Source organism: Simochromis diagramma, unplaced genomic scaffold (assembly GCF_900408965.1).
Source record: "Simochromis diagramma unplaced genomic scaffold, fSimDia1.1 OVJJ01000685.1, whole genome shotgun sequence".
NCBI classification, from domain to species: domain Eukaryota; kingdom Metazoa; phylum Chordata; class Actinopteri; order Cichliformes; family Cichlidae; genus Simochromis; species Simochromis diagramma.
This window is the reverse complement of record NW_024387477.1, coordinates 8347758-8469653: the sequence shown is the minus strand read 5'-3', so window position 1 is coordinate 8469653 and position 121896 is coordinate 8347758. Positions and strand designations below refer to the sequence as shown.

At 41.4% G+C, this 121896-nt stretch overlaps 4 protein-coding genes across 13 annotated transcripts; 3 read left to right on the top strand and 1 right to left on the bottom strand.

The window, feature by feature from the left end:
- Positions 1-2034: 2034 nt before the first annotated feature.
- Positions 2035-20487, top strand: sh3rf2 (SH3 domain containing ring finger 2). Of its 4 annotated transcripts, none has more exons than XM_040016535.1 (11): positions 2035-2347; positions 2695-3121; positions 5172-5453; positions 7425-7520; positions 8552-8935; positions 18068-18189; positions 18339-18509; positions 18742-19016; positions 19107-19366; positions 19510-19807; positions 19892-20028. In XM_040016535.1, the coding sequence occupies exons 1-11, from the start codon at positions 2313-2315 to the stop codon at positions 19915-19917; spliced, it is 2376 nt and encodes a 791-aa protein (XP_039872469.1). In that variant the 5' UTR covers positions 2035-2312; the 3' UTR covers positions 19918-20028. The 4 variants fall into 4 exon arrangements, with proteins under 4 accessions (XP_039872469.1, XP_039872467.1, XP_039872470.1 ...); XM_040016533.1 differs by having other exon boundaries at positions 2036-2347; positions 19510-19811; positions 19892-20487; XM_040016534.1 differs by lacking the exon at positions 2035-2347 and adding an exon at positions 2372-2554 and having other exon boundaries at positions 19510-19811; positions 19892-20487.
- A 6349-nt stretch (positions 20488-26836) lies between these two features.
- Positions 26837-43298, top strand: kif3a (kinesin family member 3A). 4 transcript variants are annotated; one of them, XM_040016537.1, is made up of 19 exons: positions 26837-27022; positions 27500-27773; positions 27929-28073; positions 29862-29946; positions 30237-30342; positions 30640-30779; positions 30904-31101; positions 31381-31555; positions 31654-31752; positions 32322-32390; positions 33933-33941; positions 34452-34608; positions 34705-34885; positions 35681-35791; positions 36011-36136; positions 40786-40839; positions 40946-41014; positions 41127-41257; positions 42281-43298. In XM_040016537.1, the coding sequence occupies exons 1-19, from the start codon at positions 27017-27019 to the stop codon at positions 42327-42329; spliced, it is 2184 nt and encodes a 727-aa protein (XP_039872471.1). In that variant the 5' UTR covers positions 26837-27016; the 3' UTR covers positions 42330-43298. The 4 variants fall into 4 exon arrangements, with proteins under 4 accessions (XP_039872471.1, XP_039872473.1, XP_039872472.1 ...); XM_040016539.1 differs by lacking the exon at positions 32322-32390 and having other exon boundaries at positions 33936-33941; XM_040016538.1 differs by lacking the exon at positions 32322-32390.
- Positions 43299-47678: 4380 nt separating this feature from the next.
- On the top strand, positions 47679-83180 carry atrx (ATRX chromatin remodeler). 4 transcript variants are annotated; one of them, XM_040016529.1, is made up of 34 exons: positions 47679-47953; positions 50522-50583; positions 50675-50724; positions 50850-50965; positions 51052-51132; positions 51694-51803; positions 51917-51984; positions 52096-54029; positions 55184-55256; positions 55693-55835; positions 55938-56102; positions 56219-56333; positions 56425-56524; positions 56788-56964; positions 58661-58802; positions 58926-59035; positions 59270-59416; positions 59501-59678; positions 60039-60176; positions 60273-60448; positions 60542-60659; positions 64543-64673; positions 64937-65031; positions 65150-65289; positions 67029-67179; positions 67264-67364; positions 68129-68237; positions 68383-68560; positions 70144-70335; positions 77771-77920; positions 79543-79659; positions 80806-80901; positions 80975-81103; positions 81610-83180. In XM_040016529.1, the coding sequence occupies exons 1-34, from the start codon at positions 47938-47940 to the stop codon at positions 81832-81834; spliced, it is 6033 nt and encodes a 2010-aa protein (XP_039872463.1). In that variant the 5' UTR covers positions 47679-47937; the 3' UTR covers positions 81835-83180. The 4 variants fall into 4 exon arrangements, with proteins under 4 accessions (XP_039872463.1, XP_039872464.1, XP_039872466.1 ...); XM_040016530.1 differs by having other exon boundaries at positions 47679-47957; positions 81610-81834; XM_040016532.1 differs by lacking the exon at positions 47679-47953 and adding an exon at positions 48006-48538 and having other exon boundaries at positions 81610-81834.
- A 2100-nt stretch (positions 83181-85280) lies between these two features.
- fgf16 (fibroblast growth factor 16) lies at positions 85281-91003 on the bottom strand. Its single transcript, XM_040016541.1, has 3 exons — positions 90016-91003; positions 88510-88613; positions 85281-86712 (listed from the first exon to the last, which is right to left on the bottom strand). The coding sequence occupies exons 1-3, from the start codon at positions 90287-90289 to the stop codon at positions 86467-86469; spliced, it is 624 nt and encodes a 207-aa protein (XP_039872475.1). The 5' UTR covers positions 90290-91003; the 3' UTR covers positions 85281-86466.
- Positions 91004-121896: the final 30893 nt, after the last annotated feature.

Genomic DNA, 121896 nt, shown 5'->3' with positions numbered 1-121896 from the left:
CAACCTAAATTACATTTCTGGGCTTTCAAGCAGTCACGGCTGAGTCAGTCCCAGACCGAGAGTGACAATGCACTGCGGGCCAAAAACATCTCACTCTTTTGTCAGCTGGACTTTCTCTCTCAGACAACTGAAGGGAGCACCTGAATAAAAGAAGGAGGATGTGTCTGTGTGCCATACACAGAAATGCAGACTCGGAAAAAACTACAGATATTCTGGTTGAGCCAGTCTGACTGGAGTACTGTGTTTTTCCTCCAAACACAGCCGGCGGCCTCATCTCACATCTCACATGTTACTCCGTGGGAAAAAGAGCCGGTTCCCGCCCTGTCCGTGGATCTTTCATTAAAGAGTGGAAAAACAGCAAAAAATAAGTCATCAAATCAGCACCTGAGAACTGCCGCAGCTAAGAGAGCCACTAGGTTTGGAGTGGAGGATTAGTTCCCCTCTGAAAGGAAGAAGTTGATTATGTGGCTGTGACGCACCTAAAGTGCTGTTCGATTTGTGGCTAATCCTCACCGAACTGCTGCGCGAGGATTACGCAGTTTTACCGGTGCCTTGTTTCGAGTGAAACTGCTGAAACACATCCTCGTGCATTTGGAAGTACATCTGCACATGTACCACACCGAAATGATCAAACACAGCGGCAGACAGAGGAGGAGAAAGAGGCCTGAAAGAGAGAAACAAAAAAAGAAGTCGAGGGGGTGAAGGCAATGCTGAGGCAGATCACACTCAATGAGTTAGCAGCGCTCTCTGAACAAGACAGCTTTTTAAATAAAACATGAAAGCTGGAGAAGAAGTCACTACTTTATATACAGCAACTCGTGGCAAGCCATGATATTCTGAGAGACAAGGCAGCCAGCTCAGAGCTGTCCCCGGGGGAGATCCTTCAACTCTCCATCAGATAGACTATATATCAGAACCATCAGACATGATCCCCACTCCTGCAACATGCAAGGCTCCACAGTGGAGGCCAGACTGATCGTCGGCTGTAAGGAGCTGATAAGCACTTATGTACTGACTCCCTCTGAACAACTAAACAAACACACTCCCTCCTCCATCTTTCAAAGGATTACAGGAGATCAATCACTCACACGCCAGAGTGTTACAGTCATCAGGAGGTTACGTTTCAGTCCAGTAAGGAAAAAAAGACCTAAAAATAAACTAAAATCAAGTGCAGTTCGACCCCCCTCATGTCTACACTTATGAGGTTCTTAGGAGGAAGGCCCTGTATCAACACTGAGGTGAGCATGTAAATAAGTCATGGCTAATCTCTCCCCCTCACTTTCTCCTCTTCTCTCTCTCTCTGTAAAAGCCATATGTACATTTTTAGAATTCCCCGAGTTCTGCTGACGTGAGGAAAGAGATGAAAGATTCATGTTTGTTTAAAAAATTCAAACTGATGTCCTGAACTTTCAGTACACAGCCCACACTGGTGAATTATTTAACACTTTGATGCAAGAAAGGGAATTTGGGGTTTGGGCTGTGCTGCTGTAATCCGAGCAACAATTAAAAGTCGTGCGACATGTTAACTGTGAACTGCTTTAAATGCCTTTTGGCAAAATTGTGGTGGAGGAAAGGAGTGCCGGTGAATGTCAGGTATGCTTGATATTCCCTTTACTCAATTCAAACTGATGTGCACTGCTGTGGGGCTTTAGAAACTGCTGCGGAGTGCGGTGAGTGTATGCACCAGCAGAGGGAGCCAAAGTCACACGACTGCGCTGTAAATGATGCCCAAAATTCCCCGTTTCATACATGTTTTAATCAATAAAGATGGGCATGCTCAGACGGTTCATTTGAAGGGAAAAATAATTAAAAGCTTCAATGTCTGCCATGTTTAATTTTAGTGTTTTTAAGGATTTGTTTGAGACTATGCAAAACATATACAGTTAAAAAATAAATATATAAATATATAAATAAATAAATGTTTTTTTAAATGTAGGAATTGCAAAAAGCATTTGTCTTACAGGAGATTTGATTTTAAACGTCCATTTTAATCCTTTGCATGACATCACCTTGAAATATTCCGTGTCATTACCCTGAACGGTGTAGCCGAGCTGATCAGCTGTAAAGGGTTAAACTTAGTCAAGACACTGAAACCCGAGACAGTTCCTGATGGATGCGCCCGAAGGCGGCTGGGACATTTTAAGGAGTTTGTTTTGAGTAGAATTCTTCCAGGTGCGTTTTTTTTTAATGTCGTCGTGATATTTGGCACGGGTTTAAGGTGAAGCTGATGCGCCCTTTGTGCCCCGTGCTCGGCGCACCGCGTCTCGACGACGGCGGGGAAGAAGTTGCGCATTTCCAAATAGTCGAAGTTTATGGATTGTCCCTCTGATTGGCAGGAAGCAAACGTGTAAGTACCACGTGTGGGGTTTTTTTTTTTGTTCTTTGAGGGTTTTTCTTGTAAACAAATATGGAAGAACTGTGTTATTTCCTGGTTCTGTCCTACCTGTGGAGTCAGGTGAGCCGACATGACACCTGTGTAAAGCACTGCGGGCGAGCAGCTGCGCGTGGGGCGCTCTATTAGGTTGTAGTTCGACCTTATCAAAGCTGTCTGGAGGTATGTGGTGGGACATGGAGTTCTACTGGCTGTCATGTGCGAGGACATTGGTCACTCGTGTTGTAACTGCTTCACTGTGTTGTGGAAGTAACTTATTTCACTACACCATCTTTTCATTCCTTTCTGTGTTTCTGTCTCAGAATGGTGGATTACAGTGTTTCCGATGTACCAGAAGCCCTATTCTCAAACAACAGTTTTAAAATGGAGGAGCTGGCTCTAATGGCCTTGCTGGAGTGCCCTCTGTGTCTGGAGAAGCTGGATGCGTCAGCCAAGGTCCTTCCCTGCCAGCACACTTTCTGCCTGCCCTGCCTGCAGAGGCACGAGGCTGACCAGTACCAGCTATTTTGCCCTGAGTGCCGCGCTCCTGTCCCGGCCAGGACCGCAGAGGAGCTGCCGACAAACCTCCTGCTGGTGCGGCTCCTGGAGGGGCTCAACGGTCCCTCGGGCCCCAGCAAGAACACACAGAAATCCCGCTATGCAGTGCCCGTGTCCCGTGAGAGCTTAACAGCCAGGGACGATAAGCAGTACCAGGAAAGTCCAAACAGAGAGAAGCAGGGGAACAATGAGGTGAGTAAGGCCTCAGCCCAGTCATCTACAGCTATATGAGAAACAAAGTGGAACTGTAAAAACTAATATGTGAAACCCAAACTCAAGTGTTGCACATCACTACTGACAAGTATAGTTATTTGTTATTAACACTACACTACACTACACTATACAGGCTGAAGGGTTTTACACAGTAGTAAAAATGCAAGTGTTTGCCCTTTCACTTGTACTACCTAACCTTTGAACTTTGGGGATTTTTAATATGATGGAATATCAATCTTGGATGTAGATAAGATCCTTTAAGCAAACTATAGAAAATACTATAATTATCAAGTGATGGGGGAAAAACAGATAGCACTTTATGCCATTAATCTATAGAAGTGCTGCTGAGTGATACACCCACACGCATGCAGGGCAACAGGAGGGAAAAACCAACCAGATGATAATGTGTGTCAACTAGATGGAGAGCTGTGGTTTACTGCTCGGTTATATTTCCAACAGTAGCTAAGCGATATTTTTCGACTAATCTCCATACATCTGAAAGTTTGTGGCTCATGCAAAACAGAGTACTTCATATTCCTAGCATTCTGGTGTTTATATATTAAAAATAAAGAAATGAAGCGTTTAAAGAAGAAAACATATTTCTACTTAAAGCAATGCCCCTGAGGGGACAAATGATGGGCATTCTTAGGAAGGTGGGCCAAGCCGTAGAACAAGTTGGGGAAAAAATGTTCTATATGCCAGAAAGTGAAGTAAAGTGCACATGAATACAGCTAGATCCATAAGCCTTTTTGGACAATTATACACTTTTTGCCCCTGCACATCACCACAGTGGATCTGAAATCAAACAATCATCATGTGACTAAAGTTCAGACTTTTAGCTGAAAAGTCAGTGAAATTAATCAGTTAATGCAATGCTTTTGTAAAACCCTTTTAATTAATGCTGAAAGTCTGCTGTTTTCTGTGGTGGTGGTGGTAAATTTAGAAAATCTGTGTTTTCCCACTTTATGAACCCAATTGGACCTCCAACTTTGGCTCTCTGGCAGTGATGCAGGCTTTTGGGTGCCACCAGAAAAAATCGGACGACAGTTTTATTTGTGTGCAAAATGAAAAACGAAAAACAAATTCAGCATGCAGATTTAGAGATTGCCATAGGCAGAAGAAGATGATGAAGAGGGAATTATACAAAGCCCAGTGAACTGACTATTTCTTATGCATTTTTTTTTAATTAGTAGTATTATATGCACCTCTGCAAAAACTTTACAGTCCACAAATCTGCGTTCTCATATGTGCGAGCTAAACTAGAAGAGTTCAGTATTCTACTTGAAACCTGATTTGAGTTCAGTCACAGTTCAGAAAGCTGAGCCTGTTTCGTTAAACCGAGTTAGTGATCATTTTGGCTTCTTCCGAATGCTGTCATGGATACAGTATGTGTCAGATGATTAACTGTAACCCGATGCTACGATGATTGGCCGTAAAGTGGATGTAAACACTTTATCTACAGACTTGATACGAAATCCCCAAACCATCAATTCAAATTACACATATGACATTTTCCACTGGTAATAATCAGTGAAGCTCAGGGTGTAGCCTGCATTTAGTTACAGAAATCACAAGGAGACTTGTGAAATTATTACTTTAAGTATGACTTGAAGTCCATATTAATCGGATTTTGTGCCCTCTCAGGCAGCGTAACTGCTTTTGTGCCGTTTTCGAAAAAGTCCAAACTGAAGTGTAAACTTGATACAATCTTGAAAGGGGGAAAAAAAGAAAGGATGTGTCATATAAAAGTCATCTTCATATCTCAGTGGTGCATCAGTGCTGGTTCAGCGCAAAATTGTTTTGTCATCCCACAATCTAACTCCTATTACAAGATGAAGCACAAATTAAATGCAGAGTGTTTGTGAAGCAGACACACCAACTGTCACTTATTTTCTTAAAATGTGTCAGAGCCGGGGATTTTTACAGATGAAATTGCAGAGTGTGGGATCTTTAAAACCTTGCATTATGTAAGAAATCTTAATTATTCAAACATAAAGAAGCTGATATTTGACTTTCTTCCACACTTTAGGCTGCTCACAGAGCATCAGTGTATAGCCACAGAGGTGATCTGTCAGGAGAGCTGTTCCTCTCGGCTGGTAACGCTATCACACCAAAACACAAAGGGGATGACAACTGGCACGCCGGCGACAGTAGCAGTGCGTCTGTCAGTGCTCAGCAGGTCGTCAGCCAGACACCTCAGCTGCAGCCCCTCCAGCAGCTCCAAGCACCAGCTCTGTGCAGAGCACTGTGTGACTTTAAACCAGAAGAAATGAATCTGGAAGACAGCAGATATTTTCTCAGCTTCCTCAAGGTGAGCCACTCAGACTGTTAGTGCAGCAGGGCAATATAGTGTTCATGGGGTCATTGTGTGTGCACAGTTTTAAACCTTTTAAATAGCATCGGTTTTACTTCAGTGAACCTCTAGAGTGGAAAAAGTATAAAGGTTCCTCTGCAAAAAATATGCTATAAGCCTCGTTTTTAGAAATTCAGTTATCGCACATGCACTGAAGTTTACAGACCACCATGGTGGTACAAATGGACCAAACTTCACATATTTATTGTGGCTAAAAAGCACCTGTATTTTATTTCTTTATGAAGTAAAGAGTAGTAAGCTCCCCAGTAATGTGGAAAAAGACAGTTTTCAAAGGGGTCCGTGCAGTCGGTAATGCTTCCATAGGAATTAAGGGCCAGATTTACTAAACAGGGCAAAGTAGCGTTTGAGCTCAATCCCCAGACAGCGCTGATAGGTGTTTGCTATTTTCTAAACACAGGCACAGTTGATTCATTTCAATATCAACTGGTAAAAATGGAACATGCTTTAAATATCTGCAGAATTAGCAGTAAATTGTGTGTCGCAAATATCAGTAAATGTTTTTGTGCTTGATTTAAATATTCTCCTTCTTACGTTTTGCACCTTATGAGGTCACCTTGCGACACACATGTTTAACAGCGTCAGTCGCAAATCTGTTACTGCGTTCTCCCTGTAAACACCTTTTTTACACCAAAACCCAGTTTATGGAGCAACATATTAGTAAATCTGGTCCAGAGAGTGTAAGCAGCAGCCATTTGCTGATAGTCAAATGCTCTTTATTCATTGATAGTCTGATATATTCAGGTGTGTGTTTAACAGAAAGTCCTTTCCAGGACTTTACACCCAAGGGAAACAACTAAAAAAAAAATCCCAAGAGCTAAATCTCAGACTCCACAATGCAATTAGGAAAAGACTGAACAAGTTAGGCTTGTTTGGTAGGGTTGCCAGAAGAACCCTACCAAACAGTTGAGGTTTGCAAAGTTGCTTCTGAACAAAGCATAAGACTTTATGCTTTGTTCAGAAGACCAGTGTGTGGATGTTTGGTCATAATGCACAGGACCATGTTTGGAAACCAAACACAACATATCAACACAAACACCTCATACCAGCTGTCAAGATGATGGTGGAGAGGTAATGTGAGGCCATGTGGCTGACAGCTAAAGCTTGGCTGAAAATGGGACAGTACAGCAGCAAGCACAGCAGCAAATCTACAACAGAGTAACTGAAGCTGTGCATAAACAAAAAGTGGACCAAAACTCCTCCACAATGATCTGAGACACCGATAAAGTCATACGGTCATAGTTTTAGCTGCTGGTTTGACTACTTGCTTCAGTTTGGATTTCATAGATGCATAAAGGACAGATCTGTCAGTTAGCCGTCGGCTAGGATGTTAGAAGCCTTTCAACTGGTGTATTGACTTATCTTCTGTCATGGCAGGGAAACAGCAGTTTTGAATTGATGCTTAACCCCTTGAACTTAATCCTGCTTTCTTTTATATTAAACCTGAGTTTGTAGCAATCTGTGAATACAAAGAGCGCAGGAAGTCCCCAGCAAAGACTGCTACATAAGGATCACCGCTTTTATTCTTTTCACTGTTTTCAGAGACTGAAAACTGAGACTTGTGGAAACGGAGGCTCAGACCTCCATTGCAGCAGTTCTTACTTACCCTGGATTTCTGAGGCAGTTATATAAGGGCCTGGGTACTTTTGTGCCCTCCATTAAAACGCCCTCAACCGAGCCTCTTTTGTTTCTCAATCTAGGTGGTCAAATGGTTTTTTTTAAGAGGCTGGCCACAGAAAAGGACAAGGCCTGCAGACACAAAGGGAGCTTATGTCACATGTTCGTGGAGAAACACAGAGTTTCCGAGCTGAGTGCTCAGTCTCTGGGGCAAGCGCACTCTGTTAAATCCATCTTGTGTCCCGTCTTGTGTGTGGTTTTCAGTCTCTGTTATTTATTTTGTACTTCATACAGGGAGACATTCTTACTTTCATCAGGCGGGCGGATGAAAACTGGATCGAGGCCAAGCTGGGGGAGAAAGTGGGATTCTGCCCTGAGCAGTTTACAGAGGTGAGTTTCTTTTCTTCCTTGGATGTGAGTTGTGACCTTTTCAGCGCGATCGAGGTCGACACCTGCCGTTAGCCACTTTTCTCCGGTAGTGTAATCAATTGAACTGCAGATGTCGTCGCCGGATGCCATTAATTCCAGGTCACTGCCGGGACGCTAACTTGCTTTTCATTCAAATCTCTGATTTGTCAGTAAATGTCACTCCTGCTCTGTAAAGTGCTGAGGCAGAAAGCTAATCTGCGAAGCCCTGCTGTGTCTGCAGCTGCTCATTAGTTTGTGACTATGTGGCTTACTCAGGGTTACGGGGCTTGCTTAGCTGGCTGACTGTCATTTGTTTTCCTCTGCACTTTCTGCCTCCAGGAATTAACTTCACCCATGCTGGAGGGGGGGCTGTGTTTGTTCAATCAGTCGCTGGGGTCAATGCCTCATTCACTTCCTGTTTACTTTCCTAACTTGTCATCTGCTTTGTTGTGATTTCCTCACTAATATACCCCCTCTTCTTATTAGTCCTCTCTTTAATGCATGCATACTTTTATCTCCCAGTCACCCATGTCTTCTCCTCGAGCCCTGCTTCAGTGATGCTCTTTATCTTTCTCCTTTCCACTTTCCTCCTCTCCTTTCTGAGCCAGCCTCTTCCTGTGTCGTGCAGCCAGGCGTAAAGACACAGTAATGCTTTCTCTGCTTGGGTGGCATAACAGCACATCACTGTGGAGAGTGAAAGCATTAACCCTGCCAATGCCTGTCTGCCTGCCTGTCTGTCTGCGCAGCTCATTTCTCAGCAGTATCCAACCCTGCCCGGCTTATTGGCTGGTACTTATCACGCTCTCTGCTGCCTGCCTGTCCAACAAGTTGTAGGGGTGAGTCTAGCGGTGATAAGTGGGTGTATTTAGACAGATTTTTAGCTGGTCAGCAGGAGCAGAGGTTGGCAGGCGCAGGTTAGAGCAAGTTTGAGAGGAATTGTTTTTCTTGACTGGGGATTTTCCTGTGTTACGTTTCTTACTGTGGTTCGTTTTTATGCATTCATCCTATTCCAGCCAAACTCCGTGGCTGCCAAACTGCTGAAGGGAAAGAGTCGGAGGGGGGGGGATCTAGCAGAATTTCACCATCAGACTTCGAGCGGGGGCAAAGACAAGGCCACTGACGCATCCAGTAGGACTGCCCATTACGGAGTCCCTCAAGCCCCGGCTAAGACGCCCGTCATCAGCACGTTGCCCCTCTCCAACCAACGGAAACAGCCCGTAGCCGGAGGAAGCAACTTTTATCAGACAGAAGACAACAACAACACCTTCAACAGCTACAACCGTCAGGGTCAGACGCAGCGCCTCTCTGTGCCCACTACCACCCGGGGCCACTCTCATTCTTCCAGAGTGAACTCTCAGCGAAGACGCCACTCTGATTCGCACAGACACCTGTTACAAGTGAGTCACATAACTCTCTTATTATTTATTTATTCTTTTCTCCACCTCTGCTCTAATCTTTTAATTAAAGCTGGGTTTGGCTTTGCTCGCAGTGATTTGCTATAACAGAAAACATGCTGTTGGCAAAAAGGTGAAATGGTTTTATGTGCGATAATAAGAGGTGTTTATTTGAGTCACTGATCAAGTTGGCCTCTGGTTAAGGGAGGGAACCGTGACACTGTAAGCTGCAGGAATGAGTGAGAATGAGAGATCGCCCTTGTGATTAAGTGGTTCTCATTAAGACGAGACACATGTGGGAAAGGGAAACAAAAGAAGTGAGGAGTGGAGGTGAGTGGACCGTAACTTTTGAGAGGTCTTTAATCATGAGTCCTGGGACAAAAGCCAGGATTTCCCGTCTGAGATGAATTATAGTTCCACAGGGTGGGTTTTCTTTTTTCTCTCTCTTCATCTCAGGGACATGTGGTTTGTGATGTTGTGCGAGTTTGAATCCTCACAGGGAGAACTGTCAAGCAGGAGAGAAAAGAGGAAATCTCTTCTGATTTGATGGGATTGTTAAAATGACTCATTAAGTTATTTTTTTTTTAACTCTGAGGGAGCACAGAAGAAAGCAGGTCAATTTTGCTGTCTAAATTAATTATGACCTCTAGAAGACTAGAAGTCATTAACAGTCTTGAAACTGAAGATTTTTGCTGTTTCATTGTTTAGTGAGGCTGGAGTTTGGGAACGTTAGTGTTTCAGGCTATTGGGTTCATAGCTTTTCCGGCACTAACATGATATCTGCTGCATACTTTATGAAGAATGTGTAACAATATCAGGGCGAGGCATGATTGGTAAGCATGTCCCTGCACATAGCTTTAACCAAGACAAGAAGAGTTCATTTCTGAGAAAGCTTGTGTTAAAACTTACTCGGGAAATGACCCAAAAGCTCCTATAAATCATTAGCACGTTGGAGTAAATAACCGGACATAGTGCTGTTATTTCACATTAGAAAACAGCGGTGATGTGGCACCAAGTCACGGGGCCTAAGAGTACAGTGCTGGCATGAAAGCCTCTGGAAGGCTTAATAATGTAACGCGCTGCCAAATTCCCTGCCCTTCAGAATAGCGATTTCCTTTGATTCCTTTCAAACGTCTCGGCTCTGCCCTGCAATTACACATGTCAGAGCGCAGAAATGCTCAACCTCATGCAGGTTGGAGAGAAACAGGAGAGGAAGGGAGGCAGAGGGGAACGATAAGAAATGAGGAAACGGGGCAGTAAGGCAGGAAGAGGAAAAGCTGAGCGTCCGAGAAAATGGTATGGAGCGAGGGAGAGAAACGCGACACATTTTCAGGCTGCGAAAACAAAAAACACATGAAGTGGGAAGAAGGAGGAGGAAAAAATGAGAAATAGATGTGGAGAGTGGGAGGCTCAGAGAGTCCCTCAGTGTGTCTGCTTATCGCTCTCATGCTGATGATGATGATGAGTCACTAGTGAAGTTGCTTACATAACAGACCCCTCTCCCTCTCTGCCCTTCCTTCAAACTCCTTCCTCTTCACTAAGCAGGTAACGCTCCCTTTCACATCAGCGAGCCTGTAATGGCAGACGAGCCACACACTCCCCCCTTTTTAAGGGAGCGGAGGGGCCGTGTCCCTGAAGCTGAGGCTGAGCTCTCCAGTGACCAAGACGGCATGTTTGTGCTATTCTTGGTGCCGCTTCCCATCGGCTCTTACCTCTGACTCTCGCCTGTTTCTTTTTTTTTTTATTTTGCAGCTTCCCTCCCACTGTGGATGAAATAATGCATATTAGTGTGAATATCTGCACAGTTATGTAAGAGCAAACTTTAGGATTAATTTGAAAAAAAAGTTCACTCCCCTATCATACTTCACCAGAATATCTGACATCATTGTAATTTTTATCAGCGGTTATGCAGTCAGCCTGCAAAGTGACTGCATAAAAGAGCAGAAATAATTAGGCTGAGTTATTTATACGGCAGTTTTCAAGTGCAGAGTCACAAAGTGCTTCCGAAAACAGAAAACATAGATTTAAAAGTAAAAGCAAGATAAGTGGCAGACGGTTCTCTTCAAATCTCAAGCTTAATCGGAGATGAAAGACCGAAAATAGACAGATAAAAGTTTAGGTAAACGCAGATCAGAAGAGCTTTGAGGCTTTGTGTTTGAGTACGACTGCAGTCGATCTGTAATCTAGTTCACTGTTTGACTGTGCAGAGGTACAAAACGGGAAACTCGAATTAAATTCAGATTTTGATTAGTCACACATGATGGATTGTAGGTGACCTGGTCAAAAGCTTAGTGGCATTTTAGGCAAAATAGATTGTTAAGCTAATGCAGCAAGGAGGGTATTACCTTAGTTTAGATGAAGTTACATGAAAGTATGAATTAATTATTTTAAATCTTCATTTTGACATAAATGTGTTTTAGCTTCTTACATTTACAGCTTTGCTTCTACTGTTATTATTCATTCAAGGAAATGAAGGGGATCTGAATATACTGGGTGGGCCATTTATATGGATACACCGTAATAAAATGGGAATGGTTGGTGATATTAAAGTCCTGTTTGTGGCACATTAGTATATGTGAGGGGGCAAACTCCTCAAGATGGGTGGTGACCATGTTGGCCATTTAGAAGTCGGCCATCTTGGATACAACTTTTGTTTTTTCAATAGGAAGAGGGCCATGTGACACATCAAAGCTACTGGTAATGTCACAAGAAAAACAATGGTGTGCTTGGTTTCAACGTAACTCTATTCTTTCATGAGTTATTTACAAGTTATTACGGTGTATCCATATAAATGGCCCCCCCTGTACATTTAAAAATAACCTTCAGTTTATTTTTGAGTACAACACTTATTTTCATTGACACATGGGTTATGTGTAAGAATGTCGACAAGATACTGATAGACATACATTATTATTAGCAACTTGTGCCTACTTAAGTAAGGCTTTCCTAAAAGTCAGTTTTTAGATTGCGCCAACTGTGCAAAACCACAGAGGACTTTATTGAAAGAGCAATAGAGATAAAATCTAAATTCTTGCAAGGGATAGAGAACTGACCTGTAACTACTTATTCTTCTGTGAGGGAGGTCAGGTTTTTTTTTGTTTTGTTTTTTTTTTTTTTTTTTAAGCACTGCCAAATTTTGAAATCAGATCCCATTTTAAATCTCCCACCTTTGTTTGTATATAAATAAGAACGAAATTTAAAGGACAACGTGGTTCCATTAAAACACGAGATAGTCAGCCGTTGTTCTGAGAAACCGTTCTACTTTCACAAATCGTCCTACCCGTATTATAATTTGATGGTGACTTCTGACTAATCCAAACCATAACCCTAACCATAACCATAAGAAATATTGGCAATGGGTTAAAAAAAAAAAAAGGAAGTAAATTTGGGTTTTGTGTTGTACACATGCGCAGAAACAATGGGTAGGATGGCTTGTGATGTAGGATGGATTCCCAGAACACCGTGTCAGACCCCTTTGAATGCCCTTGCAAATGGAAATTACTGGTGTGGACACTGCGTCCAGTGTCACAACACTAGTAAAACTACATACTTTTTTCAGTCGCATACCAGAAAAAAATTTCCGATAAGAAGTGTGACTACATGTGCATTTATTCAAATTATATATAAATGATACATTGCCCTTGTGGTTTTGCACATATCAGCAAAACCACACGGAGAATAAGTTAACAATAAAAGTGCGATTCACCGATGTGACAAAATTATTCAGTAGAAGCACATTTTTTAATGATATGACACATGATCTCTGCATCTTTATGATTTTGTGACACTGAGCATGTTCCAGTACCTCCAAGGGGTGGAAACCATGACTTGTTAATGAAGAGAAGAGAGGCATTCACCTCGCAGATATTGTCACCTAAAGGACTGAATGATGAACTTGCACTCAATGTTATGTAGTGGCTTCTCCATTATATTATTTTTTTGGGGTGTATGTGGTGTTTGTGGTTTGAATTGTGATGTTTGCATTTCCTAAAAACACTGTGCATCACTCAGTTGACTAAAGAATACATGGAGGAGTCCCTAATTGGCTGAATCTCTCTGAATGTGTATATATGTGCAAATGTTTGCATGAACACTTTTTCTCTGTACCTGGCGAAGGTTGCACAGACTGACACGTTGCAGTTGAATAAAAAATAATGGTAAGTGGGACAGTGCGTGGAAGTTATACTATTTTTCTCCACAAAGTTTTTTTTCCCCTCTTTTCACTCGTCATTGATTTCCTAAATTTGTTACTCTATTATTCAGAAATCTTTGACTAAAACAAATTGTACATTTGTAAGAGGCATTTTTCCCCTTTTTCTTTTTTTCTTTTTTTTTTTTTTTCTAGCTTAAAAAAACCAAAGCATTAATTGGTTACTAAAAAGGGAGATTAGTCAATAATATAAATCAGCCTCACCCTCTAACTGGCGGTTTGAAATTCAGCTTACTCATCCCTCTGCACAGCTAATTTACGTTGTCTGATTGGAGTTTTCATTAAACACATCCAGGGTGGAGACATAAGCTTAAAAACTGAACTCGAATAAAATCCCGAACCTGTAAAGTGATTGAAAGCTAGTGAGTACACTAGGGTGGGGGACAAAAGCTGCGTTCAAGGTTATTCTTCTTTTCACCCAATTGAAAAACTTTTCCATAACCATAAACATGTAAGAGAACATATCCATGATAATGAGTTGACAGGGTTTATACTTCCCAACATGTCATACATATAAACTTCATAAACAAACACTCGAAATAAAATCCAAAGACCAATAAATCAATCAAATCTATCAATCAAATGAGGTTTGAAATCAGTCTGCACAGATCTTATGTCTTCACATGTTTAAACAACAGTTCTATGTCTCTTTAAATTAATTATAAATTGCAGTTGTTTTGAATCTCATTTTGGCCTCATTAATAATTTTTAGCAGGAAAAAAATAGACTTGAATAGTGCAATTTTAACAAATAAAATGTTAATATTGAAAATGACGCAGAAGACGTAACAACGTCACACATCTGAGCTGGTTGGATGAGGGAAAAGCCTTGTGCCTTCTATCGTGCCCTTGACATGGGGTTGCAGTGAGTGGAGAGCAACCTCAGAAAAGTGCAGCTGCAAGTGATCCCGCGAGGTAATTCCTGATGATGTCGGCGTGATGCCACGGTGACTCGAGATCAAGCTGGATAGAAGTCAAACGTGTCATGTGCTGTTTGGTGGTTTTTTGATTCTGTGCAGGCCTAGCACCTTTTGATCACAGTTAAGCATCATGTAATATCCGCTAACCAGCTTCAGCTTGACTAGAAGTCTTAATTATCCATAATAACTGAAAACACCTGCTTTTGTGAATGTTTTCACCTCATATCATAATTTTTAGACACACATTATGACGTGGTGTTGGTAGTGTTTGCTTTTGTGACGGTAAAATGATCATTTCAGAAGATACAGGTTGCAGATATAACAAAAAGCCTTTTTTAATATAATAAAATATATTGTTTTTAAGGGCTCCAGAAGTAATTTCCTCATTATTCTTACAAAGTGACCTGGAGTTCAGGTATTTCCATAGTAACAACACTATTTGAAGGCAGAGTAGTTCTTTTCCACAACATGGCAATAAAATGTAATAAAATGTGCTTTTTGTTAAGACAAGGCTGATGACTTTACTGACGTTATTTCACAAAGTCACACAGTAGCTCATACTTACTTTGGATGGTCATGAGATTAAAGCTCGTTATCAATATCCCCGTCAAAAATATGAACGTGATTTCTACGTCTGCAACCTCACTGCTGAACTATTTACATTTATTCATTATAATATTTCACAAGAGCTCATTAATTTATTTAGTTTTACACTTTTTGGGCATCCATACAAACTGTCTCACTTCATGTGAGGTCAAAGGATGTTGGCAAAAAGCTGCAGATTAATATCCTGTTAAATTAATGCGCGTGTTTGTGCTAGCAGGATTCAGACTGTAGGAGCAGGCCAGCCTTTCACTCTAAATAAGACTTTATTTTCTGCCTGACTAATATCAGAGTTAGTTTCTCTGTGTAAGTATCCTTCAATATCCTTTAGCCGCTGCAGCTGCTGGGTCAGTGCACCTGGCCATAGCGTGACTGCAGTATAAATAAAGCCGGCTCTTTGTGGCTAAAATAAAAACCTAAGAATAGAAATAGGACACAAAGTCATGAAAGAGATGAATAATTTAAGACATTAAGTTATTCTTTGTTGTCAGTGCTTTGCATCTTTTTTTTCTTTCTTTTTTTTTTTTTTGTCCAAATATAATGTATACTGCTTCTTCATTCATTTAAAAACATGGTTGTTTTCTTTATGACAGAGATGCTCATTCGTGGCCTCTCACATATGATGGAAGTCTATCGTGTCCTCAGGAATCGGTGCACGTAACCTTACTTTCACACTTTTTACTTCTGCCTCACAGCGCTGCCTTTAAAAAAGCGAGACTGCGGTTACAGTGCTGGATGCGTCTGTCAGATGCATCTGTCTTTGTGCTGTTGAGTTACAGAGTGTGAGAGCGCTGCAACATCCAGCCGCATACTGTAATAGCAGGAACTCTGAGCCCAAAGGCTATCGTTAAAGCTTCGAGCAGCAGTTTAGTGGTGATGCTGTAAATACAAGCAGAAATCAGCAGAGAAGATGGGCGCAGCAATGTTATTTCTGCATCTTTGTTTTAAGTAAGAAAGATTAATGTGTTTGATTAAAGGGGAAAAAAGCAGCACACAGGCCAGGCTTTATAAAGGTTAACCTAACACACCTTATTTGAGTCTTGTTTGACTCACATCCTGCTGATTTCATCACTGTAAACTATTCTTTGCTCTAAGCTTTAAGTAGACAAGCTTTGATCTGTAAAGATACACTGCAAAAGAAGTCTATGTTTACATTTTTCAAAGTATGACTAAGAATTTCAGAGGAAAATCCAATGAATCATTTCTTATGTGCAAACGTGTGACAGATTAAAAGAGAAACTTAAAGAAATGAGGAGAAATGTAGAGACTGAATGCGCTGCATTCTTGGAATGAACAGATTGTGAAATTCTGGCAACATACCAAAGTCATGAATGTTAATCACACTGTCTTTGAACACTTGGCACAAACTGATTTGACGTAAGAGATAAACATCCACCACTGATACGCCAAATGTCAACTTATTTGCCAATGTCTGGGCAAATGAGTTGAAATTTAGTTAACATAGCCGGCGTATTGGTGTATTAGATACAAACCAGCAATTTACTATACACAACAACAGGTAAATTAGTGTTAGGAGTGTCAGCTTGCAGAAAGAGAGTAGCAGCTTGGCTGCCAGTCGGACAAAGCTCAACACATCCTCGGCTCCTGTTGTGCACTCAACTTTTGTGATGCAGATCTACTTTTTTTCCCCCACTTAGTGAAAGGTGCCTGAGTAAAAGGTTCTCAGCTGATAGCCACCTGCTTCCATGCACGCTCTTATATCTTCAGCTTTTTACATCGGTCCCCTGCTGCAGAGCCTTGTGTGTGGTGAGCTATGGCAGCAGGTCTTTGTTAATGCACCTTCACACCCTCTCATCCATATTACGTAGTGCCCAAATATGAGGCGTTGGAGGTGTAAAAGTTACATAATACTGCTTTATATTATCAGAAGGCTCACGTGCCATTATGCCTGTCTTAAAGGCATAACAAGCAAAGTGCGTAGGCCGCTGTTTAACAACACAACAACATTTAAACCTCTCCTCCCTGGCTCAACAGGGGAGCGAGCGAAAGAGGGAGCGGTGTTGAGCAGAACAAAGCAGAGATTTAGAAAAATCAAACATTATTTCCTGATTGCATCGTAGCTGTAACGTTCTAAAGCATGAGAAATAAATGGGCCCACACCTCTGCACAGCCCTGCAGAAAGGCACTACCTTGGAAAATTTTGTGTGAATGCAGCCAACGTGTGTGTGGCCAGTCAAACAAACATGCTGATGTGCACCTCTTGAGTCCATTATTTTATACATCCATGACGCAGATTAGCAGAGCAGAGAGCTGGAGACAGAAATGTAACCTGGCTGCTATATCCTTATAAACTCTGGCTGTTATTAGTCAGGATTACACGCTGACCACAACAAAATCAGAAGAAATTAAGACAATAGATTCAGAGATCAGGGTCTGTGCAGATAAAAACTCTTTATTCTTTTAAAAGTGTTCGTCTTTGCTTTGATCATGTTACATGTTTGCCATTGTTCATTAAAAAAATCAGCATCCTGAAGTTTTTGTACTGTTAATAAACATTCTAAAATAGAAAATCGAGTAAATTATCCTTCTTCTGATCATTTTACCACATTGTTGACATTAAACTGTTCAGTGAATTAAAATTGCATTCGGTATAGACAGCCATCCCAGCAAGCGGCCCTCTTTGGGGCCTATGTGAGGGGGGTGCTGTGGGCAAACCCACACATCCACAGTATCAGTGTGAAATTTGGCAAAGAGAGGCCCACAGTGGGGCCCATTGTGGGCCTGATCGTACCCACGGTATGCCCACACAGTGTGGGCTGTCCTACTGGGGCCCAGATGTGCTCTGTGGTACATTATTACCAGAATGTTGCTACTTTTAGTGACTTCTTTATCAATAGGGGTCATTGCATAGACGATTAGAAAATGGAATAGGTCCTGATTTCTTTCACTAATTGACTTCTTTTGCAGTATTTTAATAGGATCAGTTTAACTTCCAATTTGAATCGGTGGTTTTTCCCAGGCTCATATTTCTGACCGCATAATAGAATATGGTCTGTCGTTTAAGTATCTCCATAACGGTCACATTTCCCTGTATGATATTTCCTTATTAATGTGCCAACAAACATGCCTATGCGGGCTCACATTGGGTAGGTGTGGGTGAACTGTGGGGCTGTGTTGGCAGGGCAAGCCCACACTTATCCCAAGCAGGCCCCAGTTGGGAGTGCCTAAACGGTGCCGACAGCACTTCTAGCCCTATGGGGTCATTATATAGGATTTCTAGGTTGCCCATAGAAATCCAGCCCCACTGTTCACCCACACTTGCCCACTGTTGGCCCACACTGTTAAGTTTGCTGGGATTGTGATTACGGGATGAATAATAAACGATGTACCATGAGGTGTCCTTTGCTTCCTATATGATAATTTTGAATTTATCCCATTTTAGAGCGAGAAGAAAATGACCAGCGAGACTCCGCCCACCATCTCTATGGCTCTGATGAACCCCCAGATGCCCTCTGCCTCTGCAGATGGCAAAAACTCCTCCACACAGCAGCTCTCCATCAGTGTGTGAGTCACTGTTTTGAAAAGTCATGGTGTGTTAATGGTATTATAATGTATAATGTCACATCTATGAGGTGTGAATAGAATAAGAAACAGTTATATGTGGCCAAAAAAGGGCTGAATAATCTGGATGTATATTGTTTTTGACTTCTCAGGTGTGCCGTCCTCTACTCCTACAAACCACGCCGGCCGGAGGAGCTGGAGCTGAGGAAAGGGGAGATGGTCGGCGTGTACGGAACATTCAAAGAAGGCTGGCTGCGTGGGTTATCGCTGAGAACAGGCAAAGTGGGCATTCTTCCCGGCAACTACGTCACTCCTGTGCTCAGGTGAGAGGTTGCGATCGCTGACCGCAGGAAATGGGAGCTAAATGCTATTTGGGTTCAGATAGTAACATAGTGTGGGCATGAAGATGAGCTATTTTGTACACTTATTTATGAATCAGAAATATAAAGCTGCATGTCACGGCCTGCTGCTGTTTTCTTTGTCATATATAGCAACAATGTGAAAGTAGACATTCATCACTATCACTATACTAATATTTTTGTTCCCAAAATACAGAACCTCAGCCAGACTGCTGGAGACCAAAGCGCCTAATGTGCCCTCGCAGTACAGCACTTTATCTGCAAAGAAACACACAGCTGCCAAGAACCCTACTGTGTTCCTTGCTCTTGATAAGGTGAATGGTGATGGAGCGATATACTCACCAGGACAGATCCCATCTGTGCCAAACGGAGCACACCATGCAATGTCGCCCACTGGGATTGGAAAACCTTCCTTCTACGGGGATTCACAGGGTTGGGAGACTGTAAGGCGCATTTTTCACCCACACAGAGGCGAGTGTCAAACAACCACACTCTCTTGGCTTGATTGAATTATGCACTTTGTCAGGTATGTGACGATCTTTTTTTTTTTTTTTTTTTCAGGCTCAAATCGCACGTCCCACATGGGCAGTTCCCACGTTCCCTCCAACTCGCAGCACTTTGCACAACATCAGGCATCTGGCTACTCGCCTGCTCTGCAGAGGAAGAAGGGCAGCAGCTTTGTATCCAATGCTAACGTACCGCTGGGTTGGATGACTGATCCAGCAGCGCCCTCTTCTGCTGTGTTCATGAAGGACAGGGACAGCACTACCCCTCAGTCAATTCTAGTAAAGCCTGACATGCACAAGACCAGTACAGAGAAGGTAATGCCATTCTTATGAAATCAGTGTCATTAAAGTTGATCTTGCTTTTGCATATATATATATATATATATATATATACATATATACACACACTTAAATCACGCTACTATTTGTGTGATTTACAGTTTGTTTTATTTCCATAGCCGGCAAAGTCTGTGCGGTTTGTCACAAATGAAGGCTCCCCTCCCCCAAGACATCGGACCGCCTCATGGTCGTCAGGAAATCAGGTTCTCTCCAACAGCCGACCCGGGCCCCTTCCTTTAGAAGTGTGGGCCCCATCGCTCACATTGGGAAGGGACGGACCTGGGATTATCCTCAAAGATGGAAAAGGTCCTATTCTCCGGAAGGGGCTTGAAACGGCCATGACAGATTTTTATACTAACCAGAAGCCGACAACCTCACAGCCGACGTTGTCAGCTGTGTCAGCACAGTTCAGCCCAAGTAGGTATGTTGGATTTATGGGTTTGGAGCAGTGATTGATCATACAGACTTGAAAGTCATTACTGATTTTTTTTCCCCCCACAGACACAGAGTTGCCGCGACACATTTAGCCCAAACAGACTCAGAGCTCAGTCTGCTTCAAGGAGAGCTTGTCCTCGTCCACAGACCGCGACTTGATGGGCGGGTTCTCGTTACTCAGGAGAGCAGCGGGCAGACAGGATTTTTCCAGAGCAGTATTCTTCAATCCCTCGAACGCCTCAGCTGACCGTGCATTCCTTCTGTAGTGATGTATATTTCTAAATACCATGTTTTAAAACTGCCAAGTGACTTGATAGACCTGGTGACGCGCCTAGAGCTGCAAAGGTTAATGCTGCCAAACGACAATTGGAAGGTGGAAGGTGTTTATTTTTGTTCTGAGTTAGAGTATGGGTAAATTCTCTGGAAATATTTGTTGCGTCCTTTAATGTCCATGCATGTTTGTTTACACATGTACTATTACAAGATTTTGCACACAAAAAAAAAACACTTAACGACTGTTCCTCGTTTTATACCCATGTTACACGCATTGTGAGTGCCTTTGTCAAAACCCATGAAGAAAGTATTAACTATATCTGTACATAATTAGAGAAATTATGAGGTGAAATGCCTTTCCGGTAATAAAGTATACTTCCTCGACATCAGTAGTTTCATGTCATCTTTCAGACATAGAACTGACATCAACAATACAAAACAACAGTAGCGCATTGTAGCATGTTACTTTGGTAGTGACCTGTTCTATATGTAAACCTTGCTTTGCAGCCTGGATTTTGACTGCAACTTTCTTGTGGCACAATAGTTCAGTTCAACTATATTCATGTACTACTAATTCATAACAGTCATCTGTTCATAAGGTAAAAACCTTTCAATATTAAAGAGAGAAACCCACTGGTGCTCTGTAAGCAAGAACTTTCCAAGACTGAGGAGATTTTAAAAACACCCTTTAAGCCCAGAGGAATCTCTGCAGGTGTAGAACAGGGATTCATGTTACATTGTGGGCCACATACAGCCCACTTTAATTTTAAGTGAGCCAGACCAGGTAAATTCTCCTTTCTGTCATTATGCAGAGGTTTAACTGTACATTTAATCCTGGAGCTAAAAAGGTACCTTTTTAAAAAAACAAAAAAACAAAACTGTGAACCCATTGTCAAAAAAAACAACACAAACTGAAATTTGTATACAGTTTAACTGTTTAACTTTTTGTGTATGAATGGAAGAGGTCTCTAATAATGGTAAAAGCTGTAAAACCTGTGAAAAAAATGTATGCCTTTCTTGGCATTTTCCAAAGCAGTCCAGTGGACTGTGCTTATTCTGTCCCCCGGGCCTTACATTTGACACCCGTGCTGTAGCAGGTCGTGTTAGGCAGAAGGGGAAAAAGCAGAGACAAGCCCCTCTCTCAATTTTTCAGATTCTTCTCCTTGCTTCTGAGATTTTAAGGCAACAAGCATTTAACAAAGTGAGTCATCCTCTCCCCATTCAAAGTTCTGCACAGCAACACTATAAACTGTTTTAGAGACCGATGAAATAAAATAAAAATTCTGGTCTCGGATGTGACACTGGTAAACTCAAAACTAAAGTCGCCAGCCTGTTGCAGGGCTAACACAGAAAACAACCGGAAGGTTCTTATCTATATTAGATATTAGGACCTTGTGTTCCCTTGCAACCACTTATTTATGGGGTAAAATGACCTATTTGTAGGAGCTGTGCACCTAAGCCCTTATAAAAGAATCATATCATGCTAAACTTTCATCATGCCTGATTGAAGCTGACACCCATCCTCTGACATCATCACACTCCCTAGCAACTGTAGCAGCCCAACATATGAGTAAAATCTTTGACTAACCAATAGAGCAGCATGCATATGTACTCATATAGTAAGTGCACACAATTTTCCATTTTATAGTTGAAGGAAATGCCCATTTTTATTCATGATATAATGGAAATCTACCAGTTAACCTAACCCCACGAGATGTATGTCTGTAGATTGTGGGAGGAAGTTGGACTAACCAGAGAAGACTCATGCAGACACAAGGAGAACATGCAAACTCCAGATAGGGCCCAGCCAGATGGTGGATTCAAACCTCTTGCTGTGAGGCAAGCTTTAAAAGGCATTTTAAAAAAGCTATTTGCAGCTGTTTCATAAATTTTCTATGTATTTACTGTTTTAAAAATACGGCAACAGCACAGGCTAACTTTTGCACAAACCATCTGCTCCTGCAGCAGGTCCTCATGATCGTTGTTGCTGTGCAGGTTTCTTTTATGACTGAATTTTACGGGCAAGGGAGGTGGATCTTTGTTCTTGGTTTAAGTCAAGTAAAATGCATGCTCTTCATATTCACTTCCTGGATAACCGTTAGAAAGCAGCAGAAAGATTCTTGTTCTCTACTTTTTTTCTATCGCCGAGCTACAGCACAGAAGATGTCTTGCATAAGATATACCCATGTACCGAGCGCAAGTTATCACTGAATTTTCATTTTTGATCAATAGACAGTGAAAGACAAATAAAGAGGTCAGGCGGAAAAGATGAGGTGGTGCTTAACAGATTGTTTTATTTATTTATTTTTCAAAATGTGTCTGACTCTGAAAAATAAAAAGCAAATACTGAGTCGATGAGCGAATATTTCAACTGTCTACTATTTTAATACAGCTAAAAATATGATATCTGGACAAAAACCATACATGTACAGTTCAGGAGCAGTGTTTTGGACAGTGTTTTCTAGTATCAATGTCCAGGAAATTGCCATGTATAGCCCTGATAAGCTTTTAACAGTTGGTTAAAAATAAACACGTACCTCGCAGAAACACTGATTCTAGAAGACATGCACAGACAACTAGTAGTCTGTGGCGACAAACAGTAATAACGAAACTGCATTTCTCTAAACAGAAATGTGCTAAAGGTCAGACAAAATAGATTATATATGGATTATACACATCACACTGACTTCAAAGCAGAAGGCTGGTGGTGAGCTGCAGCATCAAAAGTGCACTTTTTGTGTTCCTTCTGAGTTAAATTTTCTTCAAAGTTTAAAGTCTGATCATTTTTGAGCAAAAAAAAGGGAAAAAAAACCCACTGCAGGATTTAAACCATGGTGGAGGCAACATGCATGTCAGTTCTTGCAACAACAGCTAGAGCAACCACAAAAGAGATGAAAATAGAGATAGAAAAACAAGAACTTCTGAACTTTATTCAAAGAAAATAATGTGAGGGACTTCACATAATGACACAAGGCTAATGAAGTAACCATATGACTGTCAAATGATGTCAGCAAACAGAAAAAGTGTATTTACTTTTTAGTCATAGTAGTTTTTATAGACTGCTGATTGATTTTGACTCAGATAACACAGTTGTGTAAAATGCTCCAACAGTATCTACTTTTTATTTATTTACTTATCTACTTATTTACTTACCATCCATCCATCTTCTTCCGCTTTATCCTGTTCAAATTGTATAGAATCACAATGTATTTCTTCGTGTTGGTGTAGCAGTTGTTTAGTCATTTTTACCACACAAAGCATTGCACTAGTGTCAATATGACACAAATGCTGAGGATATGATGTAATCAGAAATTTCTGCTTTGGGATTTACATCAGTCTCAGTGAATTTCATATAGGGTAGACTAAAATAAACTGAATGTAAGAATTCTCCACTGATGACACAGGATAGAGTGTGCATGATAGCAATTTTGTTTTAGGGCTAAAGGAAATTTCCACTGTTGACATAGGATAGACTGTCAATTAAGGTAATTTTCCATTTTAGGACTGAGCAAAGTGTCAGTTTATGATAGTTAGATCATAGTTTAGATGATACCACACAAAATCTATATTTGTTTGTCTGTAAAAAATACCTACACAATCAGTAATCCATCCATTTTTTCTTCTTATCTAGTTCAGGCTCTTGGGGAAACTGAAGTGTATCCCAGCTGTCAAAAGGTAAGAGGTGGGGTATACCCTAGAAAGTTCACCAGTGTGTTGCAGAGCTCACATAGAAAGACAACCTCCACAATCTGATTTTGAGCAACAAAGATGGGAACACAGATATTAAGACCGGAAGTTTTTTTGTTTTTTGTTTAATCTATATCAGAGAATTGGTTCTCATGTTCCCTAGCTGTGCACCTAACACCTTATACAAGCATCGTATCATGTTAGCAGTTTTCACCCAAAAACTTTCATTACGCCTGATTGAAGCTGACATCTATGATAATGCTGCTCATCCTCTGACATCATCACATTTCCTAGCAAATGTAGTAACCCCAATATATGAGTAAAATCTCTGACTAAACAATAACATGGACATGTATGCATTCACTAAATAAATGGAATTTTATATTTTATAATTGAAGGAAATGTCAAATTTGACCCAGGATGTAGTGGAAATCTACAGCACAAATTATATAAATATACATATGTATATATAATTTCTTTATTTATCATTTATAATTTATCCACATTACAAAAATACAGAACAAGAGTTCATAGGATAATGCAAGAGTCTAATCAGAATTGCATATTTTGAAGAAGAAACAAATATATTCTACATATGGACATGAAAAGGCTACTCTCCAAAGTGTTAAGAGTCCTCAAGGCCAAAATATAACAACACCATTTCTCCCAACTATTTTTTCTCATTTTTGGAGCCAAATAAATATGTTGCCTGTTCCAGCATATGTATATAGTTGACACTATTAATAAACAATTTGGCACTAGGGCAATTTAGGTTAAATAAAAATTAAATTTAAAAAAAGTCCAACCAAGGACTGGGTTTGCAAATTAGCCCTTGGCAAGAAAAATTTTGTACGTAACATTGCTTAACTAACTGAATACCAACATATCATATAGTATGTTTTTTAAAGACTAGCCATAGATTTTGTAAGGCCATAAACCCATGGACAAACACCAGTGTATTTACTTCTGAAAATTCAAAGGTGAAGTAAAAGGCCCAACTAATGAGCTAACCATTCCAGACTAGTTTCAGCCCTAGTCTTCAGGCAGATACACTGATTCCACTGGCATAAAGGGCAACCATAAAATGGTATCTTTCTGGTAAATAGGGAAATACTTCCAAAACATTATCTTTGGCTATGTTCTTTGCCACATTAAATTGAAAAACAGCTTGGTTTGCCTACCTAAGTCTACCAAAGGGACATTTGTGCGGCTCTACTTATCCTAAAAGAATTTAATATGTTTGCAAATCAAACAAAAAATAGCGCTACTATTACTATCCTAACAATGTAATAACCAAGCCAAAATTAGACACTATCTTGTGTCCCAAAAAACTTGGGTTAGGGTTAGGGAAATTTAAAGCCTTGATTTTACTGCTGACACAGACATGGACATTTTCTAATAAAAAAAATACTAACATATACAACAAATGTAAAATTAAAAATGTAACAAATACAAACACCACACAGGGTTAATGCCAAGTGGCATGTAAGATAGATCCATGAGCAGTTTATCTGGACCTGCTTTTATAGCCTGTAAGGCCTATCTCAGTTCCCACTCCTGACAACTTATTACCCTCCAAAACAGTGAGGACATTACTGCACAAAGGGAAATTTATGCACTATTTGCCCAAATATATGTATACAATGTAGCCAGTTTCTTCCATATTATAGATGAAGTGTAAGCTGATACTGGGCACAATGTTCCCTCTAAACTGCGCGCGTGCGCAATTGCGCACTGCTGGCACGGTCTCTGCGCACAGAAAATCTGCGTTGCGCACAAAAAATTTTTTAACCTGAATTGAAATTAAAATTAAAACTTTAACAATTCTGTTTTGCAGTTTTAGTCAGTAGGTGAATGGCTGCTCCCGTATGGGATTAGAACGATGCCACCTTATCCCATAGTCCAGCCAATGACGCGATTCACATTCGTATATATGCAGCTAATCGTTGACAGGCTATGACAGCGTCCTTATGTGCCGACACCGGTGTTTTAGCTAGCAGAGCGGCTGATGTGGAGTGAATCCACGTTAATGACAACGTGTACAACCATTGGAGATGTGAGCAGGACAGACGGATTAATTGACGGGAAAAGTGTGGACTTTATACCAGTTTTTAAATTGTGTTGATAGGCCACGTAAAACCAGAGTTATGATACAAATATATGCAATGTTTGGTTTTCTTCCTGAATATTATCATTGTTTATATTTACTGTGGAAGAAACGGTAAAACGGCGTATAAGGAAAACGCTCCAATCAAAAAAATGATATGGCAACAAGGCATTTAGTTGTTTAGGAAGAGGGAAGTTTTAGGAGTGACGGTGGTGTTTTGAAATGTGAGAGATTTGCGACGTTTAGCACAAACCTTGTGTAGTTAGTGTGTAGTGTAGTCAGTAGTTTTGTTGTGTGTGTCAGAACAATGAGGCGACTGCTGAATGTTACAGGTGTTACAGGAGTGATACATCTCCTGTTGTCAGGACTGCAGGTATCAGGCTGTTGTTCTCCTTTATCTCATAGTGGACAGAAATTATTTTTGGAGTGGCACAAATAATTTGTGTGGCATCAAATTTGATGCAGAACAGATGATTGTTCTGTAAATAGTTTGAAATGTTTATTTAAAAAACCGCCTTGGATGCTTTTTAGGTAAACAGCTGCAAAAAACTTTTTACTTTTTTGAAGAAGTAACTATATAAATAATTGCCCAACATTGGTCATTATATACTGTATTTTGCAGACAGAGAGTTAATAAACCATGTAACTTGGATGGATTCGATGCTGGCGTGACCACAGTGCACACGTCTGCTGTTGCTCACAGTGATCCAAGTGTCCGCTCAGGGAGTTTGTGTGTTCGCTTAGACACATGAAAAATTAGAGGGAACATTGCTGGGCAAGCAGATGGTATTATTCAAAGATATAAAGACGTGTGTGTGTGTGTGTGTGTGTAGTGAATCACTCTACAACAAAATATTTCCCAATACTTTCCACCTGTGCTTGTCTCCGTAACATTAAATTCCCGATGTCATTTAATATTAAACTGCAGCTGACTGAGCCAGTGACGACCGGTTAGCGCATGCGCAAGCAGACCTGACAACAAGCGATCGGTTGTGAGAGTCTGGTAATATGGGCATAGCTTTGGTATTTTAATGCTTCGGATAACGTAGAGTCAAATGAACAAAGGCTTGAAATATTTTACTGTTACTATACGTGCACTGTAATTGCATTTCGGCCTTATCACTATGCCGGTAAGTCCCCACGCATGTTTGCATTTTTGTTTTGTTTGCAAACTGGGTTCCTCCCTTCCTCTGCTGATGTGATGCTAACCGGTTAGCACAGCTAGCCTAGCCGTTGTTGTTGCTGTAGGATACAAAACACCCCACAGACTCATTCTTCCGACGTTGAGTTTTGCGTGTCACCTCAGATTTGGTGTTCTTGAGTGGTGCTTGCTAGCTAGCATTGTCATTTATGTTACTAGTCCAAACGTATTCCTGCATAGCAAAAAAAGCTAGCGGCAAATGCAAAGCAGGTAACTCAAGCATAACCTCACCGTTAGCTAGCTTCTACAAATGTTACCCTCAGATTTAGTCCAAACTAATAAGCTAGCTCCACTGAATCGACCTGACAGCTCTGCCCTTATATCCATGTTCGTAAAATAAAAGTTATTGCTACGTACTAGAAATAACTGTCTTTATTATGGTATTGTGGTCCTTTTTTTTTTTCAGAGCCATAAGGTTGAGAAGCAGGAGGTCAGCGATAACGTTAAGGTCGTGGTGAGATGTCGTCCCCTCAACCAGAAAGAGACGACGATGGGCCACAAACAGGCCGTCATAGTGGATGAGATGCGTGGGACCATCACAGTCAACAAGCTGGAGACCCCCCACGAACCTCCCAAGACCTTTACTTTTGACACTGTTTTTGGTCCTGACAGTAAACAGCTGGATGTCTACAATCTCACAGCCCGCCCCATCATTGACTCAGTGTTAGAGGGTTACAATGGTATATTTAATGCGACTACACACATTGCTTTTTCAAATTAAGAAACCATTGCTGTTCTCTTTATTGGATTGTAAACTTTGCATTTTTTTCTTCTTTCTTATTTTCCACATGCATTATTTGAAGTAATGATTTTTATTTTCTTCTGTCCATTTCAGGCACAATCTTTGCATATGGGCAGACTGGCACAGGAAAAACTTTCACAATGGAGGGTGTGAGAGCGGTGCCAGGGCTCAGAGGGATAATCCCAAATTCCTTTGCTCATATTTTTGGGCACATTGCCAAGGCAGAGGGTGACACAAGGTAAGACCACAATCTGTTACACACAATTGATCCAGTCAATTGCAGACAACTTGGCAAAGAACAAGTTACATCTTTAGGACTTTTGTTAGTAGCAGCACTGTCACTAAAATGCATAGTTTGTTTCCATTTCTTTAGTCTACGCAAAAGACAAAGATAACACTGTTTGACAGGCATAAAATAGTATTTTTGCACCAGCAAGGTGATTCCCAAACAGCTGTTAGCCAAAAACCTGGCAACTAGTATAGACCTGACACACAACCTAAGAGATTCATCTGCCCTTTCATTTGATCCATTTATGGTTAGCTGAAGCCTTGTTATAAATTGTGGCTGTAGTGTATGTCAAAGGTGTAATGAGGATGTCTGTAACTGGCTTCACATAAACTCAGTCTTTGGTGAAGTGCGATGTTTATCCTCAAGTGTTGATGCATGAGTAATGAATGTGTTTAAAAAAAAAAGGGGGGGGGGGGGGGGGGAAGCCTGTTAAATGACCCAACAAGAAGGTCATTTCAAAAGTACATGTAAATCTGTTAAATTAAAATGCCATCATCTCATAGTTCTTAAAATTGTTTTATTCAAAAGGACAAAAAAAATAAGATGACCACTGGCATGTAGAGGCACCAAGGCTGTCATTTTGACCCCATAGAAATAAATATAAAGGGGGTGTTCCAGAGTGAGGACTATTAATCTGAGTGAAAATTGGGGTTTAGCGATCGATATGGATGTATGAATGAGAGATGCAGATCTCTGTGCAGTTGTGGATGGTGTGATGAACTTTTACTGTTATACAGTTTGTTTGTTTTTCATTGTTGTAGCCAACTATGAGGTCAGTTTTATGTCTTTCTCATAGGCTCGAAGGCTCCCTTTATTTATTTATTTTTAAAACCCTCTTTATTTTAGCATTATAGATACCACATGTTATCCAAAATTCATTGTCAGCTTTTCCTTAATAATGTTCTCCTACAATAATGAAATATTCAGACATGCTAGCTATTGTCTTGTTTGTTGTCATCTTTGTTTGTTAGTGAATTCTCATATTGATATTATATTTGTTATCTGTAATTATTTTTAAAACTTAAATCCCCAAAACGTAGATACGTAAAAACTTAATTACTTAAAATTAGAAAAGCTTTGACCTTACTGTTGTCATTACAAGATGGGGTCAAAATCACCACGCTACCGGTTTTGGTTTAACAAGTTTTCTTTTTATTTAGCATCAGATGAGCATAAAGATTTTGAGACCACACGTTAATCTGAAGACAGTAAAACACCAGACCTAAACACACACCTAAATTTCTGATGTCATTGCTGTTGAAGGGATTTTTCAAAACGATTACATATTTTAGCGTGCAAAAGTGATGTGTACTGTAATGTAGAATGTCTGTGCATTAAAGTGACGTCTTGCATTGAGACATGCACCATGTTAAAAGTAATACAAATATCCAACTAGGTTTGAAAATATTTGGAAATCATTGGGAATGCTATCTATGGGAATGAAATCATTCCCATAGATAGCATTTTTGCACCAGTAAGGTGATTCCCAAAGAGCTGTTTGCTGAAAACCTGGAAACTGGTTTTCCCATAGATGGAATCTTTTACTCTGAATGTATTGCTCATGTAATGTTTTTTTTGTTTTGTTTTTTTAAAATTCAAATTATTTAAAGGCTCCAAACCTTTAAGGGCTCTAAACAGAGCTCTTAAAGGTTTTGACCTAAACTGTTACAGGTAAAATATTTACAATTTACAGTTTGAAGTCTTAGTGAGTGTCTGATTTGCACTTACCTTCCACAGGTTTTTAGTTCGTGTTTCATACCTGGAGATTTACAACGAAGAGGTGCGGGATTTGTTGGGAAAGGACCAGCTGCAGAGGCTAGAGGTAACACTGCATTTACAATGAGTAACTTTTAACAAAGCTGTTCGGATAAAGTTGGCATTAAGGACACTATAGTCTTATTCATATATGACTATAGTATATTATTACACGGTCTATACCTCGCAATATAAAGTGCCTTGAGGCGACTGTTGTGATTTTTAAATAGAATTGAATTGAACTGAAACCTTCCAGAAGATGGCTAAATTCATTTGATTATGTTCAGTGTTTTGCTAGTGTATTTCTGACAGCAGCTTTTCAACATTATGGTGTTGATTTTTTTTCTTTTATGACAGGTGAAAGAAAGACCAGATGTTGGCGTGTACATAAAAGACCTGTCTGGTTACGTTGTGAACAATGCTGATGACATGGACAGGATCATGACACTGGGCCACAAAAACCGTAAGCAGAACACAGGCAGTACTGAAAGTGAAATAGATGCCACAAAGCTAAATGCTGATCTTCATTCCTCCTAACTGAGATATTTATCTCTTGTGATTAAAAAAAAAAAAACCACACGTCAGAGTAAAAGGCTCTCACCCTACTTGTAGTAAATGGAAAATGGTGACTGCTAAAGAGTAAATGGGAAATATGCAAAAATAACATTTTCAAAGTTTTAATTTCAGGTTCTGTTTTAATGTTACTGAATCTATCACCGTAATTATATTGTCTGGTCAAACCCTATTGTGGTATTTTTAGGGTCTGTTGGAGCCACAAACATGAATGAACATAGCTCGCGCTCTCATGCTATCTTTACCATCACCATCGAGTGCAGCGAGAAGGGCGTAGACGGCAACCAGCATGTGCGCATGGGAAAACTTCATCTGGTTGACCTTGCGGTATGTACTCTTGTACTACTAAGCTAAAGGAGATGATATTGATATTGGGTGTATGTACTATATTCTTACAGTCCATGATATACCTCACTGCCATTAATTAAATATAGACTTTCACTACTTACAGGGCTCAGAAAGACAGGGCAAGACTGGAGCCACAGGTCAGCGTTTAAAGGAAGCAACAAAGATAAATCTGTCTCTCTCCACACTGGGTAATGTCATCTCAGCCCTGGTGGATGGCAAGAGCACTCACGTTCCCTACAGGAACTCAAAACTGACCCGACTACTCCAGGATTCACTCGGTGGAAACTCCAAAACGATGATGGTACTGCTAAATTTGGGAAGTAGCGTGCTGTTGTCTTTGCAAGGATGGAAGGATTTATTATAATTAAAGAAACCTTGAATTCTTGCTTAAACCATAGATGTGTTTTTGAAAAATACTTTGGGTGATCTGTTTTGCTGTAACACCACAAAATAACTAACTCCTGACCTAACTAAAAAGCCAACTAACCCTTAAATTGAGGGGGATTTTTACAGTATTTTAAATGTTGAATTGAAAGTTTTTGCCTCACTTCTTTAAATGCAACACTTTAATTCCCTCCAGTGTGCAAATATAGGACCTGCAGACTACAACTATGATGAGACCATCAGTACCCTTCGCTATGCCAATAGGGCTAAAAACATCAAAAACAAAGCCAGGATCAACGAGGATCCTAAAGATGCCCTGCTGCGTCAGTTTCAGAAAGAGATCGAGGAGCTCAAGAAAAAGCTGGAAGAAGGTAAAAAGCCAGAGCTTGAAGAAATCATTGCACTTTTTGATTTGCATATAATTTTTAACGCCACGTCTTTGTGAAATGCCACTTTGTGACGCATCTAGGTGAAGAGATCTCTGGCTCTGATGGCAGTGCATCAGAGGAGATGGATGAAGGTGACGATGAAGGAGGGGTGGCAGGAGATGGTCGAAGGAGAAGAAGAGGTAAAAACAGTTGTGAATGAGCACATAGATCGTTCAACCTTAAATCTGCTTACAGTGATGCTCTGCATAAGAGATGTTTTAGGCCTTATCACTGTCATCATTCTATTATGAGTCAGCACTGAGGTTGCTTTGATGCTGCTTGAATGTTCACAGTCTTCCTTAAACATAAGACCTCTTAGTTTCCCTGGTATTCTCACCTTCTCTTTTTAAAAAGTAGGTGTTAAATACTCATGAATTCGGTATGTGTTGCAGTGCTGGATGTTTTCTTGATGCTTTGTTCTTCCTTTTTTTTTTTTTTTTCTCTCAAATTGATGTGTGTGCATATTTTTCAGTTGGGACTTTTCTACTTGATATAGTATGAAGCTATTCTAAATTAATAGCAGCCAAACTGTCCGTATGCTGTGAGTAAGCTCGTCTGCTATGTTTGTTTATATGCATATGTGCACATTACAGAGCTGCAGTTGATATACCCGCAAACTGCAAAACAAACGCTGCTAGACCTTATCTCTCACTCTTTATTTCTCATTGTGGGCTTTGTTGGGTATAGTACTTCCTCTTTTCCTTTACAGACAACATCAGTTCAAATTGTGACTGCGCCTCCGCAGTGCCACTGTCCACTGAGGACAAACCTCAGAATAGTGAGTTAGAGCAGCACTCTGCTCACCAACCCACCTGCCTACAAATTTAAGCCCTTTTCACACATGAGACAGATACATTTGCTGTGCCGTGCACTTTTGCGCTTTATTGGCTGTTTGCTTTCATGAATACTAGACGCAGTTCTTTGACAAGTCTTGTTCCCATTTTAGTTTCCCCAAACAATGTAACCTTTTTAGACAGATGCTCCTAAGCAGTTTCACAGTAAAGTAAATATGATCCGTAATTATATAGTCTATATTTCTAGTTTTTTTAAGTTTTTTGCCCTCCGTATTTCCTTATTAGCTTGTTGCAACTCTTCGAATGGGGATTAAAATAAAGATTAAACGATGGCTTGTATGCTGTTTATAGTTTTTCTTGTTATGCTCTGTAAAAGAGCATGAATGAAAGCTGAATACCAACCTCATGTCTAATAAAGACAGAATTTTTTTTTCTTCATGTCGTGGATGTAGGTGGTTTTCTTTAGGGGATTTCCTAAGGCCTCGATGTCCCGTCAATGACTCAAGTAATTTGCTGCATTTCCTCTTTAGTGGTCAGCTTACCTAGTTACCTGTTACTATTTTTCACTTTGGTTATTGCAGTTGTCTGGGTTCTGAAGATTTTCTCAATTTTCACTATTTTTAGTGAAAATTCATATATATTTTTTAATGTCCTCTTTGTGTGTTAAAAGCCTTGATCAGTTGATGTAATGGAGAAAGCCTTAAACCCCTTTATTTTTTCTTTTGTTATTATATTTACAATTAGCATCAGGATTGCATTGCTGGATTACAAGGAAGCATGCAATCTTTTGGGGTGTTGATCCTAGTTTGGTAATTCTACATTGTGTTTGTGAATTACAGGACATGTGTGAAAAGGGGCTTTGTACTATCCTTGACACACTGCCACTCCTGTAGGCTCACAGCGTAATCCCGCTTCCCGACTGCTCCACACACCTTCATTGTCATCTCCCAGGCCTTGTTAGGGTTTCCATAAAACTGATTGCAAGTTTGTCCGTTGAATGAAGGTGCTCATGCTGCAGATTCCTGAATCCACTCAGTCCATTAATTTGGGGTATCTGCCCAGCTGGACAACTCTTTGTGAAAGGTTGATGTTATCTGAAGAATATTTTCTATTATTCTTCTTTACAGATGACCCGACTGATCAGTTTTTGTGCATGACAGTTCAATATCCTCACTTTATACCTGCTCAAATTGTGATTTCTTTAAGACCTAATTCACCCACATTATGTTTCATTATGGGTTTTTTTTTCTTTCCTGTGTGTCTTATGACCGGCATCACTAAAAGATGCCTCTCATCTCATCAGCATTCTTATATATATATATATATATATATATATATATATATTATATATATATCTATATATATATATATATATATATATATATATATATATAAAATTTATTTTTTGTTTCAATTTATAGAGATGTAAGACTTTCCGAATCACTCTGTAATGTGTTGCTCTTTCTTTCTCCTCCTTTTGGTGCAAATGATGCCTGTCTGACTTGCTATACACCTCTTAATTGAAGAAGAAAGAGGTTGGTGTAAGAGTCTACATGGTCAAACTGTCCTTTACAAACAATGTTTGTTGCTTACTTAAAATGATCAAGATTGCCAACACGTGCTTTAGTAGCTTTTCACTAACCGATTGGATAACTGCTCATTGTATAAGCACTGCTAGCATTTTTCTGTTTGTCCATTGTCTGACTGCCACCCTTAATACTTACTCTTTTCATAAGCACCATATCATCCTCGCATTTCTTATAGTTTCCCTTATTCATAGGTTTTGCATATACTAACTTTGATTATTTAATACTGTGCACTAGCAAGCTAGAAACATATGCACATGGATCCTACTAGCATTCCCTTTATAAGGACTCATTCAGAAGACCCACAGGTTTGCTCAGAAACTGCACAGATTAAATAATACTAATGCTGATTGTTAAAGAGGAATGAATCTGCCTTTAAATGATTCAATACCTATACAGTGACAAGTGCTTGTTAAACAACCACTAAGGCTCTTTGCTGTCCTATGTGTGTCTGTTCAGGAAGGAAGAAGGTTTCCCCAGACAAGATGGTGGAGATGCAGGCAAAGATTGAAGAGGAAAGAAAGGCTTTGGAGGCCAAGCTAGACATGGAGGAGGAGGAGAGGAACAAGGCAAGAGCAGAGCTTGAGAAGAGGGAGAAGGACCTTCTTAAAGCCCAGTGAGTCAATAAAGAGAAAATAAATTCTATTTTTGATTAAAAATCATTTGTGGTATTTGCTAATTTTGGTAATTGGTGGGCCTTTTAAAATGTCAGGCAGGAGCATCACCTCCTGCTAGAGAAATTGTCGGCTTTAGAAAAGAAGGTGATTGTGGGTGGGGTGGACCTCTTGGCCAAAGCTGAGGAGCAGGAGAAGCTTTTGGAGGAGTCCAACAATGAACTCGAAGAGCGTCGCAAGAGAGCAGAGCAGCTGCGGAAGGAACTGGAGGAAAAAGAGGTACGGATAAATAACGTCACTGAATCCACGCATTATCTCATCCTTTCCTAAGTTTGGCAGCTGATAGTCACGCTGTTGACGGTAATGTCACAATAATGAATCAGCATTACCACTTGGGAAATTCTTCTTTACCTGTTGTACCACATTGTAACCACAATAAAGCAACACATACATTCGGAAATTAAACCTGTAACCCATATCTGTCAGTTACCCTGGAGAGAATATCTCATGTATGTATGTTTGTTTGTTTGCTTGCTGACCAGTGGTTTAAAAAAAACCAGCTAAATTAATAGTTTTACAATTTGTTTTAGTTTTTTTGTTTATTTTTGGGCAACATTTTGCTTCAAAAAATTGCGACTCTTTTGCCACTCATAGCTAACCATTATCCTGTCGTGCTTCACTGAGATGACAGGATATGCTGACAGTTACATTGCTTGTTTTTTAGAGAAATTATTGCATCACTGTGGTTGGAAATATGGTTAGAAGTTAATACTACACACTTTCATGTGCAAATTGATTATGATCGATGTTCAGATAAAAGTTGAAACTCATGTCCTTTTAGTTTAATGTCTGAATTAAAGATATTTGAAAGCTTTATTTTTTTTTTTTTTATTATTATTATTATTAAAAGTGATATTTTGATTTTTTTGCTGTTTATTTGTGGCTGTTCCTGCTTGCAGCTCGATGGTATAATGTCCTTTACCATACACACAATATATTTTTGTAAACCCAAACAAAAGCTTGCAAAAGTACCTTGATTGTGCATAATCACAAACCTTGTCCCTCTTAAAACAGCAAGAACGTTTGGATATAGAAGAGAAGTATACTAGCCTGCAGGAAGAGGCTCAAGGAAAGACCAAGAAGCTGAAGAAAGTATGGACCATGCTGATGGCTGCCAAATCTGAAGTAAGTTTAACAAAGGGTTGCACCATAAATGATCATTATTCTTTGACTTGTTCCCTGTCAGGACAGAAGGGTGACCATTATGAGACACTAAAGTATTGCTATTATTAATTGTGTATGCGGCATGTATATTCAGATTTAATCAAATAGCTCTTTGTGGCTAGATGTATTATCAGTTTAGCAGAAACTGATCTGCTAGCATTGTTGTTTTTCATCGGTTAGATGGCAGATCTGCAGCAAGAGCATCACAGAGAAATCGAAGGCCTCCTCGAGAATATCCGCCAGCTGAGCCGAGAACTCCGGCTCCAGATGCTCATCATAGACAACTTTATTCCCCAGGAATACCAGGTGTGTGTGCGTGCGTGCGCATGTGTGGGCTTTTAAGAGAAGTCCAGATAACGCAATGACAGTAGAAGTACTGTAATATTAGACATCTTTAGTTACAAGGCTAATCTGATACTTGTATTTACCTGTTATTTAAACATACACACATTAAGCATACATCATCTAAATCTGACATGAATTGAGTGGGGTTGTTTTTATATTGTTGTTGGCTTTATTTATTGTTGTTTACTTCTGCTTCCTCTACATCAGGGGTCGGCAACCCTAGGCACCCGTGCCAGGGTTAACTGATGGCACGACCATAGCTGGACTGGCCATCGGGCATACCGGGCATTTGTTCGGTGGGCCGATGATTTTTTTTTTTTTTTTTTTTTTTTTTTTTTTTGTGTAACGGTATAAACAATGAAAGGTAGTAGATTGGCCAGATGCTGGCCGGTGTGTAAAAATAACTCAGTTGTTTGGTGGTGGCTATGGCGTAGCTTCCACAGATTCAGTAATATTAGCAAGTGGTGGCCAGCAGGTGGATGAGAGAAAGGGGAGGCAACAGGAGAGACCAGAGGCGGGGCCGGTCCGAGTGTCAGGTGAACTGAACTTTAGGTAAGAAGTTATGACCTGCAGTCTATCTGGGTCAGATATAAACCAAGTTTAGGTGGAGTTTATTTTCGTTGTGCTGACTTTTTACAGTCAGTTACAATAACTCGTACTGCGTACTAGCTAGCATGACGGAGTTTCTATACAGCTGGGTGGGTGCTTTGATGTTACTGATAGTGAACTTTATTTTATTCATACGGTTAGTTAGTAGAGTTGCCAACCATCCCGTAAAAAGACGGAATCGTCCTGTGTTCAGAGAAAATATTACGCGTTTCATATTGAGCTGAAAAGGAACACAGTTTGTCCCGTACTTCAGCTACAGTGAAAAAGACACAAAGCTGGAGTTTTTCTATCTTTATGCTGTCAGCTGCATCTTCTCCTCTCATTCTCTCCCCTCCCTCTCCTGTTGCTACTTTAATCATGAAACTGATCAATGATCAGCTGATCGGCTTTTCTCTCTTGTTTGTTTATCGCCCACTTTGCGCCAGAAAGAGGAAACCGCCGGATGTCGCGCTAAACAACAGCAGCATGTTCAAGCTTGATCAGCTGTTGTTAGAATTTATTTAATATTAATTTCTAGTATCAGCTGATGTTGGCTGGAGCCACAGCTGTAAAAGCTGCTGGTCATGATGTCGGTTTGGATATCTGGTGAGAGGGAAACATGAAGATGAAACCAGGAGATGTCCTTACTGAATCATCAGAGCTGAACAGATGATGGAGAAACAGGTTTACCTTTTAGGTGACATGAATGAGTTGAAGGGAAGTTATGAACGGTTTCTGAGAGACAAATAACACCAGGATCCTTTTCTATGTAACTGACAGTTGGTAACTGTGCAGGAGCGGGTCTAGCAAAGTTTTGCTAGGGGGCCAGGCAGGGCATTTACAGGGAAAGAGGGGCACAAAGAAAACCTTTCTTATTCTCATTTAAAATGTCTGGCTGTTATTAAATAATTATCTGAAGCTTACAACCAAAGTTTTTATCTGACATAAAATGTATAGAAATCATATATATACCAACAAGATTGTACATCACTGTCACAACAGCATTTGTTTTCATTCAAAGGCTTTATAGCTTTAATACCTGGTGGGGCGGTCTCTAGTCAAAATGCCCGGGCTGTTTTTTTTTTTTTTTTGTTTTTTTGTTTTTTTGTCCCAGTCCAGCCCTGGGCACGACACGCAGTGAATTAATCTGAGAAGGTGCATTAAAAAATAAATGGCCACGCCAGCGGTGCACATCGGAAATTAGCTGCATAGACATATTAGTTGTGCCACTTCTTAATGACGGTATCTTAGCTAACAACCCCAACTACCAGATTCAACTTGTAATTGGCTAAAAATAACTTAGCCTACTGGTGAGAGGGATGTTGTTAGCTTTCCACATTCCGACACTTCTAAAGCTTCAGGAGCTTTCCGCTCAGCACAGCATCAGCACCACGGAAATACACGGATACAGACTTGTTTTGGGACTTTCAGGTGTATGGACCAATGTTTTATTTTCTGATCACACCAGAAAGCTTTAATGAGCAGCTGGATTTGTCTCGCATTAACTGGCTGAGTTAATGCAACATCGAAGCAGCTGGAATCCACAGCTGTGCGTGTTCATGGAGCTTGCATTTTCACCTGCTGGACATCACTACCTGACAAGTTTAACTGTCTTCAGAACATTGCAGAGGCCTTATTGACAGTATTTGGCTCTACATGTCTGTGTGAGCAGATTTTCTCTCACATGAAGAGTGTCCTCAGGTAGCCGTCTGAATGCTGGACACTTGGAGACCTGTGTCTCTGAGTGGGAGACCAGAGATCACATTAACATGTGTATCCCTGTATTAACAAACATGCCATATTGGCTCAGTTTATTTTTCTTATCATTGTTGTGAGGAAATAGCATCTGCATTTTCTGTTGTACAGTTGATTTGCTGTTATGGAGTTCTTGTTATGGATAAAAAGTGTCTTTTTTTTGTTTCAAAATAGCTGATAACTATTCGCTGATAGCTGCAAACATCTGCGAACAAATATAATTCTATAAAGTGGTTCTATATAGTGTGTAACTGTTAATATAGAGCGTTATTAAATTTATTGCTAATGCAATCATATGGCACACTGACTTCTGAGGAAATTTTAGACTGCACTCGTCATCAGAAAGGTTGCCTACCCCTGCTCTACATCTTTTGTCATAGAGACACAGTTCAGACACCTTGTGCATGTGTTTTACTCTTTCTGAATTATTTAATAATTTTTAATTAATAATTTGTTTTGAAAATCTGCCCTTACTCAAAGTAATGGTAGGTCTGAATTGGACTAATTAACTGTCAGATGTTAGAATCAAAACAATTGTCTCTAACCTGCCCACAGTTTTCAATCTTTAGGCATGAATTTTTGTCTTGTAGGCTGAATGACCCCTCCTTTTACTTACAGGAATTAACCAGCATGCTTGAAAATGTCAGTTTTAATAATTATAGCTGCCAATTATTTATTTGAAGTTATCAAGATGATCCGATTGTGTGAGATTTTCAAAATAAAAGCCATATTAAAAACTGAAGGATATACTTAGAAATATCAAATCTTCTAAATAAAACCCTATTGTTATTGTTGTTCTTTCCATATTTTTTTTCCAATGTTTTTAACAATGATTAAAAAAAACCCCAAAAGTCTCACAGTAGCAACAAACCCCTCCGTTTTTTGTTTTTTCCCAGAAATTCCACATATTTGATCCACATAATGAAAGTTTTGATTATTAGTGAACTTCTGTAAATCTTTAATCCTGATATGGTATTAACGATTATTAATGGGGAAATGGTATTTGTAGGAAGATGTCAGTTGTAATAACATGTCACTGACAGTAATGAATAGCATTTTCCTAAAGATCTGTACCTTTGTTAATAAGAGAGAGGATTTGTTACTGCTGGACCTTTGTGAATTTTGCCAACCAGCAACAGAGTGACTGTTGTGACCAAATAATTATTTTTCACATCTACAAACATACATTTTAATTTTGTTTCATATATTCCAGGAAATTAAAAGAAGAGCATCCAAGCAAGATGTTGTAGAGTAGACCGCAAACAGAGTAACACAGGGTCAGATTTAATCAGCTTTACTTTGGCCAACACGCATCCATAGGAGAAGAAGCTATTAAGGTTTATCTACTATTTTATAACAGGATGTTTGCGTAGTACGATGTTGTTAGAAAGCTATGCTGTTGTAGTGCTGAATGAGATGTTGTGACAGATATACAAGCCAAATTTGTTTTTACCAAAGTACCTACAAAGACATAGACTGTGCGATAGTGCTCTTCACAGTATGTGTGCGCACATCAGCAGGAAGACAAAAAGCTGAGTTTTGTAATTTGTTTGACAAACACATAATTTCTGTAGCTTTGCCTCTGTACACCACAACAGTGAATTTTCAATCAGTCAATATGTGATTGAAGCGCAGACTTTGAGCTTGAATTGGAGGGGTTTATGAAAATGTGGCAGACCAATTAACGTCACAGACCAGGATCGTCAAGTGCTGAAAGGGCACGACACCCTCTGATGACCCAGTAACTGTAGAGCTCCTAGCCTCCTCTGCCAGTAATAACATCACAGAAACTAATGTGCCTCTAGCTAGGCATGGGTTTCCATGGGCGAGCAGCTCTAGTAGGTGTTGTGTGTAGGTTACCAAGTATTTTGTCCAAGTCGTGTATATGTGCATAGTAGATGTGAAAAGACATAACAGATTTCAAAAGTGGTGCAATTCAAAATCTAGTAGACATACATGTATTTAAACTCAGATGTACAAACTGGAAAAGCTGCTTCTTTCTTTACTCAAACATTAGTAATGCGCTTCCTGTACGATGACATTTTTACATGGGAAGCAACATCTACTAGCATTAAACATTTTCATTGAGAAGCAGGCAAACAGGAAGGTTGCATGGCCTTCCAAGTAGCCTACAAAACTGTCAGCTGACCAGTGTTTCTTTGAGAAGCAGAAAGAAATGTTACTTTTGCTGTTTTCTCACCATGCAACATATCTCATCTTCAACTTCCAGATAGTGCTTCTGATAATCTCTCATGTTTTGCTTGTAGGAGATGATAGAGAACTATGTGCACTGGAATGAGGACATTGGAGAGTGGCAGCTGGTGAGCTCACTTTGCACAGCTAATTCACACACTGGTGCACAGTCTAATCAGCATCCGTTTAAAGAGTTTCACTCCTTCTTTCTGGTGATTTGTGTGTCTCTTTTAGAAATGTGTGGCTTACACTGGCAACAACATGAGAAAACAGACCCCTGCTCCAGACAAAAAAGAAAAAGATGTGAGTTGTGGAAAGTTGTTTTTATGTAATCATTGATGTTGTGGATTTTTTTTTCTCTTCCTCTCTTTACATTGTAATTCTGACCTCTTTTCTTTTCTCCTTGTCACTGTAGCCATTTGAGGTGGATCTGTCTCATGTGTATCTAGCCTACACAGAGGAGAGTATGCGGCAGTCGCTGATGAAACTAGAGAGGCCCAGGACCTCTAAAAGTAGCAAGAGTGGCCGTCCCAAGACGGGGCGAAGGTAGAGAGCTTTCTACACAAATCAGTACCTTGTGTTTTAATATTGACTACCTGTCCCCTGTGTAGTTCACACACATTTTCCTCCCCCATCTACATTTGTCATAGCAGTATGTAATACACTTCTGTTTCCTCTTAGTTAACAAATATGAACTTGAATGTACAATGTACTTGAATGTGATTTGACCCAGTTTGGTTTGCATGGGTTGGACTGCATCCTGTCTGCAAGATGAATGACCGAAATGTTAAAAAAGGAAGGAAAAAAAACTTCCACAATAATTTTTTTTTTTTTTAACAGGCCAGCTAATAGCTACCATTAACCAACAACACCAAAATTCAAACTTGCACCTCTTTCTAATGTTGGCCTTTTTATTCCCTTAGTGCTGAATTTGGATCAGATTATTGCTCCTGGCTGACTGTTGCAATCGCGTTCCTGCGCTTGCTTATCATGGAGAGAGATGGTTGATTTCTACTTAATTTTTCTGTTACCCCAGCTGCAGTTATCACAGAGGAAGATCTTCCTCAGTTAGTTACACTGAGGCAGAGTTAAAGTACTAATCAGGTCAAACTGATTGTTTTTTTTGTTTTTTTTCTTTGAGTTTAAGCTTAGATGCAAAAACAGATGAAGTGTAAATGGGTTCTTTAGATGCAGGGTTCAGAATAATTTGTTAAACCGTGAGCTGGTTATCTCCATGTGTACTTGTAGATCAGTGACATTTCTACTTATGTTTTATCTTTTTTTTGTTTTTTTTGTTCTTGAGTTCGACTGCATGAATATGAAGTGCATGCAGTCCAAGTGAAGAACAGGGTGATCAATTTAAATATAGCGTTGAGTTCCTGAATATCGTTTGGGAACTCAAACATTTAGCAACTCTTCATAATTAGTGTATTTATAGCAGTTTGATATGAGCTGTAAGCATGATGGTGTTAGTCAATATCATGATATGCTGCTTTTCTGAGAACTGAGCAGGCTGAAAAGCTCCTTGAAATGCTTGATAACGTTTATCACACACCCATCTCCACACAGGAAAAGATCTGCAAAGCCAGACGCTGTGATCGAATCCCTTCTGCAGTGATGACAGCACAGAGGAGAGCCCCAGTGCACTGCAACTCTCGTGTTACCTGGACAACTCTCGTGTTACGTGAAAGAAGCTGTTGGTCCAGTTTATGACCAAACACTATCTAAAAGATTATCTGCATACTTTAAATAACTCATACGGTTTTACATGTAAAAGAGTTGCACCTGTGATAGGACTTTAGACTTCTTGGCCTGGAGGACCTGTTATATGTATTGTGGTATTTTTATGTTGCTTTGGGACATATTTCAGCTGCACCATAACCATAAAAATATACATTTCTCTTTTGAAAATGTCTTAAATCCTGACAGAAGCTGACAGAAACAGAGCTGTGAGCTTCTAAACTGATTTCCTGCGATGTGACCAACTGGTTTGTGTTAAGTGGCCCGTGCGGATATTGATGTGTTATGATTAATTTCTGATTGCGTGTGCAATTTCACAAAAATCATTTGGGTAAAAGGTTAAAGTATTTAAATAATTATATACACGAAAAGTTTGCTTTATACTCGTTCCTGTAGGTAAGGAGCATAGGAGCATGCATGTCAGTCAACTCTTACTGCTAATAGCTAAAATAGGAAAGTCATCTTTTTATTGTCAGATGTCAGGACACTGTGTTATATTATTATAACGAGATACTACATGCATATGGTATGCCTTAGTATAATGCACTAGTAGGAATTTTTGTGAAGATGATTTCATTTCATGGTGTTTTATAGTGGAGGCAAAATGGCTTTTATTTGGTATCATACTGTATTATCATACTGTCAACTGTTTACAATCCCTAAACCACTGGGTTTTTTTCTTTTGGGGGGGGGTGTTATTTATTAAATTATTCCACATGTTTTATCTCACATTCTGGATGCTCTTTGTGTTTCAGAATTAAAATGTTAGAAACTAGAAGAGATTATTACACCACCACACCAGAAACAGCTCAGCTGGCTTTCAGAATGAATTTCTAAACTAACCTAATTGATGTCATATTTGTTTTTTTCTTTATCTTTTGCATAAAACAACTTTTTACTGAACAGTTTTACCCACAAATACTTTCAGGGTGTGATTTACCAAGGATCCCCACCGCCCCCTGCTCTTTTGACCCCCCTGTGGGACAAACCAAAATACAGGTGGAAGTGATCTTGATCCCTCTTTTCATGATGGCACCACACATGAAAGATGATCGGACATGTTACACACGCCTGATCATCTGCATCAGCATTCCCAGCACAATGGTCCATCGATAACTTCATTTGTGAGAATTTTTTGTATTCTTTGTGCAGGCTGTGATCAGCTGATCTGTTCTGTTGTCAGCCTTGAGGTTTACTGCTCTTTGTGGATTTAACCGTCTGAATTCAGCATTTCATGTGCTGTCACAGCTCCTTACCAGCTCACAGGCAGTATCAAAGGTACAATCTTATGAGTAAAACTACACGCCCTATTTCAGAAGCCAAAAAGGTTTGCTCCAACACCTAACAATGATCGGCTATCTTATTAAAAATAAGAGAATTTGTTTTAGACTTAAAGCTGAAAGTCATCAGTGCAACTGAATCAGCAAACTCTTATGTTTCCTTGTAGAAATAAATCATATTTATTCACATTATTTTTACATCATATTTATGGATGGTTGTCAGTGCACTTGCAGTGGGGTCCGCCCCACAGTTTGAGAACCACAGATCTAATCAAAAAGTGATCTTAAACACCACATCCTGCTCTACACTAGTCCAGTATAGTCCATTAGTGTAAACTGCACTAAATTTCCACATATTTTAATACCATTAAAATACCATATTTCAATAGCACAAAATTCCAGTGATTCAATTTGTTTTCAGGTCATTTCTTAATGTGAAATAACTTCAGGGACACATCATGTACAGATCCACTGTCTGACTTGAAAATCTGCACATCATCGGGCAAAACGGGGATGAAAGGGATAAAAGGATGTGCACACTGCTTTTGAATTTGATGGAGGAGTTATCGCCACGCCGTCAGCTGGAAGCAACGCTAGGCTTCAGCGCAGAGGAAATGAACTCGCCAGAAAGCATTTTGTATGTAACAGCAGATTTCAACATTCACTCACTAGTCGAAGGCTCCGGCTCGTCCCAGTTTAACCTCGATCTACATTGCAGCCATGCAACAGGGCTTGCTATCTGTGTGACATCCTGCTGGAAACCACAGAGGCAGGCATCATTCACTGCATCAAATCAAAAGTTACAACTGGCGGCTCATGGTGATGTGAAACGGGTCACATAGCCGAGTCATTGTCATCTATTTATTGACTTTCAAACTGTGAAAGTCTGGTATTTGTGTCAGTAAATGAACCGGGGGTTGCCCCACAGAGAGGTGGCTCAAAGAGGGATGAGGTGCTACAAATGGGCTGTTTCTGCTTTCCTGCGTGGGAAGTGGTCACCATCAACAGACCGCTTTCTCAGGCAGACATAGAAGCCTACGCTCTACTCAGGCAGGCCCTGTTTGTTTATTTATGAATGACATGTTTTAAAAAACATTTAATAATTTAATCATTTATATTGGTAAGAAGCATGCGACTGATGCACACATTAATTTTAAATAAAGAGATAAAGATAGGCTATAAATCCAGTGATCACACGTCTAAGTCATGAACATGCCTGGCTGAAGTTCATAATTATCCCATAAACATTATACACTGATGGCAGTAATGAGTAATAAATACACAAACACACATGTCAATAGGTGTAAAAATGAAAGTAATGACAAGTGCTCCTTTTTGTTTTAATTTATTTGTATATAAATAGAAAACGTGAAAAAAGTAATAAATATGTCATTAAATAAGTCCATAAATATATTTACAGTTGCAATCAACTTGGGGATAACTCTTCATTTAATATGATGTGGACATATGATGCTCTTGTTGTTCAAGGCGACGTCAACACAATGGATAATTTTCTCCAGAAAGTCTTTTATATTATATTGGTTTAGCGTGTGCAGGTGACAGTTTTCATCCTGCAACAAAATCAGGTTTACCAGTTATGTTTCGAACATTAAATTTAGTTGAAGACAGAACTAAACACACACACACACACACACACAAATCTTTTATCACCACATCAGCGATTTGCTGTGTTAATTACTAAAACACAGTCAGTTTTTTGAATTACTGCCATACAAATGCATTGAAAGAAATATGCATCTTTACCTTGCTGTACACACGCAGGGAATGCTCAAGTGTTGCCAGATTCTGATTTGAATTGTTTTCCAGAGATTTGTTCAGCGCCTTGTCAGCTAAGCAGAAGAATTTTTCCTGCAAAGAGAAAACAGTGATAAGCAACGGTGCCCAACATGCTGGAGATGAAACTGAATGACATAACATAACAAACGCGTGGTAACCGCTGTCTGTTATAGAGGTCAAAGAACACCGTGAAGAGTAAAATATGAAACATTTTCAACTTACCACACATTTTTCTATCTTAGGCACATTGAAGTCAGGCAGCTGCAAGGATAATTAGATAAAAATGTCAGTATATCAACAAAGAATATATGGCGTACTAACAGAGAAACATAAAGTTTACTTACATGATCTTTTAATGTCTTGTTGGCATGTTCTCTAATTTGCTTCAGCTTCAGCCTTTTGTCTTCACACGGGCTGATTGGTGCTGCATAGACCATCACAGCTATCATCAACAGTGTAAGACACTCAATACCAAAGTTCTTCATGTCTTTCAAAGAGCTCCGGAGCTAGAAGTGTCAGCTTGAGTAGAATAAGGTAAATTCCCTAGATAGTCTTACTACTGTTGGTACTTATACAACTCACCCATGACCACGTCACAGGGGGAAAGCACCAAATAAGGCGTGATGATTATTACATGTTCCAGTAGTTGAACTCCATCGATTACTAAGAAGTTACCTTTCCTGAAAAGTTTAATCAAGAACCTAACCCCCCCATATTCACACCTTAAGGTATATTTTTACCACAGAGACTGCATCTTTGGTGCGCCCTTTACTTTCACCACTGGGACTTTGACTTATCGCACTTTAAATGTACAAGCAGAGTTTGCGTGTGGTAGCAAGTGGCATTACTAACATTTATTAGTATTTTTATTAGTATTAGTGTCTAGCCATTAATGTGTGACATATCAGACTGTGGTGTGTAATGTGTAGGCACACGGGAAATATTTTGAGTCAAGATTTCAACTTAAGCCAATCCCACACACATTAGGAAGAGGAAAATGTGACTGATAGAGAAAACTCCTAATAGCCCTAATGTCAGTTTTACTCTGTATAGTAATCCCCCCCACACACCCTTATTCACCCACGCACACAGACACACACACACCCTGCTCCCCTCTCTCCAATTATGTCATTATTAGACACAGTAGTAGTGTATTACTGTATTCGTTTTAACTAAATTATTATTTATTTAAAACTATTTAGTTAAAACTTAGTTACAACTAATACAGCGTTTAGCTTTCATTAACAGTAAGCCAAAAATACTCGAATTAGTAGAATTAGTCACAGCCTCCACCAATCACACCCAGTGCAGCTGAGAGATAGCTGCAACATTTTTGGTTTATTGTGTGATGTTTTTTTTATATATGCTGAAGCTCGAGCACACACCTTTTTGCAGTTTAAATACGCTTACATTTATACACTTCTACTCGTTATTGCTGTGCCCTTGCACCGGAGAGGCTGACATCCTTTGAGAAAGGGCCCCACCTTTAGGTATTGTTAAGTAACTCAGCTTTAAGGATATTCAGTGTATTGCAGTAGGCATTCACAAGCTGCTGCTGTCTGAACACAGAAACAAAAACAACCACGTGCACTTCACAATACTTTGCTCCTCAACCATTCAAGTAGTTCCTGAAAGATGAGAATTATTCAGTGATTTTACAGCCAAGATTTCAAAATGAGTCCATAAGGTCTGCATGAATCTTGGTTATAAATGGTTAAACAGTCAAACAGGACAGACTGCACCAAATGTGCAACACAGTCATGTTTATTTACTTAAACCATTAGATGCTTGTAAAGCTCAACTTAGTACATTGTCACATTCTAACATTGTGTCATATGTCTTTATAATATATAAGTTGTCAGTTCTACTGCTGAAGATTAAACAGTGGTTTCCACCTTTTTTGTAGCTACATGCCTTATATTATCTTTCCAAAAGTTTACAATGGTATGTGTATTTAGATCCTACATGTTTATTTACTTGAACTGTCGTCCTCGAGAAAGATGTATAGAAATTGTGTGCTGTACACCTTTATCAGTAAATAGGCTTCAACAGGAATGACAACCCAGCCAGGAGCAGCAGCAAAAGCAGCTGCCGCTCTTGTTTTTTTATGGAGGAAATGTTTGCTTTCGCTCGGAGGATCAATCAGCTCCGGAGAGCCTGGACCATTCAGAGCGCCAAAGCTCACGAGCCTGTCAGCCAATAGGAATCCGCACAGGATTGAGGCTAGATGCGCCATTTTACTGCGTCCACAGCCATCCGGCAAGATGGTCCCCCTGCTTTGTCTCCACTGACCGGAGTTGTTTCGGTTTTCTCTTGCTTCTTCTTGCTTTAACACTAGTGAAAATCTGTATGCTCGACTGAGCTGGGCTGCCTGGGCCAAAGACAAAACCCGTGTTTGTCAGTCAAGAAATGACGACGGCGAGAAGTAGGTACGAACACTTGTCTTGTTTGTTTAGGCAAGTCAGTTTTGCATTGATTGCCGTGCTTGCCTTCGCTAGCGGCGAGCCGGGCCATAGGAGCCTATTTGCTAGTTAGCAAGCTAGGCTAACTTGGTTGCAGCCGTTAGCTGCGCGGCCGGTAATGCTCAAGTTCGCGCACACGCTTATTCAGACGCACACATGCGCATACATGGATGTTTGTCAAAGTGATCAAAATCCTAAATGTGATTGATTTTTTTTTTTTATTGAGTGGTAGTTTTCGTTGTGTTAATTGGAGCCAGCTAAATGTTGCTAGCCGGGATGCTATACGAGGCAGTGCCAGTCGGCGGGTAGCGCGCTGGTTGGTGTCATGGCATCGTCACAGGGAGAAAAAGGCCTGTGCATGCAGCGGTGCATGCCCATGCACTGGAGCTTGTGTGAACGGCCGAGACTGCAAGGTTGCCAGGGCAACACGGGGGCAGTGAAAAGAAGTAGTTCTGTACCAATAGTAAACGGGCTAATATTACCAGAGCTGAACTTGGCATCCCTGATAGTCGACACTTTGTGACTTGTCAAAACCCGGAAAGACTTCGGTGAGGATAAAGAAGCTGCAAATACAGATAGGTGGGCTCTTTTCTTTCTCCCGCGGAAGAACTGAGTAAGAATCGTACGGCCGGCTGCTGCTAGCAAGCCCGGGTGATTGTTCACCACATCTCGTAGCATCTAATCAGCACGTTATGATGACGCAAAAGGGGCAAAATAAACAGCAGCGGCTCTGTCTGCAGAGCGGCATGCTCCAAAGATGTGCCTATAAAACATGTAGGTCACAGCGGTATATTTAATTACGTGATTGTGCGGACTCGCAAAACCTGCGGTTTGGCTTTTGTTGTCATCAGGAGCTCATTTAGCTGCATTTAGTTCAGTTTTGTCGGAGTTTGTTTACGGAAGACTGTGCACATAAATGTTGGCATAGCTTTGTTTTCATGCTGTGGTGTACTGGAAATAATATATAAATAAAATCGCCGTTAGAGAAACAGTTGGCCTATCAAACAAATACAGATTGTTTTGGTCTGAGTTGCGCACTTTTGGAGACATCGGCCCTTTTCTGAATATCATAAAGCTAAATGCCACTTTCCCCTTTCTTAAAGCCTCACTCAATACACTCATGAAGAATAACCCCATAGTTATTAAAAGAAAAGCTCTGTTGCGAGTGGCTTTATGTGGGAACTATTTTTTTTTCTCTTGTACTTGTCTACATCCGCCAACCACAGAAAGCATAGACCTAGCAACCGTTACATTTCACCTGAAGGACATGAAAGAGTACATCCTGTCACAGTGTGAAGAGCTGGAGCCTCTCATCATAGTAGATGCACAGTGGGGGGGAAAAAAAGAAATAGTAACTACTATAAAACAAGGAGTGGGACTATCCTTAAAAAAAGGAGGGAAAAAAAAGAAGTAAACAGACCATATTTTGGTGTTTTGGCACTTTGAGCACCACAATGCAATTAACTTCAGTTTATTCAAGATATAACTCTCAATAGCTATAAAATTGGGACGGAGGCAAAAACATTTAGTTATTTCTTTTTTTGTCACCTTAAGCAGGAACGTCAGAATCGAAGTCCAAAATTCTTGCCCTCCTTTACATTTTCCGAAGCCATCCAATGGGCTGGACACCTTACCTTAAAGAAAAATTTAATGTGTTTGTCTTTTGTATCATAATTTTGTCTGCTGCTGTTGATATTCTTGTTATTCTATATTTATAGTAGTGATATGCTGTTGGTCTTGGGCTACGTCCACACGTACCCGGGTATTTTTGAAAACGCAGATTTTTCTATGCGTTTGCACCTTTCGTCCACACGTAAACGGCGTTTTCAGTCACTGAAAACGCAGATTTTTAAAAACTCCGGCTAGGGTGGATTTTTTTGAAAACTCCGTTTTTGCATTTAGGTGTGGACGAGAAAAACGCAGCATCAAAGGTGTGCGCCTTTTTTGACATCACACTGTGCACCACGTTATTGTTTCGGTGAAATGAATTTCTACAATACTGTTAATTGTACTCTCTGCAGTGTTTAAATGTTTACATATACACACAGTTACTGTCCCTCCACACATACAACTGTTCTGCTTCTATGCCCCATCCTTGTTTACTATTTCCCACCGAGGCTTCTAGACTTCTGATTGGCCAACATTTCTACACGGTTAGGAATATATCGCCACCTGTTGCTTTGGCATGTTCCTAGCAGCGTTTTCCTTCATTTCTGCGTTTACGTGTGGACGGGATTATTTTTTAAAACAAAAACGGAAAATCTCCGTTTTCAAAAATACCCGTGTACGTGTGGACGTAGCCTTGGGCTTTATACAGAGCAGAGCACCATGGTACAATAGAAGATATGAACTGTTTAGATTGAAATTAAAGACAAAAGCTCAGTTTAAATGCAGAATGTGAACATAGATTCATACAGTAAATGCATGTAGCTGTACTTTTTTAAATGTGTTTTTTCCTCTAGTTTCTGACTGTTCTGTCAGATGTAATATGGTACCAGAATGCAAACTTTTTTTTGTAAATGTTTTTTCAGGTAAAATGAGTCTGGCTGCTTCAGAATCACACCTAGACCAAATGGCGGAAAAGGAAGAGGAGGTAAGTTCACCACTTGTTTGTTTTAGACTTTTTAAATGTTTGAAACTTGTTCATTCTCAAGCAATTAAAACACATTTTATATCGTTGCCAGCCTGGTAGCTCAGCAGAAACTATGAAGCCCTCCTCTTCTCGCAACAAGAGGTGCGGAGCAGATTTCTTAAATGTGTCAGCCTTTTGTTGTTGCTTATGCACTTGTATGCGGTCAAAATAGCTCGCAGAGATGATGCAGATTGAAATGTTAAAGTTGATTCCCTGACTTATTGCAGGAAGCCCACCTCTGTAGCTAAGCACACGGACCAGAATGGATCCGAGTCCTCGGCCGAAAGTGAAGGTGCCACTTCTGACAATCCTTCAGACAATAACACGGGGAGTGTTTCTAAAGGTATGAACTGTACGAAGGTATTTCTGAATTTTTATTCAAGATGTCGTGGATGTCTGGGTTGCAAACAGAGCTGTTTTGTTCTTCAGGCACTTTAGTGATGAGGCCAGCTGGGAATGAAAACAAAGGTGCTATGAAGCTCAGAGTGGATTTCAAACAGAAAAAAACAGGTAATTATATTTCTGATTAAAAATGTGTGTTTACAGTTTTTCTTACAGAATAAAATCTGGTTTTTTGCAGGTGTGGTACAAAAAGAGGTGTAAAAGTAAACGTACATTGTGACAATAAATAAGGTAATAGGAATCAGCTGCTCCTTCAGTGAGTTCCTCGTCTAGTGGATTGACTCGTACTCCAAAAGTGCAGCTGGCAACAGTAGACCTGATTCTCCTGTTGCCAGCTGCAGTCCACAGAGTGCAGGCACGTGACCTCAAACTACCATGAGATCTGCCTAGCTTGCATTTAAATAACTGGAGACAGTAATTTAACTGGTTAGAGGCAACTAAACTTTTAAAGTAAGGGTGAGGGCATTGGAATTGTGTCATTCTCTCAGACAGAGGAAAACATTAATATATGCTTGGACAGCCGCTAAAAGAATGCTGACTTTTTTTAACGTGCGTGGGGGGGAGAGACAGATTTGTCATGTTGACTGTTGAAAGTGAACCTGGATAAGATTTTAAAGTAAATGAAGTGGATTGTGAAAGTGATGTTTTTTTTCTTCCTTCTTGCTGTAGATGATGCCCTGCAGAAGAAGGTAAACTGCACTGCCTGTGGAAAACAAGTGAACCAGTTCCAGCGTAACTCTGTGTTTGTTCATCCTGTGCTCAAAGTACTTATTTGCAAGGTAGAGACTCTGAGATGGACATTTCACATATTTTCATCATATTATTACAAGTTCTACCATTTTCACTATTTTTTTTTTTTTTTTTATATTTACCTTCTTTCCTCTTCCTCCAGTCATGCTACAAATACTATACAAGTGATGACATCAGCAGAGACTCTGATGGGATGGATGAGCAGTGCAGGTACAATACACTAATAAAACAGTGAATTTCTTTTAAAGTAATGTTTGGAGGAGTTTTTGAGGACCTCATTTGCTATTTGCCCTCAAACCATGTTAAATATTTTTTCTCCAGGTGGTGTGCTGAAGGCGGCAAACTCATCTGCTGTGACTACTGCAACAACGCCTTTTGCAAGAAGTGCATTCTGCGCAACCTGGGCAGGAAGGAGCTGTCAGGCATTACTGATGAGAACTCAAAGTGGCACTGTTATGTCTGCAGATCCGAGCCCCTCCAGGATCTGGTCTCCAAATGCAGTCGCATCATGGAGAAACAGCAGCTTAAGCAAAAGAAAACGGAGAAGACGGAGGAACGTGAGAGCAAGAAGCATAAGAACAAAGCAGCCAAAGAGCACAAAGCAGTCGTCAATGGAAAAGAACACACAGAAGACTCGGGGACCATGACATTCTCCTACAGAAAACTGCACATACCAAAAGAACTTGTAAAGAAAGCAAAAAAGCTTGTTGAAACTACAACTGGGTTGAACAATACTTTCATTCAGTTCATTCAACAGGATGCCGAGGACCAGGGAGATAGATCTATCAGGTATCGGCATTTGAAAGCCTTTAAGGCCGTGCTTTCTGATTTGAGAAAAGCTCACAGTGCTTTAGAGGAGGCTTTGGAGCCTGAGTTTAGAAACATGGACTTGCAGAATGGCAATGAAGGCCAGCACGTTGTTAGAAAAAGCACTAATGTTGAGGCAGTTGCAGAAAATGATACCATGGACAACACTGCAGATTCGGTGTGTGAGAGCGATCCACCTAAAGAGGCGGATGAGGAGACGCTTCAGGAGCAGGATGTGGTAAAAGATCAGGTGTCAGAACAGAGTGAAATGAAAGAGCACCAAACAGAAACTGACGCAACCGAAAGGACAGTTAAAAAAGAAGTTTGTGAAGATGGGCTGGTGTCTGCTGGTGAAATGTCCTTAGATCATGATATTATGTCTGTGCCGCCTTCGGTTCCTGAAGAGCTTTTTCAGATGGTGGAGAGTCTTGCAGATTCTACAATGCTGTCACAGGCTGACACAACCTCGGTCACCGATGCAGAGTCACAGTCTAATGGAAACCCAGCAGACACTCAGCCCCAGCCCAAGGTAAAGAACCTTATAGTGAAACTGACTCCTGTCCCAGTTGTTACAACGCGTGGGTCAAGGTCATCCAGGTCCAAAAACAAAGAAAAGGGCGGCGAGATGTCAAAAAAGTCTGAACAAGAATGCGAGGAGGAAGAAAATGCTGCTTCTGATGAAGTAGATGGAACCAAGAGCCCACCGCCCAGCCGTCGCTCTAGCAGAGTGAAGACTACTCCTTTGAGAAAGCAGACTGAGAATAAGGACAAGAATGTGTCCTCTGACTCGGATTCAGAGTCAGAGGAAGATCACAAAGACAAGGTCAAGTCTTCCAAGAAATCCAGGAGCACTAAAAAGGAAGACGAGAAACAGGCCAAGGCTTCTGATAAAAAGACAGCTGACTCTGATTCGGATGAAGTTCCTGATGTACTGATGGAAAAAGCCGCAGCAGGCGACAGCACTGATGAGGGAAGCGCCAATTCTAAAAAGCATTCACGCAAACTAAAGCCATCCACAGAAGACGCAGAGAAATTGTCCAAACGCAAAAGGAAGTCTGGAAGCTCCGATTCAGACCTAGCAAGTAAAGGTAAGAAGACTTCCAAGAAGAAGAAACGGAACGGCTCAGACTCCTCAGACTCGGACTCTGAGGAGAAGGACAGTAAAGCGCGTGTAGCGAGGAGGAGATCTACCCGTGTAAAGAAGCAGGATGACACAAAAGAAGAAAGCAAAAACTCACCTGAGACGAAGCCGAAGAGGTCCTATGAAAAGAAGTGCAAGGGAAAGGGCTCTGGAACATCCTCAAAGCTACAGTTGACCTCTAGTGATGAGGACGAGGAGGAAGAGGAGGCTGAAGGTGCCTCTGGGGAGGATAGCGACGAGCAAAAGATCAAACCTATTGTGGAGGATAACGTTTTGGCAGGCAATGCAGCCTTTATTCAATCGTCAGGTACACCTGGAAGTAGGGCTGCTCGATTATGGCAGAAATGATAATCACGATTATTTTCACTGAAATTGAGATCTCGATTATTTGACGATATTTATTTAACAATAACAATGTGTTGAATAATGGCTTTAAAGATTGTCAAAAAATAATATAAAATAGTGTGCAAATACTGATAACAGTGCAAATGTTTGCAATATAAAAAATAAATGAAAAATGTAAACATTTATGCTTAGTGAACTTTGCAGTGTTGCTCTGTGGTGCAGCTACGACACCGTAGCAAAGTTTACACACTATGTCTACTTGATCCACGTCTGACTCAGCGAACCCATAATGTTTTCACACCACTGAAGGGTTTTTTTTACCTCTCTTTTCAACCAACGGCAGTCACTCTCCTCTCCAAATAACTTCTGCTTAGCTTTCCGAGCTTCCCTCGGGTCCTCTTAATTGTTGTGACGCGTAACGTGTTCGAAACACAGAGAGGTGCGCTCGATTTGCCACACGGAGCAGCGCGAGAGTAAAGCACGAGGGAGGTCATTTTTAATGATCGTTGAAAGCCCAGATCGTAATTTAGATTAAAATTCGATTCATTGAGCAGCCCTACCTGGAAGTTTTATAACATGAATTAAATAAATGAAATGTGCTGATGAATGCGCTTCAGGAGGACAGAGATGTTTTAAACTTTTCTTGTAATGACCTGCATGGCCTTCAGTTAGCTACACGTGTGTATGGAAAACTACTTTAACATTTAATCTTTAACCACAGTGGAAACAACAGCATCTTTTTGAGCTATTACCATCAAAGCCAACAGTTTTGACCCAAGGCAGTTCCTCTTAAAGATATCTCCAGTTTATATCTCCTCAGCCAGAATGATTCATATCAGCAATTTATTTCTTACTGGAACTGTCCAGCTGTAGTAACCTAAATAATTGCGACATTTAGCCCTGACTTCTGTTCAAACTCTGTATTATACTTCCATATACATGCGATAATTTTGATTACTCTCTTTATTCTTATTAATGTCATCTACAAGTTCATGGCAATATAAAAGAAAATTGTGAAGGAATCATTCTAATTTAGCAATTTTTTTTATATTGATAATGTCTTTGATCTGTTTAAATGTCGGAGAGGTTTGCTATAATGTGTGGTGTTTTGTACAGGAGATGAAGTGGACACTAAAGAGGGAATTACTGGGATTTGTGACGACGATGATGACGACGATCCTGAGAACAGGTACTTGTAAAAGAAATTGATTCTTCCAACTAGGCATCAAGTGGGTATCAACATCATTCAGTCCCAACAGTGAAACGCGAGGTTTAGCGTTAGCAGATCGAACAGCTGCATTTGTCATTTTTGTAAATTGCAAACAAAAACAGCTAGGAAATTGTTCTTCTTTCATTTCAAATAATTGACACTGTCTGTAAGGCTACACTGGTATATCAGTATTTTTAGCAGCGTTTATAATGATGTCGTAGTACAAGTAGTATTCAGTTGTTACATTGAAACAATCTCAAAGGAGAAACTGGTGTTCGAATGCTCTGATTTATATTATATTGCACTAACTTTACAAGGTTCCACACAAATGTTCTATTTGTTTATTCATTTTTTGGGGGGCTAGAATGTTTTTGTAAAATCAGGTTTTTATGATTTTATTTCTCTTTACCTGCAGGATTGCAAAGAAAATGCTTCTTGCCCAAATAAAATCGAACTACTCCTCGGGAGCAGAGAGCTCCTCTGACAATGAAGAGGCAGAAAAGGAGGAGAAGTCCTCCAAGAAAGTTAAAAAAGAAAATGAAGAAGACGAGCAGCAAGGTAGAAATTTGTTAAATAATCCTAGGATTTTATTTAATTAATTTTTTTAATAATGCTCATCTTCATGAACATTTTCAAAACAATTTTTTTCTTTCCATGAAGATGATGAGGATACAGAAGACTCTGGCTCTGATGTCGAAGTGAAGAAGAGTGGCAGACGCCATAAACTGCTTCGTCATAAACTCTCACTGAGTGAGGGTGAATCAGGAGAGGAGAAGGCTGCTGGGAAAGAGAAGAAGAAGGGCAAGAAGAAGTCAGGACGGAAAGGTTTGTTCTGAAATTATAATTCAGTCTCTGTGCCACGTCCTACTTGAGGTTAAAATATTTGAAGAAGCTGTTAGATGACAGGTTTTTTTTTTTTTTTTTTTTTAATTGCATTTCAGTGGACAGCGATGACTCTGCAGACTCAGACTTTGAAAAGTCAGAGTCCAGTGGAGAGTCGGCCGAGAGTGAGGTGGTTAGCGACTCAGACAATGAAGACAAGCGTCGAAAGACCAGGTGAGAAGAAAGAACTCAAACCAGTGGTGGTGACTTATTTCACTGCCAGTGGATCCGGACAAATCTAGTATTGTTCTTTTTATTCCTGCAGAGCTGCGAAGAAGAAGGATGATGAAAAACAGAGAAGTTATGCTCAGAAGAAGAAGCGACGCAGGATCAAAGTTCAGGATTCTTCTTCAAGCAATGAGAAGGTGTTTTAAATGCAGTGCACTTGGTGCTCCTAAACTGTCCCAAAGCTTCTTTTTTCATAGTAGGATTACTAGGTAGAGGAAATGGATCCACGTGAAATTTACCAAGTCAAGTCATGCACGACACTTAAAATGTTATTTCAACTTACCCTGGAGTGTGTTGTGGGGATTATTGAGGCCACAAACCAATCATGGGGCTGCTCAGCTACTGATCGTAGCCTAAGGGCTGAACATCAGAGGGCTGAACTTGATGTTCATTTCCACAGAGTGGAGAGGAGGGCGGGGAGGACCAAGATGGAGAAGGACGCAAAGGCCGAAAGAAGATCCGCAAAATCCTGAAGGATGACAAGCTGCGGACGGAGACGAGGGATGCTCTGAAAGAAGAGGAGGAGAGGAGGAAGCGCATAGCAGAGAGAGAGGCACTCAGGGAGAAACTTCGAGAGGTAAAGATGAAATGTGCGGCTGTTATCAGGAGTATAGACTCGATATTCAAAGCCCTGAGCTGTTGTAGGAAGTGGAAAGAAAATGAAGAGTTTCCAGTGAATATTAGTTGTTAGAGGATCTAATGATGAGCAGTACGTTTCATTATTTGCACTTTATGCTAAATTAAATCATGTGTCTTAAGTTTTTCAGATCAAGCAGTTGGAGAGTCTGCTTTGGAAGTTATAGTAATTACCATAAAACAAATATATGAATCAAGGATTCAGAAAGGTTAGTGTGAAAAGATGGGCTGTCAACTAGCTTGTGAAATACACTGGTGTGAAACTAACAGGGATCCTGGACTTTGACGGTTGGTGTGTATGCCAATGCAAATTTATGTTTAATAGGCCAATAACACATTTCCTGACCAATCTCCCTATTACTACAAATTTAAACTTGGCACAAATGCTGGTAGGTTAGAACTCATCCTGCTGATTTTGAGTTGGTTCTCAGTGGTGGGAATGCTGCTGCATTGTGGGTGGTAAATGGCTACGAATAAAGAAAAATCCAGAGTGAAATCAAGTCGAATGGATATGTTTTTTTGTTTTCTTTTTGGTAGAGAAAATAAGAATTACAATAAAGGGATTTGCTAAACTGCCATGTGGACCAGTCCCAAATTTAATTGTGATAACATTTTTGTTATTGGGATCTATAGTGTATGGGGTAGACTTTTTTTTTTTTGTGGTGCATGACATTTGAGAACCACTAAATCTCTTCTTTTTTGGTGGGGGGGGTCGTCAGTCAGATGAAACTTGCAGAAATTGTCCTGCTAAATAAAGTCTGACTGCTTCCTGTTGTCCTGTAACTCCTGCATATGATGTAAAATGTTCCTGGTGTTTGTACCAGGACTCTCTGGCAGCTGTGGCCTTTGAACCACTCTGCTCATCCTCTTTTGCCTGCAGTGGCACATTTTTTTTTTTTTTTTTCTTCTTCTTTTAAACCTTCATCTAAAAGAAGCCCATAGCAGTCCGCTGATGGCTGCCTCTGGGAGCAGTACTGCCAACAGTAAGTGGGTTGAGGCTGCTGGTCCAAATCAAACATTTACTGGAGAGAAGCAGATGTTGGGGAGACGAGGGCCACACAGAACCACAGCATGCTTCACAGCTGTCTCCATTTTTGTTTCTTGTTCTCCATTATCTCCCTGTTGTATTATTGGTGGTTGTGTTAGCATTAGCGTTAGCATGGTTTCATAACAGCCTGTATGTATCCAGCATACAAAGTGCCAGTTGTGGTGGCTACATTGTTTGCCAATATTAACGACCCATGTAAAAAGTCAGCCATGTGCTCATAATTCAGGGGTAGCTCTGCTGTTAAATACATTTAAAGGACATTTTTAGAAAATGAAAGTGTAACGAGCAGCAGGGTGTTTCCGTAAGTACTTTATTTTTTTATTAAAATGAATAAAATGCGCTATGGTTTAGTCAGAATTGCCAAAAGTGCATGATGGATTTTTCTCTTAATTTGTGAAATTGACCATGCATTAGCCTAAACGGGCTTCCTTCACATACACAGACATAAAAAGAGCGAGGTATTTTGTTGGAGATACAAAGTGAGAAATTTAACATACTGGAAGAATTAGTGATATATTTCTTTTACTTAAGACGTTATTTCCAGATTTTAGAATTAAAATAATCTTTTTGGCTCTTCTTCATTTTGCAGGTGATTGTGGTGGAGGAGTCTTCCCAGGTTGTCTGCCCCATCACTACCAAGCTGGTGCTGGACGAGGACGAAGAAACCAAAGAGCCTCTGGTGCAGGTGCACAGGAACCTGGTGACAAAGCTCAAACCTCACCAGGTTGATGGTAAGGACACAATGCACAAAGAATTTTGAACCGGTAGGAGCTGGAGAAAAAAAAAAAAGCAAAGCAAGCCTGAGGTGCTTGGCACTGATGTTTCCTATCGTGTGTGTTTTGTGTCCGTGTCAGGAGTGCAGTTTATGTGGGACTGCTGTTGTGAATCGGTGAAAAAAATTGAGAAGTCTTCTGGCTCTGGCTGCATCCTTGCCCACTGTATGGGCCTGGGAAAGACTCTGCAAGTGAGTTACTTGCCTTATATTGTCTGTTCATTTTCACTCTTGTGCAAACTACACCAGTTGTGTAATGCAATGTTTTTAGCTGCCCCAAACTTACAGAAATGACCTCCTGTGGAACATTAGAACAGCACAGAGAAGCAGGTGTCAAAATCAGTGCTTATATTAAAAGGCAGTCTGATAAAAATGTTCCTAAGCTCTGTGCTGTTGGTGCAACATTTGACTCGTTTTGTCCTGTAGGTGGTGACATTTCTTCACACGTTGCTGCTTTGTGAGAAGCTCGATTTCAGCACAGCACTGGTGGTTTGCCCCCTGAACACTGTCCTGAACTGGCTCAATGAATTTGAAAAGTGGCAAGAAGGAATGAAGGATGAAGAGAGTTTAGAGGTAATGGGTTGACCTTGTGACCTTTCAAGCCTTTTCTGTTTCCAGTGCGTTGCTTAGCATATTTACCTTTGGTGTGCTCAACAGGTAACTGAGCTGGCCACAGTGAAGAGGCCACAGGAGCGAGCGTACGCCCTTCAGCGATGGCAGGAGATGGGCGGCGTTATGATCATGGGCTACGAAATGTACCGAAACCTGACGCAGGGCAGGAACATCAAGAGCAAGAAGCTCAAAGAGACTTTTCAGAAGACTCTAGTAGATCCAGGTAGAGTGATTTTTACGTTACATGTTATGGACTTAGGTTATCTTTCGGTGCTCCTAAAAATCAATCTTGTGGTCCAAATGATCCTTTTTTAAACTGATATAAGCTAAAACAAACATTCACTTTAAGTGAGTAAATCTCTGGCTGAATGTAGACTCAGTCCTGGGGTTGTTTTTTGCACGTTAGCTGTTCTAATGTGGCCACATGTACCAAATTAGCCAAACTGTTTTCATTTTCTTTTGTTTACATCTGAGCCTGTTACTGGTAAACCCCTTTTTTTTTTCGATGTGCGTGCCATTCCAGCGGTGTGACCTGATCTGAAATTGGCTGCATTAAAATTATCCTTGTGTTCATTTTTACTAGGGCCAGACTTGGTGATCTGTGATGAAGGCCACATCTTGAAGAATGAGGCCTCTGCTGTGTCCAAAGCAATGAACTCTATCAGGACGAGGAGGAGGATTGTGCTGACTGGAACGCCGCTGCAAAATAACCTTATTGAATGTGAGACTTCCTGCTATCATCCATGTGAATCATTTATATGGATGATTTTTGTTTACTTTTTAAAAATAACTTTTCTGACTTTTGTCTCCTTACCAGACCACTGCATGGTGAACTTCATTAAGGAAAACCTGCTTGGTTCAGTTAAGGAGTTTAGGAACCGCTTTATTAACCCCATCCAGAACGGTCAGTGTGCCGACTCCACCCTACAAGATGTCCGGGTCATGAAGAAAAGAGCTCACATTCTTTATGAGATGCTTGCTGGATGCGTCCAGGTATATATTTAAAAAAACATTTTTGTGTTTGAAATGATTCTCTCAGGCCTCCTTTGACTTCCTGCTTAAATAATGCATTTGCTTTTCCTACAGAGAAAAGATTACACTGCACTCACCAAGTTCCTACCTCCCAAGCATGAGTATGTGTTGTCAGTCAGAATGACTCCAATCCAGGCTAAACTTTACAGATACTACCTGGAGCACTTCACAGGTGAGAACCAAGCTTTAGTGCAGTTTGTTTTTTGCTTTGTTGATGTTCAACAACCCTAAGTTTTAGTCCCAACTAGAGGAAAACTCTTTGGTACTAAAATTGTGTTAATTTAACTCCCCATATTTTTCCCATGGTTATTCACGCCCTGCTGCAGTGGCTCTCTGCCTCACCAGTGTGGGCCCATGGTGCAGTTTGACAACCACTGCTTTAAACTATTTGGATCTTTGGGGGTTATAAACAGCAGGGACTCTTGTGGCTGCTAGCAGTGCTTTCCCAGTGACAAGTCTGATCTGATTGCTCATACAAAGATTTAGACCACGCTTAGACGAAAACAAAATTAGGGAATTCGACTGGAAAACATGTATAGGCTAGGACTAGGTTAAATCCTACTGCGGGAGTTCTGTTTCTCTTGAAAGTGCTCTCCTTACTGGATTTGCTCAGACAAGGTTTTTAGATAAATGGAGGGTCTTTCTGGTGGCGCATTGTTAAGTCATTTAGTGAACTTTTCCTCTGAGTGTGTGTGTGTGTGTGTGTGTGTGTGTGTGTGTGTGTGTGTGTGTGTAAGAGTGGCAGCTGGCACAGTGCCGCAGGCAGGGTTTAAGCCCAGTTTCCCACGTCTCCCTAATGAAGAGCTCTGGGAGTGAGGGAACAGAGGGTGTGGGGCATAAAGGGAAGGGAAAGAAATTTCTAGGGAGAAGGGGCCAGAGGTTTTACACCAAAAGCAAAGAACAGGAGGGCTGGTATTTAAGAACAGGAGTGTTTGGAGGGATTGTTGGTATGTGTTGTGGCTCATTAGGCTGGGTTGTCCACAGTGCACAGCGCTGATGTTGTGACAGAGGATTTAGTGTTTTAAAGTGGTGTCTTCAGACTAAAGACCACCACGGGTTGTGGTGGGAATAGCCATAAATATTCTCTCCTTTAATTCCACCGCTTATGTAAAACTTAAACTAACTTCTGATATCTTGGGGTCAGTGCAGGTCAGCATCCTGAATAGGTACGTTAGTGTTTTAGCGACTGCTTTTTGCTCTAGGAAGCAGCTGATGGAGCAGATTATAAGGCTAAGAATTAGCTATTAATCATCGGCTTTATTGTGTTTTTGTGGTTTCAGTGTTCATTCCTTGAGAAGAATGATTTGCACTTATTGCTTGGTTTTAGTTTTGTCTGTATAATTACTTTGTAAATGCACAGTCAAAATCAAGCAAAGTTTTCAGGCCGTTGCACGTTTTCCACATTTTCAGACTAATCTAAAATGGATCGAATTTATTTTATTTTCTTGTCTGTCTGCACACAATACTCAACCGTATTCAAACAAAAACAGGTCTTTGGGTATTGTGTAAATGTAAGAAAAATAATGAAATGGCTAATTTGCAAGTATTCCGACCTTTGCATTTGTACTTTGTTGTTGAAGGAAGTCTTGGCAGCTGAGCCATCCTCAAATCTTATTAAAAGTGATCTCCCATCCTTCTTGGCAGAAAAATGTAAAAAACTCAACCAGGTTTGATGTGCCGATAATGTGCACAGCCATTTTCAGGTCTCTCCGGACATGCTTTGTTGAGTATTTCGTTGATGTCTGTACTCTCTAGCTCTCAGAGGGGATTTTTATCATCTTGGCTCAGTTTGATCTAAATGGTGAAGGAGTTTGCCCTTTTAGGAATTAGAGGGGGAAACATGATGCTATAAGATGACGAGAGCAAATAAAAGAGTTAAATTTAATTCATATAGTACCAAATGTCGGCAATAGTCAACTCGAGGAGCTTGATATTGTAAGATAAGCACCTTAAAATAATTGAGAAAACACTCCAACAATCAGACGACCCCCCCTATGCGCAAGCACTTGACAATAGTGGGAAGGAAAAACCTCTGGCAGAATCAAGCTTAGGGTGGGGCAGCCGTCTGCTATAACCAGTTGGGGTTGAGGGGAGGAAGACAAGATAAAATACAGCCTGTGGAAGAGAAGTCAAAGATTAATAACTAATGCAGCACAATAGTCCTGATGATAATCTTTTTCATAACTGTTCAAAAACAGAATTGTTTCTGGAAAACATTTTTAGAGCTCAACCCAAGCCACTTTTGTATCTATCTGGCAGCACCTTCTAGGTCATTATCTTGTTGACGTGGACACTTTAGAGCTCTCAGGATCTCAGAGTAAAGTTAGACTTTTTTTTTTTTTTTTTTTAAATCCATTTTTTCTATGCGTCTGTCCAGCTAATCTCCCACATTATGTAACAGAAAAACTGTCACAGTCAGCCACCGCTGTGTTGACCTGTAACAACAGTGTCAACGAGGCATTCCTGAATTGTGGTTTCCACGATACATGCTGTTGGATATCGTGACCAAATAATTCAATCTTTGTTTTGTCAGACAAGACGATATTTCTTCTAACTGTATGAAAGTCATTAAGGTTCCTTTTGGCAAACTCCCAGCAGGCTGTCATGTGTCTTTTAGACAGGAGCGACTTCCCCCTCGCTACTCTTACTATAAAGGCCTGATGGGTGGAGCGCTGACCTCTAATCAACTTTTAAAAGCATCTTGAGGATAATTGATAAAATTAGAGCTCAAATGTGAGTCTCACTCCAAATGCTGTTTTTGCTTTGTTGTCTAAGAAGCTTGGAAAGAAAAGCGTCTGGACTTCTTTAGGTTGCTTGAAGACGTTTCACCTCTCATCCGAGAAGGTTCTTCAGTTCTTGAATTCAGTTCCTAGAACTGAAGAAGCTTCTCGGATGAGAGGTGAAATGTCTTCAAGCAACCTAAAGAAGTCCAGACGCTTTTCTTTCCAAGCTTCTTAGACTACGATGACCTGGATGACTGAGAACCTTCACAGACCTTTTGCTTTGTTGTTTTTTCAGTGTTGTGTGTAGGTTTAAAATTAAGAGTTGAATCCTTTTTAAGATGAGTTGAGATTGCTTAGAGCTTGTTCACTATGAAAAAAAAAAAACAAAAAACAACAACCTCTGAGTACCAATTAAATATTTTGCTATATCCCCCTCTGACACTCCGGCCAGCATTAATCTGTATTAACTGTCAAATTACTGTTTACCTCAGCTGTGTGAAGCTTCCATATCTGTTTACTGTGGAGTCCAAAACTGGTTAGTCAAAGCTCATTTGTTGTTATGGCTGGCTAGTTGTGAGCAGTTCATTTACTGGGGAGAAATGCATGTTTAATCTGCTGACAGTAACAAACTGTTTAATTATTCCGACTAAAAGACTTATGCACGTTTTAGACAGTGGAGTTGAGGCACGGGGTGTGGAAGGAAGATGATGAAGTGGATACAAGGGAGAGAGGGAGTAGTGGTGGAAAAGGTAGAGGAAGATGTGAAAAAAGAAGCGAATGATAATGTTGAGGTTTCAGAAGGAGGGATAAGATCCAAGGAAGAGGCAGTACAGTGTCAGTGCAGATGGGAGATTTTGAACCACCATGGACTGCCACTCTTACTTCTCCTTCCATTCAACCCTGTGTGGTTACAGCTTAAAGGCTTAATACTGACAAAGGTGTGAATTGTGTTTCTAACAATCTCTCATGACCAAAATATTTTTTTTTAATTATTAAAAACAAGAGTTTATTTATTGTTTTACATTGTTTGATGATGGGCTGTGAAAACATGTAAATTTAAAGCTCTTAATGGATCATATGTAGTTTGAAAGAGTGGTTTGTGATCCTTAAAATGAAAACTAAATTATGATTGGTGTTCTCAGAAATTTCTTAGTTAAGTTTAGCTGTCTGTCAGTTTGTCAGGTTTCCTCTTTTTGAAAGATTACAGAGAGTTAAACTCAGTTGCTCCTGTTCTTATCGTCTGTATGTATAAAAGGTTTAAGAGCATGCTGTCAGGTACGTAATGCGCAAACACATCCATCTTCTCCCTCATATTCTTTCCCTTGCATGCAGGTGTGGGGAATGCTGTGGAGGGGAGCCGGGGCCGCGCGGGGACCAAACTCTTCCAGGATTTCCAGATGCTCAGCAGAATCTGGACCCATCCCTGGTGCCTTCAGCTGGACTACATCAGTAAAGAAAACAGGGTAGGGCTGGGGAAGACGAGACTAAACCACAGCAAACACTGACTGAAAAACTAGAAATACATTCCCACAAATTGCGCACACTGTAGCAAAACAATAGAAACACATTGCTGACAGGTCACGCTTCGAGCAAGAACACCACATACTGCTACTGAAGCAAAACTTTTCCCCTTATGCATCGTTTCTGCTGCCCAAGATCGAGCCCTGCGTACAGCTGACCTGCATTGCTGCACAGTTGAGTCTCACACAAGTGTACTTTCCCGCAGGGTTTCTTTGACGAGGACAGCATGGACGACTTCATCGCTTCAGAAACAGAAGAATCCTCAATGAGTCTGACCTCCGAAGATGAGAAGATCAAAAAGTAAAGTCATGTTTGTTTGTTATTTATTTCTTTATACAGATATGACATAATTAAACTGCTTTTCTACTCGGCATCTTACTCTTGCTAACCCAGTCTCGCTGTGCCTCCTGGCTAATAGGAAAAAGAAGCAGGGAAAAGGGAAAAAGAAGGGATCTGACGATTCGGACAGTGATGATGTTGAGGTCATCAAAGAGTGGAACACCAGCTCTCGTGGCAGGAACGGCGAGGGCCGAAACAGAGCGGAGTCTGTAGAGGAACGTGAGTGTGCAATAACACACAGAGGGGACTACGATTGGTTGGCTGGGTTTAAGAGGGTCATGAACTGTACTGCATGGTTGGAAATCTATATAACATTTCAGGCTCTGATTCAGTCCTTCCTACTCTCTAAGTAATTAGTTAGTGAGAGGGGAATCTGTTTTATCAGAACTGACCTCAGGGAACCAAGCACACTACCTGCTTGTCTGTGAGCCTAGGTAAAAAAAAAAAAAAAAAAAGGGAAAAAAAAGCCCCTATTGCAGCCTTTTTATTTTATGCTGAAGTATAACAGGCTCCGAGCTGATCCATTTGCCCTTGTCCTTATTCATTCCCACATACTGAGGAATGATGATTATATTGTGATATCCTTCTGTTTTATTTAGAAATTAGGAGGCTTCACATCCAGCTGCTGCTACAGGCAGAAGCTGTTGATGAGTGCGCCTCTCAGTATAAACAAATATGAAATGCACGCATTTCCATCCCATTCTCATGAACCCGATGTCTCCATAGATGTTTTGATTTCTCACTTTAATCCAGGATGATTCGATTCAAAGTCTTTAAACACATTTTTAGCTATAATGTGAGAATTTTTATGTCTATTAAGAAAAAAAATCAATACGCTAATTAAGCAAAAGTTTTAATTAAAGGCCTAATAGAATGACATGGAAAAAGTGATGACCTTTTATACCTAAAGGGTCACACCTGAAAATACCTGGATGTAAACTGGAACTTTACTGGTTGGTAGGGATGAGCAGCTACTTGTGGGTTTGAGTGAGTCTAAAATCTTCTGTTTCCTTTAAAGTCAAAGATTCATGGAGATACAGTATATGGATCAAAGTACAGAGCCATCTATACATCACACCTACTGTAGATGCTCGGCCATAGAAACCTGTGAAATGAGGCAGTTTCTGTGCTGAGGTTAATGCCAGAGGAGTTTTGGAACTCTACAGGTTTTAAGTGCGAGTCTTGGCGACTTCTGTGTGGCTCAGCGCTCGGTGACCCGGCTCTGTAGCATTTTGTGGTCTGCTGCTTTGTGGATGACTTGCTGTGGTTCCTAAACACTTCCACTTTGCAGTAACACCACTTACAGCTAATCGTGGAAAATGGGGGGGGGGAAAATCACGTTGCGTTGGTGGCATCCTATTACAGTACCACGTTCTTCAGAAGGACTTGTTCTTTCATAAATGTTGGTAAAGGCAGACTGCATGGTTAAGTGCTTGATTTTGTACACGTGTGGGACTGGCCGTGACTCCAAAGGTACACTATATCATGCACCAGCAGTTGTACTGCATAATACTGAGAGAGCTGTTTAAAGGTAGCAGTAACTGTCATGTAATGGAAGATGGTCTGGGACAAAATTATGACAGTGCCAGAAATGTTAGGATGATCATCTACTACCCAGGTCCACTAATCACTTAGTCAAAATGTATCAAATCAAAATGATCAGCATGATATTGGCATCATTGTGTTATGCAAAAAAAGAAATTTTGCATATGCAGATCTAGCAGTGGCAGTAGAAGCTTGAGTTTGGAATCACTAATAGTATCCACGTATTAAGTGCTTGGTTGAGTTTACAGACATATTAAAACAAAATAAAAAGAATAATTTTCACACACTTAACTGCTGTAACACAATAGACAACCATGTAATAGTGGGCCTCAGCTTTGGAAGCTTAGTGTCTGTTACAGGCTTGTTGTTGTCAGATGCATGTAGGCTAACCTGTAACTCTGTATTATAAACAGCTCGGCCCTCTGGCTCTGCACCAGGAAGTCCCACTGCTGACTGGCACAAGGAGTTTGTCACGGAGGCTGACGCTGAGATCCTGGAGCACTCAGGGAAGATAATGCTGCTTTTTGAGATCCTGCGCATGGCTGAGGAAGTAGAGGACAAAGTGTAAGTGTGTTTGTACTGTGTGCAAGCGTAGCCTTTGTCAGTTTGCAGTGTCATTGCAAGGCGTGTCTCTGTGTTTGTCTTTAGGTTGGTGTTCAGTCAGTCTCTCATCTCTCTGGATCTGATTGAGGATTTCTTAGAGTTGGCTTGCAGAGCTAAAGATGAAGAGAAAATTTCTCCATACAAAGGTATGTTTTGGGCATTTTTACATAGCATTACACTATGCAAAAATGAACCTATGCCCTGTTACTGACTTGCTAGACTTAGCCAAGCACTGTTTAGTATTATAAGCGAGTTGAGATTGGCAAGCTTCATTTTGTCCCAAGATTCATTTTTGTGGTTTTACACTGAGCTTTTTAAAGTGACACGTGTGTGAGTGAGTGTATGTGTGTATGAGAGAAACTGTGTTAAAATTTTTTAACATGAGCCTTGGATAAGGATGAAGCATTTCCATAGAAATGCAGGTTTTCGACTCATAAGTCAACCCACATGCAGCATGTATTCTTACATGTGTACTGGTGTGCTTATTACTCTTAAACACACACCAACATACACACATTGCCGCTGGTGTAAGGTCATGTTCCTAATTAAACTTCAGCAGCTGTTTTTGCTTTCATTTTGAAAATGATTAGACCTTGACTTTTTATTCGACAAAAAATGTTTGCTCAAGGGTTTGTAATTTGTAATGAAAAGATCACAGTGCCGTAATTGGAAACATGCTGAAATGTTGGTTATGAAGGCTGGTGGGAGGGGTTGGGTTGGCCATCTTGAAGGCTAAACATGGCTGGCCTCTAACCAACACAGCCATCTATCTGCTGCCTGTTAATACCAAAACTAAGTCTCTTTGACAAGCAAAAGGCAGCACTGACGCAGATACATGTGCTTTTGAAGTTTCTGTTGAACGTAGACGGCAGATGGCAAATCAGATTTCGTTCCTCTCGTGTTTGTGAAGGTGAAGGCAAGTGGTTCAGGAACATTGACTACTATCGTCTGGACGGCTCTACCAATGCCACCACCAGGAAGAAGTGGGCCGAGGAGTTTAATGACACCAGTAACACAAGGTGACATCTTTGCTGTGTTTACAAAATGCAAAATGATGACAGCGACTTTGCAAAAAAAGAGCATGAGAATCTTAAAGCAACATTTTTGCACGTGACACAGGATATAATTGTGATGTGTCTCCTTTTGCTCCATTTTCATACACAGAGGCCGTTTGTTTCTCATTTCTACAAGAGCTGGTTCACTTGGCATCAACCTGGTGGCAGCAAATCGGGTCATCATCTTCGATGCCTCCTGGAATCCATCCTATGACATCCAGAGTATCTTCAGGGTTTACCGCTTTGGGCAGCTTAAGACTGTCTACGTCTACAGGTTGCTTGCCCAGGTGAAGTTTAATAAAAGTCAATACATTTGCAGGTAAACTAGCCACCAATAACCAGCAAGCAGGTTGGTCTTTGTATATAGATTATAAGACTTTCATGAGTATAAACAGTTTCATGCAAGATGCTCTGTATAAGTTGTGGCTTACAACATTTACCAGCAAAGCCAGCAAACGTTGAAAAGCCACAATAAAGTATAAGAATGGTTTAACCTCCTAAGACCCGAGCTCTTCCATGGCATGCATTTTTAATTCTCTTTAATTCTCTTTGATATTTGGGCATATTGGGACCTCATGAATGTAAAAACAAAGAATTGCCAGGGTTTTTTGTTTTTTGTTTTGTTTTGTTTTTTTGTTTTTTTTTAAACCTGATTTTTGTTTCTAAGAAAAATGAGAGCCACATATGAGGACATTCGTTTTAAATTTTGATAGAACAGTGACATTAGAATGTCCTCATAAGTGGATATCAGGCCCTTGTAGAGAAACATTAGTGTTTTTAGGTACAGACAACCCAAAATGTGATGTCCACATATGTGGACGCCAGGTCCTAGAAGGTTAAGGTGACAACAATTAAGACTTGTGAAATTCAGCTAGAGATGAGCTGCTGTTGAATTTTTGGGACCAATATTGACTTTATATATAGATTTTGATAAATACATGGCTAATTAGGTGACTAATGCAGCATCGATGGGCTGGGAAGTTGTGGGTTTGCTGACTTGAGGCATTGAAGTGTAGGTGGTGTTCGGGCAACTCTTTTTAACTTTTTGACTTTTGGTTTCACTCTGACCATTTTGAATTTAGCTGAAATATGAGACACTTTTTCTAAAGTCTAGCTAGTGTGTTGTGAGTGTAAAATAGCTTGAAGTGCTTACCTTTCAATCAGCCAAATGCTACGTGCTGACCGAAGAAATCTAGCATGCTAGTTAGTTTCCTGTGATGGCAAATGTATAAGCGATGTTGGCCGAATTTCCAGTATATTGGTCAATTTTTACGTTTTCCTTTCAAACATTCTAAACAGACACATTTCTGTTACATTTCTTTTGTATACTTATTTACTTATTTATACTTATTTACTGTTGCAGAGTGCCCTCTGGTGGACAAACTATGCAACATTAACACAAAACATTGCTGAAGGGCATTTCTCCCATCTCTTTAAATGAAGAGTTGGCAATTTTAATTTATTGACTATTAAAAATACAATAGAAAAGCAAATAAATCTGGTCAGTTAATATTTGCTATCAGGCGAAAATCGTTCGGTTTCTACTTCCAAATAACTCTGCACCAATTTGTGTTGAGCTGTTAGGCTAATACACCTCTTTGAGTATGGCAGACAATAGAATTGGATTCATGCTGGGCAAACTATTGATGACCTAAATCATCATTTTACCTCATTAGGAAATGCAGATTGGTAATGAACTCACTAAACTGTACTTGGAATTCTTGCTGCATTGTCTTGATATTGATGCCTCTGTGTTCATCCAGTATAGGGTGGATGTGATGTGCCTGTGTAATTCTGATTGACTCCTGGGCCACTTGATGTTTTTTAAACCTCCGTTTTTTGTTCATCTCTTTTCATTCTCCCTTTTTAGGGCACAATGGAGGAGAAGATTTATGAGCGGCAGGTAACCAAACAGTCTCTGTCATTCCGGGTTGTGGACCAGCAGCAGATTGAGAGGCACTTTACGATGAACGAGCTGGCCGAACTCTACACCTTTGAGCCAGACTTGCTGGATGATCCCTCTGAAAAGAAGAGCAAGAAAGCCACACCCATGCTTCCTAAGGTAAAGATGCATATATTGTATGTATTTAGATCGAGAAGGTGGGCTTTCAGCAACCCTAACCCTAAGTTAAATTGACACTATAAATCAGACATGTAATTTGGCTTTGATGAATCATTGACTGAGAATTCATGCTTTTCTTTGAAGGAAATGTTGAAAACAGGCTGAAACCTATTAACAGTAGTAAAATAGCTTTTTTTTTTTTTTCTCCTTCAGCAAACATGGCACAGGATGCTATTATAATTGCCAAGCTTGTTTTTTTTTTTTTTCCATACTTTCAGCGAGTAGCTTGTTCTTCCTTTTGAAGTTTTGCACTTCAGTGATAAACTGTTATTTAAACCCAATGCCAGCTTGTATCCTGCTTAGCCTCTTTCTGGGATCTCGGTATTTCTTCTCGTTTCCTTTCATAATCCTGCCCTCGCCTCTTCTTTTCTTCTAATGCAGGTGCAGTGTCACTATTTAGGCCCCCTGGGGTTTAATAAGAACACAGCCCTTACATGGGCCATCCAGTCCAGCACAGCTGCACAGATCTGTCTGTTTACTGCTATTTACTAAATAGTCTTCCCATTGCAACACTCCTGCTGCCCTGCTATAAACCTGCACTCCTCTTTTTTTCATTCATTCCTTGCTGCTTTTTACTTCTCTGTTGATCTTTGAATTACTCCCCTCCTTTCCCACTCATTCCCTTTTTTGAACTCTCTGGGTTTATTCAGATCTGTTTCTTAAGTGGTTTTACCTCTTTGTTTTGGTTTGACCCGGGTTACTCTGCAGAAACTTGTAAACAGACAGGTTTAAAAAAACCCACTGTATATACAGCTTGCATGCTCTTTCATTGGAGAAAAGTCCTTACAGTTCACCTTCATTGGAAATTGTTTTTGTTGTTTTTTTTATTGACATTGACAGAATAATTTGCATTTGCCACTCTCTTGATGAGTATTATCAGGTAGGAGCAGTGTGAGAATCCCCTCAGTGAGCAGCTGCTATAATTTCTCCCACCACATATATTCCTCTAAACCCAGAGTAGCCTACTTAGAGCGCAGCAGAGCACAGTTGGAGATCTGAAGAGGAAAGATGTGTTCACTGAGCTGCGGCCTGTTAGATGTGTATGATCTTTAACGAGCCCAGTGACATTTATATGACACAGTATTAAAGACGGAGAAGCTGACAAGCTCTTATAAAGCCAACCTGTTTTTGGCCAAGGGGTTAACTATGATGTGGCAGCAGGACTGCAGTATTACGGAAGGAATTTGCCATCTGGAATGATGTGAAGATGAGTCAGACACCCTCCATCATTTTCAGCCAAGAACGAGAGAGCTTGTACTTTCTTTCCCCCATTTCTTCACACTGTGAAGTGCAGGGTTTTTTTTTCCACGCAGAAAAGACTTGGGTCACAGAGAAGCTGATATTTAGCTCTTTTTCTGCAAAGCTTTGTTATGGATATCTATTTAACTTGACCTTACCTCAACCCTCATACTGTACCTATAGTTGCACTTTTACTCATGTTCCCGCTCTCTCTTCCATCCACGCCATTTCTTTTCTCTGCCATCTTTGTGACCATCTGCTACTATGACTCGCCTCTCTGCCTCCAAATGTTCAAAGTGAACTCAGTAAAGTTGTTTTTCTTTTTTCGCCCCCTGGCCTCCCCCTGCATGATGAAAGGTCATTATTTAAACCCCACTCTTAAAGATGGCTCTCTAGTCTTCAGAAAAACTAATTGGAGACAAAGGAAGCAGGCGTGCTTCCCGCTAATGACAAAGAAGGCCCTCTCAGCCCAGACATGAGATTTTTTTACTCTCCACCCATCTCTTTCTGAGACACTCTTGCCTACTTCCTGTTCATCACACACTTCCATCTAACATGCTACCACTTGTACTTAAAGTTATGTTGGTAGTCTTTGAACAATTTTTATAAAAGTCTCCAGCATCTCGTGCAGACGTGCTCTGCATTGGACGCTCTCGGCCCGGCTGGCGTGCTCTCAGCAGGTCATGGCTACAGTGGTCATTAGGCTCTGCTAGGAACGCTGAAAGGCCGTGGGCAGGCTATGCCTAAACTACAGTATAGACAGGAGCAGACTGGAGCTATAAAGCACACCATGCTTGTCTCATTAGAGGTAGGAAGTCACTTTTGACCTTGGAGGGGGGAAAAAAAATCTCCCTCAGATAGTCTTCAAGCATTACATGAATGATCGGTAGTTTACAGAGGTCCTTTGTGATGCTGTTGTTGTAAATTACCTGCCCTCAGTTAGGCCGATCTCTCCTTGGATAAACTGTTTCTTTTACTTCCCAGAGTGCCCTTTACCTGCTTTTAGAAAACATGCCTGAGCTTGTACTGGATGTGGAGAGAGCACTAATTATAGTTACAGCAAGAAATTAAGTGGTTGCAGGTGGTGGTGGTGGTGGTGGGGAGAATCAGAAGTCATCATCAGACCTCTGTTGCTATACTCTGATTGTTTGGGACCACCTTTAGAGACTCTGACTTATTTGTCTTTTCTATGATCAATCCTTCTCGGTATGATTTATATGCAGTAGGTGTTTGTACAGGAAATCATTTTGACTTTGCTTGTGGCATTGCCAGTCAATGGGCAGAATATTCATCTGTCATTAAAGGCTTGTATTGATAAAGTGACTCATTTGAGATTGATCAGTCATTCATAGAGTTGCACTTGTTTTCTCATCACCCCACAGCTTACAAATCACCGTGTGAAACAGCATAAAGTCTTTCTCTCTACTCCAGATTTTGAGTCTGAAACTGTTTGACTGACCTGAGAGCTGTTTGATCGAAGTGCATTGGCATCTTTATTCTGACTGTAGCGAGACTTTGGAGCCAATGAATGAATCTGAAAAGAGCAGCAGTCTGCCTCTTCTCGTCTCCCACCCGTTTCTCACCTCAGGCTTGTTCAGAGACTGATTCCTATTTTTATATTCTCATCTCCCCCCTCTCAACCCTCCGCTCCAGCTGGCTGTCTCCTGTAGCGAACCCTTCACTGCTGCTAGCTGAGGCTTGTTTTTATTGGAATGTGGTATGTTTATTGTCTTTTTTTAGCCCTTTATGACATGCATGATTTTTGTTTCTTTGTTAATTGACTGACAGCTAGATAAACCCTCTGACTTGTGTTTAGGCCCCAGAGGGTGTAAAAACAACATGGTTTTAAGGGCAGGGGCGGCCTCCTGATATCAGGTACAAGAGCAGCAGTTGAGCACATTTGTGCGAAGAGACTGTTTAGTGCAGCTCGGTAGAGTTGTGTGTCACTTATGTGCAGCTGGTGGGGAGAGAGAGTTTTGACTGGACTTAATGTTTAGGTATTAGAAATATCCCATACGTTCACATTCCTGCTGTTGCGATCCTGCTTTAGCCCCCTTAGTTGCTATGGCCGATGCACCTGTGTGTCAAAAGCAGTTTGTGACACACACACACACACACACACACACACACACACACACACACACACACACACACACACACACACACACACACAGCCATGCCAGTGCATTAAAAACTCGTGCACAATTTGGGAATAGTTGTTGTAACTGAACAACTGAGAATTTCTTTTGCTCTGCTGCTTTCTTTTCTTGTCTAAATGTTAAACTTTTTCCCTTTACTTCCTTCATATTTTATGGCTTGGTGGAGGCTTACTATTGTGGCAATGACAGGTATAATAGAAACCTCATTGTCAACATATTAACTGATCGTTTAGGATTTTGGAAATGGAGTTAACATGCTTGAAAATGTTCAGAAAGTTGATAATGTGGCCAAAGAACTGCTGCCTGTTATGTAGGCGGCACTTTAATGGCATCATCCCTCTTTACAGTTAAGCGCCACCTAAAATCTGTTGGTAAAGCATACGTAGGCTTCTGTGCCAAGTAGTAAAGTCTACATGAGGCCCACTTATATGGACTCCCAAGTTTTCATCTTTGTGATGTGTGAGGCAGCCACGTTTGAAAGCTCCTTTACATAATTTGTGAACTGTTGGCAGGAGAGCCGTTTTTATACATGTGCAAGTATTTGGTTTAAAGGATGCATGCCTTGGGAAAGGTTCTCATGCATTGGTAAATTTAGTGAAAACCTTGTTTGGTAAGTAGACCATGCAGGTTCTAATGAAAGTACTGGTTCAGTTTGCATTTACAGAGGCTCTTCCTGTACTTGGATTTGAAACATCTGATTATCAGGATCTTCTTACGATTGAGCAGTTTGTGTCCTAACTGAGGAACGTCTAGAGGTCGCCTGCAGACATTACCTGCCACCTCCAGTGCTGCGTCTGAGCAAACGCGCACCAAATGTCTCCCCTGTGCTTTTCTCAAAAGGGAGAAAACATTCAAATGGAGTTGAATTGGCTGATTTACCGCCCACTCTGAGCATCTGCCCACCCGCAGTCTTTTGCCTCAACCCCCCTGCAGTAAATTGATAGTCTTCCACATACAGCTCCATACAGATGACAATAGCATAGGTCAGGTTACCTACAGTCATTAGTGCCGCCTCAGGATACACGCACACATAGCACTAGGATGGGAGATGGACCGGACCACCCCAGAGCCACTGCTGGTAGGGATTACTTGGGTATCCCAGAATGCACCGTGTTCCAGTGGGAGCGCCTATACTGTCATTTGACCTGCAGCTCCACTGATCCGTTACTCGACCAGCAGTCAGAAAAACTCCTCTTTCATTCATTTGGATAAAAACACCTCACATTCTCTACACGCTCAGATGGTAGCTTTGTTTTTTCTTCTTGCCACCTAAACCTTCGGGGTAATTTCAAAATTATGTTTCTGTTCAGCAACACAGTAATATTTCTTTTTAAGCAGAGAAAACAGGGTGTGTGTTGATTTTAATTCTTTTAAGGACTGATGCAAAGCTGTCAGCAGTCGTTGTGTACCTTTTGCTATCTGCCCTTCAGACAAGGCTGTAGCGAGATAAAAGCTTTATCACTAGACTCAGTTTGGTGTTTAAATCGGTAAAATGCTGCTGTTTGCGCCGTGCATGCTGCATCCCAAGTGTTTGTGGTGGCCTTGATTGTGACCTTTATTTGACCTCATGCAGACTTATTTTGGCAGAACGAACCATGATGGGTGTCTTTTATCCAAGTCAGACCAACGGGCTCTTCTGTGCTTTTATGTCCTAATTAGAGAGTAAAGCAGCAGTTGAATCGCTGCCTGTGCTGCTGCTCTGAAATGTCTGGTTGTTCAGGGGTGGCCTGGTTTTGTCCTGATTGAGTGTGATGGCTGGGAAACATAAACACATGTCAATGAGGAGCACAATTGGCTTCAGGATCCAAGTGTTGGAGGCTGCAGTGTGCAGGGTTGAGAAACACTGTGTCCCAGTCTTCTTCTACCTGTTTCAGCCACCTGTTTTTTTTACTCTCTGAAGTCAGGGAGGCTCTTGCATATTACCACTCTTCTTCTTTTTATTTTGAAATGGTTGCAATCCACTATTAATTTTATCGTTTGTTTCTGGGGGCTTTTGGGGGTTTTTTTTTTTTTTTTTTTTTTTTTTTACCCTCCTTTTCCTTACTGCTAACTATATTGATGATTAATTTTGTTTGTGTCGTCTCACCCATTGTCACTGTTTAGCTTGAGAGCACAAAGAGCAAGGGAGGAGGGCCGAGCCCCTCTGTGAATTGGCTCGCGTGGAGCAGAAATGATGCAACTTCTGTATGACGTCTCCAGATTGCAAGGTTCCAGTTTAATGTAAAGCTAAGTTGAGACAAAGAAAAGCAAACATGCTGCACAGAGAGTAATTTAAACCATGTTTGTGTGAGCGAAGCCTGGCCCAACTCTTAATTTTTCACAGGTATTGTTTTCAATAACAGTGTAGCCATGGAAACCTCAAAACACATGTGCTGAAAAAATAAATGTATTTATCTTTTTATTTTGGTATCAGAACAGAATTTTCCTCGTTTTCTTGAATTGTGCGTTCAGGTCACTGTTGGAGTTGTTTGTGACATTTGAGCGCGTGCTAATCTGCTTTAAGAGAAGATTTGATGCCTTAAATGTAGTGTTGGTGTTTTTTGAATTTTAGTAACTTAAGAGGTTTCTGCAAAAAAAGCAGATTCAAGGTGCTGTAGAGAAAAATTAGCATTGCATCTGGAACCTTTTCTGTTTTTAAGGGGCTAAAATGTTGGTTTAAAAAAATTATATTATTGACTGCTCAACGTGACATTTAACCATACGTTATTTTGTTTGTAGTCCTTTAACTCTTAATTCTCTCATGAAATGCACATTGCTTTGGTAGTGTGTGTGCAACAGAATGAATCCACTTTGAGTGGGTCACAGTCAAAACAAGATGGCCAGGCTTCACTTGGGGTTGTCGCCTGTAGCCAGTCCTGTGAAAGTTGGGCTTAGCATGGTTTGCAGAGCCAACTCACAGCTTTGCACTGTTGTCTACAGGTTGTAGCTGTTTACTGTCACTAGGGGGCAGTGTCAAAAATCTGAGGGTTACTCTTTTGTTTGAGCTGCTGTTCTTTAAAACTTAGAATTTTAGTTTGAAATCACTTTTTCACATGCATAAAACTTCTGACCCTAATTGAACTCCATATAGCTGTTGCAGTTAAATCATAGATGACAAATATTCAGAGTCAAATGCGTGACAAACAGAAAAAAACACTAAATTGCATCGCGTAGCAGCGGTTTGCAATGTCAATTTTGGTGTGTGCGCTCTTTTACTCAAAGGAACTGGTAGCTGGTAGCGCTACTGGCAACATAAGTGCACATGCTAGTCATTTCCTGTATAAATGCTTCATGGCTTCTGTGTAAAAAGACCATGTACACTTTGTATGGATGATGGATCTGGTGTAGCCACTTTGATGAGTCCACATGCGTTTTGTTTTCCAGTTTAACCACGGGGTTAGGAGAAAAGAGTGTTCTTGTTTCCAAATTTAAAAAAAAAAAAAAAAAAAGTCTTGTGAGCTGCTGGCCATATTTAATTGCAGACCAGGTCATCGGAATAACTGTAAGGAGTAAGGTGGATGATAATGTTGCTGAGTTTAAAGAAAAGTCCTGAAGATTGACCGTTCAGGGACATCACAGGTCAGTGGATAAAGACAGAAAGATGGAGCTTATGGGAAAAGAGCTTTAGCTCCAGTCACTTTTGAATGTAACAAGTTAATTTCAAGTGAATGTTGAAAAACTGCCAATTAAGCAAAAGATATTTTTAAAAAAAAGAGAGAGAGCTGTTTGGAGCTCACAGAACATTTTTATTGAGAAACACATTGTTTTAATCCAGCAAATATGCACCTCTGTTCATGGGTATTCTTGCTGCATTCTTTGCACATCACATGAAATCCTCTGTAATTAAAAAAGGATTTGTACTTTGCGGTCTGAATATAGAGGAACCTTTAGTGCTCAAGAGGTCTGTGGCTCCTCCACAGTAATCTTTCCTTCCCCTCTAATGATGATGATTTCAAACCCACCGTGACCATATTTTTTCTCATCTTTCCTTGATGTAGGATCCCTTCCTGGCTGAGATGCTGCAGAACAATAAGGACCAGATTGTGTGTTACCATGAGCACGACTCCCTGCTGGACCACAAGGAGGAGGAAGCCTTGAGCGAGGAGGACCGCAAGGCTGCTTGGGCTGAATATGAAGCAGAGAAAAAGGTAGGCGGCGAGCAGAAAACGCATGCATACAGACGCGCACCAGCAAATCCACAAAATCCAAAATCAAAGTGCCACGTGTACAGCACTTAGGCCTCGGGTCTGTCACTCTCCAGAACATTGACATTAATGTGTGAGGTGAACCAGGGCCCCGCTTTTGTTTGTCAAGATGTGCGAGTTAGTGTTGGATCTGTATAATCCTCTCATCACTCAGAGTAAGCAGATGACAGAGGCTCCCCCTTGCTCCGCTGATGGTCATTTTGGCCCACCATCAGGCTAGTGAGCTGCTGTACAAATCACCAAGGCTGTCTAAGCAGTGTCAGCGCTACTTACTGTAAGACCACAGAGGTTTAGGGACTCCTGTCCTCTTCACACACATAACTGTCCCCCCTCTTCCTTCACTTTGTTGTGGGGCAATTAGTGGGGTTTATTTTGAGATGTGTATATTGTAAGAGAACAAGAGCAGGTCTCCTCTACGCCCCTCGAGTAATCCTAGATTCTAATTCACACTAATGATTATTTTTCCAACACACTCTACCCTTCTTTGCCCTCTATGCCTTAAGCTGATTTTCCCTTGGAGCCTCTTCTGCTTTTCAAGAGAACAGAGGGTTCCCAGTCGCAGTAAAGAGAGGGGTCTGTTCCCATCACTTCGATCTGTCTTTCAGCAAAAGAGCAGAAATGGTCACCGTCATCATCAAGAGGTTGTTCGGTATCGTGTTGTACGCCCTGTTTTGCAGGAGAAACAACTGGAACGTAACCCAAGCTCTGCTAATGTCTTCACAACTTAAGGTTTGGCCTGGCGGCGGCTAGAGAGGGCTGCATGTATGAATATCACATTTGCAACTCAGGGAACTGGGAAAAACTGAGAATGCGATTGGAAGCCCAAAACGAAATTGAACCCAAGAGCCCTGGTTCTCACTGGGATGACTTCAGCTTGGTACAAAGCTTACCGAGGCTCATGCCATAAATTTAGATTTCAGATACTGAATTTTGGAAGCAAAGGCTAGATTTGGTTTCCGTCTGTGTGAAAACGTATGAAAGGCGCAGAGCATCGGAAGATGCTGCTAAAGTTAAAGAGGTGTGTGCGCGTAGATTAATGTGTGTTGAAAGTTTTGTACTGTTTAGGTTTGCACACCTGTCTCTGACCAGGTCCAAATATCCCTGCTGGCCCCCAACACACACACAAACACACAGACACACACCCCCCCTTTGCATACCGGATGGCCAGATTACAGGGCACGGGAAAACCATCTGCAGCAGAGACTCAATTACATACAAACATCGGTATCCTGCTGGCCTTTGCTGGGACGAGACTGTTTACTTCAGGTCACTACTTTCACACACATATTTAATACCGCGGGAGCAGGCTGATGTTGGACAGCTTGTTGCTTTTGGAGTTATTTGTGTAGATTTGAAAACTTCATGAAGACTCAACATGAAGTGAAGACCTCATCACATCAATGTGCGACTGAATATGACAGACAAAGTGGGCCGTCGTGTCTCGTCAGCCTCGCCGATTGTTTAGTTTTTCCCATCATGGCCTCAGTGGCTCTTAACACCTGCGTAATTAGCCTCTGCTTCCTCACTCCCTCCTCTGTCTCTTCCTCTTGTCTTTCATCTCTCAGGGTATGTCCATGAGGACCAACTACCAGACGGCATACACTCACGCGGACATGAACAACCCCAGCTACTTCACCTACAACATTGGAGCTTTGCCCTCCATGACCAACCAGCAGCTGGAGGTAAGTAATGAGCTCCACATGTCACCACTGCTGCCTCACACCCGTCCCGCTCCTTCCCCCCGCAGCATGGCGACTCACATTCCTCAAACCCCACAGCTAATTGTGACAGCAGTCCTGGTAGCAGATCAGCCCAACTCTGCCCCACGCTGCTCAACGTCTGCAGCTATTAATGCACAACAACTGATGGAGTGAACAGAACTTTTTGGGTTTTTTTTTTATGGAAATTTAAACTGCTATACGCTGTCTTTATAAATTAAATAATCACATATGAGACATTATGTAAGCGGGAAGCAGTAGACTCTGCAAAGCAGGTTTTGGAGGTCAAAAGTGATTTTGCTGACACATGCTTTCATGTGCATCAGGTCATCCGATTAATGAAAATCTAATATTTAGACTACTTTTGGTTTTCACTGTTGTATTAGACGGTCGCAAACTTTATCTGTCTGCTGTGCGGTGCTGGGCACAGCTAATCAGTTACAGGTTTTTTTCTTTTTTTGTTGGTTGTTGCTGGAAGTGGTGAGACTCAACATTACAGTAAATGTGCAGGCTGTAAATACAAATAATAAGCTAGAAGAATTTCTGTGGAGCTGCACAGATGGAGATGATTCACCTTTTGATGTTACGCATTTTGAAGATTACCATACATAGGATACAATATCTGGCATCTTTTAAATGTTTTGTTCACTTTGCCATCTGTTTGGGAGAGTCCCTGCTTTTATTTTGAAGCTCTGCTACTATTAGCCAACTAGCTCAGAGGTTTCCTGTCTTGTTTCCCCAAAGACAGGCTGATCAGTCATAGTGGTGATATTATTTTGTGAGAATGTGTGAATAGAGGCAGCTCTAGTGAATGTAGAGCTGCCTCTACATTCACTCTGTTATCCTGAGGTTGAAGAGGCTGTGTTGGTCTTTGCTGTGAGGTCTGCTCCTGAGCAGGTGGAGAACTGGTGCTATCATGGCTGAAAGGGAAGGACTAACACTAACTAACATTCTGGGGGAGTTGTGATGGATGAGAGAGGCTCACTGAAGAGGCAGCTGAATATATTGCTCTACTGTTGGTCACAAAGTACTCGACACAGTGAATACAAGCAAAGATCACCTGCCTTCGTCTCATGTGTTTTCTCTCTGCCTTGTTTTGTTTTTGCTCAGGAACTCATAAACCAGGGCCGACAGAAAGTCATCGAGGCTACAAATGCTTTAAAGTCTTTATCACGGGAGTCGCTGGAAGATATAATCAGCAGAGTGGTGAGGTCTTCGAAATCACTTTCCATTTACAGATCTGTAGGGATGTTTTAATGACTGTTGCCTCTCACCACAGTGGAAAGAGAACCCAGCGCTTACGGAGAACCAGGTCCAGGCTGCCGCTCTGGGGCGACAGGCCACCGTGGAGCTGGAGCTTAAACGCAGGGAAGCGATCTACAGGGATGTCCTCAACAGGCAGCAGTCGGTAAGAGCCACTCTGTATATGAGACAGAACAGACAACTGAATGACGCCAACAAATCATCACAGTAGTTTAATTTCATTACTTTATCTATGGTGGTTAAACAGGGTAATTTGTAAATTAATCCATTATGACCAAACAGTCAAAAGGCCAAAAACTGGCAATAATATCACTGTGCATCACAACATTTTGTGCTGAGAGGGCTATACTGGTTTACCTGCACCAGCCAAGAAAAAAGGTTAGCGTGGGAGTAGTATCTCTGTTTACTGTCTGTCTGTGAAAGCATGAGGCGGTTTGACCTCTTAAAAGCTCTGATTCAGCCTTGACTACAGCTCAGAGACACCACTATATGTGACCTCTGATGTCAGCTGTTGAGCTGGGTTTTAACGAGGACAAGGGACCGCCACCCTCACTTCTTCCTATAATTGTTGTCATTGTGTTAAACCGTGACAGGGCAAAGTGTACTTTTTACCTTTGAATTGTGTTAATTTTCAATGTCTGTGTGTTTCAGTTGATGATGTACGTGCAGAAGCTGATTACCAACAGGAAGGTGCAGGAGCAGCAGCTGGCCATGGCCAATCAGGCCAGCTACCTAAACCAGCTGGCCCTGCAGAATGGCATGATGGGAGCCGGCGGGCTCAGTCAGATGGACCTGCTCACTCTTTACCAGCAGCTCCACGGCCTCGGCGGCCATCAGGGTATGGGCAAAAATCCTGGCCCCTCCAAGGGCCTGTAGGTCCCCCCCACCCCCCCAAAAAAAGAAGCTCAAAACACACAGATGCAACGAGCCAGAGGGTCGGTGAGAGACTGAGACTGGACTGCTGTCCACTGGAGCCTCAAGTGAGAGAGACTCTCAGTGCTTTATTCTGTAACTCACTGAGAGGATGTAATGTATAAATGACTGTGTGAAATGTCTGTTAGGAGAGGGGGGAAAAAATGTATATACCGCCTTAATGTTATTCAAGTTCTATATCTTCATTTTTCATGTATTTAAAGTTTTACCCCCAATGCTTTAAGGCATTGTATTGATTTGCCCTTTTTAAAAAAAGGGTTTCCTTATTATTTCCAGCTCAGTTTTTTTATACGGTTTTAAATGCCTAACTATCTACACCTGAGTGGGACCAGTATTGTTGGTGACAGGACTCTGATGCAAAGCGCTACGCGATGATGAACTCCAGTAGATTCCTCCACCTTTATCTAGCAAAGCAGACAGCTGTTGGTGCTGCAAGTCCTGCTTTTTATTTCTTTCTTTCTTTTTGGAAGATGGGAGAAACTGATAAAAGGGGGGGGGGGGGGTACTGGGGGAAAAAAATATGGCCTTATTGATTTGCTAAAAAAACAAAACAAAAAAAGCTCTGTAAAGATTTGAGGTTTGTTGAGAATCTTTTCTATTATGCTTTTAAGTGTTTACATTAGTTGTCGCTGAACATGGTAACGGAATGCTTGTGTTGTTCAGAAACTGCCTGCCAGTTCCTATGACCCTTTTGTAACGTCATCCTCATTGTCACGTGTCGTCTAGCATAGCACCGTGCGTCTCGTTCATTACGTTCCACTTGTGTTGATCCCCGAGCCTGGGTGAGAGGCCGGGTCTCGCAAAGCGGAGGCGGTTCAGCCAGGTGTCACAGAGGGCCCAGAACTTTTACCTTTCAGCATCTTTCAGCGTTTGAAATATGCGTTTCCAGATGGGATTGACAGAGTAAAGGCTGGAAATCTTATTATACCTGGCTGATTTGTGTCCTCTGCTTTGTGAGAAATGTTCTCCTGGACACTGTAGTCTCACCAGGCAGGCCCCCAGACTACTTGTATTCTACTTTGGCACATTCATGCTTCTAAATGCTTAAACTGGTGTAGCTGTTGAACATGAGGAATATGAACGTTTCTCACGGAGAGACGACTTGCCGTCTCCGATTGACTCCTGTGTTTGCACAAGGTGTATTTCATAAATGTAGAAAATGTTTTTTGCCCTTGTCTAAGAATGTTCTTACGTTAGCGAATACACCAACATGATTTGCCCTGAATCTGATCTGCTATTATCTTGATAAGTATTTAATATAACATTTAATAAAGTGACCAAAAGTATAACCGGTGCATGTGTTGGAGTCTTTTTTTTTTTTTTTTTTTTTTTTTTTTTTTTTTAAATTAAAGGGATTGAAGTACTTGCCACTGATTCACTTCGCTGAGTTTACAAAGAGGAATGCTGGTTGCACATTTGTTCTCTCTGATTAGCTCCACCTTGATGATCATTGCATGTTATGCCTTATTAGACAGAGTTTGGGTGGAGACTGATGGGGAATAATACACAGGAAACAAATGCACAACTAATAGGCAGGAAATGGTTTTGATTGCATTTTTGTGAACCGTGCATATTTGCTTTCTTGCCAAGTGTTACAGAATTGTTACCACTTACATTTGTCTTTGTTGGAGTACTGTGCAAAAAGTCCCGAGCCACCTGCCATTTCTTTATATTTGGTTTGGAAATGGGTAAGAGAGATAAAGAAAAACGAGGCAAAGCAGTTTGTACAGTTCTAACAAGGTTTATTTAACAAGGTGTGTTTGTTATAAACACCTTTATTCATTAACACACCCTGAGCACTCTCAGGCAGTTTTCTTGTATATTCTTTAAGTCATCTTCAGGAATAATTCTCCAGGCTGCTTGAAGGACATTCAAAGCTCTTCTTTTACTGCTGGCTGCCTTTTGTTCCCTTCTCTGCGAAGTGAGACCAAACTGCTTCAATAATGTTGAGGTCCGGGCTCTGGGGAGGCCAATCCATGACTGATAGTGTTTCACTGTGTTTTGTAATCCGGGTGTGCTTTTGCTGCATTGTCAAATGCAGCTCCAAACCATGACAAAGCCTCCACTGTGGAGACACTCGCGGTTGTGCTTTCATACATATTGACAACAATTTGAACTGACCATTTCAAATTTGAATTCATCTTTCCATAAAAATCAGCTGCCACTGGTTTTCAGTCAAATTCTTGTGTAATTTGGCAATCTTAAGAACGGCTTCAAATGGAAAAAAAAACAACAACCCAATAATACACCAAAGAAGAACTTTAAAAGACCTTCAGAAAAACTGGAGAACTATTACTCAAGACCAGAGAAAAATACAAAGTGGTCTGGCTCCTTGAACTGAGGTGTGGCTCAAGACTTTTGCACAGTAGTGTAAATCTTAAGCTACAGTCAGCAGCTACTTACTTTAGGTTATCATAGCAAAAACACTAAAGGTGATGGTGGGGCTATAAGGTTGAATATGGTGTATGACGTCAACTTACTACAAGGCAAATTTTCAGGCTTTATGCTAAACTAAATGAACTGCCTCCTGGCTTCAGCTTCCTATTTATGACAGATATGAGAGCGGTATTCGTTTTCTTAACTTATTCTTGGCAAGAGAGCAAATCATTTCCCAAAATTTACGGCTATTCCTTTAACAGCTGGGACGCTGATTCATCCTGATGCAGCGTCCCTGTATTTCACACCCACAGCAAAGTGCCTTTTGTCCCACTCTCTTCTCCCTTCAATCTTTCATCTATTTTTCCCCTCTGCTGGTATTGTTTTCATTTCTCAGCCTGCCAGGGTTTTCCCCCTGCATGTCTTTGACTTTTCCATTCCCTCCCCCCCAGGGGAGCTTGCTCTCCCAGCTTACAGATATCTGCCAGTGGAGAAACATTACAACTATTGCAGATGTTGAAATGTTGATCCCATCCTCACTTAACTCCAGAACCACCACTCCAGGTCTGCAGCACATCCCTGCTGGTTCTCTGCGCACCGCATGCAGCTGTTTCTGTCCGTTGAAAAGACCCGCTGTAGGGCCAGACCGTGAGGCCCCTGCAGTGAACGACCAATCACTGCTCTTAATCCACGCTGATGTGTAAAGCCAATTAGGGATCCGGTTGCATAAGGAATCTGATTTTGTATGGTGGATGTAGGCTGGCTAAGACCTCATGGAGACAGAGAGAGCCTGTGCACATTACTTGATAATGTAACCCTTCACTTGGTAAGGGGTTTACGAGGGCAAATTGGTATGGGAAAGAATCTGACATGTTTTTTTAATTTATTTTTTTAACCTTGTATTCCTTCTCTCTTGGCATTAATGTCAGTGAAAATATGTTAAAGTGATAGAAGCATCTAAAAGTGAAATATTTTGCCACAATAGGCTGAAATAACAGGAAAGACATGCAGGATTCACATATCTGGTTTTAATTGGTACAGACTTTAATGCAAGCAAAAATGGTCTCTCACAATGACGTCTCGATAGCAGGACAATTTTATTGTCACGTTTCATTGCAGTTCTTCATTTTGTTTGCCTTTTTTTGGTGTCAATTCAGTAGAATCTGCAGTCCAGATAACTTCAAGTTCATTACAAAATAAAGTCTTTGCAATAAATAAATATAGATTTACATTTATACTTTATATGTAGAAAATAAATATATTGTACATCTCATAAATAGGAACACCCATATGTACACCTCAGCTGCTTGCATTTTTAATAATGTTCCCCGATGCTCTGAACATTACAAGTCATCCTTAAAAAGAACACCCATTTCTTTAGTCTTCACAACCCCAGTCGGAGAAGTGCTTTTAGCCCGAGCTTAACTGCTTTTGTTTTTTGCATATTAAATTCCCATAGCTTTTTTGTGTTTGTTTGAATTTAATCTGATGTTTAAACTCAGACCAACCCAGCATGACGCTGAGACTTGGGATGTGCAGTAAGTGCAGTTCGATTGATCCCAGAGTCAGAGACATTATTCCCATCCTTTGTCTTTTATTTGAAACAAAACTTGCTCGTAGCTAACTCAAAGACAATCTCGTCACATATCCCAAACTACCGCTTAACAAACATGTAGCACAAAGTTTGCACGTCTCTGCTGTATATGTGGAATGTGCTTTCCTTCCCTCTCCTTTACATTTAATGTTGCCATAACAGTGTGCACACTGTGACATCATGCAGGGATTTATGTCCTTAGCTCCTAAAAGTCACTTCTCGTTGACTGTTCCTTGTCCCGGCCAAAACCATCAAGAGCGACCACTCCCATTTTGCCTCTTCGGTATCTACACATGAACCTCTGTTATGCATTTATAGAGAAAACATGGCACCTGATTTGATTTTCCTGATTCAGCCACAGCTGGGCAGTCATGAGGGCCTCCTTTGTCCATGATAGCAGTGGTTTTATAAGAGTTTTATCTCCTCTCTGAAGTCCACCGCAGATGATGCAAACATGGTAACCTCAGGTGGGGGGGGGTGAAGGTAAACAGTTCTGTACCAGGTCCAAAATATCCGCAATATCCCTCCCCCGCCCCCTCATTTTTGTCTTTTTCTTTTATCTCTGTTCCTTCAGAAACAACCAGCTCTCCCAGTGTAAGCACTGGTCACCTGTACTGGAATAAATCCCTGAATTCCTGAGGGATCTTTTCAATCTCCACCGGTCTGGGTAAGAAGTGGGTGAGCTTCTGGTGTTTTTTAGTCCTGCCGCCCTCCCTGGGCGAACCATCTTTGTTTAAAGCCACATAGTAGAAGCGCCCCGTGTCCGTGTGCCTGTACCGAGTTGAAGCGTAGGTGTTGTACCAGTTCTCCTCAAACTGCTCCCTGAACACACATTCTTTTGTCAGCTTCTTCTGCAGGAGAGGAAACAACAGGTTTGAAAATGCAGAAAACATTTGCAAAAAACGCAGTCAAGACTGAGCTTCGCATGCAGATTCCTCTCCTCTTGATGCACCAGCTTACGTCTGTCATTAACTGTTGTACACTGTGCACTTAGAAGTGAAAATGAACCAGTGGAAACTCATTTAGGCAGGTGCTCATTATGACAAAAGGAGCGAAGTCATTACGAGCGGATTTTCACTTTATGCTCCGCAGACCTGTTAACCTCTCGTTGTGCATGGAGAACTATTCCCCTCCCTGTGATGCAACGACAACGCCAAGCGGACGTCTTCCACCCCCACCTCTGAACCAAACATGCACACACACATATACAGAGCAGCTTTCAAAGCCTCAGCCTTCACTGACAGAACAGCATGAACGATGGCTGTGGGTTCAGCAGGTGAGAGCATGCTGGCTGGGTGATGGGTGGGAACAATAAGAGACATCAGTGTTTGAGCTGCTTTCCTGCCAAGACCAGTCAGCCTCTGCTGGTCTGTAAAGAGGGTCGAACCCTGTCAAGTAAAAGGTTTTCAGCGGAGGACCACTTCTGAATGTTTGCTTGCTCTTTTTCCTTTTTTGTGTTTTTTGGTAGAAAATACATCTACAGAACATGAAATATTTCTCATTCTCTGCCTTTAACACACTCAGAAGCCTCTGTGCGAGACTGCCGTGTTTTATTCCAGAAGCAATTTTGTTGATTGGCTGTCAGGCTCTGCTTGGCTGCGGCTGTGTGGTGAAGCTGTTGTCTGTAAACACAGCCCAGAGGGCACATGACTGGGCCAGCTCCATCCTAACACACACACACACACACACACACACACACACACACACACACACACACACCTCATCGGATCAAACGCTTGTCATGGTCTGGTGGTTGTTGGACGGAAGCACCCTTTTACCCGCTATCCTCCCCTCCCTGGCCCCTCAGACTCATACATGTCTACATGGCTCCCTCTGTCAGTCAGATGACTCAGTCAGGTGTGCAATTACCCCCAAATCACCGCCTCCCACCACCACCCCGGGTCAAAGCTCCAGGATGGGAGCCAGACTCTGATAGTATGCAGTAACAATATCTGCACTTTCCACATAATGGCCGTGCTTAAAAGTAGCCTCTGTTCGAAATGCTCGGGGGAGGTGCGGGGTAGTCCGAGCCCTGAGAGGCCCCTCAGGTAATGCCCTGGGACACCTGATACAGGTAAAGCCTCACATACTTCCCCTTCATTGTCTTCATCTCTTCCCTTTCCTCTCCCTGTGACTGCAGGTATGCACCATGTGTCGGTCGGAAAGCGAGGCTGTTGGAAAAACTACCAGATCTCTCTTCTATGTTTTTTACAGCACTGCAGGTCAAACTCAAGAGCAGGGAGGTGCAATCTCCACCAAATTCACACACAGCTCACATCCAGAGTAACGTCAGCCCTTCCCGTCTCCACTTTGGGAAAATATGTAAATATTTCCGCATATCTCAAAACTAAATGAAGTGGTCGGTTTTCGCTCTAAAAGCTGATTATCCTCGACTCCCCTCACACAGAAAACAAGTGTAAGTAATAGGAAACATACTTGTTTTGTCTAACTGTGCTTTTGCCCATCTGCTGCATATGGGAACCTTGTTAAACGTTTTGATAGCTCTGTACTGACATGTGTTGTAGAAAAAAAGAAAGACATGAATGAAGGAAAGTTTAATTCCTTGGGAATGACTAGGCGATAGTATATTCTTTAAGAGAAGTTGTCGGTGAGGGGTGGTGAAGTGAAAGGAGGGGTTTTTGACTCACCGACCCATAGAGCTCTCCTTTCTCATTCATGCCGAGGTAGAGTCCAGCGTCCACCCCTCTGATGCTCACCAGACCTACTGCTATACTTATGAACTCCAGGATACCTGAGGTCAAACACATAACATGGAAACACTGGTGAGACAAGCCCACAAACTCAGTGTGATCACCCCTAAAGAACGCAAGCAGGTGGCCTCTTTTAATCTGACTGCAGACCAGTCCTTACTGTCATTTTATGCAAAATCCTGCAGCTATTCCAGACTTCATTTGAAAATTTGCCGTTTTAAGGCCATTAAGCAATCGGAGGGCTGCCTCTCCTTCTACCTATGAGATTTTTAATAGCTTATAAATGCGCTCATCCTGTCTTTGGGACTTCCCCCGCAGGCTGTGAAGTCGCTTTTATGAAGCTGAGACGTGGGTTACTTGTTTAGTGAACAAGTAACCCACTGACTCGGAGGAAGTTACAATAAAGCGAACATCTACATCAAAGGCTGGGAAACAACTGGTAAAATTAAAAGCCACTGTTGATGCGGAGGTTAGTCAGAGAGGATCCAGCTGCCTGTGCTGACTGGCAGAGAGGCCAGCTTACAGCCACCTGGTCCCCATCTCCGCGAGTTCATCCCATGTCAGAGGATGACAGAGAAGATCCTTCTCATTTATTTATTTATTTATTTATTTGAAGAGGGGTGTGTCCCATACCCCTCTAATCAAAACCACGCAGATCTCACAAAGACCTTTGCACTTTAAATCGAAGCGAAGCCAGAAACAAACACGCGGACCACCCATGTCTCTAAAACCGGCTCGTTTTGGCTCAAGTTGGAACATTAAACCTTCTCTGAATTCCGCAGTGGTCACGCTTTAATTTAGAGATATTCCTCCTTTTCCCCCTTACCCGTTTTCGCCCGGCCTGCACCTGTGACGAGTCTGCGCGAGACATGTGCGAGTCTGCCCTCTGACCTTGTTTGATTCGCGTGTCGCGCGAGCCGCACACAATTTTTCAACCTTCTATTTGTAAAGTTAATACAAACATAATAAAAACAGGCCACGAGACTAGAATTAAATGAAGTACTTTTATTTTTTAATGATATCATATACATACCCGTGTTTCCTGCTGTGAAATAACGTCTGTTAACGAGAGAAAACCCTCTGACCTGCGCGCGCGAGAGCCTGCGAGCCTGTTGTTGCTGTCGCTGCAGGACGCGCGCGCGCTCGCTGCTTGTTTGCGCCTGATTAGAGACACCTGTGGCCCACGCGCAGCGGGGATTGCCAGAAAAAGGTGTGTGCCCTCGCGCCAGGTGACAGTGACGCACGAACGAGTATTCACCGGGGACGCTCAGAAGAAACTTCTTGATAAAACCCCTTCTTAACCGGGTATATATGTATGGGGGAAAGTTGACCCCTTTCTCATTTACAGTTTTGGAGATAAATGGGGTATTAAAAATAGTTCGGTAAAGATTAAAATGAAATTCTGTCTCCAAATAATAGATCAAAGAATAAAGAAATACTGACCAAACCTGCTGTGGTCCTGTCTTGTCCCGTGCACTGTGCCATTGGGGAATATCTCTAGCTGGAAGCCGGTCCTGCAGTAGAGCTGCCGCCGCCTCAAGATCCCTTTGAGGTGGCCGAAATCTGTGGGCGACCCGCGCTGCACTCTGCCTTCAATCTGCCCCAGTCGCTCATTCAGCCCTATGGGGGACTCTGTTACGGGCATAGTCCCCACCGAAGAGAGAGTGCTTTGTAAATCCAAGCCGAGCGTCCCCAGAACACTCACGACCTCTGCCATTGTGTGCACAGCTGTCAAATTAAACGAAGGTATTTTGGGATGTAGTCGGTAAATTCAGGAAGGAGAGAAAAGTTCACAGAAGTCCGGTCCATGCACGCCAAAAAGCGTACCACGCAGCGCGCCGTTGCTCCTCCAAATCAGCGCAGTCCTCTCAGTTTATTGATGGTGCTTTGCTGCAATCATGAGTTTGATATCTGTGTTTATCAAATAGAAAGACTCTATTATATACATGCTCCCCACGCATTCTCACATTGGATGTTCAGACACAAGCCACGCCTGGCTGGCATCCCTTCTTACGCGCATCAGTTTGCTTTACTTAATGTGCACTTTCAGTCCAACTTTTTTTTCTTCTTTCTCTCTACTTGTGATGGTGCCGCTGTCCGTGCGTGCGTGTCTCTGCCCTCTCAGAGAGCCGTATCTGATCCTCCGATCAAATAAATCCTGGTCAAGAAGTATCTTCTTCGCGTAGTTCCCCCGTTTTGCGCTCCGTGGCTTTCGGATAAAACCGCACCGCTTGTTTCAGGGCAGCAAAGTCTGGTAAAAGTTTGTGGTGCGGAATCAAAGATCACCATGGCCAAAAGACAAATGACAGCTGGCGTAAAGCCGAAAATGCACCATAAGTTGTGAGAACTACTTCACCACAAAGCCAATCCATAATGTATACTGACTGTGACTGGGTTTTGAGTCACACCACAGACTCCTGGAAGCCACAAAGGAAAACCGCAAAGAAACATTCACCCCCGCCCCCCCATCCCATCCCACCCTACACACACACACACACACACACAGACACACACACACACACACAAGATTATCAAAATAACCTGTGCATACTTTCGGAGTAATCCAACCTCCCGCACAAGTTTCAGTGCCAACCACTGCAGTTGGAGCTTTTCACGAGAGCATTTTCTCCACCTCCTCTTGGAAGCAGGTGCTTCCTTGCCCCTCTGCACAACGTTTGCAGCGTGCTCCAGCGAAACCAGGAGCTTAACCACTTCTACTACTGGCAAGGAAGGGGTGGGGGTGGAGGGGGGTGTAAAAAAAAAGAAGAAGGAAAATCCAAATGCTGATGACATGTAGCATTAAATGTGACTGGTGCAGAGTCTTAAACAGTCACTTTAGCAGCACAGAAAACTTCTAAATACATCAAGAGAGTAAGCACCAAACACCATAGATAGCCATTCTCGGGGAGGAAATATTTCTGCTTCTTACTTAATTAACTAAAAGTAGCAATAGTCAGAAGCTGTTAGAAGTAGTAGAAAATGTATTAAATTATTGCTCTAAGTTCCTCTAGGCTGTGCCTGGCCAAGACTGTGCATTCTTCATCTTCAGTTAAATTAGTCTTAAAGACAGTCGCATGTTTTAGATGTAAAATAACAATCTGAAAAGCAACTAATAACTACAGCTGTCAAATAAATCAAGAGGAGCACAATATTTGATGTTTGCCATCGTGCCCGTGAAAAGCAGGACTAATGAATAATAGGTGTAATTTATGGCTCTGAATGGGGATTTTTGCATCTCTCCTGGGCACAATGGCACTACAGGTCCTAACGTGTAGCTGTGTGTGTGTGTGTGTGTGGGGGGGGGGGGGGGGGGGGGAAGAAAAACAAAGCTGTTTGGTGAAGACTGTATTCCTGTTCGAAGATCAAAACTAAACTCCGGGAGCGTTTTAATTAGTTCACTGTTCTTGAGATATCAGTGACAGCAGGATGGGTTTAGAAGGAAGGAGAGGGGAGTGATTACATGAATAACATCATTTAACTATTAAGGTGTGTTGTTTTAGACCTCCCTCAAGCTGCTTTCAGAAACCCCCGTCCTGAGGGGGAGTTCTCACCTCAGAGCTGCTCATCACAGGCAGCAGCAGCAGCTTCCCTGTAGAGAAAGGGGATTTATGACAGTGTCTCACTTCCAATGAACAGTGACGAACAGTGTGTTAAAATCACCCAAAGTGTGTATGATTGTTTTGATGTCACTGTCAGGCTTTAGATGGATCTCTTGGCTTCTTGTTTTTTGGGGCTAATTTATCAGCTTTTGTGGCACTGGCGCAATCTATTTTGAAGCAGATGTTAGCGGCTTTGAGAGTTTCTCGGAGTGGGATACAGTATGATTGACCTTCCAAAGCATGCAAGCCTTTTTCACTGCTACTAATTATGCCTCCATAAATCTTAGGGGTGTGTCATGGCTGCATTGAAGTCAGAGGAGGGACAGTGGCTTTCAGCTGGTGCAGGATATGAAAGGTGGTAGGGGTGATAAATGCCCATGGGCCTCTGCTTGATGAATTGGGCAAAAAGGGGTTGATGAGGAGTCACTGATGGGCAGGCTTTGTGTGAACAGACACCAGGGCCCTCGCTGCCGAGGAGGATGAAAGGAGAATTGGTCTCAGCTAAAAGGGTGGAAGGAGAAGGATTAAAGAAAAGGGGGAAGAGGAGAAAGAAAGTGACTGAGCAAGAATAACAGAACATTAAAAGGAAACACACTTTTCCTCCCTCCCCACGGGCCTCCTCTGATTTTCGCTTGGTGTCCATCACCTCTGTGCAAAACTGAAATCAATCTATGTTAGAATAAAAATGTAGTGGTGGTAAATTTTGATTTCTTCTACTTTTTTTTTCTTTTTTGGTAGCTATTAGAGCTACATCTGTTGCTGGTCTGCCATATTTTATAGTTGACATGGCAGATTTATGGCTGCAGATGAAAAAAAAATCCAGAGTCAAAATGTTCCCATATGCTGAGAACCTGCAGAGGATATAGAAATGAAGATAATGACCTCAAGTGCATTAAGCTACAGCTTTGAAGTTGCTCTCCCGTGAGTCACAGAGAGAGAGAGAGTCAGAATTGAAAATGAAGTTACACTTGCACTGGGAACAGGGGGGCTAATAAGCACCTCACCTGTTTATTTGGATTAGAGCAACTTCTTATGTGTCCTCCTCCAAGAGGTGAACAAAGGCCTGCAAGGAAAAGAAATGCACAGACTGAAGTGTGCTTAATTTGATTATGAATCTCTCCGGAGATGCTTGTCAGAGTCATTATTGAAGTTTAAAGTTTTTCTTATGATACACAAGATACATTTTCATGCCCAGATTTAGGTGGGAAGACTAAAGCAGGTCTCACAGTAAACAGAATCAAGCAGCTGCTTAGCTTAGCACAGAGCCGGTCTGGTTGCCTAGGATCTGAAAGGCCAAGAGATCAGTAACAATATCATCAACAAAAGTAGATTTTTATTTACAATAATAAATCTAGTGCGCTTTTTGAACCGTCAGTCTCATGTGCACAACATGAGTAAACACTGCCTGCTATCGTGATGTGATACGCGAAACCAGTTCCTGATAGCATGTGCGCTATCCTCCATGTCTGCGTCTAATCCCGCCTTCGAATCACATCTGCGAAATGACTCATGAAAGGTTTTAAAATGATCAGAAACACAAGGCGCTGAAAGTGGCGCAAAAAAAAAAACGAGAGAGGAAGGGGAGGAAGACAGAAGAATATGGAGGTAAGAATCACTAGATTGTAAATATAAAATTAAACGCGACAGTAGCGCTTGTTGCTTTCTGCTGTTTGTAGGAGTCTTTCTTCTGAGCTTATTAAATACCTGCAGCTTCTTTGGGGTTACCTGCAGCTGTAAGATCCACACACAGAATGCCAATCTTACAGTCCGATCGTTTGTTACGCAGCGGACATCTTCAGGTTCTGATATGAGCTCATTACAGCTGTTGGAGGCCACTGCTTTCTGATCTTGCCTAGGGCATCAAAACAGCTAGAGTCAGCCCTGGCTTAACATGAAGACTGGAAACAAGAAGAAACAGATCTGCTGGCTCCATTTCCCCCACCATCGCCTCAGTTCCTACCATGTTATGTCTTGTTTGCTTGATCGCTACAAAAACCTGAGTTTCAAAATAACACAGGGTTCATGGGAGGTTACGTGCTGGACTACGTCTTGGCCAGAGTCACAGTGGAGCCTCTTCACTCTGACGGATGCTCAGTTTAGAAGAAGACCTCCAGCTTCTTATGATGGCACACAGATCTAGGATCAGATTCCTCAAAACCCTCTCAACTTTACCCCAGTGAGGGCATTTAAAAAAAAAAGGCTGACTCAGTATAAGACTGAGGCCTCATATCGCATACTGCTCAGCTAACAAGGCCGCTAAAGGGGTCAGGACCTCCCGTCTGCCTGCACGCAGAGCTGGACAACTGTAAGTGTAAAGAAAGGCTGCGAAGCATAAGCCTTAGAGCAGAGCTACAAACATCCAGAGAGAGAGGGGATATCATCTGTTCTTATTTTACCTTTTGTCAACCAGCATGTGGAAAATGATCTTCACTGTGAGTTATTTGCAGAGCTGGATTCCATGTTATTTCATTCCCTAGCAGAGACATAACAGAGAGGGTCTCCTCTTTCACACAGGTGGTCCTTCAGCCTTGTTCAAGGGCGCTGTGTGCGCTGGGGCAGGGTTGGGAGAGTACACATTGGGGGGGGAGGACTAGGGCAGGCGCGTGTGTGTGTGGGGGGGACTAGGGCAGGCATGGGGGGGGCACAGACAGATGCGAATTTAGGTAATGGTGTAACATTTCAGCGCCTGCTTTCCTTGGCCACCCCATGTAAAGATAGTGTTAATTAATTTGTTTGCTTTGCTTTCAAGCACTAACGAATGGAGCCCTGTAGGTTTTGAGAAGCCACTTGTATGCAAGGGAAACGGTCTAAAACCAACATTTGTTATACAAATTGCTTACATATGTTCTTGAGAGAGGGGAAAAAAAGATCCTTGTTATGACACCAACAGAGACGTCCCTTTTTTTTTAAACCGAAGGGAAAACCTTGGTAGGAATACTTCAAGTTTGTCTCTAACATTTTGGTTTAGCAGTTAATTATCCATACTCCAAACTTGTGGTTTTTCTCTTTTCATCAGAGGCCTGACTTAACTATAAACTGGAACAATAAAAGTTGTGTTTCGTGGAATAAACTTCCTTCTTATCCATGATACAAGGAGCAGAGTTATAAGTTTTTTCCTTCCTCGATGTTCTTTGGCTCAGTCTTCCTTATCACGAGTGGACATTTACAGCATTATACTGGACCGGATTCTTGCTAATTTAATTGTGCTGTTGCTTTGAGCGAGTCCCCGTCACCCAAGTGATGCTCCACCTGTCCACCCGTGCTGAGGTGTGGTGTATGAATACCAAGAACAGCGTTTAAGCTGTTTCTCAGCTCTGCAGGGCTGCGGTCTGATGTTAGAGATTGTATATGCGTGCTCATGATCCTGTCTGATGAGGGAACAAGCCCTCAGAGTGAGACTATTATTCTTACTACAACACAGAGCAGGAATCTAGTCTCAAACAGATGTTAGGAGCCCTTTGTAGAGCCTCTGGCACAGAGCCCAACCCTACCTATCTGCACAGCTATTTACATGGCAATCCAGCTGCTCAGTCTCTCTCCTTTTTCTCTCCTGCTCTCAAACCCTCCCTTTCCTTTTGCCCTCTCATTCTGCCCGCGTCTATACATTTACATCCCCTCGCTTTCCCTGCCCCCCTTTCCTCCCTTCCCCTCGCATTTTGAAATCAAATACCTGCCCTCGTATAAACTTTGATCAATCAAACGTACAAATTTGTTTAGCTGAGGAGACAGTGACATACTGACGCAGGTTCGCTCACGCAGAGATGAAAAAGGCCAGGCGTCCCATATCTCAGAATATCTCGGGGGTGACGCAAACCTTTACCCACACACTTTATATTTAGTTGGTCGCTTTCACAGAAAAGCCAAATATATCCACCTCCCCGAAAAACTTTACCTGCTATGTTGACTTATAGTCCTCTAGTCCAAGCAGATGTGGGAGAGACGGATTTATAATGAGAATCATTCCTGGAATCGGAGTTTTTGTTTGCTTTCTCACTAATCTTGTGAGGCGATATAAAATGCCTTCCACTTCTTGCATAGCTAGAGGAAAGCCATTTGTAAAGTGAGTTATTCAGCTTAATTTAACTCATCTGTAAAGTTGGAGCTTTTTAAGGGACCGTGCCCAAATGACTGCAGAGAATGGGGCCTCGATAACTTCTCCTTCAGTTGGAGAAAAAGCGGCAACAAACTCAGTGTCTAAAATAATAGTGCAGCTATCTTCACTACTAACCAAAGTAAATGGACTGATTCTTATTGAGTTCTTTCTCTACTTTGCCTTAGCACTCAAAGCACCCCCAACCTGTCACGTCAGATGGGCCTGCCCCTCCCTGAGTCCTGGTTCTGCCATAGGTTTCTTCCTGTTGAAAGGGAGTTTTTCCTTCCCACCGTTGCCAAGTGCTTGGAGCCATCTGATGCTTGGTGTTTTCTCTGTATTATTCTAGTCTTTAAATTACAACATATAGTGCCTTGAGCCAACTGTTACTGAGGTTTGGGACTATATAAATAAAACTGAGCCAAATGACACTATATTGCCAAAAGTATTGAACTTAAGTGACTGCCCATTCTTAATCCATAGGGTTTAATACGATGTTAACCCGCCTTTTGCAGCTATAGCAGCTTCAACTCTTCTGGGAAGTCTTTCCACGAGGTTTAGCAGTGTGTTTATTTGATTCTTTGACCATTCTTCCAGAAGCACATTCGTGAGGTCAGACACTGGTGTTGGATGAGAAGGCCTGGCTCTCAGTCTTTGCTCTAATTCGTCCCACAGGTGTTCTATCAGGTTGAAGTCAGGACTGTGCAGGCCAGTTAAGTTCTTCTACACCAAACTCGTTCATCCATGTCTTTATGGACCTTGCTTTGTGCATTGGTGTGCAGTCATGTTGGAACTGGAAGAGACCATTTCCGAACTGTTTCCACAAAGTTGGGAGCATGAAGTTGCCTAAAATGTCTTGGCATGCTGAAGCATTTAGAGTTCCTTTCACTGGAACTAAAGAGCCTCGTGTATCAGATTGCCTGATGAAGTCTGATTTGTCACTCCAGAGAACACGTCTCCATTGCTCTAGGTGTAAAGCAGTTTGCTTTACACCACTGCATCCAACCTTTTGCATTGTGTTCAGTGATATGAGACTTGGACTAAGCTGCTCAGCCATGGAAACCCATTCATTAAGTTCTCTATGCACCATTCTTGAGGTAATCTGCAGGCCACATGAATTTTGGAGGCCTGTAGCTGTTGACTCTGCAGAAAGTTGGTGATCTCTGTGCACTATGCACCTCAGCATCTGCTGACCTCACTCACTGATTTTACATGGCCTACCACTTCATGGCTGAGTTGATGTTGTTCCCACTCGCTTCCACTTACCACACTGGAATTCACTGGAGTTCCTGAGAATGACCCATTCTTTCACAAATGTTTGTAGGAGCAGTGTGCATGCCAAGGTGCTTGATTTATACACCAGGGAATAAGTATATGCCACTTATTCATCTATCTATGCTTAAGTGCATTCACACCAAAAAATGCGTAGAGAGGCATGCAGCCACCAACCCTCTGATTAGTAGGTGACCTGCTCTACTTCCTGAGCCACAGCGACCCCGAAATGCATTAGCAGTTGAGGACGGTTGCACAAATATTAACACATTAGTAAAACAGTTCTCATGCAACATTCAGTTAGCAAAATTTTGACAGGGGTGGAGAAATGGCCAAACTTTCTTTTATGCCTTGTAGCTCACAAGAGTTGAAAAAAAGAAATCCGTGATGACAAAAGTTTAGAGACACATCCCTGTAATTCAGATGCATAGCCCTCCCTCCTTTCTTCCCCCTTCTTTCCCCCCTCTTATTAGTTGTTCTACAGCCAAACATTGCGAGACACAGTGAAACAAGCGTGGACAGATTCCATTCATTCAACCAGAACTGACTCCTAAGTGTGCTTTCTTTGTGTGGCTCTGTCATTTAACTGCATTTATGTCATTTTCTTATTCCTTAAGGTTTAGTAACAGTCACAGTGACTTAAACGATGCAAAGCAGCGCAAAGAGGTTTCTCGCTCTGGGAGGGATCTGGTGCTCATTAACATCAGCTCGGTGGCAGCATTATCACAAGATGATAATTAGACAAGCAGCTTTCATGTAAATGAAAGGAAATGAAATCAAAGTCCACCGGGGCCCTGAAGCTGGCTGGCTTGTCAGTAGAGGGTGCTGATGCTTCCCTCCCTCTCAGAGCTTCAGCCAACATCTCAGATTGCCTCAGAATCATGCAATGTCACGCTATGACAAATGGAGATACATTAGTTAATTAAAGTGGGGAGTTCAGAGCAGGGTGATGCAGGTCGTCTCTCTTTTCTCGCTTTCATTCTTAAACATTCCTCCTCCGTGTCACGATGCAAAAGCGGAGCCGGGTCCAACTCTCCGACTCCCCTGGCGTGATTGGTCGAGTTCTTTCTCAGTTTCTGTAATCAAGGCCGCTTCAGTTTCTGACGTAGTTTTCATTGTTATTCTCCCGTCTGTTGTTGGGTTGGTTGTTGACTTAAGCGCACTCTTAGATCTGCTATATTTGTAGGGGTAATTTAGTGTCCTGAGTGATTTACAGTTCAGGTTTAGATTGTGCGAGCCTGCGCCTCAGAACGCACCATTTGTGGACCAAATAAGATTATCACAAGGCATGTCTTTTGCGTGCTCATCGACATTAAACAGTTTCTCCCCAAGAGACGTTTTAATTGACTTCAAGTGATTTTTGGCAAATGAGAAAACGCCAGAGGAACTAATGGGGGCAGCGGGTTCATTGTTGATGATTTGTATTGGGAGGTTAAAATGGAAAAGAGAGCTCGCAAACTCACTGTTTTCATCTGAAGCCTTCAGCTTCTCCGTCTTTGATGTTGCGGGGGTGAATAGTTGTTAGGTTGAGACAGTCTCTCCGCTGCCAGAAACAAGGCTGGAGGCTGAGACAGGTGCACCATGTTCATCACATCCTGATGGAGGAGACTGAGGGCCAAGATGTTGTTCTCAACATATTGGAAGTGTTTGTTAACAGATGGAGACATGTGCTGGCAAACGTTACCTCACTTTGACCAGAAAGAGGGGAGAGAGAGCAAGGACGGGGTAGAAAGCAACATCTAATTTCCAACGGCACGAAGGACGCTGGGATACAAAGACGGGGAAAGAGGAAGATAAGAGAGAAATCAATCAAAAATTTAATTTTAGCATTTGTCCAAGCCCTACAGCTGAAGATAATATATAACACTGAGCACACAAAAAACAAATCTTTATGTGCTTCAACTGTCAATCCAGTCTGAGAGAAAACGGTTGAGACTTTGTTTATTCCCAGGTTTCGGCCATAATCTCCAGCTGCAAATTGTGCAAAACCACAAGCAGGTTAAAGGATTTTCCCTCAGGAAGTCTTTCTTTTTAATCCAATGTCTGTCATACTTTTCAAGCAATGTTTTAGCCACATATGTTCCTCCGCAGCCCACTCCTCTATCTGTGTTTGTATCACAGCTTTATTTCTCTTGTAAGGTCATGCAGCTACAGCTGGCATCAATATGGCAAAGCTTTTTTCTGTCTGAGCCCAGCGCTGGAAAGTTATGTTCATCGGGCTAATCAGTTTAAAAGATAATGAAAACAGAGATTGTTTACAGAGATTAGGCCCTTGGAAATGGAGTAATCAGTGCTTTTGAAAGGGCACTGACAGCGGCGGGGCTCTATTTCTTGTCTGTAGAAAGCGAGCAACGCCGCTGTACCTCCCCATCTCTAACAAGCTCTCTGAGCCCTGATGTCATCACAGATAGAAGATAGAGTACCTTATCCTCCGCTGCTCTCCATTTGCTCGTCTTTGCTGGAATGAAATTACTCAACGCTTAACAGACGGGGCACCTGTCAGCCAGATGTGTTTGAGTAATGAATAAAGAATAGGATGAAGTAAGCGTTTTGACAAAAAATGTCCAGAGAAAAATTAATCACGGGCTTAATTTTTTTCTCAGCCCCATTGTTTAATACGCTGTTATGATTTATGTGGCAATAGATTGATTTATTTCAGGGCTGGAGGCTGGATTACTTTAGGAGAGTCACCGATTCGAAGCTGAGCCGAAGCTCTAGAAATAGTTGTAACATTTCACGCTTTTATATGCATATGGATTATGCACTTACGCTGATTTAATCCATGTTAGACTGAGGCCAACTATTGTCATTTTCTTTCTTTCTTTCTTTCTTTTTTTTTGGCTGAAGTGTTCAGTCCAGTTCGCATTTTATTCATCGGAGAGACACATGGGGCCCTGATTTAATTGGGGAGGGGTTCCCTCATAAGAGGCAAAAGCCATGAAAATAATTATCAGTATCTCAGATCTCAACCACTGAAGGGGGGGAACATATGTTTAGGATTTGGACTTATAGGGTTGCCCCCTTTACCAGCCAAATACAACTTGTATCCTGGCCGCTTAGTGTATGTATTTATCAACATTTTTCTGAGAGAGAGACCAAAAAAAAAAAAGATTTACGGGGGAGATACATGGTAGGGGTTTTGTCCAAGAAGATAGTAGGTCTGACGTGCCAGGACAAGAGGTAGAGCAGCTTGTTTGGCTCAAGATTTAATGCAACATTTGGCTGTTCTCAGGCCTTTCCTCCTGGGAAGAAGAACCAGATCCCTGCTTGAAACCTTACATTTATTTTTTCTTCAGTTTTTATAATTCAGCATCATGGAGGACACAGACAGAAAACACGTGTATTTGGTGGCTTTCCTCGCCCTGTGACTTATCAGGAAGACTTTAGGGAAAAGATGTTTCTGGAGAGGAGAGGATGGGTGTGAATCTTTTGTCTCAGCCTGAGTCCGCTCTTGGCCACAACACGCTGTCAGTTGAGCAGCCCGGGGAGGCTAAGCCCTGTTCCTCCGCCTCTGACCAATGGCTCTGGCATCCTCCGCTCTGGCACGGTGACGTCCTGGGGGAATCTTTATTCTGATCAGAATACGTGGCGGAAAGCTCCTATAAAGTCCCACAAAACAGTGAAACAGAGAAACCTTGGACTGAGCTGCAGAGGCGAGGGGGACCGATCACCATAAAAATGCAATTTATCTTTTATTCTGCTCGGTCACATTGTCCTGCTTTCCCTTGAAGTTAGTTTTCTGTACTTCAACAAAGAGCAGGAGTTATCTTTTTTCCTGTTGCTGCTTCTGCTGTCACATTTTGAACCATTTTGGAAGACTAATGTTGGGGGTTTGCAAAGCACTGAATGCATTCTAGTGGTATCCATTAGTGTAATGCTGGCTGTTTGATTCTGAAGGAGACCCTGACAGTGTACTTGACAAACAGTCGGCTGATCCATTTCCTTCGCAAAGGAGAATGACAGGGGGACTGCCTCTGCTGTGAGTGGCCCCACTGTGCGCCTATAAGCGCCGAGAGTTGGGTGGTCTGTCCATCAGCGGCAGATCTGGGGTTAGGCCTGAGAAAAGCAGCTCACCCATATCACTTTCAAAGCATGAAACCCTAAGCGCCGACCGCGCTCTGCTCACTGCAGCCTTTTACACACAAAGACACCTGTTGTTCCACTCTCATACAAAGGCTTAATCAATCTAGGTGTTTGCAGTCAAACAAACACAAATGCCATGTTGCATTTAGTTTGTAAATTTTATGTGATTAAAAAAAAAAAAAAAAAAAAAGCAAAAAAAAAAGAGCTGTTTTGCACTTGGCCAGCTGAATTGTCTAGATGCCAAAGCACTGATTACTCAAAATCACAAAAGTTCAGACCTAGTAAACTTGTGAAAGTATGTGAAACAGATATGATTTCCCACGCCCCATCAATCAGAAGCAAAATGAGTGCGACAGTAAAGCAGTGCTAAGCTGTAGGTGGCCTCTAGTAAGGTAATAAATAAAGCGGAAACGTCACCCTGGAGGACAACAGGATGTACTTGTTGGACTTTTGTGCAGCTCCAACTGAAAAGGTCTTTCAAAACTTCCAAGCTTCTCCGTCCCTGCAGTCCACAGAGATCGTACTAAGAATAACAACCTGCACACGTTTTGGATCCCGCCAAACGGATCGATTTGACCCATATTTGCTGTGACAAACCGAAATGTCTGAGTCTCCAAACAAGCGGAGGCGATGTTTGCTCGAGAAACTCTAGGGTGTGCTTCTCTACTGCCAGCATTTATGAGAAAGGCTGTTTTGGTCATTTCATCAGTTTTGTTTGGGCAACAGTGATTGATTGTGTTTCTATTCTGAGGAACAGTAAGTCAGGGCCAGCAATTACATTATTTAATGTAATTTAATGAAGTGATTTGGTTCAAATTAAACACTTGCACACTATAAATACCACTGTGACTTTTAGGTATTTTGTAGAAACACTTTCTTCCATTCTCCAAAAGTTGATTCTGTTCATCTGGACGTAACGTTTTGTGGGAGAAACGTTTCGTCACTCATCCAAGTGACTTCTTCAGTCTCAGCTGACTGCAGGTTTCCCCAAATCAAGGGAGTCAAGGAGGCCATTTACGTGAAAAGGAAAGACCATCTCTGAATCGAGGAGGGGGCCTAAGGGTACATCTTTCGCCATCTTACAGTGCTGTGATTGCAGCCATTCCCCAACTCTCTGTGAATGGTACTCATGGCCATTGATCAGTGGTCTTTGATCAGTGGGTTTTGGTCAGTGGTTGTTGATCAATGGTGATGAGAATTTGCATAATTATGATTAAGGAACTGACCTCCCAGCCCATTGTTCCTTCAGTGGGCTGGTTTCAGTCATTATGCAAATTTACTGTTTATAAGATTTGGGGAAACCTGCAGTCAGCTGAGACTGAAGAAGTCACTTGGATGAGTGACAAAACGTTTCCTGGATGATTGAGAATGCATCAAGACTTTCTTCCACTGGAAATATTTATCTCAATAAAACAGGAAGTTGTAATTACAGAAGGTACAATTAAACCTTTACTCATATTTTTGCCCCCTTGTGGCTGACATCAAGCTTCAAAGAAAACAGCAACGAGAGTGAGGCAGCAACACTGATAACTGATAACTAAGAGATGAGGTTTTAAATATGAAGCATTAAACAGTTTAAGTGAAATGGCCTTGGAGTTTTTCTCGTTTAGTTTACAATGAGAGGCTCATTTCACTCCCGCCGGCTGTTTATCTGATTCGATTTAATCTAGTCGTTAAACAGCGGACAATTAAGATTGCTGAAGAAAGATGGGATTGGTCTCTACCTAAATCTTTCCAGTAGGGCAGAGGCAGATATGAATAGCGGTGGTAATTTGATGAGGCACTGCCTCTCTTTGGGATCACACACTGAGAGGAGGCTTTGTTTACGTGCCAAATGGATTTATGGAATCAAGTAGAAGTTTTCATTTCCTTGTTTGGGTCGACGTGTAGGGGATTAGAAAGAGAAAGAAAAATGTGGGCAAAGATAAAAGTAGTTATTAGACACACGGTGGTAGAACAATGACTCTTTGGTTTATTCTGATTTTCCATTTCGCTTTGAACGGTGTCTTTGTGGTGAACTTCCAGTTTGGTTCGGGCTGGATTTGTTCACAAAGTTTAGTAAATGCCGTAGGAATCTAAAAAGCTAATTTGTTTTTTGGTTTCTAACTGAAAGTGTAATTTAGTACATTTATTTACACAGGCAAGAAAACAATAAAAGACATAATACATTACAGATTAGGCTGGCAAGAGAGAGGAAAGAATGAAAACAAAGTGAGCTTTTCAGGAAATCTTACAAAAATAAATGCAATGAACAATAAAACGTTATTGAGAAAATTCACAATATGCTTTCATTTTCATTGTTTTCAGAGACATGAAAACAATTTTTCTTAGAACAGCGTTTCCTGTTTTGCTTCTTTATATTTATATTTTCAGGTTTTGGTTCTGTTCATAGTTTTGGTTGGAGTTCCTGTGTATTCCTGCCTCTCCTGGTCTCCTTCTCTGAATTTGTGTTTTGTTGTTGCGTCAAGTCTCCATCAGGGATGTTCCTTGGTTTTGTTATTTCCTGCTTTACTTTGGTAACCTTGGTCATGTGCATCTCGTGGGGTTTTTCACTTTACTTCCCTTATTTTGCCTTGTCGTTCATGACTAGCTTCAGCTTCGTTCTCCTCCTGTCTCAGTTTCCCCTTTGTTTGTCCTTTGTTGAGTCATGCCAGCATAGCTGTGCTCTCTCTGGTGTTTCCCCAGTGATTCCTTGTGGGGTTTGTTTCTGGTTTGCAAGTAGGCTCAACTTTATGTTCACTTCCATCTAGTGTGTTCTGCATTTGAATCTGCATGCACCCACCACACTCTGCACAGTAAAACCTATCCATCCATCCACCTATCCATCCATCCACCCATCCATCCATCCATCCATCCATCCATCATTTTCTGCCAGCTCTGGGTCGCAGGAGCAACAGTCTAAGCAGAGATGCCCATGTCCTACTACCATGCCCAAGTCACCTCAACTGGACCTTTTCTAATATAGAGACGTATTGGGTCTACTCAAATGAACAACCCTGTCTCTAAGAGAGACCCAGCCATCCTACAGAGGAAGGTCATTTTCACACTTGTGTCTACAATTTAATTCTTTCTGTTATTTTGCACAGCTTTTGTCCAAAGGTGAGTCTGCACAATCTTCCACTCCATTCTCCCCCTCACTCATGAGCAAGACAATGAGGTACCTAAACTCCACTTGGGGCACCAACTTCTCTCCACTTGTGTGCCTGTATGACACCAAGAGGTATGTTGTCAAAGCCAATTTGCCGTTGACAGGAATACTAACCCTGCATGACGGGCCAGACTAAGAATAATAATACCCCTATGAAGAAAAGGATCAGTGTTACTGAAGAACCAAGACTGGCAGAAAACCTGAGGGTCAGCACCTAGCATCCAGGGCTTAACCCATAGGGATCTGGCTGGTCCTACACCAAAACACAGTCTTGCCCCACTGTAGGCCCACACCTGGAGGAGGGGTTGTAGGCTAGAGACCCTAGCAGTCAGATCCCTGGTTGCCAAAAGTAGCTGTAATAATAGATTAAAAAAGGCCATGATATCTTGTGGTATTTATTCATAGTTTATTAAAGTTCTGCTTTGTTTTTTAAGCTAACAACTACTACTACTTTGGGTGTCAATATAGTTTACCAGATTTAGCAAGTGACCTGTATGTCATAAGACTATAGCAGAGGGCTGCTTGAATACAACCGTTTACTGGGTGTCTTCCACAGTCCTTTTTTCCCCAGTGGTCTCTACCGTTCTGTTATAATAAAGGCTAAAAGCTTACTTTATCTGACTGCTGGGTCCAACAACATATTAAAAACGCAGACATGAGGTTGTATTAGTGTTCTCTTTTAACCTAGCATATTTTCCCTAAATGTCCAACTATTTAACTTGGATGTGATCAGTCTGCGATTCTAGTAGTCAAATATTTTGGATGGTAAAGTACAGAATATCAGTTTTAAACAGAACTGCCCTCTTGGCCCTGTCTCTGTAGTTAAGTCTTGTTCATATCTTCTTTTGTTTTACAATGCAGCACTTGAATCAAACCTGGACTCTGTCTGCCCTTTGTGGTTCAGGGTGCACAGGTTCAAATCTGTCAGTGGGATAAGACAGCAGACAGTTTTTTCAAACAATCTCATTCTATTTTGAGCCATAGAGATTAGGTACACATGTATGATATCTGCTTTGTGTTTGCTTGTGTGTATGTGTTCATATTGTTTTTCCAAAACTTGAAAAGAGCAGTCGAATTCACAAGTGGTTTGGTCTCTCTCCATCCTTCACTTGTTCTGAAAGTCTGACAGCATCCCTCTAAAATCCTCTGATATCATGAACTTTCTTTTGCGTTTCCAAAAACCTCAAACAAATCAACACAGAGTACACAACATCAACTCCATGCCAAGCTCTCCATAGTGAATACGAGACACTGCTGGCTATTGCAAACCAAAACAGCAACTTCATGGGTGAAAAATGGAACAATTTGTCATGGCATTGTGTGTATTTTGACTTTAAACTTGCTCGTATTGGCTTTTGCGTGTGAGGCACAAGTGAGGTTATTAATTATCAAGGTCCCTCAGCTCTAGTAAAGGCAACAGCTGCATTTCATAGAGGCAGCAGGCAGCTTTGTATATAAAGAGAGAGACAGAAATAGACCTTTGTGCCTCAGAGTGATGTGTTACTCACAAAATGCCGTTTCATCAGAGAGCTCAGGCAACTGAAGAAAAGAGCAAAGTGAATGTGTGCATGGGTGTGTGAGGGTACAGAGTTAATTGTATCACTTAGACCTGGTAGGATTTTTTTCTAGTTCAGTAGCTAGTTAGCTAATTGAGTTAACAAAGCTATCTTATAATGAGTTTTTGCACCATAGAAAGCAACTACAAAATATTGTGGGCTTTATGGTTCTTATTCTGATTTTCTTATTCAGTCAATGAAAGGAAACCTAGAAGACAAACCATTTTAGCACAACTTTTATTGAAGTTAGCAGGTGCCATCTTTGAGTTTTGAACTCAGGTCTCTAACACATGAAAACATGTATTAACATGCTCATTTGTTCCTTTGTTCATTTTTGCATTTATTTATTGTCAGCAGATTAGACATGCAACATCTCCGGACAGCTGACAGCAAGCTAGCTAAAAACGAATAGCTAGTTATAAGCTAACATTATTCTTAGGCTTGAGTGTACGAAAAATCAAACTTTCCCTGTGACAAACAGTTTGGTTACATTCTGGTCCAACAAAACTACATCCACTTCAAAGACAGTTTCACTAACCCCAGCTAACAGTAGCAAACAGGGGCTAATTAACAGAAACAAACATAAGCTAACAGTGGCAAAAACAGCAGCACTTCCTGACATTTGAGGATATCAAATGTCAAAGTGTGTCATTGTTTAGAAGTGAGCATCTCTGTTTCCTTTCACGAAGTACAGCCTCCTCAAGAATAAATAAGAGTAAAGAGTAAACAAGAGTAAATAAAGGTGACATTTCTTACCTAGCATTGACAGCTGAGGTAAACAGTGGACTGACAGTTTTTCACAGATATAGGAAAAAAGAGTGTGTCTAAATTTAATGTTTTTGATCTTTCTTTGCTGGCTAAAACATATTTGTCCTATGGTACCCACTGTAGCTCAAATTATGGACTTGAATGGGAAGCAATACACTATCAATACCCATTGGTGCAATACACTAACATTTAGCAGTGAAAGCAATGTAACATTAAAACAAAGAGACAGCTTCTCCATGTACACTATCCAGTTACTTAAATAGGTGCTATTACATGGTCTGATACTTTTGGTGGGATGGATCGATGCTTTCCTGTTGTTTATACCAAAGTGAGACTCTACCATCTGAATCTTGCAGCAGAAATTGAGACTTATTAGACCTGGCAATGTCTATTGTCCAGTTTTGGTGAGCTGGTGTAAATTGTAGACCCCTTTTCCTTCATTCCTGCGGACAGAAGTGGCACCCAGTGTTGTCTTCTGCTGCTGTAGCCCATTTGCTTCGAGATTCAATTTGTTTTTGCGTTCAAAGATGCTCTTCTGCATACCTTGGTTGCAATGAATGGTTACCATTGTCTTCCTATCATTTCTAAAAGTCTATCCATTCTCATCTGATTGAGTGAGTGCCACTTGTGATTGACTGACTAGATGTTTGTGTTAATGAACAGCTGAACAGCTGTACCTTATAAAGTGATTGTATATTCCACTGTAGGTAATCCTTGCAGTTAGTATTACTACGTGTTCCGGTTTATAAAGGGTTTACAAGTTACATAATAATAATAATAATGATAACCTGGAGTGTAAAATTTTCCAAAATTCACTAAGGATCAGGACAGAGCTAGTCTGCCAATAAATATCTAGCAGTGTAGTCGTGATCACATTTTTTTTTTTACCCACACATAGCCTGTAACCCAAACATAATGTTGGTCAATGATGTGCCCCTTATTGTTAGCAGTGATGCTAAGTAACTTTACTAGTTATCCTAAAATACTAATAAACAGTGATGACTTTACCAGGCTGTGGGAAACAGAGACAATGGCCTGGTGGTTTCTATTTGTGGTGATAAGTACATTTCCTTCTGTCGAGTTTAATGTTAGGATGATGGAGACAGAACACACACAGCGGTAGCTTCTTCGGAAGATATAAGCATAACCTTTGAAGTGAGTTGTGACAGTAGTTCATATATCTGGCGATGGTTTTGTCAGGTGGACAGCCCTCCATAAACACATTCCAGAGGTCCAGACATGAAGCATTTTCCAGAGGAGGAGAGCACTAAGGTTAAAATCTGCCTTGTTTAGGTTTTGCAGAGTGATCTCCACATTATGAAATTTTACATCTCTGACCCTTGGGATCTGCAGCTACCCACAGACACATGGCTTTTTCATTGTCCTCACAAAAGCCCATTTTTTTGTCTGCCTCCTCTGCCTGTGCCTCAATCAGAGTGTGACACTGTCCTGCGGATGCACCTGGCCCATAAGGTTTCACTCATACGCCCTCTGCCTTGCGATATTAAATGCTGACAAGAAGTTTAAACTGAGAGGTGCTGTCATCTTTGCAGTATACTATTGTCCCGACAGTCGGATTTCAAAACAGCATGGTCTTTATTGGGGATATCATGTTTTGGGGGATGAACTGCGGGTTTATTTGAGCTGGATGGGCTTCGATGAGGGGGCGAAGTGAAAGAAGTCTGAAGGTGGATGTGACTTTTTGCTTTTAAACTTTGTTCTCTCTGCGCAGGGGCACAGGCTGCAGTCGGTGCAGTCATGAGCCTAACAGATGTGGTCCTGTCTCTGTTCCTCGTCCAGGCTGCCATGGCAGTTGTTCAGTTATTCCCTTTCAGGGGTTCAGTGCAGGGAGTGCAGGTTCAGGCTTTGCATGTGTTTACCCATAATGCTGTCTGCATGGCTGGCTAAAAACAGCCTACAGCTGATGATGATGCCCAGGACTGATAGACGTATCAGCTTTCATTAAAGAAGACTCTTTTCACCAGTGGTGTGAATTTAACATTCTTTGAGGCCTAGTCTCAGATAAATGAAGGTTTATCTATAGCTCTCTTATTAGAACCACCTTGACTTTCTCTTTCTCCCTCCAACCCACTCCGCCTCTCTAGCGAGTGATTTCATGTCTGTTGTCGGACTGGCGTCACAAGAAACAGATGTGAGCAAGATTCTTGCTGGTTTCTGTTTTCGATCGAAAACCTGGTGGTTGGTCGAATTGATGACATTTTGTTTGCCTGTGAACATGTTCTTCATTGGATTTATGGAGTGTGTCTGTGCTTTCAAATCACCTGCTGCGGATGTCAAATCAAAGTTGATACTCTCGTGTCTTGGCGTTGCCGTACAGAAGAAAGCCAGATGCAAAAAAAATTAAAAAGGGGATGGAAAGACATGCGGAAAGAAAAACTGCTTTTGTTCAGCGTGTGATTTATGGGTATTTTTTAATCCTCATAAAACAGACAAATGTGTGTCATAGATGCTGCGTTATAATTGAAGTAGAAACAGCATCCATCATTAATTTGTATGCAACGAAAAGTATTATCGTGAAAAATGATTCACTTGAATACACTCCTAAGATGAATATATCATTAATAAACCCTTTTGCTTTATTCTGGCAGTCCTGACCAAGACTTCTTTACTTTCATCTCTTTATGATTTAGCACAGCATCAAGTGTTTAAAGTGCATTTAGCAATGAAATACACTGATGTTTAATCAACTGCAGTTTGGCTTGTCAGGCAGAAAAAAACACCAACGTTGGATCTAAGTGTTTTCTCCGATTTAACCTGTGGTTAACCTGATAACTCTAAGAGCGGCTCTGGAAAGCACAATGAATCCATTCCCAGCTTCAGAGGCCCTGTCACTTCACATTAGCGCTAACAGTCAGCTGCACCCCGGCCTGCTCTGCCTGGCAATCAGCTCGAGAGTCTGAAACACCTGCTCATGTTAGGCAGTTTCCATGGAATAATGCTGTAATTCCATCAGGAATTGATTGGAATTGGTGGGGGGAGGGGAGAGAAAGGGGAAAGAAATATGCGCCTGCACATACGGTAGACTCGATTGGAAAGAATGCCACTGTTTGTTTTTAAAGCAAAGGGAAAAAAATGTTTTCTTTTACTAAAAGCGAATCAAAGACGTTTCTAGATATGAATCCAACTTGCGTTCAACCAGCTTTGATAAATGTGAAAAACGGAGATCTGATCAATCTCGTTTGCTTGAGTATCTTTATTTATGTGAAATAAGTCAGATGTAAGGTTTGGCTCTACGGTCACACTGAAATATTTACCTCTTGTTTGAGAATTGGTGCATACATCCAAGAACTTGAACTCAAAAGTGGAGCGTGGACAGGCAGAGCTAATTACACATGAAGCCTCTCAACTCCTCACACAACTTTATGTCTTTGTGGTATTTCCTGGATCATACACTTAGCTGTTTTTGGAGGACTTGGGAATCTTAGAATTTCTCCCAAAGCCCGAGGAACTCCCTTCTTTTTCAGACACTTTTACAGTCGTCAGTATTTGTTTTGACTTTTCCAGAGACGCTAACTGGTTTTCATCTGTTATATCTTTATTGACACACAATTACACATGCACCATTGTGTCCAGTTTTAGCTGCTGCAGGGCTGTTGCTTCCAGGTTGCACCTCAGATCTGTGGGAAAAGTCTTTCTCTGGCTTGCAAAGTTTTTTTTCCTACCATTTTGACAAATACAAATATTCCCACTCCTTCCAGAGGGGAGGATAAGTGTTGGTGTTCCTGCCAGGGTCGGACACGCTGCAGGGAAGTCGTGATATCAAAGGTTTCGGAAAGCGAGGAAGCACACCTCTCGGGCGCTGGAGAAACACAAGTCTTTACACATTCATCATCCCACAAGAGCACCATTAACATCATCATTCTTCATCCAAGCGACGGACAGAGCTGGATCTCTTTCTCTTTCAGAACATGCAATCTGAATTCCTTCATTCCTTTCAGAGCATCCTTCTCATAACCTCATCCACTGGGCGTTTGTATTTTGTTTTGACAAATTGTCCTTCCGAGCGAATGACAGCCTCAAGTGGTTACCAGAAAAAACAATTTGACATGTGATTTAAAAGATGAAAGATGTCTTCTCAGCCATTATACGGAGAAGAAGAAGAAAAAAGAAGGTTTTTCCATTCTGTAATTTGGTTTGCAGCTGATTTTCTCATGCTATGCATCTTACATATCAAACGGAACGATAATGAGTCAAATGTGATCTATTCTGATAGCACAATTACGGACGGAAAACAATGCGTGCGCAGTGGAACTTTCCGCCTGATCGAGGCACAGCATGTCATGTTCCCACTGTGCTTGCTTGCTGTTTACTTTGTCTCCTCGACCTGCAAAGACATGAGACACTGTCTTGCTGCTAATACTTAGGCATTCTACGAGCTGTCTCTCTTGAGCCTGTGCACATGGGCGCATGCACAAACAATTTCCCCCCTATGTTGATGGCTGAGCGAGAAAAACATTCCTCAATCAGGAGGTGGAGGAGCCCTGAGGGATTCTGTGTGTGTGTGTGTGTGTGTGTGTGTGTGTGTGTGTGTGTGTGTGTGTGTGTGTGTGTGTGTGTGTGAATGACAGAGGGAGAGAGACAGGGAACAAGGAGATAAAGGAGTTCACAGTGAGCAAGATAGTGGACACAATCAGGTGTAATCCCTCTGATTGTGGTGCCTATCATACACAGACACACTGTCAAACTCAGAGAGAGAAATAAGAGCTCTTCATTTCCACACCTACACACACACACACACACACACACACACACACACACACACACACACACACACACACACAAGCAGAAGAGGCATACTTGTGCTGCAGAGCGAGGCCAGGTGGATTACATCAGGACTTGGGTATTACTTCAGGTGATGCCTTGTCATCTGCAGGGTGTTGGTGTTGTACATGGACTTAGGTGAGAAGCATTTTGTCGGGGCGAAGGTAAAACAGCAAAGAAATAAAGATGTTGCCAAGGCAATATCAAGCATGTTCTCTCACGCCTGAGACGGCGTGTGCGGCGGGACTATTTCTGAGGCTTCGCCGCTGTTTCTGCACTCAAACACCTGTGACACACAAAGTGAGCACAGCCTGGGAAAAGTGTGGTTGTGGTTCCCTTGGGCGAGTTGGAGACGAGGGTTGGGGGGTGTGTGTGTTTGCCAGCGCAGTGCGGTGTGTGGAGCTGTGAGCTGCTGGGGACCCTTCTTTGGGTTCAGCTGGACCTGCAGGATGTTTTTGTAAGGGAGGCGATCTCTTCCTTTAATGTTCAAACACACACACACACACACATACACAGGTGCTTACAGGCTTTAGTTCTGATGGCGCAGGGTTACGTGGTCAATGCCACATGCGTCACTGCGCAATATGTTCGGTATGCAGAGAGCAGGCAAGTCTCAGAGCAGCGAGAAGGCCTTTCCTGTGGCCTCTGTCTGATGTCTGCTTCACGGCAACCAGTTCCACACGCCTTCCCCTCTCTGCTGTAACTCTGTCTGACGGCCTGTTCAAAAATTCTGGAGGTTTGGTGTGTCCAGCCAGACCTCAGAGGGACCTCCACTCGCAGGTTTCCCACAGGCGGCGGGAGGAGGTGGAGATCTGACGCTCACAGCCAGTTTTGTGTAGCTACAATAACTGTCTGGCTGTTTCCACCGCCAGGAGGAATAAATAAATAAATAAAGCGAACTGCACTTCATAACATTTTAACTGGCTTTGGAGGCTTAGCTGTGGCTCGCCTGTGGTTACCGCGGTCAGGCAAATATGGAGCAGAGCAGCCACTGGATGTTTTAGGCTCTAAAGCACACAAACCTTCTCTAAGTAACACACACACAGTAGCTACACTGTCTCTGCCTCTCACTTTCTAAAGGCCAGTAGTGTTACACCACAGAAGTTGGCATTTCCTTTGACATAACCACAAATTCAACTCCTTTTTTTCACACTGTGTAAGATTTACTGCACAGTGCAGTGAAACATCCATACAAATTCTCCAATAGCCCGAATTCCTCACACCGAAAAGTCAAATTGGATTTTAAACATGCCCAGTTTTTTTTTTCTGTTCAGCCCCCTGTCCTGCCTGCTGCCTCTGTGTGTGTGAGAGAGTTATTTGATGTGTTTTGACTTGAGGTTTTTGCAGTGTGAGTGTGTGTGTGCGGTTCATATAACATTTGGAACAGTGCTGGATGGGATCCTGTCAGCATGCAGCCTCCCTGTGATGAAACCTGCAAGTGGCATCTGATGATGTCATTACCTGCTGGAGCACATGGGGATGTGTACATGCGCATTCGGTGTGTGTATTGCTCGTGTTTGGTTATGACAGGGATAAAGTGGTGTTACAGAGTGGCCTCTTAGTTTAGACAAGATGTCATGAAGGTAGGTGTCTGTCTTTCTCCTGTGAAAATGTTTCCTGGTTTCCTGTGCCTCAGAGTGGAGGAAAAGTCTCCAATTAGAAGCCTGAGCTCATGTCACACATCTGCTGATCCCATCCATCTAGCTCCTGGAGTTTCTTTACCTTTTTTATGAGAAAGCCATCCATCCGCCTTCACGCCTTCCAATCCCCCAGCCTCCATTATTCCTGGGAAGTGCAGTGTCACCATAGAAATCAGGAGTTAGAAACAGAAAAACAACACAACAGACTGTGAGGAGAAAAAAGGAGTAGGCTATAATGGGCAGAGAAGTGGGAGAAAAAAACAGAAACAGGGAGGGGGGACAGGATACAATTGTGAAAATTCTCAAAAGGTCAAAGCAGACAAGTGCAGTTCAGTCCATATTCATACATTTATTTTGTATTTTGCCTCTCTATACTACCACACTGGGTTTTAAATCAATCAATAAACATGTAATTGGAGTGAAGACTTTAAGCTTTCATTCGCTGCTTGTTGAATTTTTATACGCAGTTCCTCATTTTCAGAGGCTTAAAGATAATTTGACAATTGACCGACAAGAAGTTTCACAGCTAGTTCAGGCCTGGTCCCTTGTTACAAAAAGATCTGGAGTTGATTGAACTTGAATTTCATTGCTCTTCACTGGAACTTTCGATATGAGGCAAAAGAGATGTTGATGTAAGCGAGGTCATCGTTAGGCTGAAAAATCAAAATAAACCCACCAGAGAGACAGGAAAAACGCTAGGAACAGCCAAATCGGCAATCTGGTTCATTCTTGAAAAGATGGAATACGCTGGCCAACACCAAAAGGCCTGAAAGACAACAGATGGGAACTAAAGCGGATGATGATGGAACTTTTTTCATGGTTAAGAAAAACAACTTATCTAACCAAGTCAAAACACGGACTTCTTCTCGAGTGGAAACAAGACAACAGGGTGCAAACCACTGGTTACACTCGGTAACAAGAAAGCCAAGAAGCCAGACTTTGCCAGAAAACATATAAAAGCACTTGCGTAGTTCCAAAAAAAAAACAAGAAAACATGCGTTGGACAGATGAAACCAAGATGGAGGATAGGAAGTGAAAACTATGGATAATCAGAGAAACAACTTATGATAAAATGCATATCACACTATCTGCAGACATAGTAGAGGCAGTGTTATTGTATGGCTACCAGTGGAAATGAGCCAATAGTGTTTATTGATGATGTGATTGGTCAACGCTTCATGGTGCAAATCGATTAAGACCCAAAGCAATCTGCAAGAGCAACCAAGAGTTTCTCAAGGCAAATAAATGGGATATTCTTCAAAGACAAGTCAGTCAACCTGATCTAAACTCACAAGAGCAAGCTTTTCAGTTACTGAAACCAAACTGAAGGCAGAAAGTCCACAAACAAGCAGCAACTGAAGACGGCTGAAGCAACGGCCGGGCAGAGCAGGGTTTTCATCCAAGTATTAAAAACCAATCCTTACATTTAAAATGATCTTAGTGTGTCCACAGTGAGTTATTTTTGAGTGGACTGAGCTTTCATTTCTTCATCTTTACACCATTTAACATTAAATAATCCATTCATATTCATATCCATATCTGCTTCTCTTACCATCTCCTCCCATCTCTCTGTCTGTTTGATTATTTGAGGTTTCTTTTTGTTTTTGTATTCACTTTCTGATGGAGAATTTATACAACTGTGGCTATTTAATTTGACTTTGTGGCGCCTGTGGGAGCACTTACAGTCAATTAATATACCGAGCAATAAACAGCTTCACACGTGTATTTAACAGAAAATTCCTCCAGTGTCCTTCGTCATAAACCATCGTGACTTTTCCTGAGTAAAAGCTAAATAACAGACAATTATTAGTCAAGGTCCAAGGATTCGCTTCAAGGTTTCTCTGCTGCCAAACTCAAAGACTCTCTTAGTTCACACCTTGTAGTGCTATGAAACATGCTTGTGCTAGTTTTACAGGTTTTGGCCAGTGGTGCTCTTTATCTGCATTGACCAGTAAAAAACAGAGTGCACAGTGGAAAGTCAAGGTAGTTGGCCTGCGTGTGCATTCAGAGAAAGACAGTTAGGATGGGAGAGATACAGGCCCCCACAGCTCACACAATAATGTCACGGAGTGGAGAAATGAATCCATGGAAAAGACACATAATCCTCATTACAAAGGGTTTGGCATGTCTTTTTATGACACATGTGACTGGCAAATAATTATGTATTCTCTAATCCCATCAACCAGTCTGCAGCCAGACTTTGGAGGTTTAACCTTTGCAGTTATAATGGAATTTCCTGATCAAAACATTCGCTGCCCTCATTACATTACATGAAGTACCAGCCTGACAATTAGTCCATGCATTGTCCAGTATGAGGGAAACAATTTTTGTGTCTCTGTGAATCCACTTGAACGGGATAATAGTTGGAAAATCATTCGTTTGAAGTTGTCTCGCAGCTGCTTTCCATGGCTTAAGATGGGGTTTTGTTATGGTGGAGGAGTGAATAAGACAGAAATAAGTGTAGTGGAAATAATACACAGTAAACAACAACACACTGATGAGCTCCCCTGCTCACGAGGACATGTAGTGTGTGTGCACCATGTGTGCCGAGCGAGTGTGTGCACGTGCATAAGGTGTCTTCTAGTGTCGTAGGAGATGGGGTTGCCTCTGTGACCCTGTGGACGGCTCCTCCAGCAGCTTGTCAGGGTTGGCGTCTCTTTCCCTGGGACCACTGGCTCGCTTATCCAAATTGCAGTCAAGCTTAAAAAATAAAGAGCCCCTGAGACCCATTTGCATGAGAAGGCAAACCCCGAACCGACAATGCGTCACAAACTCCACACTGACACTTTCACGGCTGATTCTTTTTCTCTTTGTTCATATTTCTCTCTCTGTCTCCACATTACAGGGAGTGCAGAATTATTAGGCAAGTTGTATTTTTGAGGAATAATTTTATTATTGAACAACAACCATGTTCTCAATGAACCCAAAAAACTCATTAATATCAAAGCTGAATGTTTTTGGAAGTAGTTTTTAGTTTGTTTTTAGTTTTAGCTATTTTAGGGGGATATCTGTGTGTGCAGGTGACTATTACTGTGCATAATTATTAGGCAACTTAACAAAAAACAAATATATACCCATTTCAATTATTTATTTTTACCAGTGAAACCAATATAACATCTCCACATTCACAAATATACATTTCTGACATTCAAAAACAAAACAAAAACAAATCAGCGACCAATATAGCCACCTTTCTTTGCAAGGACACTCAAAAGCCTGCCATCCATGGATTCTGTCAGTGTTTTGATCTGTTCACCATCAACATTGCGTGCAGCAGCAACCACAGCCTCCCAGACACTGTTCAGAGAGGTGTACTGTTTTCCCTCCTTGTAAATCTCACATTTGATGATGCACCACAGGTTCTCAATGGGGTCCAGATCAGGTGAACAAGGTGACCATGTCATTAGTTTTTCTTCTTTTATACCCTTTCTTGCCAGCCACGCTGTGGGGTACTTGGACGCATGTGATGGAGCATTGTCCTGCATGAAAATCATGTTTTTCTTGAAGGATGCAGACTTCTTCCTGTACCACTGCTTGAAGAAGGTGTCTTCCAGAAACTGGCAGTAGGACTGGGAGTTGAGCTTGACTCCATCCTCAACCCGAAAAGGCCCCACAAGCTCATCTTTGATGATACCAGCCCAAACCAGTACTCCACCTCCACCTTGCTGGCGTCTGAGTCAGACTGGAGCTCTCTGCCCTTTACCAATCCAGCCACGGGCCCATCCATCTGGCCCATCAAGACTCACTCTCATTTCATCAGTCCATAAAACCTTAGAAAAACCAGTCTTGAGATATTTCTTGGCCCAGTCTTGACGTCTCAGCTTGTGTGTCTTGTTCACTGGTGGTTGTCTTTCAGCCTTTCTTACCTTGGCCATGTCTCTGAGTATTGCACACCTTGTGCTTTTGGGCACTCCAGTGATGTTGCAGCTCTGAAATATGGCCAAACTGGTGGCAAGTGGCATCTTGGCAGCTGCACGCTTGACTTTTCTCAGTTCATGGGCAGTTATTTTGCGCCTTGGTTTTTCCACACGCTTCTTGTGACCCTGTTGACTATTTTGAATGAAACGCTTGATTGTTCGATGATCACGCTTCAGAAGCTTTGCAATTTTGAGACTGCTGCATCCCTCTGCAAGATATCTCACTATTTTTGACTTTTCTGAGCCCGTCAAGTCCTTCTTTTGACCCATTTTGCCAAAGGAAAGGACGTTGCCTAATAATTATGCACACCTGATATAGGGTGTTGATGTCATTAGACCACACCCCTTCTCATTACAGAGATGCACATCACCTAATATGCTTAATTGGTAGTAGGCTTTCGAGCCTATACAGCTTGGAGTAAGACAACATGCATGAAGAGGATGATGTGGACAAAATACTCATTTGCCTAATAATTCTGCACTCCCTGTATATATATATATATATATATATATATATATATATATATATATATATATATATATATATATGCACACATACATACAACTTCCTTTCTTGAGACGTTCTGTCTTAACTGCAGCCACCTTCAGTTGCTGCTTGTTTGTGAAACTCTGTGTAGGACGATTTGGTCATTATTTATTTGCATTGTAAAAAGATTTCTAACTACATTTGCTGAATCTGAAAAGAGAGCATGGCTCTGTAAACTTCAAAATTCATCGACTACTTCTATTAGCGGTCACATCATCAATAAACAGTAGTGACCTGGGTCCACTGACAGCCATTCAAGCCTATGACATAACATTACCTTCACCATGATTGACAGATATGTGGCATTTTTTAGATCATGAGCTGTTTGTCTCTTTCTCCGTGCTTTTCTCTTACTACCATTCTGGTACAAGTTTGTCCAAAGATTTATACTAAAAGAGCTTAGGGTTTTTGTTTTTTTGGATGTTTTCTGGCAAAGTCTAATCTGGCCTTCTGGTTGTTGAGTGAAACATTATATTAACATAGCATAAGGTTCAGTTACCTTTGTAAAAAGTAATGTTTAGAATTGTCCTTTAAGGAGTTACTTTTTACTTTCTTACTTTGAGTACATTTCAGAGCTTGTACTTTTTCACTTTACTTGAGTAAAAAAGTTGGCTCATTACTTCAGCTTTTACTGGAGTACATTTTAACCCAGGTATCTGTACTTCTACTTAAGTAAAGAAAGTCTGTACTTTCCCCTCCTCTGTTCATTTGTCATGATGAAGAAAGATCATGAGGTCATGAAACTTTTTGCCAGTAAAATTTTTACTTTTGAGACTTTAAAAATGGGGATTATGTATAAAAATGGTTAAAAACCAGTGAATCACTTTTGTCAAACCCAATCAATTATCGACAAATAAAATAATAAAATAAAATTGGCGCCTTCTAAGAAGTTACTGCTACGAGTTAACTCATGTTTATATAGATGGTTAATAAATTGTCTTGTAACCTTTTAGACATTTCTAACAAGAACCTTTAGTTTGCCAAGTTGGAGCATCCTCTTCCTGCATTTGTCCTTTCACATGACTTTAAAAAGCACAGCTGTACTGTTTTTGTTTTTACTGAACTGGAATGGGAATAAAATCTTATACCTCCCTCTGATTTCTATGATGGGTTGATGGACTTTCACTTTCAGCACTCGTAATCTCGCATCAGTAGAGACGACACAGCGCAGAAGGTAATGATCTGGATCCCATTCTTTTCCAGCATTACATTATGCCATCAGTCATTGCTGTTTCAGCATGAAAACTATTGCTAGCTAAATAAAAGACAAATGAAAAAGATTCATAGTGTCATATTTTTAGAGATGTTTCAACTAAGTGACGACATGCAAGGTGAGCCTTGCATGTTTCACAGCTTGCTAAATAGAGATAAATAGGCAGTGGCTTTAATTCTGCAATATTTAAAACATGAAAGTATGAAAGTGAAAACCCCTCACATATTGGTTTTTAAACAAGTTTAAGTTCTAAACTTGTTTGGTCAAAGTTTATAGCCATTCTCTAAATCTTATATTGACAGCAGTAACAAACAGCCTACTCTAACACATTTCAGAGTATATAAGAGTTCTCTGGTTCCTGAATTATATTCCTGAAAAAGCCCTCACTGTTTTTTTTACATTTTAAAATTTTTCAAATTGTATCCTGGATTCAGTTTTCAAACTAAACTTGCCAGTGTAACCTGGCCATAAATTACACATTTTTATAATTACACAAAATGTGTTCTTTATACCGGACTGTTAGGACCTTCAAGCCTGTAGTTATATTCATTATCAGTTAGAGCCCCTCCTCATTGTTCTTCTTCTTCTTTGGTGCAACCCTATAAATACAGTGTACCCCTTTGGCCTTGCCCCTTTTCTACAATTCCCCTGTGGGAGAGGAGCTGGAGCGAGCAAGTTATTTACTTGGAGGTCTTTCTTTCTTTTACCTTTCTTTGCCAACCACAATGCAGAAACACACCAGTCACACCAGCAGTAGCTGATGAGTTAACACTCCAGCCTCTGATCTAAATATAGTCATTTTTGGCTCCAGAAAATCAAGATATCAACAGCCATAAAGTGGAAGATAGCAAAATGTGTAGTCCATAAACCAGTGGGTGACATAGTACAGCTGCTATGCCCTTACATCTTTTATAGTCAATGGGCTTTGGGCATTACAGAAGACATAAAGCTTTTGGTATTTACTGCGGTTACTTAGATTCAACAGCTCTTTGCTGCTTTTACCTGGATAGTTTTTTTTATGTCGTTGGATCTGTTTTCACATGTCATTCTTTATTTCTTAACATATGGAGGAAAATTGACATAATTTTTTTCCATCTGTTCACATAATTATATGTGACAAAGATGATTCTCAACGTGCAACCTGCCTTTGGACCGAAATGCAAAGCGATTACTGGAGCAGGCTTTGAAATAAGGCTTGGCTGTGTGGAAAGGAAACATTAAGTCTTGCAGCGCGCAGCAAACATCAGAAACTGCATTAAACATTACAGTCCCATTGTAATTTTACAGCCTGTTTTAGTATTGCTCTTGACTCTAATGTACAAGTGAGGCAATCAGTGTGCGTGATGCTCACAAATCCAAATGAACTTTGAAGTGTGCATTCATGTAATGAGTTTTTCTTACCAGGCAGTTGCCAGGCAGTTAAACTGTGGGAACTGGTGGACAGAGATCATCTAAGTGAGTGGCTGTTTGAGGTGTTTGTGAGCTGGACTGTTCAAGGTTCTGCTGCTGCTCAGACCAGATTGCTGATGCATGGTTTGCCACAACATTAAAACCACCTGGCTACTATTGCCTCGAAACTTCTCATGCCATCAAAATAGCGCTAACCCAGTGGGATCTGGACGCTGGACCTTTGAAGGGACATCAGCCAAATTTAAATCAGGTAATATTTGGTTTTTGTTTTTGCTTTGTATGAGAATAATAGTGGAACTTTGTGATTACACTCTGTTTGGCTCTCTTTATTCATACATACACTATTTTATTTATTTTTTTATTATTTGACATGCCTCTTGGCATGTATAGGTTTGTGTGAGAAACAAATATAAAAGGTTGTGAGTGTGTGCGGTCCTCCCAGTGTACTTCTTCAACACCCTGAAAACCATAAAATGGCCCTCAGTGGAACAAGCCTTCACACTGCCTATCACTCCATTACCAGCCGTGCTGCTCGACTCAGGCCAATGTGCAAAACAGCTGTGGAAAAGGCCTCATGCCTTTTCTTTAATAGAGTGTCCCTTTAGAAATGTTTTTCCTACTCTCCCCCATTTTTATCAGAAGTACAGAAATACCCACCCACTTCTGTCATGTAAGATTGGTTCCCCTCCAAGTATGACATGATGGAGCTCATCTGGATTGAGTTAGGGCGGGGCACCCCGTGGAGACGGAGTGAACGAGAATGTCATTGCTGAATTGATAAAGCGTCGTTAGCATGTTTGGACGCACGGTGTGCAACAAATGCACATCTCTCGGTTAAGATATATGTCGAGAAGGAGCCACTGGAACACGATCATGTGACATTTTTCTTTCAGAAAACGCCTGTTTTCCTCTCTGCTGCATGCTCGCTCCTGGTCCTGGCATGTTACATGTGAACCAAATGCTGCACAAATTTTTACAGTCCTCTGATTTAGAGCCATGTAGGCTATAAAGCACGGATCACTTTGGCAGGAAGGAGGAAATTTCGATATCTTCAGTATTTTGGAACTATTTAATAAATCAACGATGAGAGAAAAACACTTACTTGCCACTGCATTAGGTAAATCTGTAAATCTGTCCAGCTGCTGTTTAATACAAATGTCTCAATGGATTTAGGAACATGGACATGGTCAAGATGACCTACTGAAGTTCAAACCAAGCACTCAAAATGAGGAAAAAAAGGTGATTTAAGTGATGTCGGGTTGTTCTGAGTATCTGAGAAACTATTGATCTGCTGGGATT

What these genes read in the sequence shown, in the direction of transcription:
- atrx (XM_040016529.1), top strand. An exon ending in TTTCAAACAGAAAAAAACAG is followed by an intron (nt 51,133 to 51,693) that starts GTAATTATATTT and finishes TTCTTGCTGTAG; the next exon opens with ATGATGCCCTGCAGAAGAAG. An exon ending in TGACCAACCAGCAGCTGGAG is followed by an intron (nt 79,660 to 80,805) that starts GTAAGTAATGAG and finishes GTTTTTGCTCAG; the next exon opens with GAACTCATAAACCAGGGCCG.
- fgf16 (XM_040016541.1), bottom strand. Translation starts at nt 90,289, where the DNA reads ATGGCAGAGGTCGTGAGTGTTCTGGGGACGCTCGGCTTGGATTTACAA. An exon ending in ACAGGACCACAGCAGGTTTG is followed by an intron (nt 88,614 to 90,015) that starts GTCAGTATTTCT and finishes GTTTGACCTCAG; the next exon opens with GTATCCTGGAGTTCATAAGT. An exon ending in AAGGAGAGCTCTATGGGTCG is followed by an intron (nt 86,713 to 88,509) that starts GTGAGTCAAAAA and finishes CCTCTCCTGCAG; the next exon opens with AAGAAGCTGACAAAAGAATG.
- kif3a (XM_040016537.1), top strand. An exon ending in ACCAGCTGCAGAGGCTAGAG is followed by an intron (nt 29,947 to 30,236) that starts GTAACACTGCAT and finishes CTTTTATGACAG; the next exon opens with GTGAAAGAAAGACCAGATGT. An exon ending in TGATGGCTGCCAAATCTGAA is followed by an intron (nt 35,792 to 36,010) that starts GTAAGTTTAACA and finishes TTCATCGGTTAG; the next exon opens with ATGGCAGATCTGCAGCAAGA.
- sh3rf2 (XM_040016533.1), top strand. Translation starts at nt 2,313, where the DNA reads ATGGATTGTCCCTCTGATTGGCAGGAAGCAAACGT. An exon ending in GCCCTGAGCAGTTTACAGAG is followed by an intron (nt 7,521 to 8,551) that starts GTGAGTTTCTTT and finishes ATCCTATTCCAG; the next exon opens with CCAAACTCCGTGGCTGCCAA. An exon ending in TACGTCACTCCTGTGCTCAG is followed by an intron (nt 18,510 to 18,741) that starts GTGAGAGGTTGC and finishes CCCAAAATACAG; the next exon opens with AACCTCAGCCAGACTGCTGG.